The sequence below is a fragment of the Lepidochelys kempii genome, chromosome 1 (assembly GCF_965140265.1).
Source record: "Lepidochelys kempii isolate rLepKem1 chromosome 1, rLepKem1.hap2, whole genome shotgun sequence".
Taxonomy (NCBI): Eukaryota; Metazoa; Chordata; order Testudines; family Cheloniidae; genus Lepidochelys; species Lepidochelys kempii.
In genome coordinates, this window is record NC_133256.1 from 115,041,241 (window position 1) to 115,185,419 (window position 144,179).

Here is a 144,179-nt window from a genome sequence, read left to right on the forward strand (position 1 = left end):
GCGGGACACGAGGTTATTGTAGGGAGGGTTGTGGTACTGCTACCCTTACTTCCGCACTGCTGCTAGCGGCGGCGTTGCCTTCAGAGCTGGGCAGCTGGAGAGCAGCGGCTGATGGCTGAGAGCCCAGCACTGAAGGCAGAGCCACCTCCAGCAGCAGCACAGAAATAAGGATGGCACGGTATAGTGTTGCCACCCCTTTTTCTGCACTGCTGCCTACAGAGCTGGGCCCTCAGTCAGCAGCTGCCACTCTCTGGGCAGCAGTGCAGAAGTAAGGCAAGTGCAGAAGTAAGGGTGGCATGGTAGGGTATGATATTGCCACCCTTACTTCTGCCCTGCTGCTGGTGGGGCGCTGCCTTCTGAGCTGGGTGCCTGGCCAGCCGCCCAGCTCTGAAGGCCGCTCAGAAGTAAGGGTGGCAATACTGTGACCCCCCCAAAAGAACCTTGTGACCCCCCTGCAACTTCCTTTTGGGTCAGGACCCCCAGTTTGACAAATGCTGGTTTCCTCTGTGAAATCTGTATAGCAGAGGGTAAATGCACACAAAATATTTCACGGTCCGTGACGTGTTTTTCATGGCTGTGGATTTGGTAGGGCCCTACATAGTATCTAAGGAAAACAGTAGATGTTTAACAAAGGTATGTTTCAATGCATTCTATTCATACTTGCATACTTCCACACAGCAAAAATTAGTAATATTAAAACTGAAATAAAGGGTAGCACAGTTTATTCCTTTCTTTATGCTGTTTCTCTCTATATAATCTGCTAAACCATACAAAATAAGAGCTACCAAGCTTCATGTTCAGTTTTTTCCTGCAACATTATCAAAGTTTCTCAATTACATTTGTTATTTTTTTTTGTGGTATACGAGTCTCTGTCAAGACCTATGTGCACTCCATTTTTTTCTTTATCTGTTATTTTTGTCCAACTTTTCCCCTACTTTTGAAGCTTCAGATATTTGCTGACATACCTCCATTTCATTATTAAGGTTGCATCTTTACATGTAACTACTTAAATATAAAAACTCCCCAGAGATTTCCTGGAAATACTTGGCTGCTTTGGATAATACCCTACATCTGTCTATCAGCCCAAGGCCTTCCGATCATTTCAGATTCTGAGAAAAGGCATGGTGTTAAAATAAAACAGTATGCAGTAAATAAGTATAATGTATGTGCACACAATACACACATTGGGCCAGATCACAGGCACCCAGCACAGGAGAACAGGGCCCACAAAAGTGGACTGGCAGGAACAAGTCTGGTACCAAAACACAATGTATGACATCCTCCTTCCATACTGAAACTGACCAATTATTTCTCGTCCTTATTTTCTCTCTCTTAATCAGATTATAACCCACAAAAGTGTTCGTCCTCTAAATTTATGACTACTTAATTTCCATCATAACCTTTTATTAAGGAGTTTATTAAAAGGCTTTTTGGAAGTCCAGTTATATTTTGCTGACTGGTTCTCCTTTGTCCATTACCATAGTGACTACCTCTAAGAATGCTGATAGGTTGAAAAGGTAGTTTCCCTTTTCAGAAGTCCAAGATGCTCTGTGCCTATCAAATCATACCCATCTAAGCATTTTATACCTTATTCTGACCCACTTAACTTATTCTCTGCTGCCTTCATGTTAACTAGTGCTTGACATGGCACAGAGTGCCCTAACCTGGTGTTTCCCTAGTTACTACATTACCAGCAGCGGTAGAGCCCTTTATGCCCAACTGCTGTTGGATAGGTATGGAAAAGCAGCCTGACACACCACTGGAGGAAAATGGGCCTCTTGAAATTAGGTCAGTGGTTCATAAGGCCATTGAACCAGGATGCTCTGTCTGGTTGATTAGCTGATGTAGGTTTCTGGCCTACTTTGTCCCTGCTGGCTGGTCTAGGCAGGCAGAGTTAGGAACACTGGTCAGCACTCAGAGGTGCAGCTGACTGCTGTGAGCATTGTTGAAAATAGCAAACACAGAGACTGGCGTCTCAATAGCCATGAGCTGATAAATAGCACGGATATTCACCATACCTAGCAAGTCTATTATGCAATTCACACATTCCGCATCCAGAATGTTACTCTGACTTTATGCAATTTTTTAGTGGAATTTAAGAATTTTCAAAAATTTCCATCTCATAAATTTATAATAGGTTACTAATATTTCAGCTCCTGGAATGTCATTCTGAGTTAACTGGATGGTTTTGGTTTGCATTGTTCTTTAATGAACACTTTACAATAAAGCAGATTTTTAAAAATAAACAACTGAAATTAACAAAAGATGCTTTTGCTCTACCATTTTCTGTTCTAGAAAGAGAATACCAAGTTGTCACAGCATATTCCATGAAAACTGGAATCCAACTATATATTTCTTCTCTCCTGTTGTATTGTACCTGTTGTAGTAATGCCTTTTGTACTTCACACTCAGGTTATCACATAGTGTTTTCTAAATGCATGCATTATTCTAGGTACCATAGTGGTAAAGCAGTAAATATGTGGGCAAATTAGACAGCTTAATGCTGAAAATATAATTGTTCACTCAGGACTAGATTCACAAAAGGAGCTAAGCACCTACCTGCCACTTTAGGCACCTAAATTCCAGAATCAGTTCCCACTGGGGTTCACAAAATCCTCACACAGCTGCCCCTGAACCATGTAGGTGACTAAGAATCACTCAGTGCTTAAATTTTTGCAACAAAAATTCCCTACATGCTTATGGCCATTATCTTTGAAAACTCATGGCGATCGTGGGAAGGCCCGGACGACTGAAAAAAGGCTAATGTAGTGCCCATCTTTAAAAAAGGGAAAAAGGAGGATCCTGGGAACTACAGGCCAGTCAGCCTCACCTCAGTCCCCGGAAAAATCATGGAGCAGGTCCTCAAGGAATCAATCCTGAAGCACTTACATGAGAGGAAAGTGATCAGGAACAGTCAGCATGGATTCACCAAGGGAAGGTCATGCCTGACTAATCTAATGACCTTCTATGATGAGATTACTGGTTCTGTGGATGAAGGGAAAGCAGTGGATGTATTGTTTCTTGACTTTAGCAAAGCTTTTGACACGGTCTCCCACAGTATTCTTGTCAGCAAGTTAAAGAAGTATGGCCTGGATGAATGCACTGTAAGGTGGGTAGAAAGTTGGCTAGATTGTCGGGCTCAATGGGTAGTGATCAATGGCTCCATGTCTAGATGGCAGCCGGTATCAAGTGGAGTGCCCCAAGGGTCGGTCCTGGGGCCGCTTTTGTTCAATATCTTCGTAAATGATCTGGAGGATGGTGTGGATTGCACTCTCAGCAAATTTGAGGATGATACTAAACTAGGAGGAGTGGTGGATATGGTGGCAGGTAGGGTTAGGATACAGAGGGACCTAGACAAATTGGAGGATTGGGCCAAAAGAAACCTGATGAAGTTCAGCAAGGATAAGTGCAGGGTCCTGCACTTAGGACGGAAGAACCCAATGCACAGCTACAGACTAGGGACCGAATGGCTAGGCAGCAGTTCTGCGGAAAAGGACCTAGGGGTGACAGTGGACGAGAAGCTGGATATGAGTCAACAGTGTGCCCTTGTTGCCAAGAAGGTCAATGGCATTTTGGGATGTATAAGTAGGGGAATAGCGAGCAGATCGAGGGACGTGATCGTTCCCCTCTATTCGACATTGGTGAGGCCTCATCTGGAGTACTGTGTCCAGTTTTGGTCCTCACACTACAAGAAGGATGTGGAAAAGTTGGAGAGAGTCCAGCGAAGGGCAACGAAAATGATTAGGGGTCTGGAACATATGACTTATGAGGAGAGGCTGAGGAAACTGGGATTGTTTAGTCTGCAGAAGAGAAGAGTGAGGGGGGATTTGATAGCTGCTCTCAACTACCTGAGAGGTGGTTCCAAAGAGGATGGTTCTAGACTATTCTCAGTGGTAGAAGAGGACAGGACAAGGAGTAATGGTCTCAAGTTGCAGTGGGGGAGGTTTAGGTTGGATATTAGGAAAAACTTTTTCATTACGAGGGTGGTGAAACACTGGAATGCATTACCTAGGGAGGTGGTAGAATCTCCTTCCTTAGTAGTTTTTAAGGTCAGGCTTGACAAAGCCCTGGCTGGGATGATTTAATTGGGGATTGGTCCTGCTTGGAGCAGGGGGTTGGACTAGATGACCTCCTGAGGTCCCTTCCAACCCTGATATTCTATGATTCTATGTTTCTGCCTCTACGCATGCACACTGCAACCCCATGCCAGGTGTCCCGATGCCTACCCTCAGTGTGCTAAACAAAGCAGGAGAAGATAGACCTTCCTCCATCTAACTTACCTGTAGGGCTCAATCTGATATGTGAGCCCAGACTTCATTTACTGGATCGGGCCCCTATAGGTGAGCTTACACAAAGCATTGAGGTGGGAGGGGGGGCAGGGAGGACAAGTGGCAGGGGGACAGGGAGGACCAGCTCCCTCATAATTGTTAGCCCAGAAATGAGGGTACTCACCTTAGATGTGGAAGACCCCAGTTCAAGTCTGATTGAGGGGAAAGAGGAATTTGAACAGGCATCTGCCACTACTGAGGTGGGTGCCCTAACCATTGGGATAGGGGATATTCTGATGTGGGGCTCTCTCAGTCTCTGCTGATAAAGCTGTTCCACTGAGGATAATAAATACAAGAAGTCTTTAGAGCAGTGGGCCTGGATGGTGTCTCCCACAGCTCCTAGGTGAGTACTAGAGGTATGCTGAAGACTAAATTTTAGGCCCGATTCAGACCTCAACTGGACCCAAGCCCACACAACCCAACCTGAGCCCAAGCGGGTCAAGTCATTTTCTGACCTGATCCTTCCCCCAAACCTGAGTCAGCACTGTCACCACCTCTTGCCTGTGGGGTCGGCCCAGTGGTAGCCATGCTGTGCTGGCAGCTTCTGTATGTGCCAGCCGCTGCGAGCCCTGCTCCGGCCATCTGCCACTGCCTGATGCACTGTGTGCGCACTGCGGAGCGATAGGTGCTGCGATTCCTCAGCACGCTTGCTCCACAGCGCACACAGTATGGCAAGGTGGTAGTGGCTGGCAGAAGTGGGGCGTGCAGCTGCCACCAAAATGACTCCCTGGACAGGATGAAGAGAGCCGACCCGAACCAAGCCCGAGAAGATGCGATGGTTTTCCCGCCTGACCTGGCCCTGACACCGGTAGTCAGGTCCGATTGGCTTTGGGTCGGGTTGCAGGGCATTAGCTCTAACAATCAGCTATAGAGTCGTTCTCATTCTCTTTCTCTCTAGCCCAAGCCAGAATATCCCATAGCCCTGTTGGCTGTAGCACTCACCCGAGAGGTGGCAGATCCCTGTTCAAATCCCTGCTCACCCTCAAATGCAGGGGGGGCTCGGACAAGGGTCTCTCACATCCCAGGTGAGTACCCAACCACTGGTCTAAAAGTTACGAGGAAGCTTCTCTCCCCTTCCCCTTCCCTCCCCCCCCCCCCCACTTCTTGCTAAAACAATGGAGGTGCCTAATACCCAGAGAGGGTTTGCAGCTGAGAATCCCAAGTAGAGGGAGGCATCTCCCTGCAGCCCCAGACCTAGGTACCTATCTCCAAGAGAGGGGTAGAGCTTAGCAACGCCGGCTAGCTTAGGTGAGGAGCCTCCCAGTGAGCTGGCTTTTGTAAATCCCATTGTGAAGTACCTCACTCTCCCCATTCATGGTATAGGGAACTTAGATGCCAAACTCAGGCTTTGCGAATCCCAAGGCACTAAGTTCCTTTGTGAATCTTTCCCTCTGAATGTATGTCTACACTGCCCTCCCTACAGCAGCGTGTAGCGTACATACACTATAACTCTCCCCTCCTCCCGGCAAAAGGGTATAAATAGCAGTGTAGAGAGTAAGGAACTGCTTAGGTGAATAACGACATGCCTGAATCCTGTGGGCATGTACCTGACTACGTACCACACGGTTCTCTTCTGGCCAAGTGGTGCCTCCCCCATCTACATTACTATTTTTTTGCAGCGTAGAGTCTTGCTGTTTCCTTGCTGCTGGAGCCTTTTACTGACACAGGTGAAGGGTCCAGCAGCAGGGAAAAGAGTCTGGCAGTGGGGAAGCAGCTGGGAAAGGCTCCGGCAGCTCCCAGCTGCTGGAGCTTTTCCCCACTGCAGAGGCCTGCTGGAGCCTTTCCCTGTCCCAGGGAAAGGATCCTGCAGCAGCGAGCTGCCTGAGGCTTTCCTTGCTCTGGCAGCTTCCCCCTGCGTCCGGAGTCTTTCCCCACTGCATCCACTCTGCCAGAGCCTTTCACTGACGTGTGTAGCTGCACGCCACAGCGTGGACACCAGCCTGGTTTTCCCTGTGACATGTAGCTACACATACCTTACACACCAGTGCAAATGGTGTGCAGTATAGACTTAGCTGAGTCTTGGACATAAAAATCTGTTTATACTGAGAAGATATTTCCCACTGAGAAACAGGAGCTACTCCTTACTCCTTTAAAATATTATTATGGACTCTAAAACGTCTTTAAGATAGCTAGCTAGAGAGAGATTTAAGGGGCATCTATATGTTTTAAACAGAAGACTGCACCTCTAACAACACCGTCCCACAGAACGACACTGTGGTGTAGCCAGTGCGTTTTGTGAATAGTGGAAATATGTTCTCAGTGAAACATATGATTTCTTTTGAAAGAAAAGAACAATAGGGCTATGACGCCGCCACTGTCAACATTGGCTTTTACTGTTACTGCTAGCAGCAACTGTTGTCTGAAAAGGGAGCAAGCAGAACTTTGCTATAGAAGAGGCTGTAACAGATGGTATTCAAAGAGCAAATATTTTTCAGATTAGACACCCTTTTCGCCTGCACCCAAAAATATAAGCATCCCAGGGCTGAACTTGATTTCTCCATGAATTCTGAATCCTGATCGACACTCACATTAAATTCTTTCCCCTGTTTGATTGTTGGAGGCTGTGCCCCTTCTGACCATTCCAACCAACACCTGGATAGCCAGTGTAGATTCTCCATCACCTCTGACCCAACATGCTTTGAAGAAATTAGCTGATGATTCATAAACTCATGACACTAATAAATCTAACTGTAAAAAATCATTTTTCTTCTATTAAATTAAGTTTTAAAAACATTATAGAGAAGTTATTGGCCTTATTTTTCCTGATGTTTAAACAATGTTATATACACATTAATACTCAGCGATCATCATTAAAAGTCAACATTTAACAACATATTTTTTTCTGATTTTATGTAAAGGACCAGAATGTGATGTAGGAAATAAAACTGATGTGCATTGTACACACACACACACACACACACACACACACACACACACACACACACACACACACACACAGAATTGTTGCTATGAAGAGTCAACTTTTGCCAAGAGTTGAAATGTGTGTGAAATACCAGAGCATTTTCATAATTCCAAATATAAGTAAAAACAGGTCGTAACTGATGATTTATTACTATAACCACGGTATATCCAAAATACACCGTCATTAACATTTGAACCCATCTTTTTTTTTTTTACTTGTTAAGGGTAAACAAGTGCTTGCACTGCTGCCTAGCACATACTCCTTTGTGCTAGTTTCACTAATTCTCAGCTATGAGTAAATTTCACTTCAACTTCTGGCTGAGAACAATGGATTGGCATCAGTGTCAGAAGAGTCCCTGAGTAAGACCATAGGAAGAAAGATTTCACTGTGCAAACACAGCCATATTATTTAACTTTGGTGGATAGTTGCTTAAAAAAAATTACTGTTGCTTAGCCCCCTACCTCCAGTGTTTATGTCTCCCATTGTGGAATTCTGCTCAAAGCCTACATTCCTTTTTCTCACTATAGTGGAGATCTTCAAAAGATTCCCACACATGGCTTGAGCTTTTGCCCACTCCCAGGGCTGTCCCTCACTGTCCACTGTGGTTATCATGCTCACGCAAACTCTTGAGCAGTTTTTGTTTTCTTCCACTCTAAGTGATGGTCTTTGGACCTTATTCACCATCTACAAGATATTGCACTTTGTTTGGAAATTGACTTACATGAACTCAGAACAAGATATTTTTATTGTCAATAAACTTCATATTTTTGTTACTGCTTTGTGTTTCAAAATTTCATGCTTGGATTCTGCTAATAACTACTGCTGCATTTATTTTATAGTTTTATTTTGAGGTAGGCTATCTTGTCTTTTTAAAGACAGTAGAAGAACACTAAAGCAATACTTTGAAAAATGCTACAATGTATAAATAGCACTTCTGAGAACATAAAGTAAGCTTTGTTGAGTTATCACACAGCAGATCTAACAATATACTACAGATCTGTACTGTCAACAGGAAGAATTAAAAAAACCCAAGCACAACAGTTCTACAAGAATTCTTCTTAGGAATGCTTCTTAGGAAAACCACTCAATTTGCTTGTCTCTCTCTCAAGGCCAAGGCATCTCATCTTTGCACAAATAATTTTCTGCAGTGAGTAACAGCAATACTTTTTCAAGCAATTTTCTGTTTTGTGTCATAACAGACTTTGTGTTGTTGTTTCCAGAAAAGTTTCTTGCATGATTTTAAAAAATCTCACACTGGGTATATTATCAGTGTTGAGCACAGAGTAAAAATACTTTTCTGTATTAGCAATTATTGATTTTCTTGTTTTACTAGATTGCAAAAGTGACTCTTTTATTACACAAAGTCTTGAGGCTCTTCCCTGTCCCCCCAAAAAGAAACCAGTTCACACAATGACAGCTACTTCTAAATGTGTAGCCAATTGCTCAGTTACTCTAGCCAATCCTCAGACTTTGGCTTCAGTATACAAGGCCAATTAAAACAGGAACACTGGCAAGAAAACATAATAATGCTTCCTTCAATTTATTACTTACGGTAAATGGGTTACAACAAAACAAAAGCCTCTAACGGATTCTGGGACTGATGCGTTGCTTCTGTACTGTAGATAATTAAGTGTTTTAGTGGGAAATTGTTCATAGGATGGATATACAATTAGACAAATTTGTTCACATATCATGTTTCATTGAAGTCTGTATGAGCTTTCTATACTTGGCAATGGGTCCTGATCCTAGATACTTTTATCCCTGATTAATTGTCAATATTAGGCAGGAGTTTGCTCATTAGCTCCTTGCAGGGCACATCTCAAATTGCAGCAAGCTCCATTTAGAGATGATATGCTAACTGTTAATAAACTACACTGTTTCACACACACACAAAAAAACAACTCACACACTAGCTGGATATACATACCCGTACATTTTCTATGAGAACTGAAAAAATACAAATTATTCTCTTGTATACACAAGTTGTGGCTGCTAGTACTGTTAACTTATTAACTTATTCAGGGCTCCCTAGTGAATAAAAGCATACCAACATAAATTTACTGTGTATTATTCATGCTACATTTTAAAGTTTTCAATCTGTCATGTCAACAGCTTTAAATCATATCTACACCGATGTGCTACACCGGCGTCATTTTTAAACACAAAGAAGTAAATTAGAGAACATCTTGCTGCACAACAGACATTTATTTTGTATATTTCTTTCCAAGGACTCATTGCCTTGATAGAGAGATTGAAGGATGACAGAGAAGTGGATATATATTTGCATCTGATAACTCATACTTTTTTTACGTTAGTTTTGCTTTCAATCTAGTAAAGTTATAGTTCTCTCAACAGTTCACCTTCAGCGGCAAAAGCCTGTTCTTCCCCATTAAGTAGTCTTATCATAACTAAAACTTAGCATATCTAAAAATTAAGCACACTTTATTGGCATAATTGGTCATGCTCCTGGATTTTGAAACCATTTCTGATAGCTGCAGATAGAAGTCATGTGACATTATTAGTACAAGTCTTTGCCCAGCAAACCAACAGGAATCAACAAGGGGTTACACAAGTGAGGCAGCAGACCATGTACATCATCCGATTATTTTAGGTGCTGACCACAAAACAAACAAACCCCAGTAAAGCACCTATTAGATCTTCACAAAGGTATCAAAGTAGCAGTAAGGGCTATTTTTTAAGCATAAAACAATAAACTTATGCGGGGACCCTTGCTGCTTTCCCTGTTCAGTGGGACAATGCTGCCTCCACATTCTCTGATGCTGTTACTACAGTTTAAGGATGCTGACAGTGCGAGACTTATACCCTGAGGTCTTCTATAGCAGAGAGACTAAAGAGAGAATGCCAAAAGTCTTCTGTCATGGAGAGGGGGTTTGCAGGGAATTCTGATTAAGAAGCAAAAGTTATGGAGTTGCTCATTCAGTACTTGAGTGCTGGACTAACGTAAAAGGAATAGGATGCAAAACAGCTATGCAGATCTCTGTAGGGAAGTAAAGGAAAAGCTGGAAGTAGGGGAAGGGAAACTTCTCTTCAAGTATCTAGAGCTGGCACCAATTTACTTAATAACTTTCAAAGTATTTACTAAATATGGGCTTCCAGTATGACAAATAATGACACTAACTCATTTACACTTATCCAAAGGAAAAGATAACAAAGACAGCTTGAGTTGCTAGTTTCACAGTCAAAACTCCTACAGTCTTCACAGGCCAAAGGAAGAGATGTTAAGAGTAACAAGAAGGGTTTCTTCAGGTATGTTGGCAACAAGAAGAAAGCCAAGGAAAATGTGGGCCCCTTACTGAATGAGGGAGGCAACCTAGTGACAGAGGATGTGGAAAAAGCTAATGTACTCAATGCTTTTTTTGCCTCTGTCTTCACTAACAAGGTCAGCTCCCAGACTGCTGCGCTGGGCAACACAGCATGGGGAGTAGGTGGCCAGCTCTCTGTGAAGAAAGAAGTGGTTAGGGACTATTTAGAAAAGCTGGACGTGCACAAGTCCATGGGGCCGGATGCGTTGCATCCGAGAGTGCTAAAGGAGTTGGCGGATGTGATTGCAGAGCAATTGGCCATTATCTTTGAAAACTCATGGCGATCGGGGGAAGTCCTGTACGACTGGAAAAAGGCTAATGTAGTGCCCATCTTTAAAAAAGGGAAGAAGGAGGAACCTGGGAACTACAGGCCAGTCAGCCTCACCTCAGTCTCCGGAAAAATCATGGAGCAGGTCCTCAAGGAATCAATCCTGAAGCACTTACACGAGAGGAAAGTGATCAGGAACAGTCAGCATGGACTCACCAAGGGAAGGTCATCCCTGACTAATCTAATCGCCTTCTATGATGAGATTACTGGTTCTGTGGATGAAGGGAAAGCAGTGGATGTATTGTTTCTTGACTTTAGCAAAGCTTTTGACACGGTCTCCCACAGTATTGTCAGCAAGTTAAAGAAGTATGGGCTGGATGAATGCACTATAAGGTGGGTAGAAAGTTGGCTAGATTGTCGGGCTCAACGGGTAGTGATCAATGGCTCCATGTCTAGATGGCAGCCGGTATCAAGTGGAGTGCCCCAAGGGTCGGTCCTGGGGCCGCTTTTGTTCAATATCTTCATAAATGATCTGGAGGATGGTGTGGATTGCACTCTCAGCAAATTTGCGGATGATACTAAACTAGGAGGAGTGGTAGATACGGTGGCAGGTAGGGTTAGGATACAGAGGGACCTAGACAAATTGGAGGATTGGGCCAAAAGAAACCTGATGAGGTTCAATAAGGATAAGTGCAGGGTCCTGCACTTAGGACGGAAGAATCCAATGCACCGCTACAGATTAGGGACCGAATGGCTAGGCAGCAGTTCTGTGGAAAAGGACCTGGGGTGACAGTGGACGAGAAGCTGGATATGAGTCAACAGTGTGCCCTTGTTGCCAAGAAATCCAATGGCATTTTGGTATGTATAAGTAGCGGCGTAGCCAGCAGATCAAGGGACGTGATCGTTCCCCTCTATTTGACATTGGTGAGGCCTCATTTGGAGTATTGTGTCCAGTTTTGGGCCCCACATTACAAGAAGGATGTGGAAAAATTGGAGAGAGTCCAGCGAAGGGCAATAAAAATGATTAGGGGTCTGGAACACATGACTTATGAGGAGAGGCTGAGGGAAGTGGGATTGTTTAGTCTGCAGAAGAGAAGAATGAGGGGGGATTTGATAGCTGCTTTCAACTACCTGAGAGGTGGTTCCAGAGAGGATGGTTCTAGACTATTCTCAGTGGTAGAAGAGGACAGGACAAGGAGTGATGGTCTCAAGTTGCAGTGGGGGAGGTTTAGGTTGGATATTAGGAAAAACTTTTTCACTAGGAGGGTGGTGAAGCACTGGAATGCGTTACCTAGGGAGGTGGTAGAATCTCCTTCCTTAGTAGTTTTTAAGGTCAGGCTTGACAAAGCCCTGGCTGGGATGATTTAATTGGGGATTGGTCCTGCTTGGAGCAGGGGGTTGGACTAGATGACCTCCTGAGGTCCCTTCCAACCCTGATATTCTATGATTCTAAGCTCAAACGCACTCATGATACCGGAGTGCCAAAACAGTGGCCATTACTATATTACTCATTACTCAAACTATCTTCTAAACCAAACAAATGTTGCAGGATTGATTGGTGGATGGGGTTTATGTGATCAGAAACGGGAGGTGACTGAACAATTTGCTTGAGAGGCTGAAGCACTTTCCAGATTGATGTGTTTGTGCTAAACATGAAGCCCCATGAACCTTCCTTAATTCATAACTGCAATACCTTCTCTCCAATTCTTCAGCATTCTGATTAAACAGGTTTTACAGTTATTTCTGCAGTGAAGTTGGAAAATCTGGTGTCATGGGAAGAAATAACCTACTGCTGCTGGACTGCAGATTGACCTGGGTCCTTTTTTGCCAGAACTTTTTTTAAGGACTAGCAAGAGGTAGACATTCCTAGGTGATGCATAGAGAAAGGATGCCTGGATGGGAGGCTCACCAATCCTCAGTGCCCCACTGCTTATACAGATTATAATTCAAGCTACATCTGAGATGCTAACTACTGATGATCAGGTAGAATCTTCTGGTCTGGGTACTCATGGCTACTAAAGCAAAATGGTGTGAACTTCATTCATTGGGACTTTTCCAGGCAGTTAAAAACCTGGAATTTAAAGATTGCTACAGGCCTCAAATGACCAAAAATGTTTCTAAATTTGTGACTGATATATTTTTGGGTGTCTAGACTCATTTGGAAAGTACTAAATTATAACTGGATTGCCAGTTACATGACAGTGTATTCTAAAATGAAGTGCTTGAGAACATTTCTAATTACTGCACTCTGAGAATACTGCGATTCACTGAGAAAGTTGAACCAGAAATTATTATTAGATATTATTATGGGAGATTCTGATGCCTCTGTTGATGGGAAAATGCTTCCTTCACTGAAGCTTACTGATGCAATCTCCTCTTATGAATTACCAAGAGTTCCACATTCCACTGAAATAAATTGAATTAGCCATAGATGTCTTGGTTATATTTTCCACCAAACTGATGTTGGTTTTGAAAACTCTACAGCACATTTTTCACAACTTTGATTGTGAAATATTTAGCCTATCAACCAATATAGCTGGGGAATCAAAAAGTAATCTTGAGTGACTAAATTTTCAGGTGCCCCACTGGAAATATTTTTAAGGGCTCTGATTTTCAGAAAGTACTGAACACCTCTGAAAGTAAGGCCCAATTAAGGTGTTTCAAATTGGAAACTGAAAATTAAGGTACTCAAAATCTCTATCATTTCTGAAAATCATTGCTGGTAACTTTATACTTCCCTAGATCTTTTCCAAAGATTTTTTCTTGGAACCCTTTTCCCCTGAGGATGGATCTGTAGGTCATATCAGTCAGGATCATATAGTAAATATTCGTCTTTGTCTAGAGAAAAAGCTTAATTCTTAGGATGTCCCTTCTCTCCACCAGCACAAAGTACTGCTGCTTTTATATTTCAAATAAATGCCAGGAAGCAGGCAATAGAAGTGTTTCACCATTTTAAAATTATTCTATTTTTTTTAAACAGTGCTGTACTAGATTTGAAGACTTCTGCACTAGACTTCTGTTTTGCACATTTTTCACGCAGGATGAAAATAATTAAAATAGCAGAAAGCTTTCCTTCATTACAAAACAGATTCATCCCCTTTACAACTTGTTTGACAGAGCAAGAGATTGCATAATGGAGAATCTGCCTTTTGTCTAATCACTCAAATGCTTTCACACTCCATGGATTGCTATAAAGCAGAATTTGCTTCTACATTAATGGAACCACCTTAAATATTCTGGAAGTAAATTATTCATGCATCATCTTCTTCTTTAGGTGACATCTTCGATAAAGAGTTTGTCGACCATCACCATCTATCTTTCACAGTAGTGATAAAGTTGTAAAACTTCCACTCGCCTTTGGATACCAGTAACTTTGGCAATGTTTTTGACATAGCTGACTCTCTTTCTTCCTCTTCCTGGTTTGTCTGTGATCTTGCCTGATAGTATGAGTACTGGAATCAAGTTCCTCTTGGATAGGTGAGCAATGTGTCCGCAGAGACATGTTATTCTCTTACCTCAGGTCTCAAGTAATTGGGTTAAGAACATAAGAATGGCCATACTGGGTCAGACCAAAGGTCCATGCAGCCATATCCTGTCTACCGACAGTGGCCAATGCCAGGTGCCCCAGAGGGAGTGAACTTAACAGGTAATGATCAAGTCATCTCTCTCCTGCCATCCATCTCCACCCTCTGAGAAACAGAGGCTAGGGACACCATTCCTTACCCATTCTGGCTAATAGCCATTAATGGACTTAACCTCCATGAATTTATCTAGTTCTCTTTTAAACCCTGTTATAGTCCTAGCCTTCACAACCTCCTCAGGCAAGGAGTTCCACAGGTTGACTGTGTGCTGTGTGAAGAAGAACTTCCTTTTATTTGTTTTAAACCTGCTGCCTATTAATTTCATTTGTTCTTTTAAAATTCATCTTTCTCATCACCTCATCATTTGCTGATTTGGTTATTAGCTAATTTTTAATGTTCTTCTGTAATGCAAAAACTCAAATGCTCTGAGACATCTCTCAGTGTCCTTTTTAAATGTCCAGTTCTCACATCCGTAGAGGAGAGTTGACCATATGTTGCACTTCAGATTCTACTGTGGACGTGTAGCTTTAGTTTTTGACAACTCAGAGGTCTTTGGAAGTAGCTGAAAGCATCTTTTGAAAGCTGTATCCTTCCGTTCTCTTGATTTCTTCATCACATCTTCCATCTGATGTTATCAGAATCCCTAAATAGGGGAAACTAGTTGCTTATTTCATCTTTTGATAGTCAAGAGATAGAAGTTAACTACCTTGTACATTACTTTGTTTACTTATTTTTTAAGTTCTATTTCAGAATAAAATCTCTTATGTGTACATTCCTGCACTCCATAGAATTGTTGCTGTTGTAGGGCAGCAAGTGTGAGGTATGTGTGTCCACTGATTGTCATTCCATGGCAAGGAGAGAGAATAGGAAGGAAATATTCTCACGAATTCTGCAGGAAAAGAATAAAGTCTGAGGAAAGAAAGATAGAGAACATTAACCCGAGCCTCTTGGGCTATTACAAAAAACCTTTTGAAAAGAGGATGAGTTATTTCCACCGTAGCTGGTTGTACAATAAGTTTCTGCCCAATTCTTTGCATGATCAGCACTGATGGATGCTTTAAAAAAATCATCTTAGTCCCTGATCTTCTCCACTGATTTTCAGATTTTGATTACCGAATGCAGGATAACAAGACAAAAATATATAATACATATAATCATGTGGAAAAAAGAGAACACTTAGTTGTCTACCAACATTATGTACTGATCACCAGCTGAAAGGGAACTGATATTTTGTGCTGCAAATCAATGAATGGTCTACTGAGCCCTCAGCTAGTGTTTTGTTGGTATGCAGATTTCTAAACAAATAAACACTCTTTTTTTTTTCAAAGACACCTTGAAAACATGATTGGGCATGGAAGCTAGTGGAAAAAAATATGAAAAAATAATAGTGTACAAGTACTGCCTTGTTCTACATGGAATTATCATTCCAGCATGTGGGGGCAGTGAATTAAAGGTCTGTGCCCCTGCTGCATAGCCCACCACACAGGGAAATAGGATTTTCCTTTAGCCATACCAGAGTGCTGGCATAACTCCTAAACACACAAATTGTAAGGTACCTTAAAAATTGATGGCTAGCTCCTCAGCTTTAAAAATCTGATTTGTTCCTGTTGAAGTTTCACCACTCATTCTGGTTTCACACTCCCTGACCTACCAGGAGTCTTCTATATGTCTGCTAAAATATAGTTTAACTCTCACACGCACCATATTGGCAAAGGGGATGCACAAAGACAGAGAACCTTCTTACTACAAGCTGCCAGGAAGGAGAGAAAGCAAGAGAGGGAAGGAGTGGAAGTGTGCAACAACAACAAAAGAAAAAGAAAAAAAAAGAAGCAATTCATTCTCCAACTGTCCCAATCTAAGAGCTGTCAGCTTCTCATGGTCAGCTCCCATGGTCAGCTCCCCATGGGAGTGCTCAACCCATGCTCAACTCTTGGAATATTGAAATTAATTGAATTTGTAGTACTAAGAGAGATCATATTGGTGTAATCAACAACTTTTGAAACCTTTTAGTTTCCAAATTAGCAGCTAACTGCTAAATGACTGGCAATTTTACTGTTTCATCCAGGGTATATTCCAATTATCTTCTTGAAAAATTAATATGATTGTTATTTCATAGATCCCAAAGCTTGTTCTCTGAGGAAAAAAAATACAGGTTCTTGCTGGGAAAGCTTGGTAGGGTTTTACATGAATTCCATCAACCAAAAATCAAAATATCTTCTGACTTGTATCAGAATTATACTTGATGTTTACTGTTTAGGATCACTTCAGATAAACTATTCTTAGGGCACGGTGGGGTCATGTGGTCTACAGGAGATTGATTTCTAAAGTGTACTAATATGTTGTGAGTTAACTGGTCCATGTAGACCTTGCTGGTGTGCTTTAACATAGCACAGTTTCAAACAGCACTATGTTAAAGCACACCAGCAAGGTCTACACAGACCAATTAATGAGCAACATGTTAGTACATTTAAGAAACCATAACCCCATAGAGTGCACTACCCAACCATGCAGGCAAGCCCTTAGGTTTCTGTTTTTTTTTTTAAACCAACAAAATAGAATTCTTGTCTATAATGTCACTGGAAGCACTGCTGGTAGTATTTTCAATATTCATAACATTTATATGGTGATGGTTGCTGGTTCAGGGACATGTTGTATAATCAAAATATTCTTGGGTTTCAGAAGTTTCCAACATGCATTTCTTTGTTTTGGGGTATTTCAGGTAGTGTTCCACTTCCCAATTGTCAAGTGGCTCCTATATCACATTCAGGTATGTGTACATAGTTTCCTTAGTTAGTGTCTGGGATTCCCTCTATGTGCAGGAAAGAGGCCTCTCTCTCTCACACACACACACGCACACAAACACTGAAGTCTGTTCTTTACTATTTTTTATTATTGTTTGCATGCTGAGGTTTAATCCAAGACTAGAGGTGAAAATGTGAGAGAAAATTATTAAAATTAAACCCAGGAAGTACTGGAAATCTCATCAGAAAGTCTGTTATTATGAGATCCCTTTGCTGTCTTTCCCACCAAACAGGTCACAATAAATTAGGCAACTTCTGAATAAGAATCCATTCATATAAACTAATCTTCCTACCTGTCTAAATTGCCTAGGTGCAATGCATAGTACTCAGGCTTATTTCACGCCTCTTTCTCATTTGTCACATACTGTAGATCATGCTTTTGAAACTAAAAAACAACCAGTGGGAATACTTGTACAGACAGGTGCTTTTCAATTCAAGTTATAACTGGTGTTATAACTGGGCAAAATTCTTCTCACTAAAAAGCTTGTGAGTGACAGTAGAATCACCAGGTTTATACAGTGTCACTCCATTGACTACACTGGAATTAGTCCCAATTAACACCAACTTTAGTTAAAGAAAAATCAAGTTTCTCTTCTTTTTTCAATTACTTATGCTTCATCATCTAACTTGACTAGCTGAAGGTGTTTACTCTGGGATGAATTCTCCTTTGCATTGCTCTTGTTGTGTGATATATAAGCTCCTTTGAAAAGTGTACATACTTTTCCAAGATTTAGTTGAATGATCTCAACAAATCTGCACAGGCAGTGAAAACTCATTTCTGAGATCCCAAAGGTACACTCTCTCCAAATCTACTCAGGGTAGCCAAGTACGTTTTGTATTGTATTTTATTTTGGAGGAATGAAAGAATCAAGAAAGAGATCATCAGGAATGAGTTGCAGAGGGCCATCTCTGTCACATTCAAGAAAACATGGCAAGACAGGAATTATGTGCTAATCTGCAATAGCTGAGAAGTTTGGCCTGTCTTTGCTTAAATCCTGTAAATCTAGAGGCAGAATAATTGCTCATCTCTGTACTTTTCTGGTGCAAAATCTCCAAGATCTGTGACACAGAGAAAACTTCTGGATTTTAACTCTGGCTTGGTTTGATTTTAACCCATTAGACAATGCATCTGTCCAACAGTTTGCTCCTCAGACTCTCATTCCTTTTTTCCTACACAGTCTTCCAGAGGACTTATGTGTTCCCACTAGACCAGATCCTTGGCTCGGGTACATCAGCAGAGCTCCATGGAAGTCAATAGAGTTACACTGATTTTTACTAGCTGAGGAACTGCCCAGTGTAAGTCAGTTTTATTTAGGAAGTAGACAACAAAAGCTTTGTTCTGCCCTCCAAAATCATCAGTTATCCCAATAACTCAAGTGAAACATGTAAAATTATATAGCTGTAGAGTGGACTTTTCAGGTAAGTTTTCTATATTTCTAACAGCAGGTACAGAATAGTTTTATCTGTTACAGTGCATGTTATGGTCTCGTAAGAGACTTTTATTTCTTCATGTTGCATGTGCTGACAACCGGCCTCAGAGAATTTGGCAAAGATGGCAACTTTTACTCTAAGAGACTTAATATGACAATTGACTCTCAACATAAAAGTTTAACTGTATCAGGAAAACAGAGGTGAGAAAAATCAAAGCACCCCAGAACATCCTATCTCAGTTTAGTGAAGTGAAGGGGAATCCATCACAACTCTTGATAAGTTGTTGCAGTGGTAATTACCCTCATTCTTTAAAAATTGCACCTTATTTCCACTCTGAATTTGTCTAGCTTCAACTTCCAGCCAGCTAGATTGAAGAGTCCATTATCAAATATTTGTTCCCTTGTTGGTACTTACAGACTGTGATCAAATCTCCCCTTAACCTTCTCTTTGTTAAACTAAATAAATTGAGCTCCCTGAGCCTATCATTATGAGGCATATTTTCTAATCCTTTAATCATTCTCATGGTTCTTCTGTGAATCCTCATGTCTTCCCCATTTTTACCCTCTCCTTTTAGTATCGGGGTGGCCAGCATATACCTCGGCCTGTGCCGCTTCCCGCAGCCCCCCTTGGCCTGGAGCGACGAACGGCGGCCAGTGGGAGTCGTGATCGGCCGAACCTGCGGACGCGGCAGGTAAACAAACCGGCCCGGCCCACCAGGGGCTTTCCCTAAACAAGCTGTGGACCACAGTTGAGAACCACTGGCATACAGTGTTCCCCCAAGTATAGGCACTACAAATGTGTCTGGCTGATACACAGGCCCACAGATCACAGTCTAGAAGCCATTTGCTCACGTTCCCTTATGCACCTCTTGAAGGCCAGCCACAACCTTATTCTTAAAGAGCAGCTGTCAGAAGAAGCAGGTTTAAAATGCACTATTCCAGAAGCAGTGACAAAAAAAATACAGATATAGAATACATTTGTAAGTGATATGTGTAGTAGACTGGATGGTTTAGAGCAGGGGTTCTGAAACGTTTCCATAGTGCAGACTATAAGCTACACTACATCAAGGCCACCAGGAAGTGTTCCACTGAGGTCCAGTGTCCACAGACAAGCCTGTATTTTAGGCTCTGTCTACACTGGAGCTATAAGGTGTAAGTTCCTGTTTGAGGAGATGCCACCAAGCAAATGTGCCTTAACCTTAACAAGCCAATTCTATAAACTCCTTCAGTCTTTGGCTTCTGTGCAGATGTTGCTAATAAGTTCTAATAGTGAAGGCGGGCAATGGAGCTAGCACCTAAAAGCACAGGGGGCTAGCTTCCCTGTGTATAATCCTGTCCGAGGTAGCTGTGGCAACACTTCTATTTTTAGCTCACTAGCTCAATCACAGCTAGTGTGGCTATGTCTTCCTGAGCTGGAAATAACACCTTCCCGCTCCAGTGTAGACATACGCTCGGGGAATTGGTAATAGGATACTGAGCCATTCAGTGCTGGCCCATCAACTTCAATCCAATCCAGATTAATAATGACCAGTTGTCATTACCATTAGATAGCTATTTAAGGACCTAGGTAAAATGAGTTGGTAGTCTTCGTTCTCGTTCTTAGAGTCTGCTTGCTCTGCTTCCCCACCTTCACTATTAGAACTTATTAGCAACATCTGCACAGAAGCCAAAGACTGAAGGAGTTTATAGAATTGGCTTGTTAAGGTTAAGGCACATTTGCTTGGTGGCATATGAAGCATGCACTGTAAACACCCATGTTGTTCTATAAAGGACTTCAGTCTCCAGAGCTGCAAATCTGTGACTTTTTACACACACACTAAATTGACTAAAATTGTATTTTTAAATATAAAAGCTCACACAGAGTACACAAAGTGATCTGTTATGAATATAAGAGTCAGAAGTAATAGCAGAAACAGATACAAGAATGTCTACAGTTATGTCACAGTTTTCAGAAATGCAAAGCTGGTTTCTTTGACATAGCATTCTATTTTGGGTCCTATAGGCCCCTTCATGGTCCCATCTGATTGCCTTTCTCTCAATAAGTTTTTCTGTCTAACACACACATTGACACAAAAAAAACCCAAATTCCAGTAAAGTGAAGCTGTTTTCTTTATAGGCTGTAAAAGAAGAGATTGTTATTATATTTTACAGCTATAGATAGACAGGTAGATGGATGGGAGGTGCTCAGATATTACAGTCAAACAATAGATATTTTCTACAGTACTTAATTTCCCATTTAGATCCTGAAGTCTCATCTTCCATAGCAACACCTAACAGTAGTAGTGTGGCATCTGACCTTACACTATAAACATTCCTGCAACAAGCTTTGCCAGTGCTGATTATAGACCCGTTGTTTTGCATCAGGTTATTTTTAGGTAAGTTCAGGAACTCAACTATTTTTAAAAGAAACTCACTTAATCCCCAGTAGCTCCTCATCCTCTGAGTTGTATATTCCCCCTGGGTCCTTTTATGATGTCTCTGTAATGTGTATACTAATATGGATGACACTCTACAAAACAGAATTTGAAGACAAAGTGACATTAAATTCCTTTATTTTGTCCATAAAAATAAAACGGACGTATTTCATAAAGCTAGTCTTAGTGTTTTTAATAATGACTAGCAGTTCTCCAGATTTAGGATTTCAAAGTAGATTGTACATATCCACTTCTGTAAAAATTAAAAAATAAATCAGCAGTTTTATTTTTAAATCTTATGACCACCAGTTGCACTCTTCTGTGCCTAGCTGCATCATATCCTTTAAAAAAATAATGAAACAATTGCCCATCAGCTAGTTATTCCTTGAGTGCCATGTTTTGTTTGCTGGCACAGACTTTAGGTTACATATTTTATTATGTACCTCCTGCACAGTCAGGCAAAACTTTGCTACAATTCACTGTGTGCCAACTGAAAGCTTCAGTGAAGATTTTTTTAAAGTCGATCTCCAGAGAAATTAGAAGTATTCATTTCATTTTCCCTTTTGGAATTTAATAATGCTACTGCTGTACTTTTTTTTAAAAAAAACTGAGAGTTTACCTTATGATTTGCAAATATTTTGTAAGCTTGAGACTAAATTCTGGACTTATCTGTAAAAAAAGAGAAAATGTAGAACAAACAAAATAGGTCTCCTGACAAAGACTTTCAGAAATAAGCTGTAGCTTTGTGCATTTACTTTTGCCATGAACAATAGTAAACGTAAGATAATTCAGCCTTTACAACCCATGTAGAAAGCTGTATCTGTCTCATTTTCAACATTAGGCAATACACGAAACCCACCTGGGGATCCTGGGAAAGCCCATTCAACCCTTGCTTTATGCTTCATTTTGTTTCTCTCCTCCCACTGCCAGGCCTACATGAACTCTGAAGGACATACAATCCTTCTAGTTTTCCCACCTGTAATGAAATATACAAGAGCAAAAGCCCTATTAGTAGAACTCAGTTACAATTGCTTTCTTAACCCGTTAGGGGTGTATCAGTCATAAAATGTGGTTGCATGTTCTGTACTGCACATTATTAAGTGCACCACAAACCTGCAAGTACTTTACTTTCTAAGCTACATTCTGTTGTCCCTACGTTGAATAACCCTAGCCCTATATGAACTAGAAAAAGCAATTGACAGGGGCAGCTTGTGCCCCAATGAAATGACTTACTCTTTCCCGAACATTCAATGGAATGAGCATTTTCAACAATATTTACATATGTTGGGATATTCAGCTCTACTTTTAATGTACACAGTATTGCCATTACGGACATATACACACCTAAACAGTACACAAATTGGCTTATGATATATAAAGTGCATATTCCACATTATTGTAAAATTTTATTTCCTATTATAAAATAAGGAGTAAATGAATCCTGTGTTGCATAAAGTAGTTTGTGCTCAAGTGAACTTTACTAAATACAAAGTTTCAGGAGCAGGTCTGTTTGAATCATTAACTTTTCAAAAGGCACCAGTTCCCTTCTGTCACTAATGACATGCATAACAGTTTAATGTAATGCTACTTTTAATTATAAGAGCCCTTTCTTTTAAATATCAAATTTCCCTCTCTAAATTGTCCTGAGTTCTCTTTACAGTCTCATCTGTCACTGTAAATGTCATCACTTTATTCCTCCTTTGGATGCAGTGACAGGCCCACTCTTATCCACAGCTTTATCTCTTTTTCCATCCTTTATGGTACTACAAAGATCCCTTTTTCATAGTTTACAGCTGTATCCGCTTTCCACACGTGGCAAATGATTGCCTCGGTAAAGGTATTTTCTGTTTCAATCTTGCATTTTCCCAAGGGAGAACAAAAGGGACAAGCTTTCTGGAGTTGGTTTCACTGAGAAAATTGTTTAGAATTGCCTCATTCCTCAACAGATTAACGAATGCATACAATCCCAGCTTAAGTGCTATTGTACAGCACAATTTGTCCATTATACTTTGTCCTTTCCATTTAGAAAACCCCCTCACCAATTAAAGTAATACAGCCTTCCAATACCTGCACCCAATTAAATCTGAGCTGTATTACCTGCATTGATGCAGCTGGTCACAGATTCCTACCACTTACTAGCATTCATTAGGCCTATTCATTATAAAGGGGCTGGTGGCAGGAATTCAAGCTACTGGCTTTATTCAGGGCGCACCAAAATTATTAGCTTTCAGCACAAGGCCCCAATAAGAACAGGATTAAGTGCAGGGAGAGGGAATTCATACAGTAGCAAAATATCATTGTTTCCGCTTTGCTCAAGTCTCTTCAACCTCAGTGCATCAAGGGCATACAGTAAACATGGAAGAGACAGTCAGTCAGGATTGAAAGATAACAGTTTTTCTTACTTCCTTTTATATAAGCCCCAGTTTTGTTTCTTGTATCTCTTTCCCCTCCCCTCCCATCTCCTTATCCTGAGAGGAAGCAATAGGTATTGTACAAAATGATCAGACTCCTTCTTACAGATGTGGCTTGATCATTAAGTACTAAAGCTTCACTGCTGTAGGCTGGCTCAAAACTGTTTAGGAACACTGTTTGATTTACCAAGATTAAATACACTCGCTTTCTAGCAAACATGGAGTTGCTAAAGCCTAGACGTCTGGTACACTGTGCGAACTGTTAGGGGCATATTAAATTCACAATGTACCGTATTAGGTTATACAGTATAGTGGGGTTATGTGGGGTCAGTTTCACTAGATGCAAAACTCATTTTGCTATTTTGAATAATTTAAAATGCAATAACAGCCGAGGATTTGAGTAAAGACATACACTGTAATCAGAACTTCTAGGGTTTTCTAGGCCGTGGCTATGGTGGGCAAAGGGGTCATTCCATAAGCTGTTTGGTTGCATTAAGGAGAGAGGTAAGACTTCGAGGGTAAAATTAATGTAACCTTGTCTGTGGAAGTCCCACAAAATTGTTTGTCTAATGCTGAGCCTTAGCTCTGCCCACTGTAGTGACATCAGAGCCCTGGCTGCTGGATATTTCTAAGGACACAGTGACTAGGGAGATTACAAAGACATGAAAGAGAGAAATGATATTAGTAGTGACTAGGGTGCATGTAGACCCTGAAAACTCGATCTAGCCAGTTTTAGGAATACTGAAAACATACAGCTCATATCAAGATCAGTGACATATCCATATCCATAGCATTTTTAAGGTGGGGAGGATATATATTAGTGTTTTCCTCTCAATTAACTTCTAGGCAATTTCTCAGCTAAATACATAACATCTTTGGCAATGAGCCAGACAAAACCTTAAGACCCAATGCTACATTCTGCACTTATCCAGACAGCTTAGAGTTTCATGCAGTGAACTGGATGAGTGCCAGTAACTCCCACCATAAACCTAGCAGTAGGAATGCTATATATTTTTTTTTAATCAAGAAACTCTACTTTACGCTTCCAAGAGCACTTGAAAACTGCACTATTTTTAAAGTTCCTCTAACACAAAATAAAAGAAAGATTTAACCTGCTATTAAATTAACCCAATTAGCCATCTATTCCATGTAACCTTACACTTTTGATGGCATTAAATCAAACATGCCAATATGGCAGATTTTTTGTGATAAATTATGGAAATTACACACTGCATGCTAGACAATAAATTTTTCTAAAGCTTTTGCCCTATTCTTTCTCTCTGGAAGAAGATTATTAGAACAGAGATGTTAGAAGGACCCCTCTTCCTTTATCATGCTGGGACAAGCCAGTGTGCATTTACATTATACAAACCAATAAATAACAAAGATGCTATCTGTAATAAAGGTAGGACATGGAGGAGTGCTGGTAAGACATGTTTCTATATACTGGTCCCAGTCACATGATATAGGTCACATGACGGGTGTCAGTGTCTACGCACTCCAGGGGCTACTGTTACATCCCCTCCCCCTTTCGTCTTCTTTTTGAAAATCAGATGCAGGTAAGACATGCCCCAGAAACCAATGTAACCAATTAATAGCATACACAAATAGAAAAGTGTAGAAGAAAGAAGGCAGGGTATTGGACAACTGTCAGAAATTGCTGTCTCTGATGCTCAATGGCTTTCTGGTCACATGGCCTTTTCTTTTTCTCAAGACAATTTCTTCTGCAGTGGACTGGTCACTGCAGTGTATCTGATCCCTTGGATGCTGTGTTTGCTGCTGCACCTGGTGTTTCTCCATTTTCAGTGACTTCAGAAAGGGCATAAGCACTATCAATAGTATATTGGATGTCCTCAGGAAATAGTCAGTGCCCTCCTTGGTTTCGTACAGCTGTCTTCTGTGGAAGTTACTTTCAGAGATGGTTGTGACATACAACCTTGTTGCAGATGGCATACCTGCTGCTTTGGCAGGTTGCCATCCACCTGTCTGTTTCAAGTCTAACATCCTCTCCCACTTGCATTGTGGGTAGCTCTGTGCCCTACTTGTAGTACTTCTTCTGTTCTAGTTCCCTGAAATTCACGTTTCTTTTGTAACTATCAAGATTGTCTTCAGCTCAAGAAAATTGTGAGATGTTAATACTAAAGTTTTTGTCCTGCTTATACGTCTCTGAACTAGTGCTCCTAAGTATTCTGAGGGGTGTTTCTACTTCCTAAAAAAAATGGGGAAAGATTTCCATGAAAAGTTAAATTTTTTTAAGTGTCAAAATTTTTATATTTTGAATGTCCCACCCAACTTCAATTCTAATACTAAGTATTGAGCCCTCGAACCCATTGGGGTGCTTTCTTTCTTTTTTAAAATCTAATTATTTGCTACTTGCACATACTTTTTTAATAGGCTATTGGACAGTGCATAGTAAGGGCTTGAAATAGTGTGCTTGAAATGATATGTCAAAAATGATTGCCAAAATGAATCACTTGTGAGCTATTATTTGTTATTAACTCTTCAGAAATCACAGAAAACTGAGCAAAGTGACATCTGAGCAGAATACACCATAATAGATAATCATTCTTTTTAATTCAGAGATCTGTTCCAAACCTAAAATAAGGTTGATCTGGAATATCATGTGGTTGTGTTGGGTTCCCCCCAGGGTGCTGTCTGGAACTGGGGTACCACTGAGCCCCCCAACCCAACAGCCTGGACTCCCACTCACCCTGTAATGCTGTGACAAGCTGCAGACATGCTCCCAGTCTCACACTTTCACCAGCACACAGCTGTAATAACATACAGAAGGCTTTCTGAGCAGCCCCTGCATAGGAAGACAATACAGTTAGGGCACTTACCAGCTTCTCAGCTTTCTCCTTTCTGGAGAGTAAACCCAAAATTATACCGTTTTGCACTACACAGAGAACTGTACAGCGTAAGCTCATATAATTCACCCTCTCCCTTAACGTGGAGAGAGATATGCAACAGCTTTCTGCCCCAAGTATTTCCACACATTGGTTTTAGACAAAACAAAAACAAGTTTATTAACTACAAAAGATAGATTTTAAGTGATTATACGAAATAGCAAACGGATCAAAGCAGATTACCTCACAAATAAACAAAAACACAATCTAAGCTTAATATACTAAAGAGATTAGGTATGAGTAGCAAATTCTCACCCTAAATGATGATTTAAGCCAGTTGCAGAGCTTCTTAAAGGGAAAGCTGCACTTGCTTGCAGCTTAAATCCCCAGGTATTCATTTCACAGGCTAGAAATTCTTCTACCCTTGGCTCAGCCCTTTCCCCCAGTTCAGCCCTCCTTCCTCAGGTGTTCTCAGGAGCCTCTTTGGGCGGGGAATCAGTAAAGAACCATGATGATGTCACTCCCCTGCCTTAAATAGCTTTTGCATATGGCGGGAACCCTTTATCTCCATGCTTGGTTCCCACGCCCAGTCAGTGGAAAAACACTGGTATTCCAAGATGGAGTCCAGTACCAGGTGACTTGGTCACATGCCCCTGAAGGGTCATAGCAGCCATAAATCATAGGCTGTTTGTAGCATTCTCAGGAAGTCTCCCCGGTAGGAGATTAGCTTCTTCTAAGACCTATTGTTCTCCCTAATGGCCCATCCCAGCCAGCCATCTAGACTGATTGCATTCTACCTAGTGGGCGTTCCCCAGATGTAAACACATTTGTAATAGATGCATAGACAATATTTCTAACTTCAGATACCAAAATGATACATGAATACAAATAGCACAATCATATTCAGTGAATCATAACCTTTTCAATGATATCTTGAATAAAATACATCTTAGTGATACCATAATCATATCATATCTATCTCTACAAAGAACATGGGGTGTAGTGTTACAGTGGTTTCAGTGTCTCTTTTGCAGGCAGTTTCCTATAGATTCAGTGCAGATTTCACACTGGGATGCTTAGTCATGGATGGCAGTATTCATGCCTGGCCGGCACAGGACATCTCAGGACATCTGTGTTTACCTCTCTCAATACTTAGACACTATGGATTATACCTTATATTTTTACCTCAAACCTTGTAGTAGTGGGGCACAATGTCCTTTATGCAGAATCCCATCACATGCAGTGATTTAATCTCTGCAGTCCCAATACATGTTGGAATAAGAAGGTCCCAGTCCCACCAAATCTATGGCTTCTTTATGCGGTGGGGCTGGAGATGGCCAGAGTGTCCTGTGCTCCACTATCTGTGGGCTGTGAAACTGTCCACAGGTAGCTAGGTGTACTTCTGTATGTCAGTGCAGCTGTCAGAGAAAACACATATCAGAGAAAGAAAAGGAGTACATGTGGCACCTTAGAGAGTAACAAATTTATTTGAGCATGAGCTTTCATGAGCTACAGCTCACTTCATCGGATGCATTCAGTGGAAAATACAGTGAGGAGATTTATATACACAGAGAACATGAAACAATGGGTGTTACCATACACACTGTAAGGAGAGTGATCACTTAAGATGAGCTAAGACCAGCAGGAGAGCCGGGGGTGGGGTGGGGGGAAGAAAACCTTTTGTAGTGATAATCAAGGTGGGCCATTTCCAGCAGTTGACAAGAACGTCTGAGGAACAGTGCGGGTGGGAGGGGGGGAATAAACCTGGGGAAATAGTTTTACTTTGTGTAATAACCCATCCACTCCCAGTCTCTATTCAAGCCTAAGTTAATTGTATCCAGTTTGCAAATTAATTCCAATTCAGCAGTCTCTCGTTGGAGTCTGTTTTTGAAGTCCTTTTGTTGTAATATTGTGACTTTTAGGTCTGTAATCGAGTGACCAGAGAGATTGAAGTGTTCTCCGACTGGTTTATGAATGTTATAATTCTTGACATCTGATTTGTGTCCATTTATTCTTTTACATAGAGACTGTCCAGTTTGACCAATGTACATAAAAGAATTGGAATTAATTTGCAAACTGGATACAATTAACTTAGGCTTGAATAGAGACTGGGAGTGGATGGGTCATTACACAAAGTAAAACTATTTCCCCATGTTTATTCCCCACCCCCACCATTCCTCAGACATTCTTGTTAACTGCTGGAAATGGCCCACCTTGATTATCACTACAAAAGGTTTTCTTCCCCCGCCCCCGCTCTTCTGCTGCTATTAGCTCATCTTAAGTGATCACTCTCCTTACAGTGTGTATGATAACACCCATTGTTTCAAGTTCTCTGTGTATATAAATCTCCCCACTGTATTTTCCACTGAATGCATCCGATGAAGTGAGCTGTAACTCATGAAAGCTTATGCTCAAATAAATTTGTGAGTCTCTAAGGTGCCACAAGTCCTCCTTTTCTTTTTGCGAATACAGACCAACACGGCTGCTACTCTGAAACCTGACATATCAGAGAGGTTCAAAGACGGTTTCAAACTACCTTTGCTCCTCTCCTCAAACTCTTAGTTGCATTTCTAGGCTGCATCTCTTGAAAAACACAGCACCTGGTCTGGCCCCAGAACTTTAAATTCTCTTCTGAAACGAACAGGGGAGTTGAGTTGCTTGAAGCAGAGCTGTAATGTGTTTGCATTGGCTTTTGTTGCTACGAGGTGCATTAATGCAGACTCTACCAATTTCTGCTTTCTTGTGACTGCAACCAATCCCCAGCTGAGAGTTCAGGAGGCTATCTTGGAGAAGACAAGAGTAGATAGTTCCCAAGTGAGAGGAGAGATGTCACAGTTTCCTGGACAATTGGAGATTAAAAAAAATCCTTGCTCACTACTGTGGGAATCTGCTTGTCTATCTTGACACTGAGGTTTCCCACAACATAAAACATGTGTGGGAAACCTCAGACAGTGGTGTTCCACAGACAGTGGTGTTCAGATGGCTCACCAGTTCTTCCAAGTGTTTTTAATCTTCCTGTTAACATTATTTGTCTTTTCTGAATAGAGCTGGAGTCAACTTTTCCAGGTGTTGGAATATGATGGTGATGGCAAAGGCTGTATCAGAAACATGCAATTGAGTATCATGCACACGTTGACGAAACTTGGGTCTTTGGAATCTCATGATCTCCTTAAGTGGTCTCACTTAGATGTTAAAGAGGAGGGATTCAACAAATATCTACTTGGATGATGGTGAGCAAATGCCTGCCATGATTGTCTAGACTACGGCTAAGACTAATGAGTGAATTCACGGTAATGTTGCCCAATTCAGTCCTGCAAGGTTTTATATATGTCACCAGTATTGTACACCCAATGCTGTTAGAGGCTAGAGAGAGGCCTAACAGTATCAGTATGGAAGGACCATTGGTTCACTGCCAGGAACTGATCTGAATCCTGGTTGTGTAGAATGCAGGAGCTGCCAGAGGATAGCTGAGGCTTTCTCACTTATCACAAGGGCCAAGTGATCTTAACAAGATTTCACAAGCCAGTACAGGCAGGGATCCATTTCAGAAGCAATGGGTTGGACATTTCTGAGAAATTCCAGGGCTTCACTTTGGGTAATCAGTCCAGTTTCTGCCTGCATAAATGGGTACAGTTGTATACTATAAACAGTATACAGCTGTATACACACCCACACCCACACCCTATAACCCTACTATCTTCCATCTCTACTGGCCATTTGGGCCCCAAATGAAGCTGGTTATGGGAATAGTTTATAGATACGGGGTTGTTAGGCTACTGGTTGCTCCTCTTTTCTGTTCCCTGGCACTTGGCTCAGGTGGCACCAATAAAGGTCCCCCAACACCACTGTATAGCATGTAATCTTCTGGTTAGTCAGTGGAATTGGAAAAGGGACTGGAGTTACCAGGCAGAAGGTGGAGAAGAGAGTTTCATTCAAAGAGGGTGGGAGCCACTACCATAAGCTTTAAAATTGTATGCCCCCCCTCCTCCATTTAGCTTTTTACTTAATAATGGTTGCAAGGCTCCCACCTCACTCTTCTCATTCTTTCACAGAACTTGCTTTCTTCAGTCAATGCTGCAGAATCTTCCCTCTAGATCCCATTTCTTCTTCTATCTCAGGCCCGCCATTTTACTACCAGCCATCAAGCCTTACCTTCAATGTGAATAACTGGCATACAGCTGCAGCTCCTCCCTTAGGAAGGCAAGTGCAGCTTCTTTGTCAACCTGCATAGAATTTGGAGGGAGGACAGGTTGCAAGAAGGAAGAATTTGGAGGAGGCACTAGGGAGTCAGTCTTTGTGCACATGGCTAAAATGCTAGCTGTAGGTGCAGCATCTCTGTAGACAGTTCTCTTAATAAAGATCCAGATTAGCTGTACAAGCATCGTGTCCTTTCATGTCATTACTCAACATGCAATACTTAAAACACAGTGGCAGCGATCAGTCAAATGAGACCCGCAGCAAGGAAATGTGTGTCATTAACAGGCAAACAAATATAGAAAAAAGAAAAAACAGGCTCCATGGAAGATCTCAGATCACCAGGAATGCTGGATTTCCAGACCAAAAATCTTGCACAAGCATGGAAGTAGTGAAAGAAAGAATTGAGTCTGTATACAGAGTTGACCATCAGAGACAAAGATGAAAAAATGAGGGCAAATGTTGTTTACTATCTCATTGGGGGAAAAAGGATAAAAAGTGAGTCAGACACTGTTGCCAGGATTAATGCCCGCAAGATGAGCAACTGATAAAAGTAGTTTGAGAGTCCTGTGACCCCAGACAAAACGAAACTGTTGAGAATATTTTTTTTAAAAAACACCAGGAAAATCAAGAAACAAGAGGGAAGATACTTACATTACAGAGCTGATAACTCTCACATCCACATGTAACTTTGGCGATATAAAAGATTCTTGAATTCGAGACATGATTATTTGTTAGATGCCTGATTCCATTTTACAAAAGAGATTTTTGAGAAAAACAGATCTAACCTTAAAGAAATGCCTCTAAATAGCAAGTGCCGCTGAAGTGTCCAGGGAAAGGCTCAAAACAATGACAGCTGCTAGTGCAGAACAAGTACACAGGCTCAACCTAAAGGAACCAAGGAAATAGGGCGGAGAGAGACTGACTGAGAATGTCGGCATCATGGTCTAGCGTACCTACTGTGGAAAGTAACACAAAAGGCAGAAAGTAAAACACCCAGCCCCTCGGCAACAGTGCAACCACTTTATGTCCCAGTGCCACAGTTACTCCAGGAATTAAAAAAAACCCATAACATGCAGTAATTGAGGATGCAGAGATCTTCAAGAGGAAGATGTCTTCTGTGTGACTTTAGCAGATCCAAAGACTCTCAATGTGCATATATTGCAGAATAGAATCATAGAATATCAGGGTTGGAAGGGACCCCAGAAGGTTATCTAGTCCAACCCCCTGCTCAAAGCAGGAACAATTCCCAGTTAAATCATCCCAGCCAGGGCTTTGTCAATAAGAAGAAGGACATCAGCTGTTCAACGGCCATATTTGCAACTATGCTATTAGATCAATTAATCCAGCTGGATTGTGGAGCTGGCTGCAAGGTAATCCCAGTAACAATGATAAGCAGAAATAGCCAACTGGAGAAATGTGACCAAAGTAGGTCTCGGTTAAAGTAATTTTGTATCTCACAAACACAACAATGGAACAAAAGGAACAGGAGTTTCTACCCATACAAAGCTGGATCTCTTTGGCCATTCACCAGAATAAACAATCTATGGCTGCTGCAGTAGGGGCCTACATAGCAGCTTGTGATTTAAGGGCTTGTCTACATGGTGCATTACTCCACACCAGAGAGGTATACACTGTAGTCTGCATGTGCACAGCATGTACTAACTGGCCTATGTGGACCTTGCTGGCATGCACTAGAAGTTCCCTAGTGTATGTTAATGCAGTCCCGTTTCAAGTTAACATGGGCCAATTAGTGCACAGCATGCTAATATGGACTAAAATTTATACCCCGCTGGTGCAGACTAAAGCACTGTGTAGACAAGCCCTCATACATTTCAATGGTCAAATGATTTTAATCTTTGTAGGACATTCATTCATTATCTTTTCATTCAGCACCATTTAAGATCAATGGTTTCGGGCATCGGTTTAAGGCAACTCGCTGCATATGTGGTAACATATCGGATAAAAGGAGATGTAAATAAAACAACAAATGGTGTTGCAGAAGGAGAAAATGGGGCAAAATATTCCAAACCCCTTCACCACTAGGTTATCTCTCCTTGAACCTAGCATAAAAGGAACAAGGACCAGTGAGTGCCCAGGTTCAGGTGCTCAGGCCACAGCTGCAAAAAAATAAATAAAAAGATTCAAGCACACAGATGGTATTAAGAAAAAGGAGACTCCAAGGCCCCTTCCTTAAGCTCTTACTATAAATCCTGTTGCATATATTTTATTTGGCAGCAGGCTATTTCAGTATATAACACTGACATTTTTCAAGTAAGTCAGCCATGATTCTGGACCCAAAAATACTGAGAAGATGACAGTGTCTTCCCCTTAATTCTTCATTCCTTATTAGTCTCTGTGATAATAAGGGGAGTTTTATTTTAATTCTTATTTTGAAAGTTTCTGAAGTGAAACAGAAGTGGAGCTTTATATTAAGAGTAAAAAAAAACTGATCAAGAATTACTAATACAAAATCACTCAATTAACACAACTTTTGCACATTGGTGATGCCATTAATAATTCTTTCACAAGTGTGGAAGCAGGTGTCATGATAATTACAATCAATAATGGCTCTATCCTCTTTGAAATGGATTATCATGGCTCCGTCCATAGTTACTGAAAGACTGCTACAGCTATTCAGATTTCCACCTGAGCATTTTCATTCCTTAGAAAGTCTCTAAATTAGATGGATGTTATGAGTGTGCAATTTTATTTCACAGAAAAATTCAAGCCACCAAAACACCCACAGCCTTTCTTCAGCTGCTATACCAGCCTAATTTCTGGGGTAGAGTTTATTTTGTGGTGGATTTTAGGCAGTGGCTCTTCATAGGTATGGATAATATGGAACATTTCAATCCCAACAGCACCACTCTATGGCATGCAGAAAGGAAAAGGCTCCGGTATGTAACTGTTGTCCACATTCCTCATCCTTTCACTCCCGCACCATAGTCTCGGAGAGGTCCTTCCCCACCCCACCCTGGATTTGGATCTGTGGCCACCAGAGTCATATTAGTCCCATAGCCTTATTTTCTTTTGTCACTGTAACAAAGGTGAGCACATTAACCCATTGCAATCACTGACCACCCAACCTATTGTAATTAAATACAAATCATGAGATAATAATCAAACTTTTACCACCAAAAAAATTTTGAGGCTAGATATGGGATTTAATCAAAATCAAAATTCTTTGTGGGAAAATGTCAAATATAACTACATTTTCCCAATTTGTATAGGAAAATTCAAATTGAAATGTTTTGTTTCAAGCATCAACATTTCAAATGTTGAACCATTCTGATTAAAAGTTTTGAAATTTTTCATTTCCAAATAGAAATTTTTCAGAACTTTTCCTTCTGTGAATGTTTTCAATGTTTAGACTTTTCATCCTGTTTAGGAGAGAAAACTAATATTGAATATCAGAATTTACTGAGTGATGGGATTTCTGTTTTGTGAACAGCTCTGCAAGTCATACTGTTTGTTAGTGTGGTAAAGAAACCTATAAATGATATCAGATTTCAGTAATGTGTCACTTGTTATGACGGAGTTAATAACAGTGGATGATTTGCCAGAACACTGAAGTTCAGCTCTTGCTTCTCTGCAACATTTTTGGAGGCCAATGGTGAGTGTTACTGTAAGTTTAATATTAAACACATAGCTTATAGTCGCAATGCACTTTTAAAATAGACTATTAAATTCACAGGCATTAATTGCCAAGTAATGAGGAAGCATTGTAATATATGTGAGCACAACAAGACAAAGGTTGCACATGCCGTTAAAATGTTTTCCTTTTTAAATATATTGACACCCACACATTTGATAATAATGATAGTTAACACTTATATAACACAGCTTCAGTGTAAGGATCATAATTCATGTCTTCAGTGTAAGGATTCGTTAAGATTATAAAGACCTTTGTATCTGCCATGTATATAAGCAAATGTTTTTACTGCTTTTGAACATGGGGAAACTGAGGCAAAGAGCCATGTTGATTTGCCAAAGCCCACACAGCATCTCAGTACCCGTGACAGAACTAGAACTCAGGAATTCCTGGATCCCACCCCTTAACTACCCTCTGAGTCAGCAGTCCTGAACCACTGCCCCAGCCAGGTGTTAGAACCAAACCGCTGGTATTGCCATTCAATGGCATTATAACATTCCAAAGAACCCCACTGCCAAGCAATTGCCAAATACAGTTGCTTCTGATCATTAGAGGGCAAATGAAGCATTTTGCAAGTGAAGGGGGTTTAGGTTTTGCTGAGAGTAAACTGTTCTCTTTCTAACCTTAAAGCGGCATAACATTGCTATGCACGGTTAGTTTCCGCATTTTCCATCATAACTGGCTGCATTTTAAGTGATGGATGAAGGGATTTCAGTACACTTTGCCACAGCCAGACTCTGTTTATTACCTAAATTGGCTGTGCAGCAGGCCTGTTGATAGTTGACTCACTGCTTGGGAGGAGGAGACAGAAAAAGGGTCCTTTATAGCTGCTGGAGAAATGAAGATTTGTAAGTAAATTATGCAAATGAGCTAGCTTTCCTCCCAGCAGCTCTCAACATATGCTCAACTCCTACGCCTTCTCCTGGGGAGTCACTACAGGTAGACCTGGTCAGAAAACTGATTTGCCATCCCACAAAACAAACAAACAAACCCAAAAAACAAAACAAACAAACAAAAACACCAAACTATCCTGAATCTGGACAAAAAGTAAAAAATTCTAATCTTTTTGCAGAATGAAATTGCCCTAAAAATGGTTTTGGGTCAATCAAAACATTTTGTTTTGATCAAATCAAAATATTTCATTTCGATTTTGACCATTTTTTAAAAAGGTGTTATATACAGCTTAAGCAAATTTTGTGGTTTGGAAATGAAAAATTGAAGCTTTGCATTCCAAAAAATTGAAAAGGGACATACTGAATTATTCAAAATGTTTTTTTCCAAATTTTTTCAAAACTAAATTTTGCCAAAATTGATCCAATTTCACACGCACACACACACACACACGTTTGTTAAAATGACATTTTTCCAATGGAAAATATTTTTTCTAGGAACACTTCAACCAGCTCTAACTGCAGCCAAATTGTACTCTGTGAAAAGTGGAATGGCATTCTGGTCTTTTGTCTTGGTGGTGGTGGTGACACAGAGGGATAGTGGTGTCCTCTCTGCAGCTTCTTCTCCCAGTCACTTGTACCAGGGTGCAATTCAGGCTAATGGGTCCTGGTTAAGAACCCTGGCTCAAAGCACCATGTTGAGGCTATTAATCTGGCAGACCATTTTAGGCTTCATAATCCATTCAGTTACTTCAGCTGTGTGGCCTCCTTCCAGCTTGGATTGTGGGAAGACACTGCCTCCCTCAGCCAGGGCCAGCTCTAGGTGTTTTGCAGGTGGGCCTGGGGCTTGCAGGCGGCGCTGGAAGAGGAGGGAGTGATGTCACCTTCTCCCAGCACCTTCAGGGGCTTTACCCCCTCCCCAGCCCGGCTGCACAGAGACGCCCGAGATAAGGGGTGGCACAAGGCAGCGCAGCAGCCAGTGCGTAGATGAGGTGGCGCAGCCCTGGCTCTCCGGCAGGACTCGCCCTCTCCTCCCCAGGTAGCAGCTGGGCCCTGGCAGCTCAGCATCCCGGGGCTGGGGCTTCCCCTTCCCGCTATGGCCGGGGGCACGGCACCCTCACCCCGTCTAAGTGGCGCAGCTCCGAGAGCACAACTGCTTCGAAAAAAAAGGCTGGCCGGAATGCTGCCCCTGAAAATGGGCCGCCCCAAGCACATGCTTGCTTTCCTGGTGCCTAGAGCTGGTCCTGCCCTCAGCATATAAATGTTATATATTGAAGTCAGGCTCAGAAGAGTTATGTTCCTGGAGATCCTTTCCCAATAACAAGGATTCCTGACTATGCAGTTCCCTGTTGCAGGCACTGCTGATGCCAGTATGTGGATCATAGTTCATTCCAGACCACTGGGCTTTTTCAAGGAACAAGTTGTTGCTTAACATGAGTAAAGCTGGCAGAATCTGATCCAGAGAGTTTTCCCACTTGGATCCTTTGGAATGAAAGCTGCCCTCTGCATTTAAGGTATTGTTAATAATATATTCTGTGTGTGTGTGTGTGTGTGTGTGTGTGATTAGAGCTGATGCATCTGAAAGCAGAAACAGGATGAATGTGATCCAATTTACATTTTAAATATATCAAAATTTTTAAATGTAAAACAATGCACATTAAGGAAAATGTCAAAGCAATTCATAATATAAAACCTGTTTAAACGTTGCAAGATACACCCATCATATCAAGTTGTTACTCTTTCAACATTGCATTGATTGACAATTTTATAAATTCTCATTTCATATTAATATTCAGTGCTCATATTGCATGTGGACACTATGTGAACATGAATGTTCACATTGTCATATTGTTATGACAATAGGGTTCATTTTTTATAACTTCCATAAATTTTCTATGAAGCTATAAACTAGCTTTATCACTGGCATTGTAATTTTCAGAAATGCATTAAATATGTTGTGTAGAGTGCATCAACATAAAAGAACAAAGGGACTATCTAATTGTGTTTGTTTATGTTATGATATATGTATATAGATATTTAGTATGGTATGTTTTATGATTCCTGAGAAGCACTCATAAGAGAATGCTTTAAAAGAATGTAAGAATGTATATTGGTTAATGAATTTAAACAGGTGAGGAATTGCAAACAACAATCATATGAACAGGGTTCTGTGTCATACAGTAGAACTGACACAAGAGTTAATTGAGTGAACTGTTAGACTTTTGCATTTGGTTAAGTAATCATGATAATATTTGATTACAGAATGCTGCAGACAAGGTTCTGTTGTTTTATAGGATGAGACACCACCTTCAGCCTTTTGGAACAATCTACCGTAATCAGTGCATACAACCTAGCTACTGGCTAATCATCAAATAGTCCTATTCTTTCAAAAATTTACTTTTTTCCAGGAGGCAATTGGCAGTTCCAATGGGATAAGTTGTACACACTTTGCTTTTAGAATTTTGTCACCTAATGCACAGGGAAATACTTTAAAGTTTAATGTTCTACTTGCTAGTTCATAGCATGTAGAATTCCTGCTCAAGCAATGCCTTGAGAGAGAGAGAAAGAGATGCTAGTATGTCATTTCTTGTGCAAGATAAATGAAAGAAACCTCCAGGGATTTTGGCAAGATGTGGCTGTCTAGGTACCAGCATGGATAGTTCAGACATCCATTTACTGGAAGTTCAGACACCACAAAAGGGCTGTAATTCACTAGACAACAATTTTCCTTGTAATCAGTGGGATCTTACCTAGGACATCAATGCAGTAAAGTGGGGGCAATTTACATGATCCTTCAGATTGTTTTGGTGACATAATTTTCTTGGGCCTGTGTAATTATGTCTCCAATTATCAACTGGGTTATGGACTGTCATTTTTTCAGTGACAGTCACAAAGACATAAACTATAGCATTGTTATTCACACTAGGTAAATATTATACATAGAAAATAAATTCAATTAGTTTGGGTTGACTACCAAGCAATCCTAGCAGTGGCTTTCACTGATCTTTTGGCAGTAAACAATTTAGTTAGCCAGCAGTGATCACTCCTTACAATATATGGTCATCTCTGCAGGTAGTTACAGAAAGGTTGTACTCTCCAATAGCAGGCCATTTTTTTCCTCTTTGTGACTCCTTTCTCTCAATGTCATTTACGACCCATGAGGCAAATGAAAGTGTAGTTCCTTCATCATTATTACCTAGCTGAGTAAGTACTCAATCCATTTTCACTCACATCTGGACTGAATACTATTTTGCTGTCAGCATTAAATCCATTTAGGATTCAAATAAGCATGATATCCTTTCTGGCCTATGGAAAACTTTTGGCAAATGACATCCCATTTTTACTAGTGATTTCTTTTACAATTTCTTCTTAACAATGTTTTGTTTGGGACAAAGTGACCCACACCTTTCCAGTAATATTCACAGATGCCCATGTATGAGTGTAGCTCATCTTTTCAATCTACAACAGATGCTTTCCCAAAGTCAGGTTTTGGTTTGGTTTATTGCACTGTAACAAGTCATCTAAACTATGTGACAGAGTGTACACCAAATTGGTAGTTTTCACCTATGACAGTGAGTGCATGATGCTTCATCATCTGTAGTATCTTTTTTAAAGTTGCATTATGTTATTCTTAAGTTGTTCCATCACCTTGAAAATTCTGTGCTTCATGATTTGGAATACAGAGGCAGATGAAATATGGTAATTACAAAGGGCATACATATGCATCTGGACAATCCTTCAGACGTTACAAATGCTGTGCAATTTCAATACTTCAGTCAAAGTTATTTGATGATATACAGATGATAGTCCAATATAGTGAACACATTAGTAGTTTTCAGGATGGTTACTTTTATTTTGGAGGGGCAGGGGGCTATTCCAGAGTAATTTATGACACTGATGGCAGCAGCAAAGCTGCATTGGCCAGTTACTGAGGGAGAAGATGGAGGAATGTGAATCCAACAGTCCTTCCATTCCCTCCCCGCTCCTCTCCAGGTTGGGAAGATGCTCTGTTTCCTCCTTTGTAGCTGGACCCATTATCCAAGTAGCCAGCATAGGTGTTAAAACGGGATTCGTGTTCCCTCTTATGCCTTTGTTAAGGTGTATAGTCCAAGCAACAACCTAGCCTTCATTTTGTAATATTTTTGTCAACTTGTGCATTTGGGAATTTGTTACTTAACATAATTCCTGTTGAATGTGTAGGAGACACTGATGTTGTATCTTTAATGGTTGCTTCAGTTCTTTTAAGTAGTTCAACAGTCTAAGCAAGGATTAAATCATTCTCTGCTAGTAAGAACTCTCTACCGTTGGAATTATTTTACTTTTCAATTGTGATCTGATCACAAATACTTTTCTCATATAACCTGTCCAAATTACATGCAGACACTAATTCATATAAAGCAATTCTCTAGTAGTTGGTTCTCCAGAATTTTGGCTTTCCAATGGAAATAGCAACATTCTGCCACAACATAAGACCAAAATGCTCATGAAGAGCAAGAAATGCTTTATCCAGGCTTGTTAAAACAGGTGGAACATGTGGCATGGCAGGTAAGTTGTAAAATGCCTTTGTCCTTCAGTGAAGAAAAAGTGCTTTTGTCCTGCTGAAATGAAATCACTGTTGATCACCGTTGCAAGTGATTTCTATTGCCCTCTTCCTGACGTCACACATGTCGCTCTCACATCCTCATCCTTGGTAACTTCAATTTCCATACTCGCGTCCTGTCTGATTCTCTAGGCTCAACCTTTCTTTCACCTCTTTTTCCCCCTGCAACTTCAGATCCATTCTCCCCACTCACCAAAATGGCCAGTTATTTCATCTGCTCTTCATCAAGGACTCTCCCCCTCTACTCTCCCCATTGCTGAATTCCCTCCTCTGACCACATCATCACTCACCCGTTCTTTGTTCTTCTTGCAGATTGTAGGCTCTCTGGGACATAGCCTTCTGTGTTTGTAGACCTTCCTGTACAATGGGGTCTCACTCTTGCTTAGGACTTTTGGAATATAAATATTTAATAGCAATTCACACGATGTAACTTCCACTGGTAATGAACTAGCTGGCTCTTTAGCATGGAAGTGAGGAAAAAATGCAGGTAAAGTATTGGTCGCTGGGTTAATTTTCTGTAGAAAGATGTCAAAGCAGCTAGACAAAAGCAGGAGAGGTTGTCATTGCTGGAAATGTTGTACTGACAAAGCAAATAAGTAGTTAATGAGATTAGATCTCATTCTTTACTCAAAGAAACGTCTCAAAAATATAGCTCTCCAGTGCCTGGTTATTTTCTTTTGCCTGTATCCAAATCCATTCCCCAAGCACTCTTTGATGGTCTTCATTACTACGTGACATTATGTATTGTAGTACCATTTTGGCTCCATGTCTGAGGAAGGTACATTCATGTACATCATGAATTTGGCAAAAGGGGTGATGTGTGTGCACAAAGTCAGAGACCCCAAGGGGAAATCCAAGTGTCAATACTGTATGCAGATTCATGAGTGCAATGTGTTGGTGCAGAAATCCAAACCAGTAAAAATTCTGGCTGCTCAATTACCAAATCTTGCCAGGCCTTTTAGCAACTGCTGTAACTAAAAGTGTTCTAGATCAACAGATTTTAAAGCCTGAAGTGAGTGTCAGAGGCTAGTATGACCTCCTGAATAAGACAGGCCATAAAATTTCACCCAGTTCCCCTGCTTAAAACCACTGATCCCCACCTGAGTCCATCAAGCATTCATGTCTTTTTTGTGCAGATACAAAATAGTGAGGCACTTGTGGAATGTTGCCAGGCTGCAAATTTTGCAGTTCTAATTTCAGGTCTTCAGTGATTATAAGTGTCTAGATGTGATATCTGAATCTTGGTGAAGATGAGAGACAGAATATGGAGGATGGTGCCAAGATCTACCATCTGATTTGGATGAGGAGCTTGATAGAAGTGTCTCCTCAGATCCTAAGCCACCAGCTCCTATTCAGTTCCAAAATCGAAGTACAGAGAAGATGGCTTCTGATGCACATCAATTCCAGTCCTTTTACACGAGGGCTGTGCTCTAGCTTCTGACTCAGTAGGGTATGTGGTCTTGAGCCAATCTATTGCATTAGCCCAATGAAGTGCCATAGATCTAACACTAGTGATTGCTCACTCAGTGCCATCTTCATTGTTGTTGCTGATGATACTTGACATTGTATCCAAGCTCCAGTTTTGCACCAAATTTGTCAGCAGCAAAGCCATGTGGTGGAGCTCTTTCTCAGACCTGAAACAATGAGATCCCAATGATTCCTCAAAGCTGTGCTTACTAAAGCCATAACATCTAGGTGCCTCCTTGGGACTCATCATTAGCACCAAGTAGAAAGGTAAAACATAATAAAGGTATCTACTCAGAGGAAAGTATTTTAAAGGTTTGTCAACAAGTGAAACACTATCCCCCACCCCCAGTTCCAAAACCTCAGGGATACAGGGCAGTATCCCTCTTCATAAATTTGGTCATGGTGTTATGGAAGTGTGGTGACACCTACCACCTCCAAGGGCTAGCTGCTTTCAACAGTTCTGTTTGCATGCGATACAGCACATGGAAGCCAAAAGAAGGGACCTGAGGATGCAATTTAATTCAGGGAACCATTTCTAGGTACAACAGAAAGGCAAGCATGCTTCGTGCTGGTAACAAACAAGAGAGCATCTGTGGGTGAGATTACTCTATCCTTAGTCACAGTAAGTATCACTTCACTCTGTGAGCAGTCCCACTGAAATCAGTGGGGCTATATGTGCAGCCAGAGACTGTTCCTGTGAGTGACCTTGGCAAACTCTGGTCCTGCATTACATCAGCATTAGTGATGTAATGTGTAACTCTAACAATGTCAATCAAGCAGAAGACTATGATTACATATTGTGATATTTGTCCCTCTGTCAAAAAAAAATATCTTGGACTATCCTTCGCAGATTCAACATTTACCCACACACTATTTACTCTGGCTATTTTTAAAGTGTTCTGCACAAGAATGAAAGAAGTACAATAACTGAAAAGTACAATGAGATATGGATTTCTGAAAATAATTTTAGGCCATTCAGTCCAGCTGTGCATTTCTTTCACTGGTTCCTACACACAAGTTGTCAATTATGTGAGCAGACATGATTCCGGGAAACATTTAAACAAGATAAGTTTTCTTCAAACCTCTCAATATCATTTACATACAGTTCTGGTCCTTTGTATTAGCTTGGCTTTCTTTGAGACTGAAATGAATAATTTTTACTACAGCTATATATCTGTAGCTGGTAAAATGGTGATGAGTTGAGAAAATGGACAAAAATGATGTACCGGTATGTACATTCTAATTGCATACAAATGGCAACTGTACGTTATGGTTCTAACTGACATGCTAGTAAACAGCCAAAATACCAGCTTTAACCCAAATGTCTTGCAGTGGTTTACAGATCTTTCTCCACTCCCCCTTTTAAAATATGTGCTGCCATAAAATTTTGCCAGTGTGTTTCCTTAAATCTTGCCTCCCCCTGCTGGTTGTGCAAAATGGAATGTATATAGAATGAGTAAAAACACTTCATAAAAGATTGATGACACCCATGCTAAGAAATCAAGGTCACAATCCTGCAACTGGATTATTGTAGTCAGATCTCCGTATCTGCACAGAGACCCTTTGACTTCAGTAGAACTCCACCTGAACACAGAGTCTGTCTGCACAGATCCAGTTGCAGGAGCAGAGTCTAGGAAACTACATATATACATTGAAGTCTCATTTGAATCTGGACACACCTAAATTGACTTTACATTTTTCCTTAAGTTCAAAACCATGGTGTGATGAAATCTGATCACAAAAGATATACAACATTCCCACGGTCTACACACATCTTGGTAAAGTTAAAAACGCACATTGGAAGAGCACTATGTTCGATTCCACATCCAACAAATCATCACTGAATGACTCAATATATAGTGAAAACATGCATTGCACTGTAAGTTAGTATATTTAGTAAGTTATGAAAAATATATTGAGCAACCAGCATTTTATTCTTGTAAAATCTTAATTGCCCTTCAATATGATAGTTGTATTTATATCCCATTTTCACCGATTTGTTTTGTGTCCTTTATGTTTACAGAATGACTACATTAATGATGAAAATGTTTTGCTAAATCAAACATATATGAACCACAGGAACTATAATTTTCAGAACTAGGTCTACATGGGCTGCAATTTACATTAAATTGCTATGTTTTTGTTAAATGGCACCTTAGTTCCCAAGCAAGTCTTTGAATAGTTGTTTCTTTAATTATTATTTAATTTTGTGGTTATGACTGGTTTTCATTTAAAGAGGGTACTACTGACAAATTCAATTAAATGAAAATAGAGGACTTAATGGTCCATGCTAATGATTCATTTCATACATAATATTTTATCATTTTCTGTGCAAATTTGTAATGAGTGCTTAGCTTGTATTAATAAATGCTTACATTTAGGCTATATAAAGTATCATGATTGAAATACTTTGCAAATATTTGTTTATACATGCTTTAAAAACAAGTAAATGTTTCCTTGCAAATAGTTTTATTAGCATATATGTTTTACAAAAACTGATACCTTGGCACTGAGAAAGAATAATAGACAGAGAGATTTAATAAAAAATCCCTGGGAATATTGTAATAGACTATGATATGCCTCTGGTATATTCAGGAAAGCAAACTTTCAATAATTATGACAATTCTTTCAACAAATGATCTGATTTTGGAACTTTGAATGAAGAAAAAAAATTATGGAATATTGCCTTTCCAGATATTTAAACTGACCAAATGATCTCTCTGTTGCACTGTGGAGACTGAAATTCTGGTTTATTTTGTTTTAAAAACAGATGTTAAGTCTTTTCAATAAATACCTGTTACACGTGGTTGGCATTTTTTGTCATTGTTAATGAAGATCTACTATCTTCCAAAGTGAATGGTAGTTGTGACCCTAAGTGATTTATGTGCTTTTGAAGTCTCACCCAGAATCTTCCCCACTTGAGTTTCAATCCATTATGCTTGCTGATATTCTGGAGGTGCTAAAGGATGTATGGGTTGCAACCTGTTGGTTAGATTCAGGCCCCTGAAATTCAGCAGGGAAATATTGAGGCTATTATTGGAGATTATTGTCAATGCCTTCTTATGGAGAATGATAAAGTGCCAGCTTTCTTAAAGAAGGAATTATTAGATTCTTACTTAGGAAACCAGCTCTTGACATTGATAGTATCTCTAAGTATCACTTATTTTAAAAATGCCTGTTTTGGGGGACTTTCCATTGACAAGGTTATTGCAAAAGAACTTTCCACGTCTTTTTAACCCGAGCGAATCTGGTTTTAAATTTCCTTATAGTATGGCACTGCATTGATAATATCGGTTGATTTTCTCCCAGTCACATGTGAAGATCAGGTGTTCATGCTTATTTTAGATCTATTAGGTACATTTGACCAACCAGCGATGGTGACATTTTTGCAGACTTTTGCAAGGTCCAAAGGAACATTTTGCAAGGGTTGTTTACGTGGCTCACAAATTGTTGTATTTGATACTTGGTCATCTACCCTTGCAGTTTTCTCATGCAGAATTCTTCAAGGCCCCATGCCTTGTCATAGTAGAGTCGGCTGGAAAATGAGATTTTGTTCACTGGAATTTTTTTAAATTTTTGTCTAACTTTTTTGGTTTTTAGATGAAGAATGAAAAATTTTAGATTTCAGTTTTTTGAAAAATTGAAAATTGAATTTTTTTGAAGAAAACAGACACTTTTCATGAAAAATGTGTTTAGTCAAAACCCTAATTTTACATAAACAAATTTTAATGGAAAATATTCAGTCAGCACTATGTCATACCTTGTATTCATCTTGTACATGGGAATGTACAACCACCATGACACCCTTTTCAGAGTCTTTTTCTTTTCAGAGTCTTCCCAGAATCGACTCCCCCAACCTATAAGAGTACCCTACATTCTTAGTTCCTAGATGTGTATATTTACATGTAGCCTCATTAAAATGCTTGTCGTTGCCTTGCACCTAGCTTATCAAGTAATCTCTGTATTCAGTGACCTGTACTCTTCATTATTTACCATTCCAATTTTTGTACCATCTGCAAACTTTATCTGTGATGATTTTATAGTTTCTTCCAGGTCATTAATAAAGTGTTAAAAAACATCAGACTAAGAATCGATCCTTGAGGGATCCCACTAGAAACACACCCATTCGATGATAATTCCCTGTTTACAATTACATTTTTAAACCTATCAGTTAGTCAGATTTTAATCCATTTAATGTGTGCCATGTTAATTTTATATATTTATAGTTTTTTAATTGAAACATCATGCAGTATGAATTCAAATGCCTTACAGGAGTCTATTATACTAACACTAATATATTTATCAAGCCAACTTGTAATCTCATAAAAAAATCATGTTACTTTGACAGGATCTATCTTCCATAAACTCATGTTGACTTACATTAATTATATTACTTCCTTCAATTCTTTATTAATCTAGTCTTGCATCACATAGGTGCCAACTTCTCCTGGCACTGGTGGGTGCTCGCTCCCCCTGCCCAACTGCACCCCTTCTTCACCCCTGCCCTGCCCCATTCCAACTCCTTCCCCAAAGTCTCACCCCAAATCCGCCCCCACCCTGCCCCTATTGGATTTCTTCTTCAAATCCTGGCCCCAGCCCCGGCCCCACCTCCTCCCACATCCTTCCCACAGCTTGTTATGCTGCAAAACTACCCGGGTCATTCCATTTACCCTTTTTAAATATAGGCAGAACATTAGCTTTCTTCCACTGTTCTGGAACTACCCAAAACTTATTAAAATCAATATTAACGGTCCAGTGTACTCCTCAGCCTGCTCTTTTAAAACTCATGCATGCAAGGTATCTGGACCTGAGGGTTTTAAAATATCTAACTTTAGTAACTGATGCTTAACATCCTCCTGCAATACTAGTGAAAAGGCAATAATGGTACCATCATATGTTATGACTACATCATCTATTTTTTCCCAAACACAGAACAGATATATTTATTGAACACTTCTGGCTTTTCTGCATTACTACTGATGATTCTATCATTTCCATCTAATAATGGACCAATATCATTTTTAGAATTCTTTTGGTACCTAATATACTTAAACTTCTTATTATTATCCTTAACTCTACTGGCCATATATTTCTCCTTGTGTCCCTTTGTTTCCCTTATCAATTTTCTACAATGCCTAGCTTCTGATTTATATTCATTACTATCAACCTTCTTTTGTTATATATATTTATATAGCTGCCTTCACTTCCCCTCTAACCAAGTTTTTTTAAGCAATATGACCTTCTTCCTCAATTTTGGGATTGTGGCTTCTTGGGTATTTAGTAATGTGTTCTTAAACAATTCCCAAATATCATTCATATTTTTCTGATTAAATTCTTCCTCTCCGTTGATTTGGCTCATAAATGTTTTGAGCTTTGTGAAATTGGCCCTTTTAAAGCACTAAGAGTGTGTATGTGTGTGTGTGTGTGTGTGTGTTTGTGTGTAAGAGAGAGAGAGAGAGAGAACTAGTCATCACTTGATCACATTTATAATTTGCAAACAGAATACAATCCAGAACAGTGATATATATTCGGTTTGCATATTATAAATATGATCAAGTGATGATCACACATACCTAAGTTACCATTAATTTTTAGTTGTGTGATCAGTTCCTCTTTATCTGTGAAGACAAGCTTTAATATAGAATTCCTCAATGTTGGATGCAATGCTTTTTGAGTTAGGAAATTGTCATCTATAATATTTAAAAATTCCAAGGATGTTTTAGTACAGGTAACATGAGACCTTCAGAATATGTCTCTCCAACTGAAGTCCCCTGTGATCATGCAGCTCTTTTTCCTACACATTATAGATAGGTACATAAGGAGCTGGTCATCCTGTTCCCTAACATGATTTGGTGGTCTGTAACAGACAACAACTAATACCCCATCTTGTGCTTTATCTGTTATGACATTAATCCATAAGATCATTTTCTTCAGAGTTATCAGTGACTCAGAAACAGGAAATTCCATTTTTAATATAGAGTGCTATTCCCCTCCCCACTTTGGCCACTCAATTCTTCCTAAATAGGCTATAACTAGGACCCTACCAAATTAACGGCAATGAAAAACATGTCACGGACCGTGAAATCTGGTTTCCCTCCGTGAAATCTGGTCTTTTGTGTGCTTTTACTCTGTACTATACAAATTTCATGGGGGAGACCAGCGTTTCTCAAGTTTTTGGGAGTCTTGACCCAATAGGGAGTTGCACGGAGGGTCATAAGCTTATTTTAGGCGGGTCATGGTATTGCCACCCTTTCTTCTGCACTGCCTTCAGAGCTGGACAGGAACAAAGAACGGAGGGAATTCTTAAAGGATGGGGGACTCGGTCCTGGGAAGCAGTGACTGCGAAAAAGATTTGGGGTGTCGTGGTGGTTGTACATTCCCATATACAAGCTGAATACAAAGTACGACATAGGGCTAATTGAATATTTTCCATTAAACATTTGTACAGTATGTGGCATTACCTGTTTCTGGCATTTCAGAGCTGGGCGGCTGGCCAATGGCGGCTGCTGACTGAGGGCCCAGCTCTGCAGGCGATAGCGCAGAAGTAAGGGTAGCAATGCCATACCATGCCGTCCTTACTCTGTGCGGCTGCTGGCAGAGGCCAGCAGCCGCCACTCTCCAGCTGTTCAGCTCTGAAGGCAGAGCCACTGACAGCAGCAGCGCAGAAATACGGGTAGCTGTACTGCAACCACCCTACAATAACCTTGTGACACCCCCCCCACAACTCCTTTTTAGGTCAGGACCCCTACAATTACAACACCATGAATTTTCAGATTTAAATAATGAAATCATGACATTTATGATTTTTAAATTCCTATGACCGTGTAATTGACCAAAATGGACTGTGAATTTGGTAGGGCCCTTGTTATAACATTGATTTTAAAATTCCAGTCATGGGAATTATCCCACCAGATTTTGATAATACCCAATAGATCATATTTGTGTTAATAAATAAGCAATTTCAATTCTTCTTGTTTGCTACCCAGACTCCTAGCATTGGTGTATAGGCAATTAAAGAATTTCTTTTCTTCATGTCCTTTATTTCTTCGATTCGTTTTGTTCTCAATATTTCAGTTTCATTCTGAGTACTCTTATCTTACACTCGCCTCACTCGTGAGGTGAGAGGGTCCCAGAGCTCGGACTGCAGCCTGAGCCCAAAGGTCTACACCAAATTAAACAGCCCCTTTGCTCAAGTGGCTGAGTCAGCTAGCCTTGCCAGCCAGCATGGGTCAGCCGTGGTGTCTAGCTGCTACGTAAACATAGCCTTTGTGGACTACAGAAAGTTGATCGAACCAGTTTGGTATACTTCTCTGGATACTTCATCACAGTCTGTGTCATTTTTTTTTATTCCAGAAAAATGTACTAATGATTTTAATTTTAAAAAATGTAACAATAGAAGACCACTTCAATTATTTTAAGTAGAAAAGAGACATTAGTGAATATGCGTGGGCTAATTAACTTTCTCTGAATACCTCACTGTGAGTTCAGAAAGCTTCAATTACAAAAATTAAGCAAATCAAAAGAAGAGATTAATACGCCCAGCATAATGTAGAACAGCCTGAAGTGTGAGAAACATATTAATGGTTACTCAGAAATGGTATGATTCCTTTGTGGATTCTGTCAGCTGCATAAAAACCAACCAACCAACCAACCAACACACTTTAAAATTGAATGAATGTTAATTGAAAAAAATACCCATTACCTTGCTAGTTGCAAAAACATTAGAGCCAAATCCTGGTCTTGGTGGCTCATGTTGTATATATCCCAGGCTGGGGCCACATAAGTATATTCTGAGTGCTTCTGCGTCCGAGGCAGCATGCAATGCAGATGAAGCTGCTCTCTAAATCCAGAGTCATAGGACAAAATCCTGGCCCCATCAAAGTTAGTGGAAGTTTCCATTGACCTCTATGCAGGCCAGGATTTCACCTACAGATTCTATCCTATCAACTGCCTTATAGGGCAATCAGATTTCTGGGGGAATGATGCAAGATTGGATGAGGATGATTAAAGGATTAGAAAACATACCTTATAATGATAGACTCAAGGAGCTCCATCTAGTTAGCTTAACAAAGAGAAGGTTAAGGGTGACTTGATCACAGTCAGTAAGAAACTACATGGGGAAACAAATATTTAACAATTCAGTTAGCAGAGAAAATTATTGGAAGATTCAATGGCTGGAGTTCAGACTGGAACTAAAGTGTACATTTTTAACAATGAGGGTAATTACCCACTGGAACAACTTATCGAGGCTCAGAGTGGGTTCTCTATCACTTCACCTTTTTAAATCAAGGTTGGATGTTTTTCTAAAAGCTCTGTTCTAGGAATTATTTTGGGGAAGGTCTATGGCCTGTGTTATACAGGAGGTCAGACTAGATGATCACAATGGTCCCTTATGACCTTAGAGTCTATAGATCTATGAAGGAAAGGCAGTGACTTCTCTGTGCCTCAGCCTGGGAGCATAGATTTTAGACATTGAGACAACCAAGTAGATTTCTTGTTTCTTCTTTCTCTCTCTCTTCAAATTAAACATAATCTAGTTCCTCTTTCATCCCTCTCTCTCCCCCTTTGTCTCTCCAGAGGATCTGTATGAGGCTTACTACCCCCTATATTTTCCACCCCAGCAAAGGAGATTGAAAGTATCAAATATGCAGCTGATTTGGAAGCGGGGTGGAAAGAGCAAACACCTAATCTCCAAGAGCCCTTCCTCTCATGAGCACCGCTGTGTGCTCCAGACAAATAATTCATATAGTTCTATAAATTACATGATACAATTAGAGTAAGAAAAATTCACTACCACAAAGAATTTTGCAATCTAAGGGCCCAGTTCTACAACCTTTATATTGAGTAGTACTTACATGCAAGAGTATCGAGGTCAATGAGAGTATGTGTGTGATCCAGTATTACTCCATGTTCATATAGGTTTCTGAATCAGGCTCTCAGACAGAGAAGATATTAAAAAAGAGACAAGACATGGGACTACAGTTCAGGCAAGAGTGGGTGTGTAGAGACGATTCATGGGAAAAAACTTAGAGGGATTTTTGGAAGAAATGAAGTTTAAGGAGAAATTTGAAGGTGTGAGCATAAGGCCCAGCAACTGAGAGATTGTTCCAGGTACTGGGAACAGCTTGACTTAAAGCATAAAGCCACGGATAAGAAAAAGAGAGGAAAGAAACAGAAGAGCACTTGGGAGGAAGTTGGGAGGCAAGAACTTTCTTGCATGCATTTCTGAACCAAGAGGGGAGCAGAGGCTAAGAGATGAAAGATAAGCATGAGAATTCTCCCAGGAAAGTGCAGTAGAGCAGGGGAACAATCACAGAGAAAGCCCATTGCTTCCTCAGAGCTCTGAATGTGATGGGAGAAGGAAGACAAGATGTGCAGTCTACTGGAGGAATCTATTTCAACGTTGCAGAAGGTCACTGCTACTGGGGTCAGTGTGGTTCTTAGCAACTCTCAACCTGACCCTGAGACAATTAAGATGGACTAGATCAGTGGTTCTCAAATTTTTTTTTCACGGATCCCATGAAAATTGCTGAGGGTCTCGGTGGACCACCTAATGATCTTTCCAAATGTTGTTTGTACCATTAGCTAACTATTGTAAAGCGCTTTGGATAAAAGCACCATATTAAAAAAAACCTTAATAATAATTCACGGTTTTTTTGTTCTACAAATAAAAGCACATAACTCATTTTAATATCAGTAGTCTTACCTTTCTAATGCGATAGATGTACCCTCTCTCCCCTGCCACGGCAGCCCTCGAGCTGAGGCTGGGAAGGAAGGGGATATCTGATATGATACCACATAGTAATATGTTTCTATATCTTATTTAGAAGAATAGCCAAGTTTTTCAAAAAGGATGTCTACATTTAAGTTTGTAAATCCTAAATTAGGTGTTTAAATTAGAGGCTTGATTTTCTCAGCTGCTGAGCAATCCCAGCACCTACTAAAGTTGGCCTATCTGTTGGCACCAGCTTTTGAAAATCCTGGTTCAATATGTTACATATATCATTAATGCACTGTATGTATGGATAGCTATATGCTGTACATATACTCTTAATATTTTCATTGTACACAATGTGCAAATCCTGATTTTAGAAACTAATAGATGCTAACGTTTGTACCAATCAAGCTTGATGGTATTCTTTAGCCAGCATCATTCATGTCCCCTTATGGTACACAATCAAATGCGCATAGTCAAAGTCAATTTTAAATTATGGATCTGGTTCTCCTCTTACTTTCACCGGTGAAATTCCATTAGCCTCAAGTAGAGTTACTCTTGATTTACTCTTGTATAAGTGAAAGGAGAACCAGATTCTTCAGTACTAGATTATTTGAATGAATAAAAATGGATTAATCTGAGCCATTCAAGACCCCTCAACAAAAATAGTTACCAGCTGTCATTTCTGATTTTCCCTTAGAACTATTATTACAGAAAAGGAAGATATTGATATGACTTATCCAAATGGCACTTCATGCTATCCATCATTAACCTGGTCTTAACACTCAACCAATCGGGCACCCCTTATTCAGGCAAAATTCCCATTGACTGCAGTGAGAGTTTTGCCTGAGTAGGCAACACAGGACCAGTCTGCTAGTACGGAACAGGGATGGGTTTTATTTATTAAAGCAATAACGTTTGCTTAAGTGTATAAAGAGCACAAAACGCAAGATATGATAAAACTCATCTGATCTTTTGCCTTTTCCCATCCAAGCTTCACATCCTGCATTTCGACTCCAGGGATTCTGTCACCCGATACATACACAATAACATTTCTCAAAAACTCTGCCTCTGTGCTGACCACCTATAAAGAGATGTTCTTTTCAGTGAGGCCTGGCTCTGCACACAGCCAGTAAGTTTCTGCATGGTTTGTGCTGGACAATGTTGTACAATCAGTTTCAAAATGCAGAGCCGCTCAGCATGGCCGCACGTGTGCAACCTCAAAGGGTGAAAGAAAATGGGACAAGGCAAGGGTCAGTGCCAAGTGGCCATGCACGGTTGGTGTATGGGTGAAGTGGGGTGGAACAAGGCTAATAGAAATGATGGGATTTTGTTTTCCCATGCTCTGACAGCAACTCATGGAAGGCCCTCCTTCTCTCACACACAGAGGCTGCAACGTGCACTGCCTCTTAGCGAACAAGAAGGCAGCTCCATAAAGGGCAAAGTGCAGCTCAGTTACCGACCCGAGGGCAACATGTGCTCAGTGACAGAGGGTGAAGGAAACACTGAATATACCAGTTCATACTTCAGACAATATTGTCCTACTATAGGTTTCCTTTTAATCCTCCGAATTTATTGTGTCCAAACAGATTTTGCTAGACCAGCAATAAAATATTAGGGAAGAAAACAATGCTGGTCACCATGTAGTGGTGATCATTATATATTTTTGTTAAATCATAAAATTGAAGCTGGAAAAGCATATGCTATATTACATATATTCAATATTTGATGCAATATATTTGTATTAAAAATCAATAAGGACTTTAAACAAAAATGTGCACCTTATCTTTTTTCTTTAGTATGAACTAAGATCATGGAACAGATTGTAAGTAGGGTTGCCAGTTTGGGTTGGATGTATTCCTGGGGGTTTCATCACATGACATAGTCTTTAATTAAAGATGCATCTTTAATTCCTGGAGACTCCAGGAGAATCCTGGAGGGTTGGCAACTCTAATTGTAAGCAAGGCAAATTACACGTCTGTTTACAGTTGTGTTCCACGTATTCTAGATATCATTTGTAAACTATTCCCCAAAGAAATATGCATCAAACTTTTGGAAAAAAATATAATCTGATGACAATCTGTTTTCATTTAATTTCTTTCAGATGCTGCATGATATTCCATCTACTTAGATTCATTTGTTGTACTGTAGTGATGTACTGCTTTCCCATCACTGCCCATTTGTTTTCTTTTGTTCCTTTCTGCTTTAATTTTCATTAACTATATTACTTGATTTGATGATACAATCACAATGAAGAGAAAAACAATCCAAATCTGTTTGAACAGGATTTTACATTTCCTTTGTAAGCACTCTAGTTCTGACGAAACATAAAGCCAAATATATTTTCACACTGTAGTTTGAAAACTGAGTACTACTCCGAATTCCTTTACTTACATGCTCATTTGATTTGTAAGTTTTAGTTCTGAAGGAAGTTTGTATGGATGACTTTTAAATAGTTTTGCCTGCATGCCTTTACTCTTAAGATACACATCTTAAAACTGCAGGACTTTTACAAATACAGGTTTTCCATCTCTGTTCTAGCAGTATTATTGGGATGGAGCAGATAATGAATTACTGGGACTTTTAGATGGAAAGATAAATCCAACTTTAACATTCTGACGAGTAGAACAACCCATGGCTAGTGCTCAAGGGATCGTGTATGACTCCTATGAAATGCTTGTGAAAGGTTAAAACGATTAACCATATTGTGAGACACAGCCTTGTCTAAATTGGCATAGCTGAGGTGACTATAATGGTGCTACGACGCTTCCAGCAGCTGAAAATCTAGCCTTCTGTGAATTGAATAGCACTCATATTTTAACCACTCACATTACTATTAATAACAGCAACATTTTTTGTCAACTAGCAGCATTTAGTAAGTCAAAGACAAAGCCCCCACTTCTCCATCTCAGAACATTACGAGCATGATTCTCCTCTCAACCAGTGTAAATTAGAAGTCATTCCACTAACATCAATAGGGCTACATGACATCAGTGTAGGGTAGAATCTTCAGACCCTTGAAGACAGACACAAGGCATACATTTGAAAACATTATCTCTCAAATATTTGAATGCTGGTCTAGTAAAATTAATATCATTGAGCATATTCTTTTTGCTAGTAACTGTTCTACTCTTGAAAACCAAATAGTAGACTTGTAAGGCACAAGCAGAACACACTCCCTGGTGAAACTGCCTTATAGTCAATGGATGTATTTCAGTAGGCATGCATTTGGCCAAAAGTGTTAAAGGAGGAAACCAGTAATGCGACTATGTAAGCTTGGTGTATTAGCACGTAATATCTGCTTACACAGCTAATTAATCATCATGATTAATTGTACGAAACAGCAAACAAAATATTTCCGGAAACCAAGATTACTTGCCGGTAGTATAAAGACCAAGTAAACACATACATATGCAGCTTCTAATACAAGATGAGGATCACTGGTGAGGCAGGTTGCAGAGCTTGAGAAAAGCAGTAGTTCAGTGGAAATGCTTTTGGCAACTATTGACCTTTGAGTTCCTAACCTAAAGGGTACAAAAACACCACAATGTTCTCTGGCAAGTTTTCTCTGATCTAACCTGCTGGAAAGGGGAAAAAATATCCTGAAGCCATTTTACATGCACAATTTAACAATTATGTGGTCAGAGGAGGGTTGATTCTGTTAAGCTGATGGGAACTGTAGATGTTTACAGGCTTTATGCATTAAAAAGGAATCTAAAAATCTAACACAGCATAATCAATATCAGGACCTATTCTCCTACAATGAGATAAATTATATCTAGTTTTGTACTGTGAACACAAAACTAGAAAGAAGAAGGGGATTCAAGCTCCTGATAAAATCAAACCAAATTAATGTAAACCTCAGAATCCACAGGTCTGAATTAAAGGTTAGAAAGTTAAGGAGGTATTAATTCTCACATTTAAACTCTACAAAGAGCAGTGTTAGGGAAATTTATTTTAGTTTTTAAAAAAAACAGATTAACAAATTATTGGAATTGAGAAAAAACAAATAATTTCAAGTTTATTTCATACTCCAACAGAAAGTTTTCTAATCCATACCCAAAGTTAAATTGGGGACACGATTGCAATCAAGTAATAGAAGCACAAACTTCAATGATATCTTAAAATTTCTATTTTCACTAGTAAAGAGAATTCTCAATTTAAAGTGAATTCCTCAGTGGAAAATGTGCAGTGTCATAATTTTGATTTGCCAGCCAGCTATCTGCCCCCAGCGAGTTTGTAATTTTTTTTCCTTTTTCTAAGTGGCTGATTCAGTTATGAGATATTTTCTTCCCTCCTTAACAAATCCACCATTTCCAAGCTTTCCTAGTACTAGTTAAGTGGTAGATGTAAAGAAAACCACAAACCCTCCCCCGTCAAAGCGTCACTTCTAATTGGTGGTTTCCACATTCTGCATAAATTCCTCAATCAGATGTTAAACTACAGCATGACTGATTGGGTCCCCTTCATCCTAACTGTTCCCTGCTGACTGGCACTGCTTTCCAACTGCTGCAGGAAGCAAGACAAGCAGCAGCAACATCTCTACTGTTTTGGTGGGTCTCTGCTACCACCAGTAAAACAGCTGCTCTCTCAGTGCTTACTGAGTGTCCTGAGCACAGCTACCCCATTGAAGAATTCATCTTCAGATGTCAGAGTGAGAGTGGCTCAAACAAGAGATGTTACTGACATAAAATAATACGTATGTGTTGGTCCATAAATTGGAATATTGCTCCAAAATCAACATACAAATCCTTCACATTGCTTTGGATATATACACAGAAGAGCCTGAAAAAAGTGCACAAAATAAGGTGAAGAAAATAAGCCCCTTCACAATACTTAAACCTATTGCACACTCAGGGGAAATATATGATAATGTGGAGACAGTAATCTGAACAGATCAGGAGGATGTGCTGTACATCACTGAAAGGGGTTAATAAGGATGCATGCTGGAACTCTTAAGCCACCCTATGTATTTCATGCCCAGACTTTATCCTATGGTTCCTATTCAGCAAGGACATATGCCTTGTACCACCTAAGCATGGTTTTAGCATATTTTAAAATGGAATGACATTTAAATTACACAGAACTGGCAATCACCCAACAGGATTTCTCAACACGCACCATGCTATCAGGCTGCTACTGTGCGGAAAGAATGCACAATTCCAAAAGGAGGCTGAGGAGGTAGGAAGAAAGGGGAGGGCCTTGTCTAAATCTCAAGTTGCAGCAAATTCACAAAAATTCAGAGCTTAAAAAACATTAAAAGGTGGGCATGTAAGTTAACCCTGGTACTATGGAAGATAAGGGAGCATTTCACGGACCTTGGCAGTGTAGGGAGCAGGGGGAGGAGCGGTCATTTCTAGAGAAGTATGAACTGTTTTTGAACAATTTCTCCATTGTACTAGGCAGAAACAGGCTTTCCTTCAAATTCACAGATAGATGTCCTTTTGTTCCATGTTTTTCTTGAACCAGCATATTGAACCTAACCTCCTGTTTTTCAGCAATTAAGATTGATGCTCCTCATTTTAGCATGTGAAAATCAAAAGTGAGCTCATTGTTTCATTGCCCAAAATGCTGCAGTGGCACCAACAGTCCAAGATGTGAAGGTCAAAACTTTACAGGACACAGGTGCAGTAGCACCAGCAGCAGCCTCTGAAGCATCAACCTGAGCCATATGCACTGGAGGAAATTGTTCCATCCTGGGCAATGAAATCAACCATTGCCTTAGCATTTTAAATGGATGGAGGCCAAATCTATTGATGAATGCTATGTAAAGGGTACTTATATTTAAATTCCATGAGTTATTCTACCCCCTCCATAGACCACGCTCTCAGATTTGTTCATTGTTATTTTTTGTATAATGCCCAAAGTGTTCTAGGTACTTCATGGAAGTAAGGAAAGATGTTTCCTCCCACAAGGCACATATAATAACAATTAGGAGCAGAAGAGAGATTAGGTATGTGACGCAATAAAGGGAACAACTGACCTAGTGGTAATGTTCAGCACATTCATAGATTCCAAGGCCAGAAGGGACCATTGTGATTATCTAGTCTGACCTCCTGCATAACACAGGCCATAGAACTTCCCTCAATAATTCCTAGAGCATTTCTTTTAGATAAGCATCCAATTTGATTTAAACATTGCCAGTGATGGAGAATTCACCAAGACCACCACATTCCATTGTTTTTTTTTTGTTTTTATTCCTCCAGCTGTGTCTCTTATCACTGTAATTTTATGAACTTTATGTTGGGGTTAGCAGGCCTCCTGGAAAAAGTGAGTTTTAAGGAGGGACCTGAAGGAGGAGAGGGAGTAGGTACCAAAGACTCAGTCAAAGAGGGCTATCTGGAGAAAGACACCTCCTTGAGACTAGGAGGACTCATTTGCTGAGCTTGTGTTGCTGGGACATTCAGGAAGATATTGCACAGGTAGATGGAGATGGAAGCCTACATTGTAGCCCAGTGGGCTAGTTTGCTTTATTATATTCACAGCTACTGTATATTTACTACTTTGCATTATATTCAGCAGTAATGCAAGAAACCTACAGGCCTGTATCCTCTAAGACATTAACTTCAGCAACTTAGCATAAGGTTTGAGACCTATGATCTTTGAACAGATAAACAGCCCAACAGAAAACCCCCATGTATTTGGGGAGTAAATAATTCAACAACAGAAGTGTCCTGGCAATGAACTGGCATACATAACATGTACATGAGATACGTTTAAGGCTAGCCTGCTTGCTTGCCTATATATATATCTTTTCTTAGAAGTTTCTTATAGGTCTGATTATTTGTTTTATTATAATAGGTTTATATTAGGGTATATTTTGGCTGTAACACAAGGGACCTGCAGGCCACATCTTGTATGGTGAGCTCAGGCAAAGTTAGCATACATATGTCTGGGACCTTTCACCTAGATAAATGGAGCTGAAGCAGAAGGTCTGTGTATGATTGTGACCTTTAACATAGAGGCTGCATTAAAGCAGGTTCGCATAGGGGCTTTCCTAAGTTCATACCCTTTTAAACTGAACAGATACACCACAACTTGGAACTTGGAAAGAAACAAATAGGATAGAAATAACAAATGTGATATCTAACCACAAAAGGGCCATGGTAACGAATTGATGTATATAATAAATTGCGATCATTGAAATACTAACCTATAGGAAAAAGACACTCCAACATTAGTGAGGTGAGGAAATACAAATAAGGAAAAGGGAAAACTCCCCTACTGAATATGCATCAAGCATAATGGCGCCAGCATAACATATATAAGTGGCATCCCTGCCTAGAGGCAGTAGGAGAGAGAGATGTAGTCCTTGGGAGTTGTCAGAATGATGGCCACTGGTGGTGATGGGGAAGGTGATGGTGATGAGGAAAAACAACAAGGAATCCGGTGGCACCTTAAAGACTAACAGATTTATTTGGGCATAAACAACCCACTTCTTCAGATGCATGGAGTGAAAATTACAGATGCAGGCATTATTATACTGACACATGAAGAGAAGGGAGTTACCTCACAAGTGGAGAACCAGTGCTGACAGGGCCAATTCAATCAGGGTAGATGTAGTCCACTCCCAATAATTGATGAGGAGGTGTCAATTCCAGGACAGGGAAAGTTGCTTTTGTAGTGAGCCAGCCACTCCCAAATTAATGGTGTTAAATTTGCAAATGGATTTTAGTTCTACAGTTTCTTTTTGAAGTCTCAGAGTAGCAGCCGTGTCAGTCTGTATCTGCAAAAATAAAAGGAGTACTTTTATCTGTCTGTTTATCTGTCTATCTATTTTATATGTCTGTGAGGGGGGGGCTCCTGCCTCATACTGAGAATGAGGGGAGATCAGCAGGTTATCTCAAGTGCTTATATACGAATGCACAAAGCCTTGGAAACAAGCAGGGAGAACTGGAGGTCCTGGTGATGTCAAGGAATTATGACATGATTGAAATAACAGAGACTTGGTGGGATAACTCACATGACTGGAGTAATGTCATGGATGGTTATAAACTGTTCAGGAAGGACAGGCAAGGCAGAAAAGGTGGGGGAGTAGCACTGTATGTAAGGGAGCAGTATGACTGCTCAGAGCTCCGGTACGAAACTGCAGAAAAACCTGAGTGTCTCTGAATTAAGTTTAGAAGTGTGAGCAACAAGAGTGATGTAGTGGTGGGAATCTGCTATAGACCACCGGACCAGGGGGATGAGGTGGATGAGGCTTTCTTCCGGCAGCTCGCAGAAGCTACTAGATCGCACACCCTGGTTCTCATGGGTGACTTTAATTTTCCTGATATCTGCTGGGAGAGCAATACAGCGGTGCATAGACAATCCAGGAAGTTTTTGGAAAGCGTAGGGGACAATTTCCTGGTGCAAGTGCTAGAGGAGCCAACTAGGGGGAGAGCTTTTCTTGACCTGCTGCTCACAAACCGGGAAGAATTAGTGGGGGAAGCAAAAGTGGATGGGAATCTGGGAGGCAGTGACCATGAGTTGGTTGAGTTCAGGATCCTGACACAGGGAAGAAAGGTAAGCAGCAGGATACGGACCCTGGACTTCAGGAAAGCAGACTTCGACTCCCTCAGGGAACGGATGGGTAGGATCCCCTGGGGGACTAACTTGAAGGGGAAAGGAGTCCAGGAGAGCTGGCTGTATTTCAAGGAATCCCTGTTGAGGTTACCGGGACAAACCATCCCGATGTGTTGAAAGAATAGTAAATATGGCAGGCGACCAGCTTGGCTTAACGGTGAAATCCTAGCGGATCTTAAACATGAAAAAGAAGCTTACAAGAAGTGGAAGGTTGGACATATGACCAGGGAAGAGTATAAAAAAATATTGCTCGGGCATGTAGGAATGAAATCAGGAAGGCCAAATCACACCTGGAGCTGCAGCTAGCGAGAGATGTCAAGAGTAACAAGAAGGGTTTCTTCAGGTATGTTGGCAACAAGAAGAAAGCCAAGGAAAGTGTGGGCCCCTTACTGAATGAGGGAGGCAACCTAGTGACAGAGGATGTGGAAAAAGCTAATGTACTCAATGCTTTTTTTGCCTCTGTCTTCACGAACAAGGTCAGCTGCCAGACTGCTGCGCTGGGCATCACAACATGGGGAATAGATGGCCAGACCTCTGTGGAGAAAGAGGTGGTTAGGGACTATTTAGAAAAGCTGGACGTGCACAAGTCCATGGGGCCGGACGAGTTGCATCCGAGAGTGCTGAAGGAATTGGCGGCTGTGATTGCAGAGCCACTGGCCATTATCTTTGAAAACTCGTGGCGAACGGGGGAAGTCCCGGATGACTGGAAAAAGGCTAATGTAATGCCAATCTTTAAAAAAGGGAAGAAGGAGGATCCTGGGAACTACAGGCCAGTCAGCCTCACCTCAGGCCCCAGAAAAATCATGGAGCAGGTCCTCAAAGAATCAATCCTGAAGCACTTACATGAGAGGCAAGTGATCAGGAACAGTCAGCATGGATTCACCAAGGGAAGGTCATGCCTGACTAATCTAATCGCCTTCTATGATGAGATTACTGGTTCTGTGGATGAAGGGAAAGCAGTGGATGTATTGTTTCTTGACTTTAGCAAAGCTTTTGACATGGTCTCCCACAGTATTCTTGTCAGCAAGTTAAAGAAGTATGGGCTGGATGAATGCACTATAAGGTGGGTAGAAAGTTGGCTAGATTGTCGGGCTCAACGGGTAGTGATCAATGGCTCCATGTCTAGTTGGCAGCCGGTGTCAAGTGGAGTGCCCCAGGGGTCGGTCCTGGGGCCAGTTTTGTTCAATCTCTTCATAAATGATCTGGAGGATGGTGTGGTTTGCACTCTCAGCAAATCTGAGAATGATACTAAACTGGGAAGACTGGTAGATATGCTGGAGGGCAGGGATAGGATACAGAGGGAGCTAGACAAATTGGAGGATTGGGCCAAAAGAAATCTGATGAGGTTCAATAAGGATAAGTGCAGGGCCCTGCACTTAGGACGGAAGAACCCAATGCACAGCTACAGACTAGGGACCGAATGGCTAGGCAGCAGTTCTGCGGAAAAGGACCTAGGGGTGACAGTGGATGAGAAGCTGGATATGAGTCAGCAGTGTCCTCTTGTTGCCAAGAAGGCCAATGGCATTTTGGGATGCATAAGTAGGGACATAGCGAGCAGATCGAGGGACGTGATTGCCCCCCTCTATTCGACATTGGTGAGGCCTCATCTGGAGTACTGTGTCCAGTTTTGGGCCCCACACTACAAGAAGGATGTGGATAAATTGGAGAGAGTCCAGCGAAGGGCAACAAAAATGATTAGGGGTCTGGAACACATGACTTATGAGGAGAGGCTGAGGGAAGTGGGATTGTTTAGTCTGCAGAAGAGAAGAATGAGGGGGGATTTGATAGCTGCTTTCAACTACCTGAGAGGTGGTTCCAGAGAGGATGGTTCTAGACTATTCTCAGTGGTAGAAGAGGACAGGACAAGGAGTGATGGTCTCAAGTTGCAGTGGGGGAGGTTTAGGTTGGATATTAGGAAAAACTTTTTCACTAGGAGGGTGGTGAAACACTGGAATGCGTTACCTAGGGAGGTGGTAGAATCTCCTTCCTTAGAAGTTTTCAAGGTCAGGCTTGACAAAGCTCTGGCTGGGATAATTTAATTGGGGATTGGTCCTGCTTTGAGCAGGGGGTTAGACTAGATGACCTCCTGTGGTCCCTTCCAACCCGGATATTCTATGATTCTATGATACTTGTGGTACCTTAGAGACTAACAAATTTATCTGAGCATAAGCTTTCATGAGCTACAGCTCACTTCATCGGATCCGCATAAATGTAGCACAAGTAGAGGAGGGGCGCTAAGGGACGAGAGCTGAGGAAACATTGTTCTAAGTCAGCCTGAAAAATGTTGGCATACTGTGGGGCCATGACAGTGGCTAACATTTCAGATTGTTCTACAAGGAATGGTGTGAGTATATGGATGTGCAGATGTACATTCTGTAATATCTCTATCTACCTTACCAAGTTGGTGTGTTTGTGACTGTGCTAAATGTATTATTAAATTATATTTGTAAATATAAAAGAGTTCCTACATTGTGAGTGTTGCAATGTACATCAGGGTTCCCAGCTATATAATAATTTAAATAATACTGGGCCTGATCTTGGGGCAAGAATCTGTCAATCCTCAAAGTGATAACTGGGGATTCTTAAATAATCAATATAATTAACACATAATCTAAGATCAGGTTACAATATGTAGATGGAAAATGGAGTGAAGAGATAGATCTGCAAGTCATCAGTACAGCTGCCATAATTGAGCACATGATATCAAATGAGATGTCAAAGGAAAGAGGGAGAAGAGACTCAATGACAGAGCCCTGAATTACTACGATGAATAGTGGGAGACAGAAGATGATACGTGAAGAGCAGTCACAGAAGCAGAAGAGTGAGCATCTAGGTGGAGGTTCACAATCTCCAAAGCCACAAAAGATTGGAGAAGGATGAGAATATAGAAGAAATTTTGGATTTGGCTTCAAAGGACGTAATTGGTGAGTTTGACTGGGGCAGTTTCAGTGGAATGGAGAACATGGAAGCCATGTTATAGGGATTACAAGGAATTCATTGCTACATAGACAATGTTTCTATCTTTCCAATTAAAAGATTAAAAGATAAAGACAGGGAAATAAGCACAGGATGTCAGCAAAGAATCCTACAGCTCATTTAAAAAAATGTTTTTGTTATTAACTCACAAACTCACTCTTAAATATGACAAATGCAGTATTAGAAATAAACTGATTTCCCAATATAAACTGTACTTTTGAAATCAAGTAAAATGCCTTCTGTGTTGTTTAAAAAAGTCCTAAATCTGAGAAAGAAAACAAAATTGTTTTTTATATTCTCAGTGAAAGTGGAAACTTACTAACACATCTGTAATTGCCAAGGGGCCTATTCATAAAAATTTATACACTTCAGGATGCCCATGTCATCACTACCAAGCAAGTACTTTGCTTTTCTGAAAAACACCTGCACCAATATACAACATAAGTGGCTGTATTAATGTACTCATCTCTGAATATTGGAGAGGGCTTCTTTCTGGCTATGTAAATACTTCCTTAAGTGGGAATACAATAGCAAAGTAACAAAGTATATCCTCTAAGGATCAAGCTAAAAAATGTTGTAATGCCTTTAAAGATATTTTCTTTTTTTCCTGCTTTGCAGACCACCCTCGTGCAAGAAGTCAAAGGAGAAATGTGTTGGAACTTAATTACCTGTGGTACTGAACCACCTATAGATTTTTAAAAATAGCTGCCTCTCACAGATACCCAGTATGAACCCAGTGCTTTTTTATGTGCATCTCTCATGCCCAATTAATATAATAAAATGCATCATGTACCTTTTCAAACTGCTGGAAGAAGCCCAAAATAGTCAATAAAATACTAACTTTAACTCAGTGTACAGTGTGCTTTTTCACTGATCCCTAAAATACTGTATCCACCCTTCTTTGCTTCATCTCTGCTTAACAAGCAACTAAATGACGGTCAAGCAAAACACATTTCCATCAGGTCTACTTGACGTACTGCACTCAAGGTAGAAATGGGAAACCTTCAAGTTTCCATGGTTCTGCTCTGATAAGCACCCAAAAATGTGGATGCTTATTCAAGCCGACTGAGTCTTCAAAAGTGAGTTGGAAATCTTGGAAGTCACTCTTGTGAGTTTATTGGTTATTCCCGTTTCCACTTAGACTAGAACTACCATGATAACCAAGTGGCAGAGTGGCATACAAAAATAAAAAGCAATTTTCAAATAATATAGATAAAAATTTTCAAACCATAGTATTAGCTTGGCTTCAGTGTTGGATGAAGGTTTCAGTCAACAACTAAATATATGTCTTTACCAAGTAATGTGAACTCCTTTTTTGGTTGCTGTATAAACTCTTGTATTTGTTGTCTTAGCAATGGCAGAAAAATCACACATCATATTACAGAGGGCTTTTTTCCAAATATTTATTTTCTTTGAAAGTTCTGACTGACAATGTACCATGAGAGTTTAAAACATTTGCTGCCCCCATGGAAGTCAATGGGAGTTTTACACAGTGACAGAGTTAGGCAGAGTACTTTTGAAAATCCCCCTTATCGTATATTTGTTTTGATAGCCACTCAAGAATTGGTTTTTTTATAACACATTTTTAATGCTGAACCTTTATCTAGACCCTTTTTCAGTCACACTGGCATCTTCTTATAGGTTGAGTTTTTCATTTGTAATGAAACTGTTATCTTGTTAAACCTTAGATATGGTATCCCTCTTGCTTTAAAAGTTGCTTTATTGAAAGCTACTTTCCTTGTGTATCCACAAACCTATTCTTTATTAGTAGATGTGACTTGAAGCAGGACATTGTTACTATAACTAAGTTTCTTAACTACCCTCATATGCTCATTCCGTTCTTCCCTGTTAGAATGTAGATTCAAGATGGTTTCTCCTCTACTTTGACTTGCTATTACTGTTTCTTGGATAATGAAAAATTCCACTACAGAAGCTAAAAAACTCTTACAGGATCCCTATACCATTCTATGTGTGGCTATAAATCTCTTTGCTGATCCATATTTATAGTAGGTTTATTTGTAAATTCAACAGATGTTTGGACAGCTACTGTCACCTTCAGGACAGTATTTTGTGGTGGTGAACTACTCAATAGTTGTTCTATGAATATTTTTATCACTCTTTTATAGTTCTGGGGGTCTATTACAGATGTTAATTGAAGTTCCTTCTTGTTTTTTGATAATCTAGCCATACCCAAATTATTCCACTGATACCCTCATCATTATCAAATTCTATGACACTGGTTTTGTAACTGTTTTCAAAGCAGTGCCACATACTTTAGAGTCTCTTTTTTATCTCTGTGTGTATATATATAATACACTCACACACTATATCTATCAGTATCTATAAATAGATACAACTTTAGTGCTGGCAAAAAGTTGATTATTTGTCCACTGAAAATTTAATAAGAACTGCCATGCTGGTTTAGATCAATGGTCCATCTGGCCCAGGATCCCAGCTTCTGGCAGCAGCCTGTGACAAATGCTTCCACAAATACTGGGCAAGTTAGATCAGTTTAAGTTGAACTATTCTACCACATTTGAAGTCAGTTGGAAAAGGAGTTCTTGAATGACCCTAAAAATAAAGGTGTTTATCAGAGTTCAAAGGGTCCACTAACTTTTTTGCTGGTGAATCTGGCCTAAGATTTCTAGGGGCTTAAGAAAATAAACTAAACACGAATTATAAAAATTGACATGTCTTAATAAATTATTGTCTAAGCTAGTCTAAGCAGACCTTTCAAAACTATACATCCAAACCAATACGTTATATTACATTTCCTCATCCTGACTAGAACCTTCTTTCATGACTTTATCTCAAACAAACAAAATAAAACTCTTTTCACCATCACCAAAAGGAAAAAAGGAAACAAGGTCAAAATTTGAGTGTCAGTGCTGTATACACAGGAAGATATGGTTCCTGATCCAAGAAGCCACGGGACACAAATAAGATACATATAATGCAGTTTGGACACATATGATATTTAAAGATTCATTTGTGCTTATGGTGATATGGGCCCTTGACGGAGCACACGTTGCCTCCTCTCCTCTCAAAACATATGCCTTGAGATAATCAGCAGTTCCATCTCATCCATTTACCAGAACTGGATTTATTATAATGGATGAACCCTTACACATGCTCCTGATCCTCAATGGCCAGATTTATAAAAGGGCCCAGCATGCTGGGTGCTGAGCATTTCTGAAAATCTGGTTCTAAGACCGAGAAGCATTTTCAAGGCAAAGTCAGTTTGCGACTCATGAATGCTACTGAATCTCACAGGTGAAGATATTGTGTCATGCAGGACTTGCTTTGTTCTTAGTGCATTGTATATAATCTGAAGCTATTCAAGAGTGACCATCTTCCTGCTTTACAGATAACTGAAACTTTTCACAAACAATATCAATAACATGAGCTCAGGTTGTGCTCCATTTTACAGTTCAGCTGTAGCAGGAGGCACGAACTATTTTGATAAAGTAGCAAATATTCCAGTGCCAGAATTTAGGACTCTAGCGGAGAATGAAGAGGCAGACAATGCTATCTATTTATAGTACATTTGCCTGAATCCCCTCTTTTGTACACAACAGCCATGGTCTTTCATGCAGAACCACTGTAGATGGACAGCTGTGTGTCTAAACATCTGTGATGAACAGAACTCAGATGGGAGCTTAAAAAAAGAGAAAACGGCATCAACATATTCATAAGTTGGTTTGGGAACAATGAAAGCACATATTGTAGGTCTGAGGGAAAAAGGCAGAATCAGCTTGTAAAAAAAATAATTCTCTATGAAATTCTTTTTGCAGATGTCAGCATAAGCTTGCTGCCTGACTTAGTGCAGCAATAAACTCAGAAAGGAGACAAAAGAGGTAGCCTTGACCAACCAAGAATCAGTGGTCTGAGAAGCACCATGTATTCCTGAGACTCAAAGTCTAAGCTTAGATTGACCCAGAAGGATAACACCTGCTCAGGGGAGAAAAAAAGTAAAGCAAAGCAATTGTATTAAAACAACTTGTAATAAAACAAGATTGGATTAAAGCCAAATCTACGGCAAATAATAATTTCAGCCTTTTGAACTTTCATCTTGGCCATCTATATCTCAGTCTCAGCTTGGCTTCCACTAGTGAGACAGACATTCTGATAGATTAGATAGATAGACAACAAAAAACAAACCTTCCAGGCACTGGTTAGTACTATAGAGAACTCATACACCAATGTTCTACTTCCTAAATGACAAATTCTAACGTCTTTACTTATGTTGAATGCTACCTTATGCCTCAAATAGCCCCAATGAAATTGGGTAAGGGTGAGAGAAACTGCTCTAAGGGATTCATATACTGTGTTGTTGACACCAAAGTCCTGTAGAATACGCTAAACAAGAAAAGTAAGCTGGTTTCATCTTTCTCTGGATGATATATTTAAATTATTTTAAATGACTTTTAGAGCTATCTATAAACCTTTAGCTTTTATTATAATACCTGAGTCAGATAGACATTGTCAAGGTTCCTCCCCCACTCTGAACTCTAGGGTACAGATGTGGGGACCTGCATGAAAAACCTCCTAAGCTTATCTTTACCAGCTTAGGTCAAAACTTCCCCAAGGTACAAAATATTACCCCCGTTATCCTTGGAATGGCCGCTACCACCACCAAACTAATACTGGTTACTGGGGAAGAGCTGTTTGGACGCGTCCTTCCCCCCAAAATACTTCCCAAAACCTTGCACCCCACTTCCTGGACAAGGTTTGGTAAAAAGCCTCACCAATTTGCCTAGGTGACTACAGACCCAGACCCTTGGATCTTAAGAACAATGAACAATCCTCCCAACACTTGCACTCCCCCTTTCCTGGGAAATGTTGGATAAAAAAACCTCACCAATTTGCATAGGTGACCACAGACCCAAACCCTTGGATCTGAGAACAATGAAAAAGCATTCAGTGTTTTACAAGAAGATTTTTAATAAAAAATAGAAGTAAATAGAAATAAAGAAATTCCCCCTGTAAAATCAGGATGGTATATATCTTACAGGGTAATTAGATTCAAAAACATAGAGAACCCCTCTAGGCAAAACCTTAAGTTACAAAAAAGATACACAGACAGAAATAGTTATTCTATTCAGCACAATTCTTTTCTCAGCCATTTAAAGAAATCATAATCTAACACATACCTAGCTAGATTACTTACTAAAAGTTCTAAGACTCCATTCCTGTTCTGTCCCCGGCCAAGACGACTACAGACAGACACAGACCCTTTGTTTCTCTCCCTCCTCCCAGCTTTTGAAAGTATCTTGTCTCCTCATTGGTCATTTTGGTCAGGTGCCAGCGAGGTTACCTTTAGCTTCTTAACCCTTTACAGGTGAGAGGAGCTTTCCCCTGGCCAGGAGGGATTTCAAAGGGGTTTACCCTTCCCTTTATATTTATGACAGACATGCTCTCTACCCTTCTGTCATCAGGGCACTATTTCCCAAGATGATGTATGATGTGTCCATTTTTTTTAAAAATGGTGATCCATTTCTTTCAGATTTCTCTTTCCCTACTGATGAGCAATTTCCTGGAGTACCCAGTGGAGCCCTCTGTAGACACTGAGGGCCCTATTATGCTATCATTTTTGTGCACATGTAATTTTAATTGTCTTCAATGGGAGTGGCATGCATATAGCTGATGGGATAAATTGGGCTCTAGCATACTAATATGTTTTCAAGGAGAGTTTGCAGAATCAAAATGCACATGTGAGCACACAATATACATTATACAAAGAAACAAAGCGGATAATTGGCTATCTTCCTTTACTGGATCAAAACATGAATTCAATACATAAGTTTTAGTGTCAAAACGGAAATTAAAAAGATGCAAAGTGAAGGACAATCAAAAAACTTGAAAGGTAGTATATTATAATTAATGTGTTACTCCATTATTTTACTTTACATAATTCCTTTCAATAAAGGACAAACATTTTCTATACAATACACACACATACTCTCTTACTGAAACTGAGGAACTAATTCACAGTTAATATTGTTATTTTACAAATTTTACCTCTTTCTGTTTGTGAATTATTTGTGAACAGACTGATTTTCTCAAATGTATTTGTTATCCAAAATTAGTGCCTGAATAATTTATGTGAAAAATATTTGGACTATAGCTAGTTTGTGAGTAGCCCATTGAATTAAAAATATTGATATTCAGGTGTTGAGCTGCTTTCACTGGAGATACATGTAACATGGTAAGTTTAGAGTCCATGAATAATAACCTTGACTCTTAGAAACAGATTTATCATGCAAACACACAATGTTACACATTCATCACTCCCTTCGTACCAATAGTCTGCAATATTCATTTGGGACCAGATTGGATTCTTTTCCAACTCAATACCTACTTAGCCTACCTTGGATTTGTGGCCTGGTGTGGAACACAACCCCCGCTCTTCAGATACTCCCTTCTATGAGCAAGTGAGCGAGTAGCATCTTGCCTCCATCTGCTCCCTCCACAACTGGCCAGATGCAAAGCTGGCAGATAGAAGCACTCTTTCAATGGTAACAGGCACTTACTTTCTCCCTAGAGCACAAAGGGGAAAAACTGTTACTCTGAGTCATGCTTTCTTCCTGGGGGGAGCTTGTGGGCACCACCTCTGACTGAAGGCTAAACTCAATCTAGTCCTTAAAATCCAGTGTTTCCTGTATATTCCTTTGCTAGATGATTCAGTAAAAAGCGAACAGAAAAAGGGTAAGAATACTGTCAAAGCAAATTAACTTAAACATTCCAACAAATATTCTTGGTAACTCCCCCTCCCCCAAACTCTACTGATCATTTTTCATTTTGTTCACCAATAAAAGCAATTGGAATGCACAGTATGGGCAGTTGCCTCATTCAACTCATGACTTTATTCTCCAAGGACATAACGCACATCATCTTACTGCCAACATAGTTGAAAATTAAAAAGAGAGGAGAAAGAGGACAGAGGATAACAATGAGACAAATTAATGAGTAAGGATGTGGCCTTTCTGACAGCACATATGGAAAAATTCAACAAATTTTGTTTTGTTTTGTTTGTTTGTTTGTTTGTTTATGGATATGCAGTTTCACATCCATCTATAATTGGCTGAGCAAAACACAATTTGGAATTATGCAGAACTCTACTTCTTTACGCCACAGTCCTCAAATATGAATGAAGTTCCAATTAAAAACAGTTTCCAGGTGGTGAAGTTTGGATTTGGACTTGAACTTCCTCAAAGCGTAGAATGTTTGGATGGGGGGTTGGGTTGGGTTTGGGCTCTTCTTTAGTAAAAATAGGGTGACCATCAAATCATCAAAAATAAGGTGATCAGGACACTTTTTGTGGTACCATTTTTTAGGGCACTAAAATAGGCAAAAAGACAACAGTACATTTTATTTGTTGACATTCACTATTGTCAGCTTCTGACTCCACTGAAATATGTGCATATTTTTTGGAGCAGAGGATATTTTTCTGTAATTTAGGGTTTTTCTACACTTATATTTTATAGCGCTCTAACTTGCTGGTTCAGGTACGTGAAAAATCACCTCCCTGAGCGCAGAAAGTCTGAGCGCTTTAAAGTGCTAAGTGTAGACAGGTTCTGAGCGCTGGGAGTCACACTCCCAGTGCTTGGAGCTAATCCCCTGGTGGACATGGATTACCAGGAGCACTGGGAGAGCTCTCTCCCAGCGCTTGCACGTGACCACACTCGCACTTCAAACGGCAACACGCTTTGTAGTTTCCAGTGGTGTTCTGAGTGAGTTGCTTATAAGACATTGAGCAAGTTCCGTTAACATGCACTGTGAGCAAAGGAACAGCTTTGATAGTGTCTACATTCATTCCACATTCCTCTTCACTCCAAACATTGTCAATCACACTGAACACTCATTCCACCAGACTGCTTGTTCCTGGTAAACACACAGTGAGATTTTTTTAAATTGGTATACATCTTGAACAGCCTTTTTGTAGTTAGTTAAATATATTTTAAAATTACACGTATTTTGATTGGTGAAGGAGAAAACTGATGACACTTCAGGTGTCATGAAAGACACGGGGCAGCACATCATATGAAAAACAAGGTCACATGATCCTTTTAGTTATAATGGATTTCTAGTGCATGAAGACTAAAAAGTAATATGGAAAATGTATATTATTAAAGCAATCTATAATTTTTATATATGACAAAGAACTCTGAGAAAATAATGAATAAGGGTTCCATTATTCATTATCTAGGGCTTGATTCAATAAATGAAGCTTTTGGCATATAGATAGGATGTAAATACAAGTTTAGAGGAGACTCCAAACTCATATACCAGTTATTTGCTGCCTGGGCACTCACTATAACTTAAATTAAATCCAATAGGAAAAAAACGATTATTTAAAAAAATTCAACTTTTCTGAGGCAAAATAATATTTCTACAACAAACAGCCCCATAATATTCAAATTACTGTAAACCTACTTCTTTAAAAAATCTGATTAAATAAAGCATTTTGTTCAGTTCTCATATTCACTTTCCCCAGTCATTGATTACAGGATGCAACAGCTGAGTGAGGATATTCATCTTTGTTTTTCCACAATAGAAAACTTACAGAAAAAGGTCTTTCATTTTTTAGATTTAAGATGCTACTGCTATACTTACTATACAAAAATTCAGGACATACTAGGAATATACTTTTTGTTAAACAATAAATAGATATAGTATGTAATGATTTTATTTTATGGAATGTTTTTTCCCTCCACATATGTTCAGTCCAGTTTCCATATAGCTACTTGGGGAAGTGAGCTGTAGCTCACGAAAGCTTATGCTCAAATAAATTGGTTAGTCTCTAAGGTGCCACAAGTACTCCTTTTCTTTTTGCGAATACAGACTAACACGGCTGTTACTCTGAAGCAGGATATATACCATGAATTGTCCTAAATCTTTTCTAGCTCTCTGAGTCTTAATTTAAATTTGCATAGTTGATTAACTCTTTTGAACTGTATCAACAATGTTTGTTGCATTTCAGTCTACTTTGTGCTAAAATTCATTATTACTTGTTAGGCTAATCAAGCCATGCTGTTATAAAATAAGCCGAAAGAGCAAGCAAAAGAAAAATGCAGATTTCTACTGGATACATTACAGAAATCTGCTGTATATCTTGCTTTAATGTTTTATCATAAGAAATAAAAATATCAGTGGTGGTTTCCTGTGGACAACTAATTCATTCACATGTGTTTAGTTTTAAGTTCAGACAAAATTTATCTATCCTACAGCAAGAGAAGACTGTTCTTAATGGCCTAGCATCAATGCCTTTCTTTCACTTACTCTTGTTTTCATATATTTTAAAATATAGGATAAAACTCCGATTGAATTCAACAGGAGTCCTGCTGGAGTAAGGACTGTAGGGTTGGGCCCAAATATTGACAGACAGCCTGACTTCTAACACTCACTTACCAAAAAACATCAGTCTTCCAGAGAAGTTGAAACATACAATTTAACAAAGACATCTCTGCAATAAATTAGACTTCTTTCTACATATCACTCCGTTTGCAGCCTGACTTGCTAACTCTTCATTTCCAGATTTCTTATATGTACCTGGTTGTCTCCAGAAAGAAGCACAACCTTTCATTAAACTGTTCTCTGTAGGCAAGATCTGAATAGAATCAGGGTTTATCCCAGAGCTGCCATTCACTCCTGTGACCATGTCTTTTTTCACCTTCTATCACGTGCCTTTAATGCTTGTAAAATGCTTTGAAATCTTTGCATGAAAAGCACTTTATTTAAGTACAATTTATTATTTCTTCATGTAAGCTTTGTTATGGAGCATGGTTTTGCCAATGCAGAATAAAGTGGGAATATATATGTATGTATGTATGTATGTATGTGTGTTTTCCTGAAACTCATATGGAAAAGCTATTCCTCATCACACATCACTACCGTGCTTAATAAAAAAGTTATCTTTCTTTATTGAGTGATAGATAACCTGGTGAAAACTTAACATAAATAATACATTGAATAATCATATAATCTAAATTCGTCTTGGATGAGACTTCTAATTTTATGCCTTTCTAGTTGAAATCACATTCTGTCTCATTTTAAATTTCTAAATGAATGTCAATGTAGAACTTCCCAGAGGTTATGCAGTTTCTCAATGGCAGAAAAACATTCCTATTGAAATTAGTTACTAGTTCCCATAAACTGTAGCTGATGATAGTTTATAATTTCTTACAAATGCACCTGCTTTATCCAGAAAGTAAATAATTGTTTTTCTTTAAAGTATCAAATACATAATTTATATTTTCCCTATTACAAAATTACACTTCATGTTTCTAGTACAGATATTACTGTTATGTTGTTTTTTAATTCTTGTAATGCCCACAATGTGGTAGGCATTGTCAACACACTAACGCAGGAAAACACAGATCCACACCCTAAAAAGCTCACACTCTTAAGAACTTGCTTGTCAGACATCTCTCTGACCAGGACAGATAATCTGAAGTCAGTGAAGCTATGTGGATTTACATCAGCTGAAGATCTGTGTCTTTGTTTGGGACAAATTGTACGTGACAAGGAAGTAAGCCTGTCCAGGCCCCATCACCACCAATGAGGACTGCAATTGGGCGGCTGTGCCTATAGCAGCGGGACCTTGCCAGCCAGCAAGTCAGCGCTTGGCCAGAAGCACACCTCCACCCTGTCCTTGTGTGTGATGGTGGTGGGTTTTCGTTTTTTTTCAATCTTTAATCTCATCTATTTGTCACCCACCCAGGAATCTCTCCACACTTCTCTTCTACATAATGTATCTCTAAGATATGGCCTTTCCCATCCATCCACACAGCTAAGGCTCTTGCCCAGGTTCTCATCACTTCACATCTCAATTACTGCAACATTCTTTTTCTGGCCTTCCCAAATGCAGTTTGCCCCTCTCGTATCTATTCAGAATGTTGATGCAAAGACCATTCTCCTGGCCAACCACTCGGGCCACATTACCCCAATCTTTGCATCCCTTCACTAGCTCCACATTCTCCATCACATCAACGATAAGCTGCTTGTCTTCACTTGCAAAGTCCTTAGTGGCCCACGCCCACCCTACCGATCATCTCTCATTCCAAGATGTCAGCTCCTGCTTCCCATCAGCCCATCGCACAAGCCTGCATTACCCACTTGTTACATTTTCAAACAAGCACATTTGTGCTTTTGTTCATGACATCCCTCGTGCTTGAAAGGAGCTCTCTGTAGCATTCGCAAACCCTCCTCAAAACTCTCTTTTGCCATGATGCCTGCACAAAACCCCAAAAATACAAGAACCCCCAAAACCCACAACTTGACAGCGGCTAGGCTGCTGATGTTCTGAGGCCACTGCCTATCATGCTGACCAATACTGTTTCCTTGTCAGCCTGTCTGTATCTGTCTGTTGCCTTTTGTCTTATACTTAGATTGTAAGCTCTTTGGAGCTGGGACCATATTTTTCACTGGTGTTTCTACAGTGTCTAGCACAGTGGGATCCTTGTCCACAAGTAGGCCTTCTAGGCACTATGGTAATACAAACAAACAAAGAACATGGAACAGTTCCAAACTTTATTATTGGTAGTATTCCTGACATATTGTTGAGTTAACGCTACATTTTGTATTATGAAATTTAAATCTTTAATGGAATCAAAATAACTGTAGGTGCTCTTGAATACAAATTAGTCATTGAAATATCACTGTCAGACAGATCACAATACAAAGGTATGTACGTATATATGTATTTAAAAGCAGAGAACTAAATTATCTCACCAATTTACCGGATGAAAAGAAAAAAAATATATCATAAGTGGATAACGATGAGCAAAACTGTTTCCTCAAAATCAAACTTTTTACCACTGTGAATGTGCATAAGCATTATCTGATACTCTATGCTGAGACATCAAGGCTACATCTATATTATTCACTATTTGTTGCAGCAGCATATCGTGTACATATAGCTACACGCCCGTGAAAAGCACTCTGCGTCCACACTGCTGTGTGTAGCTACACATGTCAGTGAAAAGCCCTCGTAAAGGGGAGGCAGTGGGAAAAGTCTTCAATAGATCCTCACTGCCAGAATCTTTCCCTGCAGAGGGAAAGGGCACCAGGAGCAAGGAGCTGGCAGCCTTTCCCCACTGCCTCTCCACTGCCAGAGACCTTCCTTGAGTGGTACTGGTACCTGTCCAGGCTCTGTTGTACACTTACCTATCTTTCCTATTCACATGGCATCACTACATCAAACAGTCTTAACAGCTTCAGGACCAGAAATGTGTCCAGATACAGCATGCAGCATAGTATGAGTTGATTTAATTGTACAAAGAAACACTGAAGCATGAAGATGCTTTTCAAGTTGGAGGGCCTGATTTCTCTTTCAGTTCACTAGTTTAAATCAAGAGTAACACAATTACAACATGTAAAACCAGTGTGGGATCAGAATGAGGTCCACAGCATGCAGAACTATTTCATCATCCACTGAAACAGTTCTAGTTCAACTAATTAGAAATTATAACGGCTTAATACTTTTTGCCTACTGGAGGGAGTGCTGTGGCCTCTGGAATCTCCCCATCACCCATTTTAATCTCTTCCCCCTCCACCATAATCTTTGATATAAGGGCCTACCCTTTAGCCAAAATAAACTAGGCATATTTCCTTCACAAGTCATCCTGAGGAGATTTTCCACATGCTCTTTCCTTACCTAAGGGCTGAGTGAGCTGTTCACACAACATTCCAAGACCTTTTGGGGGAGTAACACTCCCATTCCAGGAGCTTGGTCTGAGATGTGCAATACCAAGATTAGGACCCTAACCTTGGTTTCTTATGTAACAGTATCATTATGTAATAGTATGACAGCATGGAACTAGACTGCTGGAATGACTATTATACTACATTTTAATCTTCTAGAATTTATGTTTGGTGAACAGTAAAAGGGAGAGTAGCTGAGAAACGATTAACTCTTCACATCCTTTAGGAATGAGATACAAGAAGTAAAGCTAAACCCTTTTGCCAGCTGAGGTGGTATTCTTCATCTGCCAACAGGCAACAAAAAGTCTATCAACATAGAATGAATCATTTTTTTAAAAAAAAAACAAACCCAATGATATATTTATATAGTTTCTAAATAAGTTTGTAATTAGCATGGATCAATCCTGATCACTCCTTGTGGACTGATAATGTATTATAACTTATGCATATGGCAAAACAAAAGTAAAATGCCACCTATTTCTTAGATAAAAATTAAGATAAGATGAGCATTAACTTTGTATTAGAGCTGTATGAACTCTCCCAGTTCTGTTTCTGACAATATTCTGAACCTTTCCCTTCAGTCTTGTTCACATTCTAATTTCATGCTCAGTTTGCATTCAAGCAACATAAATGATCATGCTTGCATTCACAGGAGAACAGACTCCTTCATTCCCATTTGTAGATTGGGATCCTGCAAATTACATAACAATCAAATAAAGTGAGGCTGTTTGTGGGGACTTGTGAGCTGGTACCTATTAATTATTATGGTTATTTATTAATTATTATTAGTAGTATTGTTATTATTAAATATAGTGACTATCTTCTTGTGCTCCAGAATTCAAAACTTTTATTTGACAAAAATGAAGGCCCAGATCCTGGTCTGTACTCTATTCATTTTTCTCAATTTCCGCTGAAAGAGATCTTGAACCAAAAGTTACAGGCTGCCTTCCCATTAATAGGGTTCACTTCTCACTTGCATTATACTGCATTGTGGCATCCTCACTGATATAGTAGCACCTAAGTAAAGGTTTACAGAGTCTTTTTCTCATTTCAGTTGCTTTGCCATGTTGAGATTTCCCAGACAGCACCATTCCCAATTAGTCATCAGAGAGGCTTACACACATCAGACAGGAGAGGAAGGATTTTTGCAAATTAATTCACCAAGCATTACTCTGCTTGCCAATTGTCTGGTTTAGTCATAGCCAGAATTGCTCAGATTTTCTCTAGCTCTGGATGCAACCTTTCAGTGGGGAAAAGATGTGCAGTACTCTACAACTGATGGTCAATCCCTCTCTTTTCGCTCTGCTTGAGATTGTTCTTTCTTGCCCTCACTACCAGTGCAAACTTGTGATTATGGTTAGTTATATGTGCATTCATTCCTTCACTACAGTCATTAAAAAAAAAGTCATCTGCTTTGATATCCACACCAGACAAACCTCTCAAGGCTTTCGGCTATCTCTGTAGATACCTTCTGAAACACTTTCTTTACACTTCTGTACGGCATCATGAGCCACTGATATCACCCAAACAGGATCTGGGAAGTTGTCAAGTAACTGCTTCCTGTGTCCAATTTCACTGGCCAGAAGCCATCCTCGAGGCCGGTGACTGAAGAAACGTCTGTGTTTGCTTGACTTGGCAATATTTCAGTGATTGTTGGCAGGGAACAGTATGAGCATTTTAGTGTGTTATTGAGATCTTTAGGTTTGATGCAGCTCCCCAGCTTGTCTGGCTTTCTAACTCCCGCCGTACTTCTGATCCAGTCAATTGGCCTTGTGACTTTTTTCAAACATATCTACTCTAGTTCAAACAAATTAATTAAGGGAAATCCTATGGCCTGTGTTACAAAGGAGGTCAGATTACATGACCACAATTGTTCCTTCTGTTCTTAAAAGCTATGGCCTGGATTCACAAAGGACTAGGGCACCAAACTGCTACTTTAGACACCTAAATCCTAAAGTCAGGCCCCAATAGAATTCACAAACCCCCCCATTCAGATATCCCTGAACCCTCTAGGCATCTAAAGTTATTCAGAGCCTAAATGTTTGCAATAATTAAATAATTTACTGGAGCCAGAAAGGAATGGATCCTGGTTCTCCCCACCTCCCAGGTGAGTTCTCTAAAACCAGCCTACAGCATCATTCTCATGTTCTCTCTCATTCTCACACACCCAACGATTCTTTCATTATTTATCCACGGTGGAACAGCTTCAACAGGATAAACTGAGGGAGCCTCACATGAGAATATCCCATAGTCCAGTGATTAGGGCCCTCAAATGCCCTTCTCTACTTCAGGCGGAGAAGGCTTTGAACCAGGGATCTCCCATATCCAAAGTGAGTAGCCTAACCACTGGGTAAATGTTAGGAGAAGGTTTGCAGCTGAGAATCCCAAGCATACAGATGTACTTCTCTGTAGCTCGGACTTAGGTGCCTATCTCTGGGAGAGGAGGAGCTTAGAACACACCACAGCCTGGCACCTCCCATTGTCCAATTTAAGCAAGGAGCCGCCAAGAGGTGTTGGCTTTTGTAAATCCCATTGTGAGGTGCCTATCCTTCCCCACTCACCGTATAGGGAGCCTAGTTGCCAAACGTAGGCTTTATGGGTACCACTGATTTTCAAAGTGCCTAAATGTTAGGTGCAGTGATGCTGAGCATTACCACACCTAAGTTTCTTTGTAAATCTAGCCCCATGAACCTATGAATCTTGTTCCATGAGATTTTCAGTTTTTACTGTGAGCTCTGCTTTTAAGGGTGCTGGTACCAGTACTTTATATGGCTGATGTTATATTGCCTTAACCTGGCACACTTGGAAGGCACTCATGTCCAAGAACTAAGTCCCTGTGATCTTATAATAATCAGAGGCCCTACCTTAGATTGTTGATTTTTATTGACACACTCTGAGCTGTATTAGCTTCTTCCATGATCACTGTAAATAGACCTATGTCTCAGCTAAGAAGCATGATTTCTGTACCACTTCTGCTACTTGAAAATTTAGGCCACATACTCCTTATTTTCAGATATCCAGGTCAGCCTAAGGGTTTTGAGGAAGAATAGCTTTAATGTGATTCCATGGCACTGCCAAAACAGATTTCCATCTTGTTTTATTTTGCAATAATCTGTACCGTTCACCACATTGCATGATGAATCACAGTCCATTTGGCAGAGGATTTCCTGAGCTAGTTACTTGCCATTTCTCATGGTCACCTTTATGAATCACATCAGTTTCCTGTAGGTTCAACTGCACCTACATGAAGTATATTACTGAGTATGGATTCATGTGAAGTGCACTTTTTGCTGTCTTCAAAGACCATGTAGCCAATGTAATCTGAAATCTCTTGGCACTCTAACCCCAGTGGTTGTATATCATCATATAGTCCAAAGTTCACATGCGAATGTGAGCTGTCTCATCTTGTGACATTCTGATGAGTGTGTTCTCTCTGTCCTTAGCCTATTGTATTAAACAAATAGCATTCATATATAACATTTACCAGTGGCATGCATAACATTGTCTTGTTCTGCATCTGATGATCTGAGAGCCTGACAAATGTAAACAATATTTTACTATATATGTTATACATTACCTTAGAATCTCTCTTTTCCATTCAGTTGCCTCTTTGAGATTTCCCCTTCTGACAAAATAATTAATAATAATAAATAATAAATTCTCCTCCTCAGCAGCCAAATCTCCCTTGCATTCAGCGATGGATAAGAGTGGAAAGTCACTAACAGCCACCTGTCCTTTCTTTCTGGTCAAAATTTCTTATTTCACACCCAGACTCTCAACATCTCCATTAGATTTTCAGGGTTGAGAATGACGAATTTGTATGTATCTATGCGATATCATGGCTTAAAAATGTGCAAATCCACACAACAGTTCTTATAACACATTTCAGCAGAGGTTTGCAAATAATAACAACTTTACTGAGCACCTTGTGCCATGCTAACAAACAATGTCACCTGTAATGCTCTCTGGTTATTGGTATACAGTCTTAATAAGATATTAGGATAAAAGCTTTTAAGCATGAAACTAGTATGAATCTGAAAAAATAAAGTGACAAAATCTAATGTATATTTGCACACACAGATAGGAATTTTTTTCAAAATTTCAGGAGATTGAAAATTATTCGCAGTGCACGTATGAAGAGATTGAAATGCCACTTCTGCAAAATAAACATTTGTATCCTGAAGGGAAAGGTGAGGCATGGATGTTTGTCTCCTAAAGGCAATACACTCTAGTACAGAGGTTCTCAAACTGTGATTATGTCCGCGAGCTCCATTCAGGTGGTCCTGGATAGTTCCCTCTAAAGTGCGTGCCTGGGTGGTTGCACACGAGAGAATGAAGGGCCACCCCCCTAATTAGTGGAGCCGCGCAGGTGGGGTTCCACTAATTAGGTGCCTGGACCCTGGAGAAGACACACATGTAAGGTGAGGTGATGGCCTTGGGGGGAATAGGGGGTAGGTGGGAGGGGGCAGTGGGGTGAGAAGAGGGGGTGGGGGGAATTTGGGACATGTAGGGCTGAGGCAGTCAGAGAAAGAGGCGACTTTCCCCAGCTCCAGGGCTGCGGTTGCCAGCGAGATATGCCCTCCTTCCCAGCCTCAGCTCTGTGGCTGCTGTGGCGGGGGACAGACCCACCTCCTTCTCAGCCCTAGCTCAGGCACTGCTGTGGTGGGGGAGAGACCCCACTCCTTCCCAGTCCCAGTTCGGGGGCTGCCGTGGTGGGGGAGAGAGGGCACATCCATTGCATCAGAAAGGTAAGACTACTGATATTAAAATATGAGTTGTGTGTTGTAGAACAAAAAAAACATTAATTATTATTAAGGTTTTTTTTTATATAGCACTTTTATCCAAAGTGTTTTATAATAGTTAGCTAACAGTTCAAACAACATTTGGAAAGATCATTAAGTGGTCCGCCAAGACCCTCAGCAATTTTCAAGTGGTCCATGAAAAAAAATGTTTGAGAACCACTGCTCTAGTAGATTAAGCAGAGTCCCTGAAGCCAGAACCCCTGCCATATCTGTCATTGTCAAACCTTAAAATTTTGAACTTCCAATATATAATGCTTTGCAACTACCAATTATGCCTTAACAATTATTTTGTGACTAAATGTTTCTGATGTGGCATAAGAGATTGTACTTTTAGTTTTAGTAGAGATTGAATATGGTCCATGATCATCTATTGTAGGGTGATAAGTATCAGAGGGGTAGCCGTGTTAGTTTGTATCCACAAAAAGAACTAGGAGTCCAGTGGCACCTTAAAGACTTAACAGATTTATTTGGGCATAAGCTTACCCACCAAAGTTTATGCCCAAATAAATCTGTTAGTCTTTCAGGTGCCACCATACTCCACATTGTTATTATAGAGGTGGACTGCATGGAAGTTAATACAGAATTTCTCTAGTTTAGAGGAAGCCTAAACTAGCATCAGAATTGACACTGTTGGCCGGAGGACTGTGATTGTCTGTAATGTGGCATGGAAAGGGTGACCTCACAGGTCTCTTCCATGTCTAACTTGGAGTCATAGAATCATAGGACTGGAAGGGATCTCAAGAGGTCATCTAGTCCAGTCTCCTGCACTCAAGGCAGGACTAAATATTATCTAGACCATCCCTGACAAGTGTTTGTCTAACCTGCTCTTAAAAATCTCCAATGATGGAGATTCCACAACCTCTCAAGGCAATTTATTCCAGTGCTTAACAACCCTTAATTTGTGTGACAATAGGATGCATTCAACATTATAATAAACTGAACTGAGTTTTAGAATGTCTGGGCTCAATCCTCAGTTGTGCCAGAGAGAAAAACTAGGAGCCTTTTGGCCTGCAAGACAAGGCTGTTCTAACTTGTACACACTCAAGTACACATTCTGGAGGGCTGAGTAATTTCTCTGACTTTGTCAAAACAAGTCATAAACAATAAGTGAGATACATGGAGGTAAAAAGAAGAAACACAGCCTGCAAGCCTGTGGACCTCAGCAGGATTCATGCCCTAACACAGACTACAGCATGACACCTATGAACATGTACAGAAACTGATTAATGGGCTGTCACTTTATTTGTTGACTGGTGAATTATTTATACTTATAAACTGTTTAATAATGTACAGCTGATATCTTAACAAATTACAGCTGAAAGTGACAAGGGGAAGGTGGCATAAAAGTCTAACTTGAGATCAATTCCCCCTTTTTCAGGGCACTTTGGAACAGAATTTCTGCTGACTGTTCTCAGGGTGGAAAAAAAGAGACAGTATGTTGATTTGGTATTACATGTTAAAGAGAAAGAACTGCATATTTCAGTAATTAAAGGGAAAAGTTGCTTTAAACTAAAAAGAACATAAAATTACTCTGAAGATATCTACATTTCCATATGAAATGAAAATCATTGTCTTTTTAAAAAAAAGACTAAATAAAAGCTAATTACAGTGTTTGTTTTTAAAATTTTGTCTCAAAGCATTTTATCCATCTTTTCTTGCCACAAAGGATTTGGATATGTATTGATTTTGACCTGAATAACACATTTTTACAAAAAAGCAGAGTCATCTTAATATGAAGAGGTTATTTTGTATCATGTCAGGACGGAAACAAAATTACCATTTATTGGCTCTGTGTGAGTTAAACTTAGAGAGAAATATAAATTCTGATTCTTAATGAAATCCAAACCCTAACCAAGAGAAGTTTTAGCAGAGCTGAACTAACTGAAAACAAGATTACCATAACATTTTCTGTGCAGGTAAACAGCATTTCATTCAAAATGGACCCTCCTTTCCAAATATTTATATAAAGAAAAACTAGTTTAATAATAAAAACCAAAATAGTAAATTCCATTCTTTAAGCAGGAATTTCCTGGGTATTAATCTCCACCATTTCCCTTAAATACCACAAGAATGCTGTGTCTGGTAGTATTATACTATAGTGAAACAAAAATGCTACACACACACACACACACACACACACTTCCAGAGATTATTCTACCAGAACAACAATATACATCTTCCAAAGCAGCATCTGCACTGATAAGGACATTTCAGCTGGAAACTTCATTTTACTTTGCTACATTCAGGAATTCGGTGGGAAGAAATAAACAAAATATAAGCATAAACTAAAAAAGAAAGAAAGAAATGTGGTGGGCTAGCCACTGTTCAGGTCTCCTGGCATGCCTGTAGCACCACATGTCCAGATACAAGATTACATTCATCGGTGCATGGTGATAACATTTGAATTAGACTTTCCTTTAAGCAACTATTTTGTGCTCTTCCCTCAGAGCTGCACAGGCATACTGGCCCAAATAGTACTCAGTCTACCTTCCAGGTCATTCTTTAGGTAGCTTTGGGCTACTTTGTGGACCCAGCAACTAGAACCCGAGTCTGCAGAGCCTAGCCTGCAGAGTTGCCCCAGGAAGTTATCTCGGCAACTGCACAGACTTTGGCCACTGCATTCCCAGACTTTGCCTTATCTCCTGATCTCTGGTCTCTGATTCCAGCTTGACGCTGACCCTGATTCCTGCCTCTCTATTCTAACCTGGTACTGCCTCTGATCTCCAGTCTCTGACCCTGGCCTGACTCTGACCCTGACTCTTGTTTCAGGACCTATCCTTGTGATTTCTCCTACTGTGGCCTGGTGATTCATGTCCCTGGTGAGCAGATCTCAGCCCAGCTGTGACCGCTAGGCCAGGCTGCCTACACCCTGATTTTTTATACTAGGATTCAAATTACCTGTACAGCATATGCTGTGGAACTCTGTGGCATGGGATTTCCCAGTGATTGACTCTTTTCTGATTCAATCACAGCATGTCTCAAGGGGGATCTTTGTATGAACACGCTGCCAGCTGAGCTGGGGTCAACAAGTGGGCACTGCTGGTCATCTGGGAGAACTGATAAGATTCAGGACCAACAGAATCCCACCAGATATTTTCACTGTGCCCTCAGACAGGGCCATTGCTAATACCACTGCCTCATTTTTGGACTTGCTTCTACAACAAAGGTATTTACAGAGGCTTTTGCAACGGTAGCAACTGCCCTCAGAGAAAACAAGATCTTGGTGATTCCATACCTGGATGCTTGGCTAGCAAAAGGACCATTGCAGTGCCCCATGCAGTTCTGTATCTCTTCTATCTGGGTCTAATGAAAAACAAGGACAAGAGCTCTCTGGCCCCCTCTCAATGCACCCTGGGAGGCCCCAAACTCAGCAAAAGGAAAGGCTTGCCTAAATCAAGAGCACAGATGTATTTTCCAAGGTCACAGCTATTCAGATCCTCTCTCATCCCACAGGATACCCTCCATCTCCTGACACTGATGTTATCAGTGTTTGCACTGGTTCCATAGGTGAGACACCATTCCAGATCACTTATTCACTCCTTCATCCCTCTGTAGGATCAATGATTCCAGCATCTGTCATATCAGTCCGTCTCCTCAAAGCCAGGGAATCATTACAGCGGTGAGAAGATGCCACCAACTGAACTATTGGCGTTCCCCTAGCTGACCCACACTGGGTATTTATTGCTGCAAGTGCTCTGGTCTGCAGGCAAAGGACCGTATGCTATAGGTGGAGTTTAGTGACAACAACAAATAAAGAGTAATGCCATTTTCTAGAGTGGTCAGAAATATATACCATGACCAGGGAAACATAGGTGCTTCTGTGATGGTTTTCAGATTGTATTTCACATATAATTTATGATACAGGTGCATTCCTTGTTTATTTTCTGTTAGAGAAACATGACTTCTCTTTTTAGAATCGAAACAGAAATAAACTGTCTGCCCATTGTGCCGAAATTGGTCACTTAAGCAAAAACCACATATGATATTTCTTTTTTAAAACAGTAATTTATTATATTGCTTATATCACATTATCTCCCCGCTTCTTCTTCACCTTGCGTTAACGAGACATAATTTCTTTGCTACCAGTGAAGCTTGTGATGTTGTACTGAAATGAAAATTAAAACTATGCTCATGGTTACTAATATGCCTTGACAGTTACAGTAGTGGATTATATACTAGCTGCTCAGGTATACATTCTCCATGTAATGCCCACAGTTGGATCCACTTAGAAAAGTTCATTGTTCCTGATGGAATATACAAGTGCATGAAGAGCAAATTTAGTATTATGGAAAAACCAAGTCATCTCACCATAAATAAAGTGGTCACTAGTACTTCCTTAGAAGCCACTTTTAGGCACTTTACCAAAACGTAACCAATTTTCCTGAAATTTCCCAATCATGCTTATCTTCCGAAAGATGATTATTTATGCATTATGTATGTATTTGAATTATGGGAAATTAGGCCAACTTTGTAGCCACATAAAAATCAGAGATAATTCACATTAGTAAACTAGGAAATAGAACATTTTGGAACATTACCTCTGAATATTATTTAAACTTTTATAATCCATACCGGCCAACCCTATCTTGAAAACAGGGTGGTGAAAGTAAGACTGCAGCTTGGGTCTGCCTGGGGAGGACTGCAGGGGCCCTTGCTAGGCAACTACAGTGGAGATTTGTGTTAGGCCGTCTGATTGCTTGCTGCATCAGACCTTCATGTCCCCTTCCACTCCCGAGCATGGTCTCTATGCACTCCCTTCAACTCTAGCAGTGACCATACAGCCCAGTTTTGGTTACATAGAAATGAAGAGCCAGGTTTCATCCTTATATTGTAGCCACAACAGCTCACATTGACTCTCACACACAGGGGTGCAGGAATAATTTGTATAGTGCGGATCCGGGAGCCATTGAACCAAACTGTAAACCCTGTATATGACGGAAACCACTTCAAGCCAGGGGGTGCTGCAGCACCTCCAGCACCCCTAGTTTCAGCACCTGTGCCCACACATGTTGAACAGGAAGAGGGATGTAACTGGAATCTGAAGCACTACACATGAAAAGGCTCCCTAAGCAGATGAGCAAACTCCCACTGTTAACATCTTGGGTCTCTTATGTAGGAAATGGTAGAGTCATTTAAGAGAAGTCCTGCCTATTGCTGTTATAGTCCATAGGCATATATAACTCTGGACTTATCTCCATGCCTATATTCTATTTGCTAGAACCATCCTCTCCTCTTTTCCCAACCATTGTAGAGTTCAACTGAGACTACAAAGCCCTTTACCTCACATACTATACCTACCACTTCCCGCAATTTTATTAGTAGCTGCAGACAATATTCCATTCCCTCTGATGGTTAACAGTGAAACATACAAACCTCATATTTTTGTATACTACACAAATACTACCACCCCCCATTCTTGGCACATTGAGCCAAGAATCCAATATACTGCACCCTACACTTCCCCATTTCATACATACACAAAATCTTTAGTCTACCTAATCCATCCTCCCCATTTTGGTTCTAAGATACAACCTTCTACAAAATGTGCTGATATAATCAAATAAAAAGATTAACAACACTTTTGACTTCTAAAGCACTGTCCACGTAAGGATCTCATTGGTCTTTCAAATAATGAATTAAGCCTTAAAACACTCCTTTGTAGTTAGCATGATTCCCATTTTACAGATGGAGAAAATGAGGCACTGATAAATTTAGTAACTTGTCCAAGGCCACGCTGTAAATCTGTGGCAAAGCCAGAAATATAACCCAGAACTCCTGACTCCCAGTCTTGTGCTTTGACTACATGACTACTTTTCCTCTCCAATATACAATTTTATCTTGTCTGGTCTACATAAATTGATGTCCAAATTTGATGGATACAAATTTGTCCATCTGAGACAGATTGTAGATTGTATTACTTTTTTATTTCCAGTCAATGGAAATATAGATTGAAAATTATCTGAAGTGACTACTCAAGGGATCAGGGAAATAAATGGTTGCTTAATAGAGGTGGCCATCTAACAAAGGTGATCTTCTAAATAATCTGTATATAGTTCAAGATGCTTTGGGACGGTCTCTTAAGAAAGTTTTATATAGGTTTCCTTGTACCAGTACTCTTTAGATGGATATGTGGGTAGAGCATCCTATCACCTTTAGTTTTCCATGGAGTTATACATTTTATACTGGAATAAGTGGGAGAAGGATCGAGTACTCATGGTTAGAGTTAAGGATACTGATAAACATCTTGACTCAGAATTTTGTGTCTTCCAAATTTATTTTTCTTCCTCATTATAATGTTCTGATAATATTTCAAATTAATGATATCCCTTAAGGGGAAGCTTGCAAAGTCAGGGGACATAGCTTTCTTGGTGGCAAGAGGAAGTTAACTTTAGAACTTCCTTCCACCAAAAATCAGGTAATCCCTGACTATTTCCTTTGATGGTATCATTTAGAAATTATCCAAACACTTTAATATGTACCAGAGTCATTACTAATACAATTAAAAACACTAATGGAGTATTATAAGGAAGTATGAAAAATACAGTTTTTCTGGTTGTTGCTCTGTGTGATGCTGGAAATTGGGTTTCCAAAATATGGGTTAATTAATAAATTGCTAGGGATAGCACTGGTCTATTAGAAATGAGACCAAGTCAGGAGATGATTCAGAAAATGGATGCGTCTAAGTTCTTCTTCCCTTCCATTTCTGTCATAGAGACACCTGCCCTGCATTTCCAAATATTGTGGCACAGGTGCATGACCAGGGCTAGATTCAGAAAAGGACTAGTTGTTCAGAAAGCTCCAGCTCAGCTGCCCTGAGCCCCGTAGGTGCCTTCACTCTCTCAGCACATTAAATTTTGCAGCAAAAGTTCCTTAGGTGCCTATTTTTCTGCCTTTGAGCAGGTGCCCTGCAGCCCCACACCAGGCATCTGAACACCTGAGCCACAGAGCAGTGCGCAAATGAGGAGAAGATAGGTCCTCTGCTTAAGTCGCTTGTGGGGCCCAATCCAGAAAGTATGTTCAGACCACACTTACCAGATCGGGTCTTGATATCTGTGATTACAGCAAACAGCAGGGGAGAGGGACAGGAGGACCTCTCTTATAACTTTTAGCTCAGTGATTGGGTACTCAGCTGGGATGTGGGAGACCTCCAGTTCAAGTCCCCCCTTTGCCTGAAGGAGAGAAAAAATTTGAACAGGGATCTGCCATCCTTCAGGTAAATAGCCCAGCCCCCTGGCCTATGGGATATTGTTTGAGACTCCCTCAATATCATCTATTGAAGCTGTTCCACTGTAGATAACTAAATAAAAAAAGTAATTGGAGAAGGGGGACTGGCTCTTGGGTCTCCCACCTCCTAAGTGAGTACTCTAATGTCCAGGCTACAGAGTCATCCTCACACTTTCTCTCTGGCCCAGTGATTCTTTCATTATTTATCCACAGTGGATCAACTTCAACATGGGGAAGGAGAAAAGAGACACACACACATACAAGAATGACTGAAGCCTAGTGATTAGACCACTTACCTGGGAGGTGGGAAATCCAGTCCCCCAGTTCTATATTTTGTTTGCAAATTATTTAGCCGCAGTGGAACACTTCAACAGGAGAGATGTAGGCCTGTGGGCCATAGCACTCACCAAGGGGTGGCAGAGTCCTATTCAAATCCCTTCTCAACCTCAAGTGCAGGGGGCACTTGGACAAGGGTCTCCCACATCCCAGGTGAGTACCCAAACTAAAAAGTTACTGCTCCCTTACCGCTGGCTTCTTGCAAAAATGGCTGATAATTCCGAGCAGAGGGCGGCACCTCCCTGCAGGCTGGATTTAGGCACCTCTCTCTGAGAGGGAGTAGGGCTTAGCACAAACGCCTCAGTTTGGCATCTCCCATTGTCTATCTTAGGCAAGGAGCCACCTAGCGAGCTGGGTTTTGTGAATCCGTTTCTGAAGTGCCTATGTGTATAGGGAGCAGAGGGTGCTCAAAACAATTTGACTCCCTAGGCAATACTTAAGCATCCTACTCCCCTCTTCATAGGCCTATGGCACCAGATACCCCTCAGTGTTGATGAATCAAATTTGAGTGACTGGCATTGTGACCTGGTGCACAGTGTTACACCACCATTCAAATTTGGCCTAGCTGCCCCACCTTCATGGAGGAGCAGCCAGGACAAATTTGCTGCCCTAGGCTGCCGCCTAGTTTGCCTATAGCTAGAGTGGTCCTTTATAGGGAGCCTAAGTGCTGAACTCAGATTCTTTAAATCCCAGTGATTTTCTAAGCACCTAAGTTTCTTTGTGAATCTAGCCCGCAGCATATGACTGAAACGCTGCTAACTTGTTACTAAACATATAGCACAGATTTTTGACCTATGGTGTGAAATCTTGGCCCCATTGATGTTGATGGCAAAACTCTCATTAATTAATGGGGTCGGGATTCCACTTATAATGTCTAGTTGGTCATCTGTTTTCCAGTACCCGATTCAGAAGGCAGTGGGGCTTTTTAAGAGAATTAGTAGCAAACATGTTGCTGTCTTGCTTCCTAGAAATGAAACAAAAATACGGTGCACTTCTATTATCACTGGCAGCCAAGTCTGTCCTTTATCCACTGAGATACAATTCTCCATCCTTTATTTTTGTTTCAGCAACTTTTTTTTACATAAAATAACAAAAATGTTATTAAAAATCAGAACTGCACTATCATTTATAGCACATGCTCTACTATCGCCAAAAACTATGGGTACCTTCCATAAATTGTCTCAAACTTTCCTTTCTAGCCCTCACGAGTGGTTAGTGTGACTGAAAAAATAGTCAACCTTCCAAGTCCTGTATCCTACCATATGTAAGTAGACTCTTTTTTCCCTAAGTACTTTTTTTTTTTCCATTTACAAGATTTTGTTTCCTGAGACAGTGTTTCCAGAGAGCATAAAAAATTGGACTGGACAAAGCAATTAAGACTATATTGTCAGTAACAATGTTCCCTGGCAGAGGGGAGGAGTAGATGACCTAATAGGTCTTTCCCAACTTTAATCTCTATGGGCCTGTGATTTTCCAATTCCTTGTATAATTCTTGGCATACTGTGATATATAGAATTAAAATGGAGACAGCATGAGTCATCATCTACATCATATTGGTCTAGGTGGTAGGAGAGTAACATGGCCTTTAACTTTAGCTCTCAACAACTTGTGTTTAATTTGACTGTGTGTGACAGGTCCCATGGCAAAGCATCCTCAGGACAGCTTGATACCTGCTATTTTGGGAATGATGCTCCCTCAGTCTATTTAGATGTTGACCATCTAGATGTATAACCATCTCTAAATCAGTTTTCTTTTGGAAAGTGAAGTGAAGAGAATCAGAGTCTGGTACTCCCTTTGCTTCACTGGGTGAGGAGAGGCAAGTCTCGGGTAGAATAGAGGCAGCTGGCTCAAGCCTACCCCTTGTTGGGTCTGGAACAAGGTAATCCAACCATCCCCAACCAGACCATGGGTAATGGCAAGAAAGAGCATTTGAGGCTGAGGAGGAGTAAAGGGAGGAAAATGGATCACTCATCCTAGAAAATCCAAATTAAATATATATTAAGGGTGAACATTTGTTTATTGTTCAGGGATCAAAACCTTAAGCCTTCACTCTGTTTTTATTCTGTCCCTAGCCATGTAAAATTGCCACATAATTCAGGGGAACTGAGTAAATTGAGTAAAATCTGAGGTCCCAGTTGCACCCATCCTTACAATTATCCACAGGAGGAGCCTTAGTGACAGGAAAACTCATTGAGTTTTCCCTCATAGTTTTCCTATAAATATTTTTGTTTGGGAAGGGGCAGGATTTAGTTCCCACCTCCTCTACGACAGAAACAAGCAATCCAGTCTTCAAAACCTATAGAACTCAGGGATCCACTGAAGGGGCAGGGCTTTGTGCCTCCAAACTAGATGTAAGGCCCCCTGCTGCTCTCCCCAGTTCCATGACAGTTCAACTCCAAGGTGCCAGGCTGCCTGGATTTTCCCAATCAGTGGCTCATTCCACTTAAAAAAGGGGACTTCCCATCATAACAGGGGCTCCACTATAGCTTGAGAATGGGCAGTGAGACTCCTGCTTTCCATGTGACAACGGCATGATCCCCATGCATAAAGGGTGGGACTGATCGAGCCCTGAGTAAGCTCTCTAGGATTTGGCCCCAATTCATAGTCAGAAAATTAAGCTATGAAAGCTTAATGAATGTATTTGAGATGCATCACACCCCTACTAAAACAGAATATGAATCCAGTGAAAATTGTGTAATAACCATGATGGCACAATTCTCTTTTCTCAACTGTCTTCTTTGAAGTGAGAGACAGACACCATGTCGTTGAAGGAGTTACTACTGTAATTAGCATTTAAAAAATGCTATAATAAACCATTTCAGAATAAAATTAAATACATAATCACTAATGGTCTAAAACATACAGCTGTTCTAGAGAGGGCCAAACCCCTCCTGTGAACTATTCCATTTCCTTTAGCTGGCTCAGGTTGCTTTTTGCCAATCTGTGTAGGACTTTGGGGGGGAGTGTGTGGTGTGTTTTCTTCTCTCACATCTGAGAGAAGTATCTGAGCATTAAAGCTAAATAAAGTATCTGAGCATTAAAACTAAATAAAGTTTTCCTCCATCTCCCATTTTTTATAATATTAAGTGAACAATTTAGTTCTGCTGTTAAGGAATCAGTTGAATAAACATCCAGAAGAGGGGATGAGGCAGCCTACTTAAAAGTCTACTAGATTATTTCAAGATCATTTCAACTGCAGACTGGGTAAAACAAAATGATTGTCAAGGGTAAAGACCTTCTGAATATGAAAGTAAATAGATATCTCACACAGCTCTAACTATGCACAAACAAGGCTGAAAATCACACTAGGATGATCAAAATGTGATATTAATTTAAAAATTCCAAAAGATTTCACCATGATTGATGGCATTACAAAGAACTAGCAAAAGAGGTAGGAAAGATTATTATAAGGTTATTCCAGTGTAAGTCTTTTTCATCCTGAAAACATTTTGGAATTAGTATGTAACAGAGTATGCAGCATCGTCCTGAGAAGAAAGAACCAAGTTAGAGTGAAGTCTGAACAGAACACACCATTTACACTGCCACAGACCTGCACTTTCTCATCACTCCCTATCCTTCCATGGGAAATAATATGAGAAAAGAAATACCATATTTACATCCTAGAATTTAAGTAATTAAAAGCCAGCATCTGAAATTGAACTAATGGCCTGTCCCAGGGCTCTCAGTCATCCTTGCAAGCTCCACCCAGCAGACCAAAGCTTGAGAGCATCTTCAGGTCTCTGAGTCCCTGGGGCTGGGCATTAAAATAACCTAATTGTGTTCGGAGTCCCCAACTGCTTCCTTCCAGGCATCTGTGGAGTGGATTGGCATCAACCTCTGAGGAGACTAGTCTCTCACTCTTCTGCCAGCTGGAGAATCAGTGCTGCATTTGAGGCTATTAGAGGGACAGGCAGTTAAAGGAGAAAAAAGCAATGTTACCAAGAAGGTATGAGAAGTGCTTACGTACAAACATAGGCTGACTTTTCATTGTGGTAAATTAAGCGATAAAGAATATATGCTTGGTTTGAGGGTGGGCAGATTGCCACAAAGGGAAACAAGGAAACAAACCCATACTTTATTTATTATTTAAATAAATAGTTTTGTACTGGTTGCATTTTCTTCTCAGTTTTCTGATAACAATGAGTCCATTTTCCCATCATTCCTTAATATCTATATTGTTTAGGACTTTATATAGTGTATGATTAGTTGGCATTGGTACTGTTCAATCTGTGCTAATCTGTATGCATTTATATTGTGTGAGTAGTTCTCTAATTGGTTTTCATCCAAGTAATCCCACAGAGAATAAGGTTACATGCTGAAAAGGCTGAGGTGAGAGAGCGGTTAAAAGGGGAGCACAGACTCTTTCCCCATCCTTATTAGGAATGCTCTGCACATCTGCATTTTCTGAAAACATTTCTAAACTCCCTCTGTGAATAAGCATAAAGTCTACATGACAGCTGGGGGGGCGGAAGCGGGGAGGAGAGGAGGAGGAAGGCAGGGGAACGAATGAATAATTTTTGGACAGCCCCACCCATTTCTGCATTCCTTTCTTGATGCGTCACTTATTGTAAGTCTAGGGTTGTGAAGAAATATATTTAAAATACAGAAAACTATTTAACAGAGAAGAGAGTCTGATTTAGATTAAATGAGTTGAATTCAGACCAAAGAGTTCTTCTCAAATGTTAACTCTAGTATAATTGTAATAAAACACAAATTTGGGTGATCTTTTCTAGGACCAACTTCTGTTGTTGAGAAAGACAAGCTTTTGATCTTATTCAGAGCTCTTCTTCAGGTTTGGGAAATATAGTCAGAGTGTCACAACTAAATACAAGGTGGAACAGATTGTTTAGCATAAGTAGCTAACACATGTTTCAAGGGAAAATTCAAGGTGAAATGGCCCGTTAACACCTCTTCAGACATAGGGTGGGAAGAGGGAAAAAACCTGGGCTGAGTGGCTGTTAAGTGGGTTATAGATTATTGTAATAAGCCATAAATCCAGTGTCTCTATTCAGTCCATGATTTTTAGTATATAGTGAAGTTATGAATTTAAGATCCCAGGATCATCTTTTGAAGGTATTGTGCAGGTTTTCTTTGAGGATGAGGACTGAGAGGTAACATATAGAGAGATTGTTTTGTGAAAAGTATTCATCCACAGGTGACAGGGTGTGTTTGTCTTTTATCATTTTTCTGTGTGAGTTCATTCAAGAGTGTAGCGCTTGTCTGGTTTCACCCACCTAGCTGCTATTGGGGCATTTAGTGCATTGGATGAGGTACACCGCATGTCGTGATATGCATGTGTGGGATCCATGGAGGTTGACAGGTGTGTTGTGGGGGGTGCTGATCATTGTAGCAGTGGATATACGTCTGTTGTTCTGGCAGGATCTGGTACAGCTTTGAGTTGATGTGTCCTGGTCTGTTGGGAGCTTGCTTCTGCTGATGAGCTTGGAGAGGTTGGGGGATTATTTAAAATCCAAAAGATGGGTGTTGCAGGGTATGCACACCTCGTCCCCCTTCGGAGAGGATTGGGGGGTGATGGCTCTGTGGTCAAAGTCCACCAGACTGTCCTTGGACTCAAGGCAGGACTGCCTAATGGCCAGAGTCAATATAACTGTCCTTGGGTTGAGGACTGTGCAGCCTAATGGCAGGAATCAGTAGGCTGCCCTTAGGGTCAGTGCTGTGTGGCCTGATGGCCGGAGTCAATAAGGCTGTGCTCGGGTTCAGGGCTATGAGGCCTAATAGCCAGAGTTGGGGCCACTACCCGGCAGTGGGGCAGGGGGTTGATTGCCAGAGTAGGGGAGCCCGGGCTCTCCATATTCCACTGAGTCCCAGCCCAAGGCCCTGCCAGTGGCAAGTGTGTTTGCCACTGAGTCAGTGGGGATCCTGCAGCAGCACCTTTCCTGGGGGTTACGGGTAGCCCTTCTCCCTAGGTCACTTTCTAGCCTGTCTCCTAAAGCAGCAATCCATATGTCATTGGGCTTTCCAGTCTCCTTGGCACAGGTAGCTCCCTGGAACTCTGACTCCAGCTGGATGGGTTGTAGGCAACTGGGCTCCTGTCTTGTTCTTGGGACCTCTGGCTCTGATGGTCAGGGGCTGCAGTGGCTCCTGGGCTGGAGCTTCCATCACTGAGCCTCCATCACTGAGCTGGGCTGCTCCCTTTTATACTGAAGCAGCAGTTGGAGCATACCCAGCACGGTCTGGGGGGCAGGACTTCCTCTGTCCCTTCTTACTTAGTGTGTGGTATGCACACTCCATCACAGGGGGATTCAGGAAAGATTTTTTTCATGATGGGGTCCCCAGAGGTATGGGTTGTAATTGTTTGACAATACCCCATATAGGTTCCAGCATGGAGTGGTAGTTGACAACTAGAGGTGTGCAGTCAGAGGGGGTTTTATTTCTGTAATCCTCTCAGGATATTTCAGTGGTCCATTCCATGATCCAATCTACTTCTCTGGTGGAGTGTCGTTGTTTGGTGAAGGCAGTTTTAAGTCTGTTAAGATCTATATCCCAGACTTTTTCCTTGGAACAAATTCTGTTGTATTTGAGAGCCTTACTATAGATAACAGATTTCTTGGTGTGTTTGGGGTATTTACTGGATCTGCAAAGGTAGGTGTGGTGATCCGGAAGTATTTTGTATATAGTTGTCTGGAGGGTTCCATTTTTGAAGCTGATCCTATAGTGGGAGTATTCAAGAGAGAGTTTAATGGATGTGCGGTGTATATTGAAGTTGTGGTTGAAACCTATGACGGAGTTTAGGTCATCCGTCCAGAGAACGACAATATCATAACTTATGCTAAGCAATCTGTTTCACCTTGTATTTTGCTGTGACATTCTAAGTATGTTTCCCACACTGGAGAAGAGCTCTGTGTAAGAATGAAAACTTGTGTCTCTGAACAAAAGTAGTCAGTCCAGTAAGAGATATTTTCATACCCACCTTGTCTATCTAATATCCTGGAACCAACATGGCTACAACAGAAAAGGCAGGCCAACTTTTTCAAATTTGGCTGCTTACTTCCATATTTAGGCATCTTGCCTAAAAGTGGCCAATATTTCATGGGTGCTCCTGAGCACCCAAAACTCCCATTGAATAGGAGCTGCAAGATGCTCAGAATTTTTGAAAATGTGGATTATGGAGCTTGAATTTTAAGAGAAATTTACTCACCACAATGTCAGACATTTATTTGTGCAAAGGATGAATTAATGTGCAATTTATCAGTGTTCTGTTGGGTTTTTTAAAAAAATATTTTACATGATCTTAGTCAAATAATTACTGAAAAATGTTTGGGGGGCAGGAATTAGATTTTTTTCCCCTTAAATACATAACTGCAAAGCTTACCTCTGCAGAAAAATATTGCATTTCAGTTTGCAAACACACATATATAGTAACTGTCTTTTAGATCTGCATATACTAGATTTTTCATTTGCGATCTTGAGGTTATGATGTAGCCTTGCTTAGATGTATTTTCCCCTCTTGGAAAGCTTAAGTCAACATGCTGAAAATTGCAAATATAAAACACATATTATACACATTCCCACCTGCATGCTGAGAGAGTTAGAATATTTATTTTAAAAACAAAAGGTTTATTTACAAAATTCACAACTTTTAATGACAGCATTCTGCATGAGTCTTTTTGAAAGCAAAGCCTATGGCTATTCCATTCTTACTAGTGGGGAAATATAATTGTAATCCATGAGGCTGCACAAACCTCTTTCTACAATTTACTGAATCAGTATAGTATTTTTAGAGAATTTTCTGGATTCAGAATTAGTTACCATACAGCCGAGGATCTGCCTTACTCAACACCATTTAGAAATCCTTACAGACAGTTTCTCTTTGTCCTGGGCTCCACTTCGATTAGCTGTTTTAAAATCCATGCAGCCAAAGATTCTCTGGACCTGCTAAAGTGATGGAAGAACCTAAGCCTAATGATGTTTTCTCAGATAAACACTACCAAGATGACTTTTCTCTCCTGCATTCATTACCTTCTGGTTTCCACCCCTCTTAAATTCTTTAAAAAACTTCAGGATGACATATTAAAATGTTGATATATGACAGATACAAAGTTTAGGTTGATCTGCATTATCAGAAAATAAATAAATAAAGCCATTGGTGCCCTGGCACTTCCAAATCTACCCTTTACTATTTGGCAGCACATTTGGTTCATTAGCTGACTGGTGCAGCAATGGCCCCAGCAACAAAGATGCTCTGTGGAACAATCGCAAATCCTGGATATCCCACCTGAAAAGATCACTTTTCTTTCATACTCTAACTTTATCGGCTCTAAAATAATTAATCCATTTGCTCATCAAACAACAATTATACAGGCAAGAGTTGCCAAAATTCCTTATAACCTTCCATTCCCATCTCCCTCTTGAAAAAATCCATTCCCCCCCATCCCCTTCAGAACTTGTCTGACTTCATACTGCAAGTGGGCTCTTCATGGTTTTACTAGACATGCCCAGTTTCTTGATAAGAACGGGAATCTGTATTCCTTTGATCACTTAAGGCCTTACTTTAATTCCATTGACATACCATACACATTCATATTTTTACAGGACAGTAATACTTCAATGATCAGATTCTTATCAAACTTTGAAGAGATAATATTTAATATGTTCCTAATACAGGGAGATTATCTTAAATCTATAGAATACTTTTAAAAGATCAGGATCCTCCACACAGATATCTGGGAGTGGATATTAAAATACTCCGCTGATATTCACATTACATTTGGGAGAAATAGATTCATACACCTGATATGGAAGTTTGATTACCCAACATCAACAACTGCACATATGACAATGCAGAGATTATACAGAACACACAGAACTGATCGTGAAAAACATTAGGGCTTCAGTTATGTCCAAGGTTCTTTCAAACATATGTAGTGGTACTGTAGACTTAAACATTTTAGAAAATGGTCAAAATGCATGCTAGTATGATTTTAAGGCTTCCCATATGACTATATTCATAGCCTTGCTAAGTGTTGGTAGCAATACAGATTTATTTTTTCCTCTGTTTTCTTTTGATGGCTGGCAGATTTTCTATTGCTGCCCACTGGAATAATCCACATGTTCTTTTTGTGTTTATTAAAGTATGGAACATCTTTACGACAGAGAAACTTACACCTCTCTTTTTTAAAAAATCCATATTATCTTGCTACCTGGACACAGTTTATTACCTTGACTGAGTCTGTTATATGCCACAAAATCAGAAACTTGTCCTTTGACTCTGATTAAAAATTGATGGGAGTTTGTTATAAGTTTTGTTTCATTTGTATGTGATTGCATGTCATCTTCCTTCGTATTTTGGTATTTGTGTATTAATTTCATATTTCTGCTAAATGATTAAATATTTTAATAATTGCTTCTGTTTGCTCCCCCCGAATTTATAGAAAGTTGTGTTATTTATTTAATATAGGTTGTTTCCAGTTTATACCAAATAAAAGAATGTACCGAGTATATTTAGAAGTGCTACATGATGAAAACTGCATTTTTAATATCCAAAATATCACCACACAACACTGAATTTACAATCATCCATGGTAACCTTTATTGCACATCTAATTATTTTTTAATATCAAACTTTTTTGTTGTTTTATCTGAATGTTTGTACACCAAACTACCTTGAGAAGGCTTAAATAGAGTTGGTGTATAAAAAAAAAAGAATTTGTTTCTGTCAAATAATGCATAGGCTCAAGGGCCATTTATCTTCGCTTAGTCACTTAGTTTATTTTGCATTAGAGGAACTTCTCATTTAATTTACCAGTCTATCATAGGTAACTTTTTCAATATGGAGCTAAAGGTCACTCTTATATGTAAGGAAAATTAAGCCGATGTTCTTGGTTGCCTTACAGTTCTCCTAGTTCAACTACTCCAATAAATGAACATGTACAACAAGCCGAAGGGCTTTTTATTACAAATTTAATTCATTTCTCTAGACAACTGTGAAATTTGCCATTGACATTAGTCATTACCCCAAGGCGAACTAAAAGATGATCTCAGTTAATAAATGATCCTTAACAAGGAACGCTCCTATCTACTGTGATATTGGCACAGGCACATTTTATTAATGCAGGACTAGCTTCCTGCCAGAACACGAGCGTTCACGACTATTTGGTGTGCTTGTTTCCTCTTCCTGCTCCTGATATTAATAATTATGCATCGGGATAATTAGCAACACAAAGAGACAGTACTATGAGCTTGCAGCTAGATTTTCAGCACGTTAACCTTCTGGGAAATAAAGAACAGAAGCAAAGAGTCTAGCCAAATAACCAATGCAGGTTGATTTCACAGTGTGTAAAAGGCTAATTATCTGTGAAAAGTCTGACCTCAAGTAACAAAATTACACAAATGTGCAGGCATTTTATTTTAAATAAAACTCAGACCCACTAGTTCATAATGTGAAGAACCAGGCTAACTGTCTCACAGAACTGTTGGTGTCTATATGTATGTATACATATAAAAAAGTCGAACAGGGAAATAACGGTTTCCTACAGTAAATGTTAACTAGTTATCCAAACACCTGCATAGGTATGGTAAAATAAACTTTTGTTTCCACAGCCATTACAATGTAATATATATATATATATATATATATATATATCCAGTATGTGACAGAAGTAGGTTAAGTGCATTTTGTTTACTGGAGACAGGCTACAGTAAAAAGAAAAAAATATTACTACTTCTTTACAGATACCATGTGTAATTCATTCCAATATAAGAATATTTATCCACTAGCAGTAATAACAAACCACAATTTTTGTCATAAAAAAAATAAATTGTATTTGCAAAAAGCAAACACATTACGGAGTGTGTAAAAATGCAATATTCCCATTTTCTAGTCAGAGTTCCAATTTATTGAAGTAACAGAGCAGAAAATGCACTGACAGCTGTTACATTTTATTGCGAATTAGTATATACGTTTTATATCCAGTGAGCAAATGCATGATACATTGTATTCCAGTAATTGCCACTGGCTTTCCAAATGGAAACTGAATGATCTTAGTGCAATTACACTCAGGAGAGTAAATGTAACAAGATACAGTTCTACATTATAGCTCTTTAACAATACCAAGAATTTTGCTCTTTAAAATCATATAAAAAGGTCATACTATCTATTTATCTATCTCCACAGAAATAGATAATATATACATACATCTATATCTACAGACTGTAAGAAGAGTGTTGTTGCTATTCTGGTTTAAATTAAGTTATCTATGTCACAGCCTACAAGATTTAGAAACTTCCTAAGAAAGATGTTTAAGTTTTCAATCACTCAAGTTATTTCCTCAGCATCAGTACTTTTCTCTTCTCTCTGTAGGTGGGGGGAGGTGGGGAGAATAGTTGACTAGCATCAAAACATCTAATTTCATATCTGAACCACAATGTTGGCTATTCCTTCACCACATACTTTCAGTTGATACTCTCTTTTCATAGACAATAAAACATTTGTTTTTTAAAGGTTTAATACATTTCCTTCAAAGATAATCTTTCTAATGTTTGCCACTGTAGGGTTTCTCTTCAGAGACTCTCACCTGTGGTATTAATAATCCTAAGAGAGTCTCTATGCTGAGAAATAAATATTTGAATTGCATTAAGAAATTTTTTTACACTAACCTTCATAATATATTTTAAACCATTTCGTTGGACAACCAGTCTTGTGACAGCTCCTGCACCTTCAAGCTCTACGGTGAAGCATTCAGTAAAGCCGGCAGTCTCCTCCCCTCTAGTGGTTACCAGCTCTCTTTGCAGCAAACACAGAAAGTGAAAGACCTATAGAGGACCACCTCAGGGCCATTTGTGTAATTTTCCTAAGCTTACAGGGGGAGAAAAAATAGACCAGGCTGTCTATCACTGAAGCAAATAAAATTTATCAGTCATTTAAAACAATATGTTAGTGGTGACTAAAACTTAATCAACACCAACCTGCTGACATAGATTTGCAATTTGAGCACGTTATTAGTGATCGAATTAACAACATGTCACAACTTGTATTTGATTTATTAGAAGAAACTGACTAATGCAACAGGATTACAAACAATGAGCAAGAAGGCAGGACGACTGTGATATGATACAACTCTTGAAAAAGTAGCATTAGAAACTATGCCTCTCTTTGATTTCATTTTATTGCAGATGCTTACAGATTCTTGCTGCACCTATTTACAAAATAAAAAAAGCCACGACTTAGCATAGGCTGAGAGTATTAAACAATGACTAGCAAATATTCCTAATGGCCTGGCTCATCCAGTTCTGCATATCTATTACAAGACAAAGAAATAAAACAAGCAGTTGTCCAGGTTCCTTAAGTGTCCCCATGTTAAAAAAAAATGGGTTCTTTCTATTTGGAGTAATGGCCTTTTGGCAGACTGCTTCACAATACTGCAAAGCCACCTTTTTAAACGTGTAAGAATTGCTTGCACATGCAACTGTGGTACCCGTGGGTAAATTAGCCCCATACAGAGTTCTAGTACAAGGCCTATGCTCCACTGAAGTCCCATTTAAGACCCCTAAATTGGACTTAAATGTCTCACAGGCCTTGTGCTTGCCCTCTTTTCATAGGTGAATGTCACCCTGTATGCATAAATATGGCCGTGAATGGTACACATTTGTACATGCAACCAATCACTTAATTTTTTTACCATATAACCCCAGTTAGGGTCTGTTCCAAAGCTCACCAAAGTCAATGGAAAGACTCCTATTGACTTCAATAGCTCTAAGATCAGGCCAGTGTACAGTAACCAATAGGATTTTAACTTGTTTTTCAACATCAGACAAAATAAATTATATTTGCGGGAACACAGGAAACAGAGACGAGCACGAGCTGCACAATTCAGACCTAGATTAATGTCAACGTTCAGAAAAAATGGATCAGGATTTTGGATCAGGCCCATCTTTAATTTTGAGTGATTTGTTACAGCTCTACCAAAAAACCTGAGAGTATTTTTCATTGCCCACTGCCCTCCCCGCCCCCCCACTCCAATTTAACACACATACACCCCACCAAGGAAATTCACAATTAAATTGTTAATTCTTGGGCCCAATAGAATACAGAAAGAGGCTTGTTAATGCTGCACTAATTGGTATACTTGGCTTGGCAGTCTCAGCAGGGAGGCCAAGGAGGGAAGGAACATGGAAACTCAACTAGCCTCTCACCCGCAGAGCGGTCTGTCACTCCAGGTTGTGACAGAGGCATATTTGGACATGAAGAAGTGAAGAGAAAGCCATATGCCACATGTGCTGTTTTGGTTCACAGGCAGAAGTCTACAGCTTCCAATGCTCCACTTCCACAAGCAGCGAATTCATGTCAATAAGTGGTTTGTTGGTAGTGCCCCGTTTGCCTACATATGAGCACAAGTTTGGATTTCCTTTATGACTTTTTCCTTTTATTAGTAGCGGCGTTTTATAATTCAGGCGCTACCTTAATGGAGAGAATACAAACTCCTTCATCACCTATTCAATCTCCATAGAAATTAATGAAAAAAACTTATCAAATTGAGTTCTGCAGACAAGACAGTACAACTACAGTGTTTATACTCTGTGGAACAGAGAGGCTGCTCCCCCTCTACATCCCTGGGGTGCACAGCATGCCAAATGGGGCAGGGAAAAGGTGTGTCCATGGGCCTGTCTCCACTATTCATACTGGTTTCTCAGAGAAGGACCAGGTTCTGCACCTCATATAAATGTGGATGCTCCTAGTGTTCCTTTTGGCATGTATGGACTCACCAGAAAGCAGGGGTAAAGATGTGATTGAGCCTTGATTGTTTACAGACATTTCTATAGTATTCAGCACTTCAGTACCAGAGTGCCTCACTAGATTATAGATACATCATTACCTTGAGAAGGGCAAGTTTCCTTTTTCTTCTGCCTCCTAAATCAGATGAACATATACTTGCTTCATATAGACTGGATCCTCTGGATGCTGATAAGATTTCTGTAGAACCCTGTAAAAAGAAAGATTTGATAAGAAGGATACATTGAAAATGTGCTGGATTAGAACTGAGGGACTGGAAATCAGGAGCAAAATGTTAACAGTGATGGTAATTAATCATTGGAACAGATCATCAGGGGAAGTGGTGGATTCTCTGTCACTGGGAGTCCTTAAATCAAGATTGGTTCTCTCTCTAAAAGACATGCTCTAGCTCAACAACAAGTTACTGGCTCAATTTAGGAATGACTGGGTGGAATTCTATGGCCTATGTAATGCAGGAGGTGATACCAAATGGTCAAAATATTCCCTTCAGCCTTAAATCTATTAACCTAGTTAGAATGCATAATAAACAAATCAGGCTTGAACAAAGTTACCCAATTCAACTGAGAAGTTTTTTTGGTCAATGCAATATGAACGGAGATTCATGCGAATCTGCTGATGCTGCAAATCTAATGCAATGTGGTTCTACTCTGAAAAGGAACCATTTAAAAATGGCACTTCCATGTTGCCAGATTCTCCATCCCTTCCTGATCTCTGCTCAGTGCAGGAATAGTTTATGTTGGCAAAAGTAGCCCCATATTCTGGAATCATCTTGGAGCTGGTTCAGTCTCAGTGCAACTTAGAATAGCCTCAGTGCTGCTCTAAATTGCATGGGCTTTTATTGATCCCTCTTGGATATTATACCAATGAAAGAATGGCCAGAGCTCAGCACATTTCAGGCACCCCTTCTCTCTCCCATTATGTCCCAGCATGTTGCCTACACTGGGAATAAAGTGACAGTCAGAGCAGAAAATAGAATCTACCTCCTGTTCTGTATTCAGAGTCATGTCTGCTCACTGAGTCCATAATAATGTGTTACTGCTTTTACTCCTGTAAACCTAGCACCATAGAACTAAGACAGCTAAGAAAGAGTGAGTTTGTGCCTCAACAGAATTCTCTACTAAATTCAAATAAGTTATGGGTGATGGTAGATTCTCCATTGCTGACCATTTTAAAATCAAGATTGGATGTTTTTTTCTAAAAGATATGCTCTAGGAATTATTGTGGGGATGTTCTATGGCCTGTGTTATAGAGGAGGTCAGTATAGGTGATCACAATGGTTCCTTCTGGCCTTGGAATCTATGAATAAATGAATGTATGAATCTATTCCCGTGCAAACTCTTTGGATGTAATGGAGATTCACAGGCACTGAAGGCATTATTCGGCCTGCAGTGCAGAACTTTATACCTTACTGGTGATGATCGGTACATGGAATGAACCAAACTTAACTTTTATTCTCTAGGTAGAGTTTGAATGAGGGAGTTGGAAATAATTGATACAAAAAAACCACAGAACCCCACAATTTTATTTTAGATTAATTTTTCAGAGTAGAACCACATTTTAGGATAATAGAAATAACAAGATAAAACAGAACAAATATTATGCAATGGAATGTATATAGTCACTACACCTCAAAATTCTATGATGAGGTCAGAAGTTCCTGGGGGGAAAACACTGAAGAATGTAAACTGAAAATGCTAGGAAACCTGAATTTGAAGGATTTTTTTAAAACTTGTCAAGCACAAACCATTTTCCTGAAAAAGCCTTCACTCAGAAATTAATTTAATTCTCCTGCATACAAATATAAAAAAAAAAATCTACTATGTTGTGCTTCGTTAAGCTCTTAAACTAATCTTTTAAAAATATACATTCCAAGATTTAGAGACTGCAAAGTGTGCATAAATTTCCTCACACAAGTAGTCCCATTGAGACGACTCAGGCCAGATCTACACTACACAGGTATATCGTTTGAAAAATCCAACCCCCTGACCAATGTATTATACTAACCTAACCCTCTGTGTAGACAGCACCGTGTTGATGGGAGAGCTTCTCCCATTGACATAGTTATCGCTTCGCAGGGAGGTGGATTAACTACGCCAATGGTGTAGTTTTGTCTTCACTAACGCAATGCAGCTGCACCGCTGCAGCGCTATACATGAAGACAAGCCCTTAGATGAGTCAATCTGTGCAGAAGTGGAAGTCACTGAAGGATTAGGGTGCACATTTATTATGTATCTATTATGTTGAATGACTTGAATATAAGAGATGTTGGTGTAAGCATTGGTTGAGCCTTAATGGAAATACTACAAAATGACCATGTAAGAGTTTTATATGGGATTTCTGACACTTAAGACGGTTTTCTTTTGAAACACAATTTACAAATAGAAATCTAGTTTATTATACATTTCATTTCCAATTAGCAGATCCACAAGTGTCAGAGATATGGAACCATTTAAGAGTCTACAATAACTATGCATAATATACAATATGTATATACTAAAGGAGGCACAGAAGTTGCAACATAGTAAAGAATTGGGCAACGCTTTTTGGCTCTGGGAAATTTTCAAAAGATACCTTCACTTAGCAAAAATATCAGCACTTAATATTTGGTATTATTTTACAAATTTGCTAGTATTTTTGCAATATTTCCCAATTCATTTGTAGCTCATTCATCTCAGAAAGTCAGAAGACTGCACTGACAGACAAAAGATTCTCCTTTTAATTAAGCTACCTGTAAAATAGGCATAAAGCTAACACAATTTTGAGAGTTAAGGCTCTAATTCGTCAACTTTATTTGTCCACATGAAGCCCCATCAGAATTAATGGTGCTCTATGTGGACTCAGGGGTCTGTCTGTATGTATGCTTTCACAGGATCAGAACACAAATTTAGTTATGTCTAAATTAGAAACACCATATAAGCTATGCCAATAAAAATTCAGGCTTCTAGCTCATCAATGTTTGTTACCCCACCTCTGATAGTGGCCAACTCTTCCATATTACACCTAGCTTAGAGTCAACCATGCATGATGCTGAGTATTTCCTGGCAAGACATTAAGCCCCCTCAACTCTCAATGAGGTCCACGGGAATTGAGGCTGCTCAGAATCTTATGGGATAAGCTTTAAATTGTACTGTGGAAGAAACCATGTTCACTGCAATAAATGAAAGCCCCTCAAAACATGAGATTTGATTAATCTTATCCTACCCTGTATGGTCACAATATTAATGATCATTGAATTTTCCAGCCATTTATAAAAACAGCAAATATCTAATCTGACTAAATGGCCCAACCAAAATGAACTACACAGGTGGACTGAAAACTATGTGAAGTAGTATTTATTTTAATTAGTTTTAAATGTAGTGGCCATTTAGTACATGAGTTATTAAATTATATAATCACTTGGTAAACACAGGACACTGTTGCTTTATGAATTTAATGGGGCAAAAGGATCAACCCCCTTCATTTCCTTCCAGAGTGGGGTTTGCAGAGAAGAAACTGACCAAAGGAATCATAAGCGCATACTGGTAAGTAGGACAGCAATAGTAGCAGGAAAGAGCAGTTCTGTTTCTCAGCCATTCAATATATGCCATATTGCGAAAATTTGACTTCATCCAGCTACTGCTGTGGCCTGAAGAGAGACATTTCCCCAGGTTCTGCATTTCTACCACTCTGCACAAGGAAATGAATAAGATCCAAATTATGTCAGAGGGAGAAAGAGAAACATGTTTAATATAGTTTTTGCAGATGAATGAGGGGGCGAGGCCAAGAAAATGATTATAATATAGTGCTGCAGAAGCATCATAAGTATTTGGTTCCCAAGTTGAACTATCATACGTAAAAGGGCACATTTGCTTCAGTATTGCCAGAGCACAGAAGAATCCAAAGGTCCTTATGTGAACTGGCCAAGCTCCCTAAATTCAAGGGAGATGGGGGAAAAAAGCACATTATGATGATTTATATAGTGCCATAATTTTATACGCTACATAGACTAAATGGTCAGTGCCAAACAGGCCCTTGCTCTGACAATCGAAAGGCCTGCCCACTGACTGCAAACAGCACAGGACAAGACAGAACATGGAGTGCAGTGTGGGCGTTAGAGTTAGAATGCTGTAAATTAGAAAGACACACATTTGTAATTGGCATTGCTGACAAAGAAGTGGCTCTAAAGTTACAGATGGAGTCAGAGCTGATGCTGGAACAAGCAGCCTAAATAGCTTGTCACTCTGAGCTCATTAAGAAGTAAAATGCAGATCAGGGAACAGCTAAGCAGCTGGGTCAGGTTGTTCATTGGCTAATTTAGTCTAAACAAGAAAGAGGGAAGAAATGAAACGTTCCAGAAGAGTAAAAGGAAGCAAGGCACTAGCAGAAGTGTAGGGGTGCCATCCACTTGCTGCAGTCAGAAGCACAGCTTGGAAGAAAACTGCCAAGCACACAGTAAAAAATGTGCAGGAAATAACAATAAATTGAGTTTTGACAGTCTCAATCTTGGCGCCCAAGAGCCAAATCTTGTATACATGCCAGAGTTAGACACTCAAATCTCCCAAAGCTGAAGATCAGCACAGATATCTGCACATGCACTGGAGTAGATGCATGCCTAAATTGAGCATGTGCTGGTGGGTACATTGAATTTTGAAAGTTTGGCACAAATTGTCATCATTTTCGGGAACTGAAATCTGAACCATCACCACGCTGTCAGAATATCTCAAGAGGAAACAATGTAGAGCACTCTTCTCACAGAATTATAAGCTACACATCCATGCTGTGGAAGCATAACTCCAATACAAATTTACTGTCAGGATCCTCCCTTGGATCCACAGCTCCGCAGCCTCAACCAGCTTTGAATCTCAATGGCAGCACTCTGGGAATGATATGATCCACCCCGATCCTACCTTCAGCCTATCTCACCCAGTGAAGACTCCACTCAGCCCCCAGACCCTCCACATGCAGGTATCTAGATCCCACACATGGACCTCAGGGTGGGCTCATGCAGGCAGGTGAGCACCATGAATATCTAATCCTCCTTTCTCACTCAAGGGGAGAAAATCTAGTTTTTACTTCATCTTGATTCAGGTAAACTTCATGGAAGGGAGTAGGACTTTGCCTAAATGAGGACTATGAAAAAAGAATACAGACCAGCTGGAACCTCAGGATCTGCTGTACCTAGATGAAGCTGTGGATCAATTTTAAGATTTTTGTGTGTGGACCAAACAGGTCTCACTTGTCCATATGTAATTTTAAAAACATTTTTGTGGAGTTTTAATAAGGAGCATTATTTTTAGGAGGAATTTACATATGAAGGGGACACGGATAATTATGACCTGTTATGATTCTGTGGAACAGTATCTGTGCAGAAAGCCAGGTGAGGGGAGGCACCAGAACCTCTTCCCAGAATGTCATGGCCTTGGGATCCTCAGGGATCATGTGACATCTGTCAGACTTGGGGACAAGTGCTGCAACTTCATGAGAAATCGCCATGGAATCCTGACAGGATGTCGTGAGGAGATATGTATAGAGCAGTGTTTCCCAAACTTGGGACACCCGGAAAGCCCCTGGTGGGCCCGGCTGGTTTGTTTACCTGTCACATCCACAGGTTCGGCCGATTGCGGCTCCCACTGGCCGTGATTCGCTGTGCCCGGCCAATGGGGGCTGCGGGAAATGGCGCGGGCCAAAGGAGGTACTGGCCGCTGCTTCCCGCAGCCCCCATTGGCCGGGCACGGCGAACCGCTGCCAGTGGGAGCCGCGATCAGCCGAACCTGCAGATGCGGCAGGGAAACAAACAGGCCGGGCCCACCAGGGGCTTTCCCTGGACAAGTGGCGTCCCAAGTTTGGGAAACACTGGTATAGAGACTTATTATTGCTATTTAGTTGTATTATTGTAGCACCTAGGAGTCCCAGTCATGGATCAGGACCCCACTGTGTTCAGTAACATACAAACACAGAACAAAAAGACAATTCGCAAAAGACCACAGTTTACAATCCAAGTATAAGATGAGAGACAATGGACACATACAGATAGACCAACGGGCGAGTACAAGTAAATAATGGGACAGTATTGGTCAGTATGATAGGCTGTGATGTCAGCACACTAGAAGTCTGACTGTTTCTACCCAAATTCCTACTCCAAAGTCCCCTTCCCAGGTTTTAACGCCTCATCTTGTATTTTGAATATTGCCAGTTTCCCTGTATTTTTCTCCACATTTCACACTTGCTTTTATATATTTACATTGACTAAATATGTCAATGCTTCTAGAAAGGCAAAATGATATTTAGATTTGACAGAAAGGGAGTTAAAAGTTGAGAGCTTTCTCCTGTGTGTCAGCTGTTATAATGTTCTATTATCCCTGCAGGGATGGAGAGAAATTCTTGTAAATATTACTTATTTAACAGAATATTCTTAAGCAATCTATCAAACTACTTAGTGAAATCACAGGAACAAATCATGAGAGACTTGTGAATTAAAATGATTAAGTCTGGTTTAATTTCACTAGATCAGGACATTTCCCCAACACCATAATAAGGATTTGGGTTATATATTCCTGAAATAACTCCCGGATCAATTTTCTGACATCATGCCACAATTCTTTCAATGTAGGATATAGCAGGCAGATATAAATGTAACTCTTTATACCAAGACATTCCTTCTATTATTCTGTTATGAATGTTATGCTTGTTTTTCTAAAAAAACTCTTGCATTAAAATACCTAATCAATGTTTTCCATACAAATACTTTCCATAATGAGGAAGTTGTATCAGATTACCTCTATTTTTGTACAAGAAAACACATTTTACTATTAGAAATTCTGTTTAATAAAAAATTAGTGACTAAAGTGAACAAGACCAGGGTAAAATTCTAAATCCTTATAATGGAACCCTCAGGAAAATGACTGGGTCATCTTGGCATTTTGATTTTTAGAGGCACAATATCACTTGGTTTGCGATAACTAAAAACGTGTATCGAGGTTACGTAGCTCCACCCAACATGACATAGAGAGATCAATGTTAAATCAGTGAAATTATGTGAGAGAAAGACACTGATGAAAATTGGTGAAGATTTTTATCAAGCCTTCCCCAGGAAAGGGGGTGTAGGGCTTGGAGGGATATTTTGGGGGGAAGACGTCTCCAAGTGGGCTCTTTCCCTGTTCTTTGTTTAACACACTTGGTGGTGCAGCATAAGGTCTAAGGACAAAAGGTAAAAGTTTGTACCTTGGGGAAGTTTTAACCTAAGCTGGTAAGAATAAGCTTAGGGGGTCTTCATGCAAGTCCCCACATCTGTACCCTAGAGTTCAGAGTAGGGAAGGAACCTTGACATGGTGGGCCAAGGTAAGTCAGCAATGGCACACAGTGAGTAAGCAATTTTCAGTTCATATAGTAGACACATCAAAGGACAGGATGGCCTTGTGGGTAAGCCACAACACTGCAACCCAGTAGTTCTGGATTTTAGTCTCATCTTGGCCACAGATTTGCCATGGAATCCTAGCTACACATTTTCTTCAACAGGCTCAGCATTTTGTCCTTACCTTTTAACCTTGGTAAGTCAGCGAGGCCAAAATTTTCACAAGTGCTGGATGCATCCATTTTTGGGTGCCCAGTGCAAAAGTGTCTCAAGCTGGGCACCCAAAAGTGAGGCACCCCAAATTAGTGGGCACTTTTGAAAAATCAGGCCCCTCTGTCTCTCTAATCCTCACCTTCCTATATGTTCAATGGGCATTATAATACTTACCCATCTCACAGAAGGAGCTGAAAATCATTAATATTTGTAAGGTACTTTGAAACTACTGGATAGAAAGTAGGCTACAAATGAGAACTTTTGTCAGCATTACAAATTAATACAACATCTGAATTTGTTTCAAGAAAAGTCTCTCTCTTTTTGTACTATTTGTTCATATTGGCAACTTGTGTGATTATGTGTATCAAAAGTTAATACAAAAGAGATGTATTAAATAAATAACAATGCTCTAATTGCTCCAGTAGGAAAATCAGTACATTGACTTAATGGATGATACAGTAATATATTAAAGTTATGAAAAATACTTTCTATGCATTTAATATACTGAAAATATTTGAAGCATTTAAATGAGAGAGTGGAAGTTCATTAGCTTTATTGAATAAAACCATCCTGGTAGTAGCACTTACAGAGCTTTATATGTTTTATATACCAAGTCAGTTTAATGCAATACATTTCTCAGAGAAAATTCAGCCACAAATCTCTAACAAGTTGTGGAAATCTTCTAGAAATTGTGGCTCAGGCTCCAGTTTAGAAAAAAAAGGAAGCATGTGCCTAATCCGATTGAAGTCTTTCCTAAACCTGCTCACATGCTTAAAGTTAGCCCTAGTCCACACTTCAAGATTATACTGATATAACTATGTCAGTTGGGGGTGCCACTTTTTATCAGTATAGTTAAAGCAGTCCAACTCCCCGCTACTTTAGACAAAGTTATACTGGTATATAAATAGAAAAGGAGTACTTGTGGCACCTTAGAGACCACAAGTCATAGAATCATAGAATCATAGAATCATAGAATATCAGGGTTGGAAGGGACCCCAGAAGGTCATCTAGTCCAACCCCCTGCTCGAAGCAGGACCAATTCCCAGTTAAATCATCCCAGCCAGGGCTTTGTCAAGCCTGACCTTAAAAACCTCTAAGGAAGGAGATTCTACCACCTCCCTAGGTAACGCATTCCAGTGTTTCACCACCCTCTTAGTGAAAAAGTTTTTCCTAATATCCAATCTAAACCTCCCCCACTGCAACTTGAGACCATTACTCCTCGTTCTGTCATCTGCTACCATTGAGAACAGTCTAGAGCCATCCTCTTTGGAACCCCCTTTCAGGTAGTTGAAAGCAGCTATCAAATCCCCCCTCATTCTTCTCTTCTGCAGGCTAAACAATCCCAGCTCCCTCAGCCTCTCCTCATAACTCATGTGTTCCAGTCCCCTAATCATTTTTGTTGCCCTTCGCTGGACTCTCTCCAATTTATCCACATCCTTCTTGAAGTGTGGGGCCCAAAACTGGACACAGTTCTCCAGATGAGGCCTCACCAATGTCGAATAGAGGGGGACAATCACGTCCCTCGATCTGCTCGCTATGCCCCTACTTATACATCCCAAAATGCCATTGGCCTTCTTGGCAACAAGGGCACACTGCTGACTCATATCCAGCTTCTCGTCCACTGTCACCCCTAGGTCCTTTTCTGCAGAACTGCTGCCTAGCCATTCGGTCCCTAGTCTGTAGCTGTGCATTGGGTTCTTCCGTCCTAAGTGCAGGACTCTGCACTTATCCTTATTGAACCTCATCAGATTCCTTTTGGCCCAATCTTCCAATTGGTCTAGGTCCTTCTGTATCCTATCCCTCCCCTCCAGCGTATCTACCACTCCTCCCAGTTTAGTATCATCCGCAAATTTGCTGAGAGTGCAATCCACACCATCCTCCAGATCATTTATGAAGATATTGAATAAAACCGGCCCCAGGACCGACCCTTGGGGCACTCCACTTGATACCGGCTGCCAACTAGACATGGAGCCATTGATCACTACCCGTTGAGCCCGACAATTTAGCCAGCTTTCTACCCACCTTATAGTGCATTCATCCAGCCCATACTTCCTTAACTTGCTGACAAGAATACTATGGGAGACCGTGTCAAAAGCTTTGCTAAAGTCAAGAAACAATACATCCACTGCTTTCCCTTCATCCACAGAACCAGTAATCTCATCATAAAAGGCGATTAGATTAGTCAGGCATGACCTTCCCTTGGTGAATCCATGCTGGCTGTTCCTGATCACTTTCCTCTCATGCAAGTGCTTCAGGATTGATTCTTTGAGGACCTGCTCCATGATTTTTCCAGGGACTGAGGTGAGGCTGACTGGCCTGTAGTTCCCAGGATCTTCCTTCTTCCCTTTTTTAAAGATTGGCACTACATTAGCCTTTTTCCAGTCATCCGGGACTTCCCCGGTTCGCCACGAGTTTTCAAAGATAATGGCCAGTGGCTCTGCAATCACAGCCGCCAATTCCTTCAGCACTCTCGGATGCAACTCGTCCGGCCCCATGGACTTGTGCACGTCCAGCTTTTCTAAATAGTCCCTAACCGCCTCTATCTCCACAGAGGGCTGGCCATCTCTTCCGCATTTTGTGATGCCCAGCGCAGCAGTCTGGGAGCTGACCTTGTTAGTGAAAACAGAGGCAAAAAAAGCATTGAGTACATTAGCTTTTTCCACATCCTCTGTCACTAGGTTGCCTCCCTCATTCAGTAAGGGGCCCACACATTCCTTGGCTTTCTTCTTTTTGCCAACATACCTGAAGAAACCCTTCTTGTTACTCTTGACATCTCTGGCTAGCTGCAGCTCCAGGTGCGATTTGGCCCTCCTGATAACATTCCTACATGCCCGAGCAATATTTTTATACTCTTCCCTGGTCATATGTCCAACCTTCCACTTCTTGTAAGCTTCTTTTTTATGTTTAAGATCAGCTAGGATTTCACCCTTAAGCCAAGCTGGTCGCCTGCCATATTTACTATTCTTTCGACTCATCGGGATGGTTTGTCCCTGTAACCTCAACAGGGATTCCTTGAAATACAGCCAGCTCTCCTGGACTCCTTTCCCCTTCAAGTTAGTCCCCCGGGGATCCTGGCCATCTGTTCCCTGAAGGAGTCGAAGTCTGCTTTCCTGAAGTCCAGGGTCCGTATCCTGCTGCTTACCTTTCTTCCCTGCGTCAGGATCCTGAACTCAAGCAACTCATGGTCACTGCCTCCCAGATTCCCATCCACTTTTGTCCTTCTTTTCTTTTTGCGAATACAGACTAACACGGCTGCTACTCTGAAACCTGGTATATAAATGTGATTTATACCAGTATAGTTATTCCCACTTCCTATTTGGAAATAGCTATATCATTGATTAAAGGGATACAACTCTCTAGTGTGGACAAGATCTAAGTCACTTGTTTAAATACCATGCTGAACTGGGGCTTTAGTCTTCAGATTTTTTCTCATATCTCTGAACACGGCCCCTGAAATATGGATGGTCTGCAAAACCTTCTGGCATTCTCTCCACTTTATTTTAGGAATTGCCATCACAATAGCCTGCCTCGGTGTGATGAACAACATAACTTGGGGCAAACGGATTTAAAAGCAGAGCTGGATGGAAACTGGATTTTCCACTTTGCAGGAAATTCTTCAATTTCAAACATTTTCTGTTCTAAGATGCAATAAAAAAATAACAACAACAAACAGAACAGAAAAAAAATCAAAATTTCTGATGAAATGAAATTCCAACAATATTTCATTTTGGTTAGAAATGTTTTATTTTGATAAAATTGAAATGTTTTGTTCTAATTTTGACCTTTTAAAACTTTTTTAAACCTTTTTTAAAAATATAAACACAATTAATTTAATTTTGAAAAGTTGTTTTGAAATGAAAAGTGAAAATCTTCCTTTCCAAAAAATGTCAAAATGAAACATTAAGACATTATCAAAAGGCCTGGTTTTGTTTCCCTCTCTCCCCAAAATGAAGTTTTAACAAATCACATTTTTCTAAATATTTCAGTTTCAATTAAAATAGTATTTTTCATCAAAAAATCATTTCAACAAAACAATTCCAACCAGCTCTACTTAAAACTCACTTGCAATGGCACAAGAGGATGTAACTGCACTCTGGAGGAATGTTCAACCCCAGGAGAGGAAAGGTAATCTGACTCTGTTGCCTTTCCTGAGGTTTCTACTACTCTGGGACAGCTTAGACTTGTGATCAGGGCATCTTGTCCAAGCCCCAACCTCCCACCTAGCCATCAGTGTTGATGCTGTCATGATTGGTTCCAGGTCCCTTGGCTGAGCTGGGATCATAGGTGACTTGTGCTGCTCCAACCCCTATCTAGTCAGACTTTCCCTCAGAGAACCCTGCACTCTGGGATATGCTAGTAAAATTCAGTGTAACCCAGGGATGAACTAAACCCATGACTGTCACAGTTATCACTTCACAACCATGACAAAAACATTGTTTTACTGGAATTAATCTTTAATGGAATTAAGTGTTTGTGGGTTGCCTGGCTTTATTTTGCACAATGAAATGAAAGGAAATTGATCAAAACAGATCTTAAAAAACTCCCAAATTCATGATTCTGGAGTTATTCTAAACTAGAAAACCAAACTAAAATCTGTATGTTTCTAATCAGAGAAATTATATCTGGCAGTTCAATTATATGTGCAGTTACTGATACTTCAGGCAGAGCAGATGTAAAAATCCACAGTGTTTCTCACTAGTTCTCTGAAACTGCAGTGTACAGTTATAGGTCCAAAATTAATTATTTTTACCCTTTCAATTTCATCATAAGGAGTTACTCTCTTTTTATGAAAAAAGAACAGGAGGACTTGTGGCACCTTAGAGACTAACACATTCATTTGAGCATATGCTTTTGTGAGCTACAGCTCACTTCATTGGATCCGATGCCACAAGTCCTCCTTTTTGCGGATACAGACTAACACGGCTGCTACTCTGAAACTTCTCTTTTTATGGTACTTTCCAGTCTGGAAAACCCCAGACTCCCACATCAGAAAAGGCTAATGTAGCACTTCTTTTTCTCAAGAATGTTTTGCCATTACTCCACACAATAGTTATGCTAACCGATATTTTATTATTATATTATTATTTGTGTTGCAGTAGCACCTACATGTCTCAGTCCTGGAACAGGAACTCATTGTGTCAAGGGCTGTTCAAACACATAAGAAAAAGATGATCCTTGTCCCAAGGAGCTTACAATCAGATTAAACCTAGAAACTGGTAAATTGTTTCAGACAATCGCAACAGTTCTCTACAGTTCAGCAATATCAGTGCTTAAGATGAGATGCAATAAACTCCCTTCCTCAAAAGACTGACTAGAGCACATCACATTGTTTTTCATTATACCATGTTATTTGTTTGCTTCACCTTTGCCTTGTCCCATTAGCCACCGTTGGCGGCGTTGAACCCATAGAGCTTGTGGGATTGACACAACTTCTACAAACTGGCTGGCTAGGCCTGACATTCCTGGTTTGAAATATCTCGAGTTTAGTAAGGCTTTTGATACTGCCTAGCATGACCTTCTCCTAAACAAACTAGGGAAATACAGCATAGATGGAACTACTATAAAGTGGGTGCAAAACTGGCTGGAAAACCATTCCCAGAGATGTTTCAGGGTAGCAGCCGTGTTAGTCTGTATCCGCAAAAAGAAAAGGAGGACTTGTGGCACCTTAGAGACTAACACATTTATTTGAGCATAAGCTTTCGTGAACTACAGCTCATTCCCAGAGAGTAGTTATCAGTGGTTCACAGTCAAACTGGAAGGGCATAACTAGTGGGGTCCTGAAGGGATCAGTTCTGGGTCAGGTTCTGTTCAATATCTTCATCAATGATTTAGATAATGGTATAGAGAGTACACTTATAAAGTTTGTGGACGATACCAAACTGGGAGGGATTGCAAGTTCTTTGAAGGATAGGATTAAAACTCAAAATGATCTGGATAAACTGGAGAAATGGTCTGAAGAAAATAGGATGAAATTCAATAGGGACAATCTCTTGGCTGGAAAAGTGCTGTTTCTTTATGCCTTGAGATTCTTTTTGAATTTTACTGAGGTAAACTAATGAAAAGCACCATTTCCCTTCCATCACTTCTGTTATCAAAGTTTGACAGCATGCCAAAATAATTGAACATGAACATTTAAGGTTGCACCCAAATAACCATGAAGTAGCAGCTACAACAGATACCGCACTGGAAACACCTGGGAGATACTGGAACAGCACCTGGCCCACCAGTCCTTTTCTCACTGTCCATTTCCTTCTCCAGCTTAAAGGCCTGTAGCTTGGGTGGGCCTCAGTCCTCAAGGTGCATGGTTCAACTAATGATGATGATGCATAATGGAAGGTTGTTACAGTTGCACAGGATAGAAATTGATTTTACCCTTTTCCTTTACAAAATAAGGATAGACAATTACATTAAAACATTAAAAAAGTGAATTAGAATGCAAAGTTGAGCACTCAAAAGTTGAGAAATGCCAAAATTAAGGTTCCCTTAATCTCAAATTAGACCATTAAGACTGCACCAACACCAATCCTTGTGAGGCTCCATGAAAGTCATGGGAAAAAATCAAGTGGGTTAACTTCCTATTGTGGTGGGAAAGAGGAGTCCTTTTTACTTTCTGCAAGATTCAGTTTTTCATCAGTAGACGAGGAAACCCTCTTTCCCATGAGGTTTAAGTGACAAACATTACTAAAAAAGAAAAGGTTTAAGAATGGAATGTCATATTTTAAGGCCACAAGGAAACACTAGATTGTCTGGTCTGACCTCCTGTATAGAACATGCCACTAGCATCTCACACTAAACCCAACAACCAAAATTAAATCAAAGTACTACAGCCCACAGGATACTAGATTATTATGCGCCACAAGGGGATAATGGAGGTCCCAAGGTGCACAAATACCTAAGGCCCCTTCAATAGCAGGGAAATGATTAAGTGGTATATACCCAGATAATCCTGGCAAATGACCTGCACCCATATGCTGCAAAGGAAAGTGACTCCCCACTGCCAATCTGACCTGGGGGGAAATTCTTTCCCGACCCCACATACAGCAATGCGTTCCCTGTACAATGTGTTCAGTATTAATTAACCACTTCCAAGTCAGATGGCATGTGGGGAAAGAATATCCTTGTGGAACTTTCTTTTCTTCTTCGAGTAGCATCCCTGTGGCTGCTCCACTTTAGGTGTCAGTGCATCCCTGAGCCGCAGATCGGAGATTTTCGGTAACAGTGCTTGGTCAAAGCATGCGTGTGCAGTAGTCACCTTGCAGTGCCTTTGGCGCCTCATGTAGCACGCGCATGACCCAACCCATTCCGAGGGGGAATTCACTCTCCCCCACCCTCCTTGAGTAGGAACATGTCAGAGGCACCTGAAAGCATGGCAGATGAAGAAGAAGACTAGGAAGACATTTTGCCAGCTTATAACTCATCTTCCTCTGTTGACGAGGCTGTCGTACCACCGCCTCCAATGACAGTAGATGACCTGAAACAATTTCAGGAACACTTTAAAAGAGTAGCTACCAGCCAGGACATTCTGCTTGAGGAGGTGCAAGAAATCCAGCACAAGCTGCTACAAATCCTACAGACATCCACTTCATACAAAATTGCATTCCCTATCAATGATGCCACAATGGATCCAGTGGAAAATATTTGGCAGACCCCCACAACTGTACCACCTACCAGCAAAAGAGCTGACAGAAAGTATTTCATATCTGCTAAAGAGATGGACTTTCTCTTCTCCCACCCACAATCCATCTCCCTGGTGGTGGAAGTTGCCAACCATTGCAGCAAACAACCCCAATTCCAGTCCACTCCCCAAGACAAAGAAAATAAATGCTTAGATCTTTTTGGCCAAAAAGTGTACTCGTTGGCGACAATCCAATTCCGGGTTGCCAGTTATTCAGCCCTTCTTGCAAAGTACAGCTTTGACAACTACAGTAAACGGCAAGAATTCCTTGATGTTCTACCAGAGGAAAAATGCCCCCAATTCACTGCCATCATGAACGAGGGACAACTAGTTGCCCATACAGCTCTACAGGCCTTGATGGATGTAGCAGACACTGCTGTCGTAATGTACAGGGCCTCATGGTTACAGTCGTCTGGTATTCCAAAAGAGCTCCAACTCAAGGTGGAGGATCTCCCTTTCGATCGTGAGAAGCTCTTCACTGCAAAAACGGACGACATCCTTCACACTATGAAAGATTCTCGGGCCACCCTGTGCACGCCGCCTAATAAGCAACACCAGTACATATTGTACCAAAAGGGCAGAGACATCTCTTTCCATCGCCTACGACAATGGCAATTTGACCAGAATAGAAATAAGCAATGCTCACAAAGACGGCAGGCTCCTCAAACTCAGTCCTCATCTTCAAAATCATCTACCACCAAGCCACAGTTTTGAAGTCTTGGTCGAGGGTCTGAATGACCTCCCCCGTAATACAGCACTGTCAGATACTCCTATCCAATGTTTTGGCCACTGCCTGTGCCCATTCTACCATGCTTGGGTAGCAATAACAATGGACCAATGGGTATTGGAGATTATAAGGTCAAGTTATGCCATCACCTTCCTCTGATATGGCAATCAGTTAGACCCTGAGCAATGTGTTCAGTATCAATTAACTACTTCCAGGTCAGATGGCATGTGGGGAAAAAATGTCCGTGTGGAACTTTCTTTTCTTTCTGTAGCAGGTAATGAGGAGGAAATAAGATAGAAAAGGACCCACAACAGAGAATACCTAAAGTGACTGTTTAGCTGTAAACAGAGAGACCATGGCCTGGATTGTTATATTTGCTTAACTGAATTCAGTCAGGTGCAACTCTCTAAATCAGAAAAGTTTCACTATGGTAAAACTGTAACATCCACAGCATACAAATAGAGATGTTAGATAAAAAAACATAAAATACTTTCTGGAAGATTGCAAATGTAATACTACTTTTATTCTAAGAATCCAGAATGATAATACATGGTAACCAAAACCAGGAGAGACAAAAAAGGCTGCTTCCTAAGGCAGAGAGCACCACTTATCCGCACCTTGTTCTAGGCTAAATCTAGGCTGGGTTTTATCTTTTTTTTTTAAAAAAAGTGTAGCTTCCTTTAACAAAAACCCAAATATGATTTAAATGAATTTCTCCAGGTGAGAATTTATGCAAGTTTCAGCCCAGTTAATTTAAATATAAACTCTCTCCTGAGGACACTAATACTAGCTTATCTATATGAATGTGAATAATCTTACACAAACAGGGGCATAAGCCAGAATTTTAAATTAACCTCTTTTGGTGGGCCATTTTAAACACACACATCATATTAATAGAAATAAACTGCTGTACACTGACCATTTCAGTGAAAATCTGTGCTCTGTAGAGCCATTGGAATAAATGTGTCCACAAGTACTTGGCTGTGGTGGGGTCACAGAGCTCCTCCACCCCAAGACCACAGCAGGGAGAGTGAGTGAGCTCCTCCAGCACTGGGGCTAGAGGACTTCTGTGTCCCCACAGAATTCCTCTGATTCTCTGATTCTCCCCCATACAAACCCCTGCACACAATTAATTGTCTATATGAAGAAGCACAGAGGCAAAGTTGTTCAGGATAGATGAATTCCACTTTTTTTTTTAATATTTGGATTTTGTTATAACTAACCTGCACTGTTTTAGTTATATTTTAATATTTCACTAAAAGTTAATAAAAAGAATAAACAACTATACATTTTACAATTGTTTAAAATTAAACTGTTTGTTCTCATTATGCATATAGGGACTTTTTAAGGTTAAGAGTATAGATAGGCCCATTTTTAAAAAAATCATTAAATTATATAAATCAAACATTTCTCTCAATCCTCAGTGCTCCATCATTTAAATGCTAAGTCTTCTTCTGACTTTGATATTTTACATAAGTCTGATAAAGCTGGGCTTTTGGTGGCATTTAATTTTTTTGAAAAAATATTGTAGATATATTTGAGACTAGACATTTAATGCATTGCTAAAAGTTTAGTTCTACAAGCCCAAAAATTAGCTCAAGAAAGCACTCAAACTGAGTCATCTAGAGACTTAACTATTTTCTTCTTACAGCCATAAAGAAACCTCAAAATAAGAGACGTGTTACTTGTAAAAATCTTTGACTTAATCTTCCTGTTGGGAGAATGGTGCACACAGTTGTTCCAAAAGTCCATAAAAACCCATACAAAATGTCAGCAACATACTTAAAAACATCGGGGTGAAATTCTGAATTTGTTGAAGTCAATGGGAGTTTTTCCAAATTACTTCATTAGGGCCAGGATTTCACCTCAGGTACTGTTATAACCTGTACAACTATTTGGGAATAGCTAAAAGGTAGATATGCACATAAAGAGTGTAACCAAGTTAATGAGACATTTGGACACAGAAGAACTGCATGTGTCTGTAGGGGTGGAAGCGCACTGTATGAGGAAAGTAATACTTTCTTACTTCCACCTTTTATTTGTTTTGTCTACTTGGATTATAAACTCTTTGGTGCAGGGACTGTCTTTTATTATGTGTCTGTCACTGCATAGCACAATACAGCCCTGATTTCAGAAGGAGCCATTAGGCATGGCTACAACACAAATAAATATATAATATCACAGGTATGCAGAGTCATAAGGTGAATACAAATCTACCACCAAAACAATGGGAATCTAATGCTATCTGACAAAATAATTGGATTTTAGGTCCCTTTCCATAGGGATTCCATTGCTACTGAAAAAAGTTTAAGGCCAAGTCTAACATTTGGTCCATTGTACTAATTCTGTCTCTGAGGATACAATTCCCAACAGATTGCCTTCACAGAAGGGTGAGTCAAGACCTCAAGATTTGGACCACAAGACATGAAGCTTTTGGAAACCTTTCCTCTGACAGGAACCTTGCTGTATACAAGAATATGAGAGGGCCCAAATTCAATACAAGATTCTGAAACAATATTTTTCTCCCCTACCCCAAATCTGCTTATTCTTTTTCTAAAAGGAAGACAGACTATTCAATGAAAAGCTCTAGTAAACACCTCTACTGGTTCTGAAGCTTGCAACAAGTATTCCTATACGCTGAGGGTACTTAGGATCTTTGGCAACTGAGTCTAGAGTTTCAAAGCATCCAAAATGTTAGAGAAAGAACCGGTCTATCCAGAGTTGACTGGACTTGATTTAGGCTTAGGCTTCCTGGGTAAAGACTAAGGTTAAGGAGTCTGTCTGGACTGAGCAAAGTCTGGCCATGGAACAAGAATTATGTGACATTTTGTTGGATCTGAGCCCGATTTAATCTTAAAGCCCTCCTGCCTAAAAAATTGTCATTCACAACTGTTGACATTTGTATTTCACCTGCATGGCTTCATTAGCCAATGAAGCTATAGTGAGGGGCATTCAGTATTTTTTTCTATATGGTTTCTAAAAAGTTCCATTAGCATAGCAGCTGAAGCAACAGCAACCCAACTCCACTTCTCTTGTTACTTAGGAGTAACCTGCTGACAAGAATTTTGATCAATAAAGTACTTATATACATTTGGGCTCAATAAAACATAAATTAAAAATATTTTATTAACTCTTCTAATATTACCCCTCCTCTGCCTGTACAGAGAGGTGAGGCCTATTCCACAATCAAATTTACCCTGGCAACCACAAGAGGATGCAATGACTTCTCACCTATTTCACTAGAAATTCTGGTAGACTTCATTACAAACTTTCAGATAGTCTCTGTTGACCTCTAACACTTTGAACTGGAGTACAAGTAGCCCTGGAAACCCTGGAATACCTCATTGTTCTATTTGAAAAACCTAGGGAGCCAACTGGAAACATATGGCATATTTCAACTGGAATTTACATTATGGCATCAAGTTTGTTGTTGTTTTTACTTTTTTTTTTGTAGAACAGCTAAATGAATTTACACAGAAATCAATTTTTAAAAATACTTTTTGTATTATACTAGCTACTCTACACATGTGGAAGTGAGGGGCATTCCCTGGATGGTTTTACAGCTTCCAAAATTAGTCCCACATATCACAGCCAGTTCATGAAGCCAGAATTTACTATGGAAAGCAGCCAAATAAGCACCAGGAGAGAGTTCACAACCAGTAATGTCCTAAGTAAGAACAGATGCAAACCTGCTCCTAGTTTATTACTTTCTCATTTTGTTACTCACAAAATAAAAATTAGATCAAACTTTTCCTAAATTACCTGAACCAAACCTGAATATTTTAAAGGTTTGAACCAGCTCAGTTAAGAGGTTATTTACACAGAACTTGCTGTCTCTTGCCTTCCACATCAGATGGCTCTGAATGCAAACAAACATCAATAACCCCATGCCATCCTAAATTGCTACAGTTGCAGAAGAGTTGGAGGGCCCACAATACCACCTTTATACTAAGATCAGCACAATGTTCAGGGATTTGCTGAGCTCCTAGATCCTACTAGGTATCAGAGCAAACATACATTTAAGGTGAGATTCCAATCACTAAAACTAGGATGAGTCACAGAACAAAACTGCTGTTGACTAGGAAGCAGAAGGACAGTTACCTCCCAATATTTCTGCAATTAGGGGAATGCTTCAGAGCTGTGGTGGCGCAAGCTGCTACCAGGCAATACAAAAATCCAAGGCGTAGGGCTAATAGTGGGTTAAAACAAAAGGTATTCTAAATTCCTCTTATTAAACACACTCATAAACCTCAAAAAAAAAAAAAAAAAACCCAAACAAAAAAAAACAAAAAACCCACACAGGGAGAAAGATAAAGAAGAATACAAGGGCAAGGTTCACATTTCTCAGCTGGCTCTTCCTCTTTTAAAATCTATTGTTACAAAAGTAAAGATGTAAGCACTTTTACCTCAAGGGAGTATTTTTTCCCCTGGTTGAACTTTTCTATATATTCCCAAAGCCAAGCATTCAAAAATCATGAGACTGGCTTCAAAATTTATAAAAACACTATATTTTTGTGTTATTTTATTTACCTTCTGGTTTCTGAGACTCTCAGGTTCACTTAGGTCATGTATTTGAGCTTTTCTCTGTAACCATTAAGTCTAGAAACTTAGGTTTCAGAGTAGCAGCTGTGTTAGTCTGTATCCGCAAAAAGAAAAGGAGGACTTGTGGCACCTTAGAGACTAACAAATTTATTTGAGCATAAGCTTTCATGAGCTAAGCTCTAAGGTGCCACAAGTACTCCTTTTCTTTTTTCTAGAAACTTACTTTTTATTTTAAATGAGAGCTGAGAGTCTCATGCTTCCAGGAGCTAGGACTTTAAGAAGACCACCAAAAATGATGGTACTCTAAATAAAATTATGAAAGTTGGCAATACTGATTTTTCTCTTGAACCTGTGCTTACTGAAGGACTCCATTTTAGATCAGTGTGGGCGAGGATTTGTGAGTGCTGCTATTTATACCCTCACACAGCACCATCTGGTGCTAGGAACACAGTTCTGCAGCTTCCCAGCCAGGAGTGGGAAATAAAGTTGATCCAAAAATATAACTTTTAGAATGTCATGACTGTTTAATAGAAATTTCAACATTTGGAAACATATTGACTACTCAGTCAATTGGTTGAGAAATAGCAAAAAGCTTTGGTGACAACTTTTGCAAAAATATTTACCAACATTTTTAATTTTTTCCGTTTTAGTGAGAAATTGCCAATGCGTAGTTTCTTGTTGCTGTTCGAGTGTTCTATTTTCTTGACCGCCAGTTTGTTTCTTCATAAATACTTCATGACCTTAATCTTGGTTTCCTTCTAGCCAGAGGAAACTAACATGACAAATTATTTTCAGTGGTTAAAACAAAATAAACACACACACACACAGGAAATTATGGGAGGAAGATAGAGTGGGAGGATATTTGGCAGAAGCAAAAGGGAGGTGAAGCCAAGGGACTGAAAAACTAGATTTGGGGTTCTAGAAGATTAATCCAGGTTAGGATTCAAGGCTAGCTAGACCTTAATTCCAGCAAGGATAGAGGCAGGCACTCATATTCAGTAAAATAGGGTTTTAGGAAGAGGTGGCGCTATGTAAAGAAATTATCCGACTGAGTCTTTGTTACTGGAAATTTATGTCAAATTATTTTACTTTCTGTGGAGTTTTACATTATAATACCCTACTTTTGACACATACAATCTACCCTGCCCTTCCTCCCATGACTCATTTTATGAGCCTACTTCTTAAGAATATTCTCTAATCATATGCAGCTTAAGTACCTAGTATCCTGGGAGTTACTTTTCAGTATTCTGAGTACTTCTCATATGTTAATTTATCTGTAAATCTGATAATTTACTACAATTATGGCATACAATATTTGTATAACTGCCATTACCCATTTTTATAAAACAAAGATTTCATCGACAGTATGTCCATCTTTATGCGATCATGAAATGTATGATCCTATTGGTAACATGCACATGTAACCCCCATTTCTGTAGTGGTCATCTATAGAGGGCTCTGGCAACCTTCCTCTGAATTTTCTGGGTTTTGTGAATTTAAAACTGAGTCTGAGTAATTATTACTATACTATTTTTTTCCATTTTGTTCCTATTTTGAGTCTTAATTAAAAATGTCTTTCCCTCCAATATTTCAAGAAAATCCCCCATACATTTGGAATCTAATTCGCCACGGCCTGATAGTATTTTACAATCACTTTGATCTAGTGTAAATGACTACCCATCTAAAGTGGAAGCAATGGAGAATCAGACCCTTGATTTGTGTTCCTTTCCAAATAAGCAGCTTACCGTTTATAGGCAGAAAAAAAAATCTAAGACTAGCCATGCATATTCCACTGTCATTTCATAGCAAGTAGTGCACAGGTTTGTGATGCTAGGAGGTAGAGTTTGTGCAGCAACTGATATAACCTTATAAAAAAAACACTGTTACAAATATAAGATCTGTGTGAATAAACATTGGTTTTATAGAGAGATGTAGTTGTTGCTATAAAAAGGGGTATTCATTAATATTCTATTATATAAAGAATACATATTTTCTATTCCAATATTTGTGACTCTTATTCATGAACATTGATCCCTTTTCTGGAACATTCATATAAGCAAAATCTTGTCCTCAAGAATGTCTTCAGAAAGAGAAAGTGTCAGGAATTCTAGTATATGCAGTATACTTGTAGACGTGTCCGTCCCAGGATGTTGGAGAGACAGGGTGGATGAGGTAATACCTTTTATTGGACCAGCTTCTGATGATGAGATAGACACACTGGGAGCTCTGTGTGACATGAAAGCTAGTTTCTACTTACAAGTGCAAATTTGTTTTTATCTAGTGTTTGCACCGGAAGTTAGCATATGTCTACCTTGAAAGTTCTATGTGGAATGGAAGTTCGAAGACAAAGGAGAGAGGTTTTGGCAGAGGAACAAATTAAATAAATAAATACCCAGGCAGTAATTGCAATGAGAGGCGAGAAGTAGTGTAGGTGAGGTGCAAGCATTATACATAAAAAACCATAAACACATTAAAGATTGTGAGCTGACTATGGTAATAGGGGCAGATAAATACCATACCAAACCAGCAGTTTAGGGCCATCCATCTGTGTAGGCCAGGAAGTGAGGAAGGGAAATGGTTGGCTTGGAACCAATGTCCTCTGATGAAGGTGGCATCAGTGGGTGTAATTTGCGTTGCATTGTAATGGGTAATTGCATAGGGCACAGAGAGTTGCTTGGGCCCTCCCAGCAAAGCCTTCATGTGGCCGAAAGGCAAGCAGCAGTTCTCAAACCACCCAGGCCAGAGCCCCGGCACTCTGGTAATTAAACAAACCAGAGAGATGGCCCCTGCAGTGCATTCTTTGCAAAGAGGACTGTGTAGTGCATGCAAATACAAATACTTTGTGGGAATGAGACAAGACTATTGAATGTAAACTCTGTTAAAAAGACAGTACATCTGGTGGAAAGAAAACAGAGATTTTAAAAAATAAAATACTGGATATAGTGACGTCTAAATATAATGCTCTTTCTTGAGGAATATATTAAAGGAAAAAAGGTTTAAAATGTGCTTGAATTCGTGTGGCCTGATTATCTTTTTTTTCTCCCCATAGTAATCCTACACCATTTCCCTGAGAGAATCAAAGCACTGCTCAGTTAATCAGGCCCTTTGTTTCCTGATAAAGATCAACCAATCAGGGAACAGGAAAAAATACCACATGACAAGTCACTCACAGTGAATATTGAATCACAAAAATGAAATACACCAACAAATAGCTTCTGTAAGCAGTCCCCAGAAGATTGTAAATTCTTTGGAGCGGGGATACGATCAGAGTCTAGTTTGGTAAGGTCCTGATCCCTGATTTGGGCCTCTGAACACTACTGCAAAAATATTTAATACTAATAACATATATTCACACCAAACATTTGTCAAACGCTTTGTAAAAATAGGTCTGCTTGCAGTCATTTCCACATCAGGAAAAAAGCGCTCATTTTTCCATTGCGAATTGTTCATTCAGTTTGACTGGTGGTGATAAAGACATAGAGAAGATGAGGAAAGGTCTCTTGTGGTAAAAGCACAGGACCAGACATCATGGAACCGAGGGTATATTCCCATCTTTGTCACAGATTTTCTAAGTATTTGTGCAGGAGTCACTTAATCTCTCTGGACTCAGTTTCCTTATCTATGACATGCTGATAATACTTAGCCAACTCACAGGCAAGTTGTGCTAAATTAATATTTCAGAATGCCTGCTCTGGAGCAGGATCTGGAACTCAGCTCCCTCTCTTCTCAGTTGAGTGCCCTTACCACTTGTTTATTCGGGGGTGGGTGGCTCTCGGTCTCTCCTGTTGAAGTGATTCCTCTTTGTATAAGGACTTAAATATTCTTTGACAGAAAGTGATTGTGACTCTATAAACTGATGATGAAGGCACTCACCTGGGAAGTAGGAGATGTGGATTCATCCCTTCCAAGTGAGTGTCTTAGTCACCAGGCAATTGAGCCATTCTCACTCTTTGGCCCAGTGAATGCTTAAATATTTATACAAAGTTGAACAGCTTCAAATGAGATGGAGCTCAGAATAGCCTATAGCCTGGTAGTTAGGGCACTCACCTGGTGAGGGGTAAGGGAGACCTGAGCACCGTGAGGATGGCTGACAATGCTACAGTGGCATTCCCCAACACAAAGGGAAACCTCAGCCATTTAAACTGGCTTTAAATGGTCAATTATCTGGCCAATTAATAAGTATACAATTATACAATTATTTTCTATAATGTGTTAACTGTACATGCAGCAGTAGGTAAAATGTTTGGCACAAAGTCCCTGACAGAACTTCTGGCCCAAAGAGCTCACATTCTAGTAGAACAAATTCCTGTAATAAAATATTGGGGAGAGGGGTGGAGAGAGGTGGAGGATTAAGAAGGACTACTCCCCAACTCAGTTTGATTATAACAAAAATCTGGATCTGATAAACTTTAATATCTCCTTTTAATCCTCACTTATCAAGTCCATCGGACAAAACATTTCCAATTCTCCATAAATACTTGATCCAAGACTCTTAATTTCATTGTGCACTTTTCAACTCCTTCGTGTGGGTTTTAGTTTTGTTGTACCAATGGTAGCAGTTGACTTATTGAACTTGGACACAAACTAACTTTTTTTTTTAGTTCTACCAGAAAACCTCAGCAGACATTTTGATTTGCTGTTTTCATTGTGATAACTCAATTTATATATATATATATATATATATATATATATATATATATATATAGTTTCATGAACAACTTAGTTATTTGATTTTTATATTAATGTTTTTATATTAATACACTCAACAGAATCAATACCATGCTCTACTGACCTTAGGATTTTTACTGGTTCTCTTTTTATTCTTGTTCGCCCAATAAACACCAACAGTTCATCATACTGCCTACACAAACTTTGTTAATGTGTAAAGCTTAAGTCAAAACTAATTGAAAGCAGCTAATGCATAAGTACATTCTGGCAAAAATACTTCCCAACTGCAAAGCCTAATGTGAGCAGAACACAAGAATATAATCAAATGGTTTAATCAAATGAAGGCTTTTTCATTGATGAGGATTTTTTTTCCAAGAAGAAAACACAATCCCCCCCCCCCCAACCAGACACTGGGACCTTTGCATATTAGAAGTAGTAGGGCTAGATCTAAAGTTATTGTAAAAACAGTTTTAATGTCCCTTGCAGTACCACAGATATCTCTCCATCACTCTGACGCTATAGCTTTGTTTCTTTATAGAAGGATGCTTGTATTAAGTGCATTTCCTATATTGTCACTTAATTTTCCTATCCCTAATGTAATCACACACAAGCTAAAGCCAACTAAAGGTTCACCAAATCTCCTGTGAACTGAAGGTGCCAAGTTTTGCAAAGCTCTACTTAAGATTCACATATGTGATCACTCACTTTGAACAAGCTACAATCACAGTGTTGGATCATATTAAAGTAGTTCTGTATTAAAATAAAAAATGAGTTTGATTCCCCATAGTTTAAATTCCAGGGTATTACTAATTAAGAGGTCTCTTGGTTTTTGGTACTGTTTCTCTCCCTCTATGTGTGAAACTTGCAAGCTGCTAATTGTGTTAGTACATTCTAAGACAGAGTCTGTTCTCAAAGAAATTCTTTGTAACAACAACTACTCACACAGAGAGAGACTCAAAGCAATACTCTGTAACAACAGAAACAGCACCCAGAGACTCCCCACCCTTTTGTTGTATTCATCTTGCTTTGTTAACAATTGTTATTAAAATAGAGATAGAGGATGTATGTGGATGGATGCTTGGTGTGGATAATAACTGAATGATCAGGGAGGTGCCAGCGTAAGAATCCAGTGTCCGTTGGCTGAAGAAGGCGTCAAGTGGAAATAACCAGAGGACCCCCAGAGGGCAGACTGGAATCCACCCAACAGCTTCAAGAATGGGAGAACCAAAGAACAAGATAACATCTGGCAGCATGGAGCCATCAGGAATGTGCCATCTGCTGGTTGATTCAGCAACAGCATGATGAAGCAATTCCCATAGATTGGCATAGGAAGAAATTCCTATAAAAATGGACTCCAGAAAGTGAGAACTTTGGGGTCTGATTCTGAAAACCAACTTCCAGGAGCATCAGATGAGCATCTGACAAGGCCCTGCTCCCTCTTCATGTCCAGGCCACCTGGCCAGTGGCTTGGCATGAGCAACTCTAAGGCTGGTAACTATGATAACAACCTTGCAGATCCTGTGTGTGTGTATGAATGAATGTGTGAATAAATATGAAATTGAATGGAATGTTATAACTATAACTAACTGCTTACTATGATTCTTTCTGTATTCACAATAAATGTGGCATTTTGCCTTTTCCCCTTTAATAAGATCCTGCTGGTTTTTATTTTATTGATATAACAACAGCAACGAAGGAATTTGCACCAGTTTAGAACAAAGCTTGCTTCTTTCACTTGCGCCAAAGCTATTGGCATGGAATACAAAGTGTAGGATTGGCAACTCAGCACGGATTTAATCCAGAATTCAATTTGAAGCTCCATTACCTACAAGCCTTAGCCTTCCTACCACTTGAGGAAATGTCTACTGCTTTTGATAACAGAAAGGACCATATCCCAGTGGAAACACATAAAGTTGTGTGGTGGTTCAAGTAGAGCCATGTTCATGGTGAAATCTGACACACATTCAGTCATGGAACAACAAATTGATAACCCCCACTTTTCTCCCTAAACTCCAAGGATGATTCCCATGTATAGAAATCTGACAACAGTGCTCAGATAAAGAGCTCAGTCAGGGCTCAGACTAGAATTTGATTTTGGTTTTTTTCCACTTTGAAATGGGAGCTGCATGAGTCAGAGTTGGGTTCGGAAGCTATCCTAGCAAGGTTAACCCCACACTCTACAAGACGTTCATCTCCACTGTTAAGAGTTTTGGTTACAGGCAACGTTGGTAGATCACCAAAGCTCTACTCTTTCACAGACATTTTATTATCTTTTACATACATAATTATATTTGTAGCTTACTATTGTGAATTTCATATTCTAATTTCATTGCTCGGATGGTACAATTTTGTTATCTTTGTTAATAATATTGGTCAAATCATGCCCTCTGCTGCCACATACAGAGGAGATGAAACCTTCTAAGCAGCAGAGCTGGATTGTAGCAGCTTCCCTAAAAGACTGGAGGATGAGAAAAGAGGAACATCTGAACCCACTCACCCAAGCACCTGGAGATCGTTATCCCCACTCCCCAATATATATGGCGAACCTGCTTGAGAATTGAGGAAGAACTATTAGGAGGGCAGAAGTTGTTGACCAGGTGGCATGCTACTCCAGCTACCTTTACAGAACCACGTGTGCGGCCAACTGTCTCTAACTCCCTTTGATCTGTTGCTAGGCAGTGAATGTTTACTCTGTTCCTCTCCCATTGTCTCTCCCTCCCTCAGGGCGGGAGGCATTGAAACCATCATTGTCCTTTTCTGAAATTAAGATGTAGCATGCCATCAATTCACATTACACCTTATTAATTTTCACTCCAGTAACCTGTAATATGATACAATGTAAATACACCTGCTTTTTGGTGTCAGGATGTGGTTCTAGTAGGATGATGGTCCCATGTGCTAATCTCATCATTAATACTTTAGTGTCCCAGCTTTCACAAACTTGTTCAGCTTTTCTCTTTCCAGGCCCTTGACTGGAACTTTCTTTTACTCCTCATGTTTGACAATGGGATGGAACTTTCTCATAGTCCTTTCCAGCCCCCAAATTACAGTTTATTCTCCTTTTAAATTTCTTTGTAAAGCTAGCACCACAACTTTCTCATTTTGCTGTCTGCCTGAAACCATCAGCTGTATAACGTCCCAGGTGGTCATTACATACACCCACCAGCTAAGTATGCTTGTCAAGCTATCTTAATATTCCTTTGTCTGACAAGGATAATTTGACTATACCCTGATTATTTAGTCTCCTCCTTGCTGAAAGAAGAAGAGGGAAGGTCTTTCTCACCTTCATCAGGAAGTACACCACTCATTTAACATTACAGAAAAGCAGCTAGGTATCTTCAAATCACCTGTTGAATCTTCACCTTTGATTTGCTACTGCTCTATTTTAGTTTAGTATAACTTAATATACTATTGTATGCTCTTGTATCTACCAAGGAATCTATTCTATACTGCTATGCTTGATCCTAACCATTAATATTAATAATAAGAAATAGTAGTCTGTCCTAACTGGCATTTTTGATGATCTGCAGACGTGAATATTGATGTCAATGTGAGTTCCTTCTTTGTTCTGGAGAATGACTGAGTACCTGTAGCATGTTCGAGTGAGTAACATGATGGCATCTACATCTTTATCATGTAGATGCCATACTGATATCTTTCTCTCAATATATGCATGTATGTTGCAAAGTCAAGCACTCAGAAGTTAGGAAATGACAGAATTAAAGTTGTCTGTGCAGCCTTAATTCAGTGTCATATTAAAAAGTCTTTAATTGCATTACTTTGCAACCTGAATAGTATTTCTTTAACAATTTCCTAGGTTTCAAAAAAAGCAAATTGAAAAAATAGAAATTTCATCATGAGGCATCATATCAGCTCTCACACAGTTTCTCATGAGGGTTGAAACCACCAAACAGACCTCTGCCACTTGAGCTAAGACAGTAACTGATATCAGTAGTAAACAGCCACTGACTACATGGGCCAGCACTAAGAGAGAGATGAGACACTTTGCCAATAGATTTTGCAGATATTTGCTGACAGCAGAGGAATGGTGAGACTCAGAAATCCTCAATTCCATTCCAGGCTCTGGAGGGGGAGTGTGCTCTAGTGGAAAGCACATAGCTTTTTTTCTGCTCCCCCAATCCTCATCCCTTCTGCCCTGTCCCCTCTAACCCATCCCTATTCCACTCCTATTTCTTCCCTATGCCTGGTGCCTTGTCCCAGTCCCATTACTCTCATCTAGCTGATCCCAGTCCCCAATCCTCAGACTTCTCATCACAGTGCTAGTGTCCTTACCCAGACAGTCTTAGTCTCCATCCCATCTCTTCCCTCCACACAAGTCCCAGTCTCTTTGTGCAGCTATTACTGGTTCTTCCCCACAGCCCTGCTCCTTTTCCAATTACTTCTTACCCTGGCTCTGGCACCTTATTTCAGTCTATTTGCCCAGCCAATCCCAGTTTTCCCCCTGCATCCTGGCCCTTGACACCTTTTTATCCCCCAACTTCTTCTCCCACAACCCACTGTTTCCCGGTACCAGTCTTCTTGCCTAGCCAATTTCAGTCTCCCTCACATCCAGCTCCCAGTCCCCATTTCCTCTCCCTACCAACCAGCCTTTTCATCCCAGTGTCCCTTCTGCGTACAAATCAGGAAACTCCCTCCTATGTGCTGTCTGGGCCTACCAGGAGAACACAGGAGAGGTAATCTCCCTGTTTTCAGTTGTGGTGGCAGGCCCAGGCTCTGGCCACAGCAGCCTGGAGTTGCAATTGCAGGAAAAGTCCTGCTCAGCCATGGGAAGCCCTGCATTGAAGCATGCTTACTCTAAGAAATCTGTACTGAGCATTTGCAAACTGTGATTTTTCAAAGGTTTATAATTTGGACAAATTTGGGTAGATTGTCACAGGGGCAGCAAAAGACACACCTCTGACATAGGGGGCACTCCTCAGCCAAATTTCAAGTGCCTGCTCTACATAATGGGGGTGTTAGAGATACTTAAAGAAAATGCTGCCAGAATTTATTAACATGGGGAAAACAGTGTATTTTTTCCATAGCCTCATTCTTGGAAATGACTGAACAACTTTGACTTTTTTTTTCCACAAAAAAATATTCAGCCTGAGGCAGATATCCAGCATGGGAAAATTTCAGGCCAAATGGCTGAAGTCTGGCAAAGAAATAAGTACTGAAAACAGGGTCTTACAATGTGAAATACTGTGCAACCTTAATCATAGATGGTGCTATATAAGTAGAACCAATCCCACTGGGACATGGGCCATTTATTTTTCAGATGCATGTAACTTCATAAATGATCTGGAGGATGGTGTGGATTGCACTCTCAGCAAATTTGCGGATGATACTAAACTGGGAGGAGTGGTAGATACGCTGGAGGGGAGGGATAGGATACAGAAGGACCTAGACAAATTGGAGGATTGGGCCAAAAGAAATCTGATGAGGTTCAATAAGGATAAGTGCAGGGTCCTGCACTTAGGACGGAAGAACCCAATGCACAGCTACAGACTAGGGACCGAATGGCTAGGCAGCAGTTCTGCGGAAAAGGACCTAGGGGTGACAGTGGACGAGAAGCTGGATATGAGTCAGCAGTGTGCCCTTGTTGCCAAGAAGGCCAATGGCATTTTGGGATGTATAAGTAGGGCCATAGCGAGCAGATCGAGGGACGTGATCGTTCCCCTCTATTCGACATTGGTGAGACCTCATCTGGAGTACTGTGTCCAGTTTTGGGCCCCACACTTCAAGAAGGATGTGGATAAATTGGAGAGAGTCCAGCGAAGGGCAACAAAAATGATTAGGGGACTGGAACACATGAGTTATGAGGAGAGGCTGAGGGAGCTGGGATTGTTTAGCCTGCAGAAGAGAAGAATGAGGGGGGATTTGATAGCTGCTTTCAACTACCTGAAAGGGGGTTCCAAAGAGGATGGCTCTAGACTGTTCTCAATGGTAGCAGATGACAGAACGAGGAGTAATGGTCTCAAGTTGCAGTGGGGGAGGTTTAGATTGGATATTAGGAAAAACTTTTTCACTAAGAGGGTGGTGAAACACTGGAATGCGTTACCTAGGGAGGTGGTAGAATCTCCTTCCTTAGAGGTTTTTAAGGTCAGGCTTGACAAAGCCCTGGCTGGGATGATTTAACTGGGAATTGGTCCTGCTTCGAGCAGGGGGTTGGACTAGATGACCTTCTGGGGTCCCTTCCAACCCTGATATTCTATGATTCTATGATATTGCAGGCACTGCCTCTGTGATATATTGGGATATGACAATATCAAATATGAAAACAATGTGTGGAAATGCTGGCAAAGTGATTGCACAGGTCTTAAGGGCAACCTATAGTCCTGCATTCCAGACAGCTGCCCTGCCTGGGAAAAGTGTTTGACATCTTGATGAGGACCATCACTGGGCACTCTCAAGGATGTAATCTGGGGCAATCAAATCAAATTTGAATGACTGTCAAATACCACCCCTCTCCCCAAAGGAACAGTGGGCTCTCTATGCAGAGTCCAACAAGGGAGGACAAGCATGAATGGCGATCTGGAGCTTGTCATTCTGAGCACATGGCACAGAGAAGGGGGCCATATTTAAGAACAGGGTACTTACTGCTCTGTGCAGAGGGTTAACCATCACCACACATAAGAAGGACTTGATGAAGACAAAGGGCAGGAGGGACTCTGCCCAACCGCAAATACTGAAAAACCATGGACTTACAAAAGGGGTGAGCTCAGAATAAGGGAGGGTGCATCTCAGGACTTTTCAAAGATCTGTAGCTCTCAAGTGTTAAGAGTAAAGACATTGTGTTTAAGAATCTCCTTTACTAAGCCTGTGTTCCTTGCTTTTTTGCCATGTTGTCACTGAATGGGTTTTACTGGAAATCCAGAGTGCACACCACTCACGTAGAACTCAGAGGGAGCATGTATAAGCAACTGGCAAGGTGGGCTTAGGAGATCTTAGACACTAGTTTCAGGGTCTAGATACTCAGACAAGATGTCTGAGTCTGGGAATGAGCCCTAGAGAGCCAGAGCTCAAAACAGTGATTAGACTCTACCCAAGGCCTATTGGTTTGGAAGCAACCTCAGACCTCGTTTCACTTGCAACAGACTGGCCACTATACAATAGAGTACCGGGACAGTTTGTAACAGTCAGAAAACAGTTTGAAAAAATATTTTACAATCCCTGTTTATTTTACTACATTGCTTTTGTTGGTTTGTTTGTTTGTTTTTGATAGGAGGTAAGTACACATTCCAGTTGTGACAGTGTGTGTGTGTATCAGTGAGAAGAGTACCATTCCAGAGGTGACTGGCATGCAGGGAAAGCAGAAATAATATTAGCTGTAGAGCACTGATTGGACATGGATACTGAACAGAGCTGTGTTTGTGGACCCTCGCATCTGAGTCTGCTGAGCATTTTTTCTCTGAATTACTTTAGAGGTTATGGATTATTATCTTTCCTGGAATTGTGGTCTTCATTCCTATCATCCAATTATCTTCCACTCTTCTACTCTCTGTCAACTTGTGTCACATGACAGCATCAACTGCCACTACCTATGTGCCATGCAAGAGAGATATTGGACAACTAAGCTGGTGGCTATGGTCACAGATGTTCTGCATCTCCCTGGCTGTAAATGAAGTTGCCTTTGCGGCATTTGGGTAACTATCGCCTCTTCCTTAAATGAAAAATAGAACACCTTAACGGAAAACAGAGTCACTGGTTGCTTCTCACATTGCAAATCTGGATGAATTTGATGGGATCAAATTCTAATACTAATTCTAAATCTAATTATCTAATGCTACGTACATCATTTATATCTTGGTGCCTTGACAGGGTGCCGGTTATATTTCTCTATTTTGGAATAATAGTAGGAACATACATTTCCTTGGCTGTTTTCACCCTAAAGAGGTTGATTTGGCTCAGATGTGTGCTTGAATGTGTAAGGAAAATAATGTAATGCACATGCTCATTAATATTTCATTTTATAACTTTATTTCTAAACTAATTTTGCAGAAATCTAGCAAAAGCACATATTCCTCATGGGGTATTATGTGTGTACCTCATGCCCATCTTTTTCCTCTATTGAGTTCAAAACAATTCTGAGTGAAATAAAAAGTGAAGCACAGTATTAGAATATCATTGGCCCACCCTTGGATAATACAAAAATCACTGAACATGTTTTCCTTGTCAAATTCTCCACAACAATTCACCTTTAGAATAAGAATAAAAGTGAAAAACTGGCTCCAAAGAGATCACTTCTCTGGAAAGATAAAGATGCCTGAAACCAGAAGTTTAGAATAAAAACTTAGATCCAGGGCTGGCTCCAGGCACCAGCTTTCCAAGCAGGGTGCTTGGGGAGGCATTCCGAATGGGGCGGCAGTCCGTGTCCCGCGGCGGCAAGTCGGCGGCAACCCCGCCGCTGTTCCTGCCGCGGTGGCTTTTGGTCAGCAATTTGGCGGCAATTTGGCGGCGACTGCTTGGGGCGGCAAAATTGGTAGAACCGCCCCTGTTTAGATCACATCCTTAACTATAGTGTTGATTCTGAGGGCATGTAATACATATCCATATGAAAAGAGGATATGCATAATATAAGTTAAATATAATATTTACACAAATATAGATTTGAAGCGATCTATCTTAGACCCAATGTTGCAGCACAGATTTTATCACAAAAAAAAGTTGCTTTGTTGAATCATCCTAGGAAAACGAAAGCATGTTTTGCATTCATTCAGTTACGTTGAGTTTATATTTTAACTACATGTATAGCAGCACTGAAAGATAGGTTCTGGGCCCACATCTTACACATATGAATAAATAATGTTAAAGCTAATAAGATCTCTGAGAGAAAATGATGATTGTCTTTAATCACTAACCTTAAGCAGCAGCAAACCATATTATCAAACACCTTCATTTCTTATAAAACTATCTATCACACACAATATAGACCTGATGAAAAGGAAGGTGGAAGTAATCAGGACAGAATGCCAATTACCTCATTACTTGTCATAGCACATTGTAACTGGAAATTGCTTCTTTCAGGTTCTGTTTGCTCAGGCAATTACAATAAACTCTCTGCTTGACATGTTGTTTGCACAGATGTAGTGCATTAATAAACATGAGGGCTAATCTGAATTATTGAACCAGCCGCAATAATTCCAACAAAGGATTTATAATAAGTCCAAGAAAGCTGAGGTATCACTGGAATTCCCTGTAAGCAACACTGACATACTTTATCACATGTAAAATCCTCAAATTTAATGTACAGTACTGGAATATGTCCCATAGGTATTTTATATTTTCTAGTACTTTAAGCCCTCTGCAACTTCTATTATGAAGGAGACTGAAGAATGTTTAGGGAAATGGCAATATCACAGACTTACAGGAAAATTACTTTATTTGATGTATGTTTAACACACCTTTCAGACCCTTATTACTCAGATTCTGCATCAAAACACAAATAGTTCCACATTAAATGCTCAGTGTGTCAAAACAAAGGGACTCTTAATGCAAACACCTATGAAATGAGTGAGGGCTATATATTCATTCTTTTAAATTTTGACCTGAGAAAATTATGTTGATATACACTGTAGATAGAATGGAAAGTAGAGTACTGTAAGGAAACCTCATCATGGAATGGTTGTTCCATTGAGATCAATGGAGCTGAAATTCAGTTTGATAAAACACTGTGAAGAGTGGTAACAATACACTGGGTAATTTTCAAATGTGGGCCACCTAGTTACTGTTTAACCAAAGCAATTGAGTTCATAGTGCATCCAGTTCCTGGTCCCACAGGCATGAAGTGCTATGACTGCAGCATTGTCTATATGGTTCCACTGTTCAGTGAGGTGCAAGAGTTGGGAATCATATGAAAGGATCACCATCCCCCCACCTGCTACAGTGCAAAGCTCCATGTGGCCTCCGTGAATACATACCATCATGCAGAGTGAATTTAGGTGTGGAAGTGGTGAGGAGCTGGGAAAAGGTAGTTATTCTGCATTAAGGGAAAGTGCATTTGTGGCCTGGTAGAGGAAGATCCTTTCATTTCTTACTCCTGTGGACCTTCTCAGTTACTTAAGTTGTGTGTTGAGAACAGGGTTCAGTCTAAGTACCTGACTAAATCATCCCCTCTGCCTTTGTGTGAGAAAAGGACCTGATGGATCCTTGGCTGGGACATAGGATTGTGCATCTGTATGTGAAAAAAGGAGCAACCAGAGGGTGCAGGGGGAAACACCAGGGGCATGCATACTCACTAGGGCTGTTGATTAATCGCAGCTGATTTCCTTTGTTTTTCTTTTTTCAGCTCTTCCCGGGAGGGGGCGTGAGGGTGAAAGGGCTTGAGGGTACTCCACAGGAAGGAATTCCCAAGTGCGCCTTCCTGGGTTCTCAAAGGGGTTTTGCACTTGGGTGGTGGCAGCATCTATGCACCCAAGGTAGGAGAAAAGCTGTAACCTTGGGAGTTTAATACAAGCCTGAAGTGGCCAGTATTAATTTTTAGAATCCTTGTGGGTCCCCACCGTCTGCACTGAAAGTGCCAGAGTGGGGAATCAGCCTTGAGACCTGTTAAATACATCTTGTTCCCAGAGGCTATACAATGTATGTACTGTGTTTATGAAACATGAACACTTAAAAATGAAGGAAACCTGATCAAGAGGGAGAGAAGAGCTATTGGGAAGAGCGAGAAAAAAGAACACTCAAGTCTGCTGGTAGGTCACTCATTAGGATCAGCATTATAAGATGTATTATGTCCTATGTCCTAGACCCCATTCTCTTGCATAGGAAGGCATAACACCAGCCTCAAAGAATCTCTTACAATCTAAGAACAAAAAGAAATAGCAAATAGTGGGGAGAGTAACACCAGCAAAATATGCAACAATTTTATATACATAAAATACACACACACATACACACACACAAAAAAGAATCCTACTACAACCTTAATTCTGGCATTTCCTAACTTCTGAGTGCTTGATTTTGCAACATTAGTAATGTTCTTTTAATATATATTGTGTATAATTTCCTAGGTTTGGAAAAAAAAAAGAAAACTGGAAAAACAGAAATTCCATCATGTGGCATCATATTGACACCAGGGTGGGAATTTTTAGATCCACCACGCAGACCTCTACCGCTTGATCTAATGGAGTAACAAAATAGTAGTAGATTGTTATCCCCTATGTGGACCAGCACCACAAGGGGATGAAACTAGAGCAGATTGGAGACAATAATTTCATTTTGTGGCAATTTTTGAGGTTCCAAAATTTGTTTTAGTTCCACATTGGAGCAACATCAGAACCTTTTGAGAGTTGTCAAAATGTCCATTTTGGGTCAAATCCTGACCTTTTGGTTCAGTAAGTAGCAAAGTGTGTGTATCCCCTAGAAGTGAGGTCATTAGCCTGGGATGTGGGAGACCCAGGTTCAGGTCCCTACTTCAGGTCCCTGACACAGAAAATATATTTTTTTTCATCTCAGATCACTCTCAATCATGCAGAGCAGAGACTTGTACCTAGATGTCCTATATCTGAGACCATTGCCCTAACCAACCTTCCCAATGAAAATTTGTTGACACCGATACATCTCCACAGTTTTTCAGCTTATACAAATGACAGTTCATTAAAAATGTTCTGATCAGCTCTAGATAAGATACTTTGTTGGTGGGTTTCACAGATTCCAACAAACATTTCACATATTGCAAGGGACAACCATGAGCAGATCAGTAATGACTACAGGGATCTGGGAGTGAGGGTGGAAACAAGGAGCTGGGCATAGGTTGTGTTCTTGTCCATTCTTCTGGTTGAGGACTGCTGGGAAGCAATGTAGTCTATCTAGTGAAGAAAGGGAAGAGTAAGCATTGACTCACCAACCTAGTGAGGAGGAAATTAAATTAGGTTCAAAGGGAACACGTGACAAAAGCCCTCAAGATTATCGGGTATAGCTTGTTAAGGAAGGGCAGGCAGGACAAAAAGGAGGAGGTGTTGCATTGTACATTAAGCATGTAAACACTTGTTCTGAGGTCCTGAAGGAGGTCAGAGGCAGACCAGTTGAAGATAAAAGGGGAAAAAAACAGCAACATTATGATAGGAGTCTACCATAGACCTTCAAATCTGGAGGAGGAAGTGGATGAGGCATTTCTAGGATAAATACCACAAGACTTGGTAGTGATGGGGGATTTTAACTACCCAGACATCTGCTGGAAAAATAACGCATTATAACCCAAAATGTCCAATAAGTTCTTCCCTCTTCCCCTCCGCCCCCCTGCTTCTTCTTCCCCGGAAGGTGGAGGAAGTAAACAGGGGTGGGAGGGAGCCATTTTATACTTCATTCTGACGACCAGGGAGAAATTGGTTGTGAATCTGAAGGTGAAAGTGATCACAAAATGGCAGCTTTCATAATCCTAAGAAAAGGAAGGAGTGAGCAGCAGAATAAGGACAATGGACTTCAAAAATGCAGACTTCAACAAATGCAGAGAACTTGTAGGGTAGGGTCTTGTGAGTAAAATATCTAAGGGGAAAAGGGTTTCAGGAGAACTGGCAGTTTCTCAAAGAGACCTTATTAAAGGCACAAGAGCAAACTATTCCAACATGAAGAAAAGATAGGGAAAATAGTAAGAGATCAATATGGCTGCATCAGGAGCTCTTCAATGACCTGAAAAATCAAAAATAAATTCTGCAAAAAATGGAAACATAGAAAAAAATGCTAAGGATGATTACAAAAGAATAGCGCAAGCATGTAGGGACAAAATCAGAAAGGCTGAGACACAAAATGAGTTACGTCTAACAAGAGACACAAAGCTCAATAAGAAAAGTTGTTTTTAAATACGTTATGAGCAAGAGAAAGATGAAGAAAAGGGTAGGTCTGTTACTTAGTGGGGAAGCAGAGCCAATAACAGACAGCATCTAGAAGGCTGAAGTGTTTAATGCTTATTTTGTTTCAATCTTTACTAAAAAGTTAATTTTGACCAGGCTCTTAACACAGTTAATATTAACAACAAAGAGGAAGGAACACAAGCCAGAATAGAACAGGTTAAAGAATGTTTAGATAATTTAGATATTTTCAAGTCAGCAGGGCCTGACAACATTCACCCTACGGTACTTAAGAAACTAGCTGAAGCAATCTCAGAAACTTTTGTGATTATCTTTGAGAACTGATGGAGGTTGGGTGAGATCCCAAACAACTGGAGAAGGGCAAACATAACACCTATCTACAAAAAGGGGAACAGAGAGGACTGGGAGAATTATAGAACACTCAGCCTAACCTTCATGCCTCGAAAGATACTGGAACAAATTATTGAGCAATCAATTTGTAAGCACTTAGATGATTATAGGGTAATAAATAATAGCCATCATAGATTTTTCAAAAATAAATCATGCCAAACCAACCTCATTTCCTTCTTTGATAGGGTTACTAGCCTAGTGGACGGGGGGGCGGGAATCTTGATTTCAGTAAGGCTTTTGACACAGTCCCACATGACATTCTCATAAGCAAACTAGGGAAATGTGGTTTAGATTAAATTACTATTAGGTAGGTGCATAACTAGTTGAAAAAATATACTCCAAGAATAGTTATCAATGATTCTCTGTCTAACTTGGAGGACATATCTAGTGGGGTCCCACAGGGGTATGTCCTGCATCTGGTACTATTCAATATTTTCATTAATGTGATGGAGAGTATGCTTATGACATTTCTGGATGACACCAAACTGAAAGGGGTTGTAAGCACTTTGGAGGACAGGATTAGAGTTCAAAACAACTTTGACAAATTAGAGAATTGGTTTGAAATCAACAAGATGAAATCAGTAAAGACAAGTTCAAAGTACTTTAGGAAGGAAAAATCAACACACAAAGCCAAACTGAGGAATAGCTGGCTAGATAATAGCACTGTTAAACAGAATCTGGAGGTTATAGTGGATCACAAACTGAATATGAGACAACAATGTGATGTAGTTGTGAAAGATAACATCATTCTGGGGTGTATTAACAGGCATGTTGTATGTAAGATGCAAGAGATAATAGTTCCACTCTACTCAGCACTAGTGAGTCCTCAGCTGTAGTACAATGTTCAGTTTTGGGTGCTCTACTTTAAGAAAAATTGGACAGAGTTCACAGGAGAACAACAAAAGTGATAAAAGGTTTAGAAAACCTGAACTATAAGAAAAGGTTAAAAAAACCTGCCATGTTTAGTTTTGAGACAGGAAGGCTGGAGGGGGACCCCATAAAAGTCTTCAGATGTGGTAAGGGCTGTTTTGAAAAGGATGGTGATCAATTATCCACTGAAGGTAGGGCAAGAAGTAGTTGACTTAATCTGCAGCAAGGGAGATTTAGAGATGAGGAAATTCTTTCTTACTGCAAGGATAATTAATCACTTGAACAGGTTTCCAAGAAAGGTTGTGGAATCCACATCACTGGCGGTTTTTAAGAAGGCTGACAAATCACTGTCAGAGATGGTTTAGGTACACTTGGTTCTGCCTCAGCTGTGGGGCTAGACTAGATGATCTCTTGATGACCCTTCCTGCCCATTTTTCTATAATTCTATTATATTTGCTGGGATCAGAGTATTGGAGAGATTCAGGGATTTTGACTTCCATTCCAGGCTCTGGAAGGGAGTGTGTTCCAGTGGGCACAGACTTTTCTGCTGATTCCCTCCCAAACTTGAGCCCTTCTCAGTTCTCCCTTTCCAACCTGTGCTCCCAACTCACATTCCCAATCCCAGTTTTTCCTGCCCCTCCACTTCTAGTCCTAGTCTTCTTTTCAGGTCATTTGCAGCTCCCCTCTTCTTCTCTTCTCTTCCCCCATGCTCAGCAGCCAGTTGTCCAGTTCCATTACCTATGTTCCCATCCACATTGGCTCCCAGTCAGAGTTTTCCTCCCAGAATTTCTCATTCATTCTCCTTGTACCCAGCTCTTTTTCCAAGCTTCTTTGCCCAGCCAGACTGTCTTCTCATGAGAGCTGTCTCTTTTCCCCACTGACTTCCCCTGAACCACTGGTTCCAAGTCTCCACCTTCCCGACTCCCTGTTCCAGTTTCCACCACCTTCTCCCAGGATAGTTATGACAATCTATTCCCTGACTTTCTACAATGACAACTCATGACACTTTTGCATTCAAATAAGGAAGCTTCCTTTTTTGTGTGCCTGGGACCAGCAGGGGGTTATTGAGAGCACAAGAGAGACAGTCTCCCTGCTCTCACTTCAGGTTCCTGAACCCAGATCCAGAATGCCCTGCAGTATTCCAGAGCTGCAACTGCAAGGAAAGTCTAGCTCAGCTCCAGGGTGGAGCATGCTCAAGGTGGATGGAATCTTTGGAGAATTTGGCTGTGAAAATCTAAGAAGCCACTATTGTGATTTTCCAAAGGCTTGTAACTTGGCCACATCTGGGTAGATTTCAATAGGGATGGCAAAAAGGCACATTCCTGACTCAAAGACTACACCCCTGCCAAATTTTAGGTCCCTTCTCCAAAGCACAAGGTTGCTAACAGTGTTAAAATACAAAGTTGCCACAATTTTTTAACATGAACAAAAAGTATTTTTCCCCTTGCCTCTCAGAAATGGCTGAATCATTTAGGCTGAAATTTTCTCCAAAATGTTCAGCCTGAGGCAGAAACCTGGCATGGAAAATTTCAGCATAAATGGTTAAAGTTTGGCTAAGTTATAAGTCACTGAAAACCAGATCTTATAATAGAAAGTGTCAGGAAACATTAATAATTGTCAGTGCTCACAGCCCTGCCTATAATTTAATATATATATTATAAGCCTGATTTGCAGAGGTTCTGAGCATATGCAGTTCATTTGGAATTGCAAGTGCTCAACATTATATAAACCAATGCACGACATACATATTTTTTATTCAATAAACATATTAGCTATACCCAGTTGCCCCTCAACATATCCATTATTAACTGGCTAATTCCTTAAAGGCCTCATATTAGAAGAGAGGAGGCCTTTGAAGGAAAGGGCATTGGCCTCACTGTTTTGAGAAGACATACATGGAGAGCTGTATGAGCAGTATGAAAGAAGGAGTGCAGATGATTGTGGGTAAACCAGACAAGTGGGTGGTCATGGTTAGCATCACTGGTTGAGTGGGGTGAGTGGGGCAGCTGAATAAGAAAGATACTAGCAGAGCTGGGAAGAGTCTTGAGGGTAAGGCCAAGAAGAATGAACTTAATGCAGGGAACAGAGGGAATCCAGAGGAGGGATTCTAAGAGGGGGTTGCATGAATGCCTGCAAAGGAGGAAAATCTTAGTGGCTACATTTTGAATAGGCCAGAAGAAGGTGATACAGGTATCAGAACAGAGAGGAGCAAGCTGCAGTAATCAAGACAGAGATGATAGTTTCATAAACTTTTAAGGACAGAAGGGACCATTAGATCATCTAGTCTGACCTCCTCTATAACACAGGTAATTAAATTTCACTCAGATACCCTATACTGAATCCAGTATCTTGGGTAAGACTGAAGTGTTGTGTGCCACAGGAAGGACCGAGATGCTGCCAATGCTTGGACAACTGCAATGGCAGAGAATTGAGTAGGTGAGATATGTATAGATGATTCTAGCAAATGATCCATGCCCCATGCTTCAGAGGATGTATTCTTTGTATCACTTCTGAGCACTGGTCCACCCCCTTGAGAGTCCAGTCACCAGCCCTGGCTAATCCCTGATGAGTCAGAAGAAGGAAAACAACAAAACCAAACACTCATTGTTACTGCCATTGTTGTTATACAGAGCTTCAAGTGTTATGAGCCTGTTGAGGGCAATGAAGAGCTTCCTGTTCTCACAATAGACCATGAAGGAAGGGAATGAACAGGGAGATTAATAGATTCACAGGCTCCGAGGCCAAAAGGAATGAGGCCCTGGACAAGAGTATTAGCAATAGATAGGAAGAAAAGGTCAGATATTAGAAACTTTATGGGCAAAGAAGCAGCAAGATATGGACAGATGTGGGTCCGGGAAGAGTGAATAGATGGAGATGGATCCCAGGTAACTTGCCTGAATGACTGTTACTGTCATTGTTATTGTAAACAGAGAGTGCAGGGAGTGGGGAAGGCTTGGGAGGAAAGGTGAGGAGTTCCACTTTGACCATGTTAAGTTGAGCTTGAGTCACCCAGGAAGAGATTCAGAGAGAGGCAGAGATTCAGGATGGATGGAATAAGAAAAGTCCAGAATGAAGAGGTAGATTTATGAGTCATCAGCCTAAAAATAAAGCCACATGAATTGATGAGATCAGCAAACAAAATATGGTGTAACTTTAATACAACTTTGTAAGGGACTCAAACACTCTAATGGTTGGTGTATTTTTGAACCAGAGATAGAGAGATACAATATGAAAAACCAGGGAGAACAAACACCTTTGACTCAGAACCTTTTGTGTCTAATAAAAGATAGCCCACGCATATATCATTTTGTCAAAAAATACAATGCATTGTAATAGAAGGAACCAGGAATTTCTTATACAACATTAGATACACATACAGGAGCAGCCATTAAAACACAGTATTTACCAACAATTATCACATTATAGTGTCTGAGAGGTCACACTATTTTCCTATATTTGGAATACGAATTAACTGCAGGATTCTGTAATTCCTTTAATGTTAGTTTATGCTGACTTTGTCATAATAACTGCTGTTCGGTATGTAAGATGGTGTACTGCAATGTAATATGGACTTTGCATCTAAAATTGATTGTACTATCATTGTGGAGGTACAGCTCCTAATATTGGGGGATAAAGCTTCATCAGCAACTAAGCACTACATTGTATTACTTATCTAGAGTTATTTTATTTGAACAGCATTAAACAGCATACAGCAGCACTACACAACACTCCAGGGCACTGATAAAAAACACCT